Source organism: Agelaius tricolor, unplaced genomic scaffold (assembly GCF_023055355.1).
Source record: "Agelaius tricolor isolate 1412-34295 unplaced genomic scaffold, bAgeTri1.0.p SCAF_13, whole genome shotgun sequence".
Taxonomy (NCBI): Eukaryota; Metazoa; Chordata; class Aves; order Passeriformes; family Icteridae; genus Agelaius; species Agelaius tricolor.
The window spans coordinates 9,097,126-9,241,304 of record NW_027269273.1 but is presented as its reverse complement, the minus strand read 5'-3'; the positions used below and the strand labels follow the sequence as shown (position 1 = coordinate 9,241,304).

The following is a 144,179-nucleotide window of genomic DNA, read 5'->3' as shown; positions in this document are numbered from 1 at the left end:
TGTCTCAGATGGGTCATGTTTGGTTACTGTCCCTTTCATCAAGAATCAGGGAATATCCTGAGTTGGAAGGGGACCACAAGGTCCATCTAAATCCAATTCCCAGCCCTGCACAGAACACCCCAAGGACCACACCCTGTGCCTGAGAGCACTGTCCAAACCCTCCTTGAGCTCTGTCAGCCTTGGTGCTGTGATCAGTTCCCTGGGCACCCTGATCCAGTGCCTGCCCATCTCCTGGGGGAAGAACCTTTTCCTGACACCCAACCTAAACTACACTAAACCAGCTCTTAGCCATTCATGCTCTGGAACACTTTTCTTTACCAGGATGTGCATTCCCCAGAGGGGAGCCTCAATACTCTGTGAGTGCTCCTCAATCCTCTGCTCCTTCTGTTCCTGGTGTAAAGCAGCTGAGCCTGGCCACTTGCCATCCCATCCTCCTGTTCTCTTGTATGCCAACAATTTTCTGGGCCATTTGCCATTAAAAAAAAAGAAAAAAGTAATTTATTATGCCTACCTTCCACAGAGCCTCACTGCCCCTGGCCCATTTTCTAGCACCATGTCCATGTCTGTTCCTCACTGGATATTCCCAAGTTCACACTGAGTAAGGCTCAGGCTCACTCAGACCTTGGTTTATGTCCATGCACAGCTCTGTGGGGAGTGCAGAGAGGAGAAACCACCACAACCCAGGCAGTGCTGATGGGTCAGAGCCTGGGGGAAGCTGGTAAAGAGCAGCCTGGCTTGCACACCAAACTGCTCAGGCAGCTGGTAGGAGAAATCTGCACCCTGAGAAAGGGTCACCCAAGTTCTCGCGTGTTGCGACAACTTGAGAAAATATAAAAATAAGGAAGGGGTAGGAGGAAAGATATGGTGAAATACAAAGGCATTTTTTTCCTTCTAAAATGAAGGTGAAAAACATAAAAAAAAATTATTGTGAAATCACTGAACAGCTGTGGCATCTGATAAGTCAGAGATGGGCTCCTGGATGTGTGCAGCACTCACATGCACACACATTCCCAATACTGTGAGGAGTTTTCCCACTCTTGGGCACTGTAACTCCTCAATAAAAATAGCTTGAGAGCTCTGCTGAATACAGGTGGGCTTAAAATATGCTTTAAATTAAACACTTGCCTATATTCCTTGCTGAATTAGAATGAAAAGCCTGTGTGTTGGCACAGTCTCAGCTTCACAGATGCAAGAATTACACCAAGGAGAATGAAGTGAGTCTGTGTTTTCCAGCAAAATAACAGAATCACAAAGCTATCAAGGGCCACAAACACGAAGGAGAGAAACAAGGCCAAGATTTTTATCTGTCCTTGAATCATGGCAGAGCACAAAGGAAGACACAGAGGAAAATCTTTCTTTTCCCCCTTTTCTCCTTGCTTGGCTGAATGAGTGTGTGTCTGCAGCTCCATTCAGATGGGATTATCTCACTTTCAGAAATGAATTTGCCAAGGAAACAGCTGCTTATCACGAGGCTGCAAATGGGATGCCCCCCAGACCACCAGCTCCCAGAAGCTGGGATGAGCAATCAGAAATGTGTAGGGCTAAAGGAATGTTTGCTCTTCATCACAGAAGACAAGTATTGATAAGTTTTCACTATGCCAGTTCCTTGCTGCTTTCTTTCTCACACTGCTTGCCCCAAGGTGAACTACTTAATTTGAAAATTATGATAGAGTCACATTCCTATTATTCCACTAAAAACATGTGAGGTTTTCTATAAGTACCTCTGGTCAAAATTTTTAACATTTCTCTTTAACAAGGGAAGAAAATCATGGTTCTAATTTCTAAACTGATGATTGAGATTTCCAATGTAGAGTGAAAAAATAACCACAAAGTCCAACCAACCAACCAGAAAATAAAAGGAAAAACTGATCAACTAGGGCATATTTAATTTGGGTGACTTTTTATATACCTCCACAGCAATGACTAACCATATCATGCAAAGGGTTCCTGAAGTGTTTTAGTCAACAGAATGGAATTGCATTTCCTTCTGCTGAAGAGCAGCACCAAGACTACACTCAGTCAGCTTTGAGCACAGGTAGAAAATGTGCATGTCTGCCCCCAACCACACAGATATATCCATTATCCAGGGTTTAATCCTGTTATACATCTGACCACTGGCCCAGCCCTTACATATGAGCCACTCTTTGCCAAACAGGCACTGCTCTAGAAAGTGCTTAGAGCTATTTACCTTTTACCTTGGAACTAAACATGCAGAAGCTTATTTAAATATTTAAGTAAATTAGATTGTCTTGTTTTTCAGAAAAACTACATAAACTACACAGAGTATATTTTGGTGTGAATAGAAGCTAAAGAGACACAAAGAAAGTGCCTCAAACTTTCTTTAGTGCTTACCTTAAGCAATGCTGCCTCCCACAAAATCAGGCCATTCTGAGGCTTTCAAGTATATTGGAAATTTTTGCATAAAAACACATTTCAAATGACACACTAAGGACTGATTTTAAGTATAAAGCAATCACAGAACACAGACTTGAATGGTAGCTCCTAGTGAGCATAGCTTGAAGTTGCTCATGAAAGTGGCCTTAAAGAATAACTTCCTCCTGTCATGAGCAGGTCAAAAAGACAATGAAAAAGTGTAGTGACTTGGAGAGAAATGAACCTTAGAACTCCAGAAATGTCTTGTTCCTAGACCTGTAGTTCAGTGCCAGGGACAGGCTTTGTTCCTGTGTTCTGACACAGTGAGGACATGGCACAGGGACTGCTTAGGTGACAGAACCTGTTGTGGAATTAGTGTGTTCTGGACCAGCAATGAACCCCTTTCCTCAGCCCAACACCTGGTATTCAGAGCATGGATTACACGACTTTTGTGCTCCTAAAAGAGCTGTGTGAGTCCTTCTGTCCCAGGCTGACAGGATTAAGGATTAATGAAGTCTGGAGAGGAGCTCCCACTGGTGAAATCGAGCAGCTGCCATCTCCCTTCCTCCCAGAATGAGTCAGGATTCTTTTTTGTTCATTTGTTTCACACAGTCAGACTCTGCAACACTGCTCAATACCACCAAGGAAAGGAAGAAAAAGAGAAATAGCCAACAACAAAACAAACTTTGGATTTGCAACTTAAATACTGAATGGAAACATGGGAAAAGCTAAAGGGAACAGCAAGCTTCAAGTGTGAAGCATTGCTGTTTGTCTCCCTGCAGAAGGGGTGGTACCAAACCATCCAAGAGGCTCAGTGGCTTGCCCCAGCCCCATCCTTGCTGAGCTCATGGCTGGATGCTGCCAGGTTTTGGTCCCCTGCCAAGGAGGGGGCATCCTGCCTCAGCATCCATGGCTTTTGGGGTGGCAGTTACCTTCCTGCCTTCTGGCAAGGCTGAAGGGAAACCAAAAAAGGACCAGACTAATTCCTGATGCTGTTGCACAGCTCAGGAAGCACGAAGTATTTACCAGTTTGAGCAAGCCAGTTACTTTGCTCAACAGCAGCAGTGAGATGAGTGCTGCCACTCCCAGCTGCAGAAGGGTCACCCAGCTCCTGCTTTGTGGGATAACTGAGATAACTGGGCACACAGAGCCCAGAGAAATCAGAGCAATACTCTGCTATGAGCTGTCTTCTTCAGACACACATGGCTGCCTTATTCCCAAATCACAGGGTTGATGAAGACATGCCAAAGGATCTGAAGGTGAATCAGAACAGAGAGATTGATTTTGCAAACTGCTGAACTGAACTCTGGATTCAATGTGAGCCCAGAGATAAGTAAAATAGGCCTTAAAGCTGTAACACCCTACTGGCTCCTCCCAGTCTTCAATTTCTCTTTCTCTTCTGCTCTGCAACAGATTGATATGAATTACTCAAAAACCACCACATCCCCTGGGCTTCAGCCTTCAGCTGACAGAGAAGACCTCATCTCTGTCCTGGGAGTCAATTCTCCTAGGCTGTACTTTTTTTTAGTTTTTCAACTACTTGCTCTGAACTTTAAGAAGAGAATATCAGACTCCTAATCCTAGTATGAAATGTTCTCTCATTTCATAATAATCAGGGGAAAATGTAGTAACCAATAATCATATTCAATAAGCTTTGTGTGTGTATAAGATTCTGCATTTAATTTTATATGTCACTGCATTTTTTATGCTTCTGTTCCCAATCTGTTCTAAGAAATTATAGTTCCCTCTTCTTCTGCTTTTTTTGTTTAGTTAGACCTCAGCCACTTCAGCACAAGGTCCCTAAAGCAGCCCCCAAACCACAGTAGTGCCCAAAGATACATGAAATGATATATACATATATACACACACACCCATACACACAGGTACTTCAAACAAGAGTTATGATTAAATCTCTCATATTTTGGGAGGAGAAGAGGAATACTATTAAACTCAGAGGCACTAAATAATTGGTAAAGCATAAGTATATACCCTAAATAAACCAGGCTCTATCAGCTGTACTCTACCATTCCCTTTGAAAGAACTGCCCCTCAGAACAACAAGAAAATGGCATTTCAGACTCCAACTCTTACTTCAGTTTAAAACAAGTCCTTATCAGTAGAAAATGAAAGAAATTATTTTAATAGATAATGAGTTTCAAGGTGAGCACCTTACCTCTGGCACTTTTCAATTAAGAGTGCAGGACTTGCATGCCTTGAGAATACTATTACTGACAGTGCTGTTGTAATATATATTTTAGAGGATTGCCCTCAGGGTTCCAGTTTCTTCAATCCACATCCTCCTCTCTTCCTTCTGAGGTTCCTGCTGAGTTTCTGACAACCCATAATATTTCAACCCCTCTCATCTTTTCCACCTTCCTCCCAGCTGAAACTGAACAAACATTTTTTAAAGCTATTTCATTGTTTCTCTCCCACTGAAGGCCCCCACGTGAAGGGGCTATTTGAAGATGCTCAGGGAGGGTGCTGCTGCTGGGTGGGCGTTGGAGCCTGGCCTGAAGAGCTCTGTCTGTCTGTCTGTCTGGGGGGCTGCACCCAGATTGCTCTGCCCAAGCCTCAGGTGTGCTCACTGGGGGAAAACCAGCAAAAACCTGTGTGTGAGCAAACACCAGCCCTCCTCCCCCTGTTTTACACCAAATACAAAGTCTGGGATTGCTAAAAGATGAATTTTGGTCTTGCTGCTGCTTACAACAACCAGCTTGAAGCCCAGACTGGATTTGGTCCAACAGAGGGCCCAAGGTTGTCAGTCCCTACCTGTCTCACATGCTCAAAATAAAGCCACTGCAATGTTCAGAGGAGAAGAGTTCCTGTTTGCCATCCCATATGGATTCACACTGCTTTTCATTCCTTTACCATTGCCACAACAGAGAAATACAAACAAAACCAAAGCTTCTCTAATTAAATTCAACACCTTGTCCCAAGGATGAGAAGTTCCAGGTTGCAGACATTTCTGTAGCCACTGACAGCTGTGCTGTGATGATTATTATTAATAACTGCTACAAGTGCACTTGAAGCAGCACAGGAGCACTGAGCAGGCAGCCCAAAGACATTATTTATTCCTTGGCTCATGTTAGATTCATTGTATTAAGGGTTGTTTTGTAATTAATCTACAGCTCCTGAAAACTCTACCACCTTTCTAATGTGGGGAGAATGTGGCTCCTATGAGCTGGGTGTGAAGGTTATGGAGTGGGCAATGAGAGCAACAAGTGCCCTCTTCACCACAGGCCTGGCTCAATGGGCAGTTTACAAATCCCTGGATCTTTTTACAAGGACATAAGACCCAGGTTTTATTGCACATCTCACCTGCCATTTTTGGAAGGAGCCAGTGATGTGTCCAGGCAGATAAATCACTCACATTAAATTAAGGAAAAATAGCACTTTTCCAGTTTCCATTAACCCAGAACAGTGCTGCTTCACCAAAACCACCCCACCACGGGGGAGAAAAAACATTTCTCCAGGTATGATTTACAAAAACATGAAGACAAAAGCTCAAACTTGCTGAAAAGAAAGGGAGAGAAAGCTTCAAAGAGGGGATTGTCAGGACTGTGCTCTGATCCTCTCTTTTGATCTAGGTGGACTGAGATATTTATATCAGGGGGCTACAGGATCTCAGAGTCCATGAAACACCTCAGTTCTTGCCCAGAATCCATCTGGATGGGTTGCTGCAGAGGGAGGGTTTACTTTCACACCTTTCCCTCTGCATTCCAACAGTTTGGGTTTGCTGAAAGATCAGCTATATGTGAGTGTCTTTATGTAAAGTTCCTTCATTGTTTTATGTAGTTTTATGTAGTTATGCAGTTTTATATAAAGTTCCTTCATTGCCCAGGCCACCACAGGGAAAGAGAACCTCAAGATAAAGACAGTGGGAGTGAAGAAATCCTATGTGCTGTGAGGGGGAAATGAGGGAGGATCCAGTCTCACTCGTTTTTAGGATGAGAGAGCACCATTTTCCATTATTCTAGCTCCTCCCCCTCACAAAAAAATCTAGAGGTCACTTAGTTATACACGCTCTAAGGCTCAGTGTGCAACAGATGCAAAAAAGTCCTTTAAGCTGACTGAGATCACTAATGCCTTGTCAGGTATCAGAACTTTACAGGTCAATATCTAGGAAGATAATAATTGTATTTATGTGTGGCTTGTTAGAATACCAGAGAAAAATACATATAATTCCATAAGTTCATGTTTGTTTTTGCACGCCTCAGTCTTTTACACAGATAATGCAAACTCAAACAAGTCTACACCATGAACTACTAGATTATAAATATGGTTTTTGGTAGTGATTTCTACTACACTGGATTATTCAAAATCATTCAGAAGAAAAGCAGAGTTTCACAAATCATAATTTCTAATGCTTGTCTCATCTAAAAGGTAACAATTGTAAGAAAATACATTGAGATGTTTTTGATAGATAAACCAGCTAAAAGCAGTTTCCTCACATGATTAAGATAGGAGTAGCCCCCAATGACATCCAGAGATAAACTGGTGCCACAGACAGGAGGTATCTGTGTCAAACATGAGAGTCTCTAATAGCTCACTGAATGCACAGGAGCTGCACATCCCTGGTTTTTTGCAAATTAGCTGCCTCAGAATTTCAAAGGGAGCTCGAAAGATTCAAATGACAAGTATGCTCCCATCTGGTGAGAAATTCTCTTTCAAAGGAGAGGAGAATAGTGCTGTACTGACCAGAGTGCCTTGCCAGTAAGACTTTGAAATAGCAACACACAATTTTCTCCAGCTGAGAAGAAAACTGTTTGGGAAAAGCTTCCAGTCAGATTTGAAAACCTCTGCAGGCTCACTCAATGCAAAAACTCCAGAATTCATGAAAAAGCAATCCACGTGACCTAAAAAAATCATACCCACCTATTAGCAAAATCCATATTTAATAGAAGAACCAGCTTGCAAAGAGTAACTAATAAACAGCAGGCTCCTCTTGTCTCAAATCCATCCAAATCCAGATCTTTTTCACAGAATAATTCTAAAATAATGTCTCCTAAATATAAATTGAAGAAGCTTTTTTTTCTTTTTTTGCCTTGGCTCAACAAAAAATAGTTCACTTCAAACAAGTCAATTTTGCTCAAGCATATGGAGACAAACTTTTATAAATTTTAAGCAAACATCAAATAAAAGTGAAAGCATGTGATAAATCTTTTTTGTTATTTATTACAAGCAGATCAAAAGGTATATCTGGATGCCCAGATGACATCCAATGTAGATAATTTCCATCAATAAGGTTTTTTAGTGTCAGAAACATTTATTACATGGTAGTTCCTATAATCTGTTGGGAAATTACTCCTTCTGAGCTAATTGATAGGAAAGCTTACAGTGATAACATAATTGAAGCAGTGCATATGAAACAAATGGTCTGATCAACATCAATCCCTGCTCAATAACCTATTAATATTAATACATTATCCCTACAAGCACCTCACCTACAACTGGCATCATTCTGCAGGAGGGAGAACAAGACACAAATACTGGCAAAAGAATCCCATCTGTTTTACTGACATGAACAGCAGTGATTCCTCTAGGTAAGTCTAAATTATATCAGCCAGCTATGAGCTTCCTTTTCCTAGACATCCACATTTCCACCACCCAGCTGCATTAGAAAGAGATTTTGGAAATATAAATTCAGTGTTGGGGAACCAGAGAGGTCAGAGATGTAAGAATTTGTCCCTCCAAGTTTTATTTCTCTTGCAGAAAGATCAGAAAGTTCTGATTTTAACTGAGAAGCTCAACTCATTGCTTAAGCTTGGAGATGCCTTACCTGCCTCTCCAACAAAAAATGAATAGACAGAATAAAATATAATACCTCATTACACACAGCATGCTTTATCTTTTAATTTTAGTCTGAAATATATGAACAGGAGATGCTAACAATTTTTAATTTTAAGGGCAGGAAGAAACGTGGCAACCACCTCAGATCTGCTTGAGATTATGTGAAATGCTCCCAGCTTTTCCTATACCAAAAGGAATAAAATGTGGCTGAACTAAAAGCACTCCTCTCAGAAAACAAATTCTTATTTAAAGACTCTGAGTAGTGATCAACAAATCACTCTCCTCAATAAATTACTGTAGCAGTTAATTAAAACATGTCCCTTATGTTCAGTTTTCTTCAGCATCCAGCATGTGGAGAGCAGACTTTGTTTTATCTTGCGTTACATCCAGGCAAAGTTTATAAGGCCTGGCAGTAATTTTTTCTCTACAAAAATGGATAGAAACTGGAGGCACCTCTCTGGTACACTGCCTGATGCTTCTACACCATAAAAAAAAGGCACAAACATTGCTTCTACTCCAGCTTGTGCTAGTGGCTGGTGCCTGGGAGGATTTTGTGCTGCAGCTACCACACGTGTCACAACTTGTGCCAACACCTCTTCAGTCACAGCAACCAGCTGCCCTGGCTGGGTGCTCCAGTCCAGGAGTCCTAACACATGCTGCCACAACACCTTCATTCTGTGGTGCAGAGAGATCTTCCTGTAATAAATACAAAATCTCTCTAGTTTTCTTCAGTTTTCCCTCCACACTGCACATGCACTTGATGAAAGGTGCTTTGTTATTGTCTCCTTGCTACTCCTAATAGACTGAGCTCTGGAAACTCTCCCAAAAGGATCAAGATTTCAAAAGATCTGTGGGAAGCAGGACAAAAGAATCCTTTTGGTTCCCAACAGCCCAGCTTCTCCTGTGGACTCCTTTTTCCTCCTCCCTGCCCTCAAGCTCCATAAGTTCACTCCCACTGCAGAAAGGGGCAGAGCTGGCTGTGCCGTGTCCAGCTGTGCCATTTCCAGCTGTGTACAAGGGCAGGAGGAATGGCACTGCAGCAGTGCCCCAGCCCACGTGGGGAGCCTTTCCTGAGCAGGGCTGGGCAGGGATGGCTGGCTCATCCCTGTCCCACTCTCCCAGCCCTTCTCCCTGCCCCAGCTGAGGCAGGCAGGGCAGCCCAGTGCCCTGGGCAGCTCCAGGCTTTGCTGGATCTAAAACCTGCCCTGAAGCCATCCTCATGCACATCCTCTGATGTCAATGGAGCAGAGTTGTGTGTGTTGGGGTGAATCACATTAGAGCTACTTAGTACAGGGAATTTCTATATTTATAACATAACAGTGGCAACTTAAGTGCTCCAAGGTCCCTGGACTCACACATCTATCTTATGGAATTACTTGTCATTGAGGTGTCAAAGCCAGGAGCATCAGGATGACAGTTTGTTAAAATGGGCAAACTAAAAGATTCTGCTAAGTTAACACTTGAATGACTTATGAACCACTCATTTTAATATTTGATTCAAGTTTTAGGGAGTTGATTGCGTGTGGAAGTGCAGGGCCTGACAATAAACAAAGGAGTCATTCACAGGGCAAAAGCCTTTTGCTTCAAACCAAACTTGCAGAATCATGGCAGGCTGTCTCTTGTTCTGAACCTGTTTCTCCTACAGCTGGTTTGGACACACAGTGCTCCTGGCCATCTCCTGCAAGGAACAGTGGGAATATGTGGCAGCTCCATGATCCACATGTGTCCTTCATAAGTTAAAACACACTGTAGACAAAAATCTGTCATCCCAGGTTTCATTTTGTGGTACAACATAATGAATCAAAAAAGGAAGAAATCATAGAAATGAGAAAGTTATAGTTAGGTCAGTTAACATTCCAAATAACTGCTTTGAAGAATTCTTTGAAAGGAGCCAGCTCCTGACAGTTGGGGTTTTTTTAACACAACAGGATTTCTCTAATAAAAAACTACTCTGTTTATTATTTTTTGACTGCTTGGCTTCAAGTAAAGATCATTTTAACCAGATTATATTGCAATTAGATCTGACAACTTTTGGAAAGCGTGGATAAAGACCTACACCACTGAATTCTGAGGGAGAGAGATTTGCCTTGGACAAGTGAATGAATAAGTTTCAATGAGTCCATTCTCATTTATGAGGAAGTGGCTGATATTTCCTGCAATCAGACCCTGCATGACCCTTAGCAAACAGAATGCAGGTAAAAGATTTGCCATTGCAGTGTAGATTTCTAAGCAACATTTTTCACTGTCATAATGCAAACTCAGTGTCAACCCAAACACTCCAGGATGGGTTCAGTTATGGGACTCTTATTTGACCATTTGACTGTGGCTTCAAGTCCTCCACTTGAGCAGAGCATCAGGATGTCTGAGATCAGCACAGCAGCATGTCTGAGATCCAACAGTGCCTTCATGCACAACCAAAATTCTGTAGGCAAGCTGGCCAACAGCACAGCCCCATTTTCTGCTGGCTGTATATTTCTGGTTGGGATCTTCCTGGAACTGCTAAAGCATAGGGCAGACTATTTTTTTTGTTTCCCTAAAATGTATTTCACCCCATGAAGGGTGAGACACGCCATGTATAGCATAAGATGACAACATCCTTGAAGATATTGGTTTGCACAGAAGAACTTGTGACTCATCAAGAAGAAAGGTGAGTTCTGCTGAATAGATAATGCCAATTTTGACAGGAAATCTATGTTTCCTCCAAGAGGCAGAGTATCAAATTAGCAAAGACAGCACAGTTCCAGAAAACTGCAGCTCAGCAGTTGACTTATTCAAGTGGTGAATTTGGCATAAGTGACCTGAAAATTCCACCTCCTGAGAATCCCTCACATCTGTAATGAAAGCAGAGTGATTGCCATGCCTGCCTCTCCTGACTGTGCACCACTGGTGCTGGGGAGGATCCACCTGGCTCTGCTGGACCTGCTCTGGGTGTGCAGCCAAACAGGCTGGCACACCAAAAGAAGCTGGTGCAAATGCCCAGCACCTCTTGACCTCTGCTTTTAAATGTCAGCAAGGAGGGCAGTGCTGTGCCTCTGCATCCACCCTCACAATACAATTGGAAACCCACAAATGATGGGAAAAAACCCCAAATGATGGGGAATTTCAGCAGATCCTTCTGTCTGTGTGAGCACTACAAAGGAAGGGCTCTGGCAGCTCAGTGCTGGTGTCCAGCCAGCAGGCACATTACCCCAAACCCCACAGATAGTTCCAGGAGTTGTGCAGCTAAAAAGTGACAGCCCTTCCCTTCCAGCCTGCAGTCTCTGAACAGACTAACTTACCTTTTTTAAGTATTAATGAAGTGCTCTGCTCACCTAATGAAAGCAAGTTTTCTCTGCTGAGTGAGCTGGGGCCTTGGCAAGCCAATTAGTGCAAGATTTTGCAACTCCTACCAATGCTATTTAGTGCTGTTCTGCAAAGAGCTCACTGACTGAGAGCTTTCTGGTGAGCTGGCAGAAACCAAATTGCCAAAAATAATTTTCACCCAAGGGCACAATCCACTTTGATACGTTTTCTATTATGAAAACAAGTGTTTCAGAACTGCCACTGATTCTTAATCTGTTATTAAAGAACCAGCCTCAAATTTCAGCTTGACATTTCTTGTTTAGAAATAATTTGCCTTGAAACGTAAAAAAGTGTATTACTTTAGTGAATAACAATGTAACACAACACAAGTATATACATACAGTATATATTAACCTCAAGATATTTCAAAATTCTCAACCAGCAAGATACAAGGGACAATGATAAGAATTACAGGGTTTTTAGGAATGCAGAAAGAGGAAAGATAAGAAAAGAAATAAAATAATTAAGTTTCAGGACAGCTCACAGAAGATGTGATTGACTTCATGCAGTAGAAGTTGTCCCTGCTTTCAGCCATTAACATGAATGAACAAACACAGACCAGGGAAACAAACCCAAGGCACCTTCAAGAGGACTGTGGGCAATGTCCCATCAGGATGCCTCCCCACCTCTAAATCCTGCAGGCATGCCATGCTCCAGTGCCCAGTTAAGTCAGAGATTTGTGTGCTGCTTCTCCCTGCATTTCATCCTCAGCTCTCCATTTCCCAAAGGAAGAGCTCATGGCTTCTTTAGCTGGGGTTGACCTGGGCTGTGATTCAGCCTGTGCTGATGGGATCTCTGAGGAAGACTTTCCACACAGTGGTGCTCCCCTGCTACAATCATTCCCAAGTTCCAATTTTCCTCATGCCCTGGCTGCTCAAGAGCAGTGAGTTTAGAGGCTGAGGAAGGACATGATCAGTCAATCCAGCAGGCTCCAGCGTCCCATTGGGGATGTAGGAGCACTTCAGAGCATTCAGGAGACTGGAAGTGTTGCTCAGTTCATGCCCAAGGAAACCTGAATGAGGCACTGATCAGTAATTTACAGTCACCCAGGCCCAGCCCTACCCAGTTGGTACTGTGAAGGTGTTTCTGTTTCTCAAACACTTCTCCAAGTTCTTGTGACCCACACCATGGTATAATTATGACTGCAAGGCAATTAAGACACCAGCTAACCCCAGCAACACTGAAAGCTTAATGAGTAAATACACAGTATGTTCTTACTTTTTTGCACTTCATGTGTTTTGTGCAGCTCAGCTGCACAAAGGACAAAACCCTAACAAACTTTATGTTTTCCAGCTAACAAACACCTGCCTGAACTTCAGTGTCCATAGCCTGGAACAAAGCAGTCATTGCATTGTATTTATTTATGTAAGTGTTTTTCCTGGATGCCAGAGAATGCCCTCTCCTTCCTCTGAGTTTTTCACTGTGTAACTCTTTGAATAATCTTTTATGCACTGGGAGTAATAAAATATTAAGCTCTGACAAAAAGAAGGTTTCATGGAAAAAAATCAAATTGGAACCACCCCTTTTTAATGAGCCAAATCTGTGGCTGTTTCTCAGAGTTTTCCATAGAGAAAAATCTGAGTTCTTGGGTGAAGTGAGAAGCAACCAGAAGTGTCAGCAAAAAGAGTCTGCTTTCTCCTTGCTGTCATTTCAGTCTAAATCTGTGCTAGAAAATCATCTATTTCTCAGTATTATCAGTTAGCAAAAGAAACTCAGTAGATTATCAGTTAATGCTATGGGATTGCTAACATTACCTCTCTATGCCAACATGGGAAAGGTCTCCCAATTCCAAAATGCTTGTATACCCAAGCACATGGAAATATTTAAGAATAATGAAACCCTAGAGATTTCCTGGCTTTAGAACATCTCATCTAAAAGTGAGACATTGTATCATCTTCAATAAAAAGAAGAATCAATCCCAGCAATGCCCTTTTCACCAATCAGGTGACAGATTCATCCTTTTCACTCATCCTTCTCCTGCAGACTTCCTTTACATCATATTCAGTCTAACATGCATTTAAATAAAAGTCCACTCCCTTTGAATGTTACTGGTGGACCTTTTTGCCCAAAGGTCAGCATCCCCTCTGAGTGTACTGCATGCCTATGGACAAAATACAGAGGTAAAAAACAAACTGAAATAAAATAACACAATCACAAACCATGTGTCTGCTAATACTGAGCAGTCTACCCTTTGTTCTACTTTTCATTAACAATTTGTACTCTGCCATTTCAGACCAAAAAAAAGGGAAGGAGTTGGAGAAAAATAAAAACAAACAGACACAAAAAAGAAAATAAAAAAATCCTAGAAAACCTCACTTGAAGTTGGTGGTTAATATAAACTCCATAACCTGGAATTACTTGGCCAGACCATCCTGCCAGGGTGTGCTGCTCTGTGTGGAAGCCTGGAGAGGGGACTTGCTGTTGATGCAGACATCAAAGTGCAGAGCAGAGTGAAGCTGCTCTGAGGAACAGTGGGGAGTTTTTGTGAAGCTCAGAGCAGAGCTGAGATGGAAGCACGGAGGGGGAGCCTGCAGTGCCCCAGCCTGCCTGCCAGGCAATCAGAGCCTGTCAATAAACCAATGCCCTGCCTGACTCATCCCTCCCTGTTCTCCATCTCTGCCTGCTTTGCACATACTTTGTATTCCTGAATTGCCTCGCTGCTTGAGCTGCTCAGGCCCAGAGTTAACAAAACTCAAACACGAGTTCATGCAGCTCTGTCTCTGTGAAGGGAAGGAAGGAGGAAGCAGAATGCAGAACACACAGATAATGCTGTTGCCTTACCATGGGCCTTTCTCAAAGCTATTGATTTTCTGTCACAGCTTTTTAGTGAAATCACAGCATGGCCTTCTGGCTGACTGAGATGCATTTTTGTGTACACATGCTCCCTGGTGTCTCTATATTATCACATTATCCTCACTTGCCAATTCTCAGCATCCCTGTCACCACTAGAAGCTGACACACAGGTTTCCTTTATAAAAACATAAAGCTGCAATAAATTCCAGTCTAGCTTAAACTAAACCCATTGCTGCTGATTCTTATTCATAGTACCTTATTCCCAGCATCAAAATTCTCCCTCTGCTTGTTTGTCTCTCTTTGAGGGAAAATGCTGTTTACTGAGAAGCTGTGCTAAAGCTCTAATTAACACATGTTGCACTGAGCAAAAAGCACACCAGCAAACAGGCTTGTTTTAAGCCTATTTTTAAATCATATTGCATTCAAGACATGCTCCCTCTGTTGTGTAGGCCCACACAGTCACTTAGGGCTCACTGCCTGCTTCCACTGCTGGCTGTTTCCCAAGTTTTCCCTCCCTTCTGTCTTATTCTCTGCCCATGGAGACAGCAAAAGAGCTATTTCCACAATCAAGAGAGGCTCCTTGCTGAGTCAAAAGAATTGAGCCCTAGTTAGAGGAAAATACTCTCAGACACAGGTATTGCAAGCGACATCATAATTACAGCCAGAATAGATGGCCTGCAAATTGCCTGGCATTTGTAATTAACAGGGCTCTCTAATGAAGACCACTCTGTGTGTCATTACCACCTAATAATGCTTCCTTGCTGCATGAACAAAGCTTTATTTCACTGAGAAAGTGAGGATCAAATATTCACAGAAGTAATCTACCCTAGAGTGCGAGATCCTCGAGTCAGAGATAAAATTGTGGGTTATTTAAATATCAGTCAAAAGGAATTTGTTCTTGAACACTAGTTTACCACTGAGGTGCAAGCCAAGCTAATGGGAGCTGCATCATGGAAATCCTTTCTGGAATCTGGTGAGATGCATCTGCAGATCCTGAGGGAACTGGCAGAGGACATGGCTAAGCTACAATCCATCATATTTGAGAAGTCATGGTAGTTCAGTGAAGTTCCCACTGACTGGAAAAGGGGAAATATAACCCTTATTCTTAAAAAGGAAATAAAGGAAAACATGGAGAACTATAGATTGGTCAGTCTCACCTTGGTGCCCAACAAGGGCATGTTAAGGCACATAACTGGTGACAGCTTCACCAAGGGCAAGTGAAAAATTTGATGGCAAACTGTCACAGTTACAGAGTTAGTGGATAATGGAAAAGCAATTGATGGCATCTACTTGGGCATGTGCAAAGCATTTGACACTGTCTTGTTTGATGTCTTTGTGTCTAAACCAGAGAGACATTGCTGAGAAAAAAGGATTAAACCTGAAAGATTTTGGTGAGCAGGGAGTACTTTCACTCAAAGTGACCTAGCAGCTGGGAATGCTAAGAATATCAGTGTGGTATTTGCTAGGATGAGCTAGGCCTGAGAGATCCTGTGTCCCCGTGTCCCTCTGCATCCTGGTGTCGTTGGCCAGACAAAGAAATAAATCTGTTCTTTGTACTGCAGCTGGGCCTTGCTGCCTGCCCTGGTTGCCTCTGTGTGTTGATTCACACTCATGGATTTGATGTGTGGATGAGGAATTGGCTGGATTGTCACACTCAGAGAGCTGTGCTCAATGACCCAAGTTCCAAGAGGAGAGCAGTGGTAAATCCATTTCTCAGAGACTGGCACTGGAACCTGCAGTGGTATCTTTTGTGGTATTTTCAGGGTCCCCCATCATGGGAAGGAAAGATGAATCTGATTCCATGTTCTTCAAAGGCTAATTTATTATCATAATATATAATGCTATACTAAACTATACTAAAGACTAGAGAAAGGATACTAACTAAAGGCCAATAAGATACTAATGAAAAACCTGTGACTCTCTCCAGAGCCTCAGCACAGCTGGCTGTGACTGGTCATTAAGTTAAAACAATTCACATGAAACCAATCTAACAACAACCAGTTGGTAAACAATGTCCAAACCCCATTCCAAAGCAGCAAAACACAGGAAAAGCAAATGAGATAATTATTGTTTTCATTTTTCTCTGAGGCTTCTCAGCTTCCCAGGAGAAAAAATCCTGATGAAGGGATTTTTCAGAAAATATAACCGTGACAATCTTTGTTGGTGACACTGACAGTGGGATCAGTCCACCCTCAGCAGGTTTGCTGCTGACCAAAGCTGTGTGGTGTGGTGTGATGGGCACACTGGAGGGGAGAGATGCCATCCAGAGGGACCTGGACAGGCTTCAGGACTGGGTCTGTGTGAAACTCATGAAGACTGCTTATTCCTGAAGACAGGAAAGCTCTTCAGCAAGATCCTCCTCTCCCTAACTCAGCTTGGACTTGATCTGAAGCTTAACTGATTCTGTGATCTGTGGCAGAAAGGACAGGAGGCCCAGCTGCAGCAGCTAGTACAGTTTTATCCCAAACTTTATAAGTCACTTTGCAGAAAGCATAAAGCACCTTTAGATTCTGCTGGTGCCAGAGAATCACCATTAATACCAGGTTTTAATATATCCAGGGTTAATAGAATTGAGGAAATTCCAGTGTAAGGATGTTAGATATTTGCTCATTTCCAATTCAAATGTTATTCTGATGAGGTCAGGGCCTAATTGTACAAGGACCTACAGAATAATGATAAAAACATGCCCCCATTTCTTAAGAAAGAATGATAGCAGCAATTAGTATTAGCATCACACTTAGTGTCAAAGTCCCCCTGGGCACTTTCCAGAGCCCATCTCTGCCCCAGGGAGGTTATTCAGCAACCCTGGGGGTCACAGCAGCACCACTGCATCCTGCACCTGCCCTTCCTCCTCTTCCCCAGGCAGATCACACTGAGTGCTCAATATTGCAGTACTCATGGGGCAAGCAAAATCCAACAGGCTCTGAAAGCTCCTGCAGCTACCTGGCTCTCTCCAAGCCCCCTGCAGGACTGACTACCTGCCCCCTGTCCCTTTGGCAGTACCCAAATGTCCCCACTGGAGCAACTCCAGCCAGCCAGGGCTGCACAATGCCCTGGACATAATCAGCTTTGCACAGCTCATTGTGAGAGAAGACAAAACATGACACAGATGGAGGAGAGAAAACCTGGCTTATCCATACTGATTTTGGTGGTTTTCTGATAATTCATGCCAATCCAAATCTTAGCCAAAACAGTTTTAAATAGTAGTACAAAGTTAAAAGGAAAATGCAGTGTCTGGCCATACCAAGGGATTAGTTTTGTCAGGAGAAAACCTCCTATAGCTGACTTAATAACTTGGCAAAAGCCCTGTAAATAAAGGCAACACTGAATCTGCCAATTCCCAGCTTGTCAAGCTCCTCCACAACCAACAAACCACGAAAGTAATTACAGACAGTTAAAATGCAAAGAGCAGGAGGCCATTTCCTAAAAGGCACAATTGCTGTGCCCCTAGAGGCTGGGTTTAATTCTACACCCTGAATTAATTTCCATTCATTTCCATCTGAAATTTGCTTGGCTTCCCCAAAATGTAAGCTTGAGATGCTTCCAATTTATCTGAGATTCCATCATGAAGGAACTTGCAGTACACACTTCAGTGACATGTTTAAGTCGCTCATTCCCATGACATTTGGCAATAGCCAGCTTTCTGTGAGGCAGGCTTCTAAACAGCCTAAAATGAAGATCTTGTTTTCAGCATCTTAATTTAGAGTTTTCAGTATTAGTGAGTATTGCTTTGTTATAAAAAATGAACTATTTCTTTTCAGGGACATGTCGATAATCCTACATATCTGTTGGCTGCAGGGCCTAAAGATGCTCCTATGAACATCTAATCTTGTTTGCTGTGTAAAATGATATGAATTTCACCACAAGTGCTTGCATTCCTCAGAGCATTTCTTGTTTTTTTGAATAGAAGCACACATACACATGCAGCATAGAAACAAGCTTGAATCCAGCTACACAAATGTTGTAAGAACAACAGAGGGAAACAAATGAAATGTTACAGCCTTTTCACGCTGCCCATGTAGTGCAAGAAGTGTAGAGCTCCTAGGAATACTCTTGCTCTCAGAAGAGAACAAGAGAAGTTGAAAATAATCCAAAAATTATAAGAAACATTGTCCTTGTGCTGCTCACTGATAGGTGTTCACACCATTTAACTTTAGACATTTTCAATTTGATACCTCCATGTACAGTTACTGAAAGCAGAGGCAGGTTCCTAAAATGGATTCTCTGTATCACCCTCCAGAAGTCTCATTTTCCTTCAGGGTAGCCAGGTTCTAAAGAACTATTCTAACACCCTTAATTGTTTCATTTTCTGGCTCTTGGGCAGAATATATATTGTTCTTTCACAGTAGGTAATTTATTCAGAGGCATTTTCCAAGTCAGAGGAGCGACTCCCAGCCCCAGCTGAGCTTCTTGGTAAATTTGCCCTGTGCAGAAGAGCAAACACCGAGAGGACAAAGCAGAGGAGGGTTCAGCTGCACAAGTAAAGCACACTCTGGGGCTACACAAACTCCTCAGCCTCCCCAGAACAAAAGCAGTTTAAATCTGAGGGGAGGGAGTCTTTCATAAATCTGGAAACAGATGGTTCCTGTGGGTACTGTACTTTCATCTACATTCTTCCCAAGGCCACAGAGGAGCTGATTTGGAGAAGTCCAGACCATTTCTGCCACTTGTTCAGCAGTGCTGTACAGAGAGCAACCAAAGCTGAGCTCTTCCTACCTGCACCCAGGAATGCCCACAGCACACACCACTGCAGATCCCTATGGATTGTCTGCAGAAATAACCAGGCTGTTCCCAGCAATCACTGGGAATCCCACAGCTGCAGACCTTCACACCTAACCTGCTCTGGGGCCAGACAACACACAGATCACAAGCAAGGCCAGCAGAGCTTTGATCCTTTCCCATTCCCTACTTCAGTACACAAAGTAACCAAAGTTTCTGTAAGACCTGTTCTTTCCAGACATTCTCAAGACACAAACAGAAACCAAAAAATTTCCCCTTGCTGTTTAAGTCCTCCTGGTTAAATCCTGCAAGAGCATATCTGTACACTTCACTAAAAAGCCCCAATAAAGCAGAGTAGATTTATGTCAAACAAGCACCTGACACTGTTTCTTTCATCCCTTTATGCATCCTTGCCACAGACATATCAAGCACCTGATTGAGAAGCTTGTGCTTTGCAGAACAGTTACAAAGAGCATTATTTTTAAAAAGCAGTTTTCATTATTCACAAAACCTTATATAAGTTACCAGGCCAGTATTTCAGTCATTCAGTGTTATTTTCTGCCAGGAATATACAAGTTAATGTGACCTTTTACACCATCTACCCTTAAGATGCCTCCAAGCTATGACGGGATTACAAAATTTGAATCTGCTGAGGCACATGAAACATTTCCTATTAGAATGACCTGAAAAACACAGGGTGTGCCCATATATTCCCTAGAAATTCTCATTCAGTGGGTTTCAGGGTGTTTTGCCTGCTCTGCTGATTTGTAGACCCTTAGGTATTTCCCTATGGATCCCCCAATGTCAGCATAATAATAATAATATTCTTGCCTTCCTTAATTACCTTTCTCAGACCTCTTAGCAGCAGCTAATAGACCAACAGGGATCCATAGAGAATAATCTGAAAATGATGAGTTAATCACTTCATAAGGACAGGCCTTCAAGTGATTGTCCTTCAAAGAAGGACACACTTTAATAACAGTGTATATATTATATAGGAGTTTCCTGTTCTTCTATCTTGTATAACAGAAATAACAAGTGCAACCTTTGCAATCCTTTGACACTGCATTTGTTCAAACTGTCACAAAACCTGCCCAGAGCCCACTGGTGCAGTCAGGGTCAGTAGAGCAGTGAATCCCAGGCTCAGGAATTACACCCAGCTACAGTATGCAAAACAGACTGGATGATGATGCTTATTTTCATGTGTCTGCCTCCGTGAGGAGGGTTACAAAATGCTCCATGCAGAGCCAATCATTCACTGTTCAAGCAAGCAGGGATGGCACTGAGGGAAACCTCATTTCAAAAGGAAAGTAATATAGTACTGGAAGTTTTAATGGTAATGCACACCAGAGAGAACTAGCACTTAAAAAATGTACTAATGATACTGTCTTTTCAATAGAGACATCAGAGCAGTGATTTCTATGGTGCTTTTGATCCTGGACTCTGAAGGTGAAATTTCCTGTTCAGGAGCTGATTCATAAGTTTTTATGAGGCTCTCATTAACCTTAGCTTGAAACTTTGAATGGCACACACTAGACACTGCGTAGAGGTAAATTTGCTAGACACTGTTCTGCTAGACACTGTGTAGAGGTAAATTTGAGGAACAGGAATTCTATTAGAAAAAACAAACTTTGAAACCAACAATTGCACTCAGGATTTTTTTATCTGAACTCTCCTTAGATGACTCACAACTATTCTCAGGCCCCAAGGAACACTCACCTGGAATGTCATGGGAAGAGTGCTGCAGACAGACAGACAGCTCTGGTTTGCAAAATCAGGCCAAGGCAATAAATTTGGTCAACAGACAAAATCCAGGGTAGCTTTCTCTACAGCACTGACCTGCGAGAAAGGAGAGGGGGGGAAAAAATCAAGACCACTTCTTAGGATTGTGCAGAGAAACAGATTCTCAGGTGTTAATCCTCAGCACCAGGTGCCCAATTCACAAGGCAGCAGCCTGGTTGTAACTTTCCTACCTCAGCAAGCAAGGAAGACAGTATCAGTCCTTTTAAGTCATAGTCCTGCTTGTGAAAGATGAAATCTTTAAAAAACCTAGTCATTGTTGACCAAGCAAATACACCATGTAATGTTGGCTATAAGCTGCAGCTGAAATGTGTGTTTAAGTTATACACAGAGCAATTTCAAACACCATCCGTGCTCCCAAGGGTGTTTGAGAAGGTATTTAACAATTTCTGTGAACAATTTGCCAAGTGAAAACATCCAAACCTGTTTCAAAAGTTCTTTGCCTCAGGCACCAGCTCTATCTCCACATTAAGTTTTCATACACAGAGCTAGAGAGCAGATGGCCACTGCAAGCAGGCAGTTTTCAACAGGGGTGTTTCTGTCTCTCAGTCATGAGTTTATCTGAGCAGACTGTTAACAGAAACATCTTGAAGCCCAAAGATCAGGATTGCTTAAGCATTCACATAAAAATATGAAGAATAAATGCAGACAGTACAGGAGTTCATTAAATGACGCTGTTAATTGGCAAGTCATCTGCCAACTTGACACTGGGCTTCCAATGGCTTCTCTGGCTATTCAGACACCTGAAAAAGACCTGTTTTCAGAGCCCTGTTGTGAAAACCTGAGCCACATTTGCTCTAGAATGCACATCATGTTAGCTAAAATTAACATTTTTGTCTTTCAACTTTTTACATTGTCTAAATTCTGATTTCCCAAGCATCATTTCTCTTTGCAAGTTTAACTTGGTATGCTGTAGATGGAAATAGCAGAGAATGTTTCCAGCTGCCTGGCTCTGAAGGAACAGAACAGATGTAATCTTGGAGGTGGGAAAGGAGAGAAAAAGAACTGCTTTGTTGTAACACACTACTCCTTGTTCAAAAGGCTGTGTGACACCTCCGAGTTTTGACAACACAGCTGCATTTATATCTACTTGTGATGAGAGTTCCCATCTCAACCCTGCCATTATGCCTGACTGGCAATTCATTACTTACTGTAATTTAGGAGCACTTTTTACATCATAGCAGCTCCTCTTTACTGTTGTCTCTCCCCTCTACCCTGAGCATGCCCAGGAGCTGGTGTGCCTGACTGGAGATGCCACCACTGAGCTCTGGGGCTGTGCTCCAGCTTTGCTGGTGCCAAGGAACAGCCTGTTTATTCCAAACAGGGCCTGAGAGGCATGCTCCAAATCACACTCTGAGGCTGCCTCTCCCCATCCACTACAGACATAGCCAAGATATGCAAAATGAGTAATGAAGGGGAAAATCATAAAGCAAGGCTCTGTTCAAGAATTAATGTGCTCATTTTAACTCAATAAGCTCAATCTTCCCTGTTTACAGCCTGGACTATCTCCTTTAACATTGAAACAATGGAGGGAGAACACTTGCACTGCTTTCCTCATGGTAAGCAGACAGGTGCATGCTGCTTGTTGGAGGAAAAAAAATGAGCCTCCTAATAGGATAATATAGTTTGGATTATATTAGTTACAGAAAAATTGAGATGAGAAAGCTGCAAGGGCATCATCATGATGAAACATGGGGCTGTTTACTGCAAAGTGCTGAGCTCCAGACAAAGTCATTGGGTGTTATATGTGCATTATAATATGATCACTACTGTCTTTCCACAAATTATGGGCAAAAGGTAGATTTTTATATAGCTACACATCCAACTTTCCTTCACTAAGTATTTTTAGATATAAATTTTTAAAATATGCAGCTCATAATAGTGCCCATTTAAACCTCTGCAAGTGCACAGAGCAGCAGCACAATTACTTATAATCCATATATAGAATGCAGAAATTGTATAGCACTCAATGAACATGCACTGCTGCACATTTATACAGAGGAACAATATCAGAGACATTTTCTGAATGAAGATCAATCCTCTTGACCAATGCAATGGAAAGAAAATTAGGGCTAATGAGAAGATCAATCAAAGAAAATTCAAAGACTTCCAGATATTACTCCAAATAGAGATCAGAGGAAAAGTGCTTTCACATCACTGGGATTTTCCAGTGTGTCTGAGGGACTGAACCCTCCACAGGTTCACAGTACCTGCCCTGAATGTGGGCAGAGAAAGCCTCACACAGCACCAGCTGCACCTCCCAGTGGGCTGGGCAGCCTGGGCTCTTGTCCTACGGTGAAAATAAAGGTACTGCACTAAAGGAGCAAGATAAAAACTTGGCAATCAAGAGCGTTCTTGAAAATCCTTTGCACCTGTGCCAAGGGAACGTCTCTGCTGGTATCATTCCAGACAGGAGCTCAGAGCAAACAGGAGGAAGGGCAAAAGGCAGAGGCTCTAGCAGAAAGTCCATCAATGATACTTTAGGAGACTTGAACTGTGAGCCAAGAAATTAATAAATTATGACATCAAAGTCTGCATTGATATAAGTGACAGGGTGCTTGTTTAATATTTACTTTTATGTTGGGGGGAACTCATTACCTACAGAAATGTTTGTGTCTCTAGAAAAAAAAAAAAATCACTTTTTTCTTCTTAAATTACTGTTATTGGCATCCCTATTGACAGGGAGAAATACAGAACCACACAAAACTGCCCAAACCACAACATAACACTTCAATGTGCCCATCAGCTAATGCTAATCTATAATTGAACACCGTGTAGGTACTCAGGAAATCCATTAATCTATATAGATTGTTCCTTCAGGATGAGTGCTTCAGGTTACTTTACATAAGGAAAGGCATCCAAGGTCTAGGACATTGTCAAAAAACTCACAGATCTACAGAAATACTAACTAGGCATTTAAGGAGAGACATCTGACAGCTAGAATGCTCAATAACTTCAAAAAGAACACACTCAGTGAAGATGTCCACCACAGGAAATGCCTGCAAAGACATAAAAGGACTTAACTGGCTTTGAAAATCAGTCAAAACTTGTCCAAAATTGTGATCTCAAGGTTTGGCCCTTGCCATTTCTTCCCTTTACACAGATAGCTCTTCTGTTTGACTGAGAAAAAAATTGGCAAAGAAGGCAAATACATTAATGTTTTAATAGTTTTTAATGCTATTTTCTAATTGTCTCTATTACCAAATCAAAGATGTAGGGCAATAAAATTGAGACAAATCACATGAAAATCACAACTGAAATTAAAAAAAAAAATGAAGCCTTATCTCCAGCTTTATCCAAAGGACACATGACATTTCATGAGACTTCCTAATATTCTGCTATGTCTAACTAGCAGGAGATCTCTAGAATGTACCTTTGATAATAGGAATGTTAGTGTGCATCTGCCCCTTGTTCCTCTTCTGCTCTGCAGTGTTTTCAGGAACAGGCTATATCTGAATTTCATTTCCTGATTCCATTGGTCTCCTTGGTACTCCGAAGCCAAAGCCACGCTGGAAATCTTGGCAGAGGCCAAGTTTTAATTCACCAGTAATACAATCCATCAGAATTACAGATAAACTGCTAAAGCGCAGTTTACATTTATGCCAGTTTTGTAGGAGATCTTGTCATTGATTTATCCTTTGCCAAACAGTTTAGCACTCTGGAACAAAACACAGACTTTCTGAAAGCTGCTCTCATTCCATTCAGCAACACAGCACCTGTGAGTAAGAGGAAATGCTACTTCTACAGGCATTCTTCCTTACCCTGAAAGGGAAAGGAATACAGATTATTGCCATGGTACAAAGAACTTTTATTATTTATTCACTTTTCTTTCATTTCTTGACTTCACAAAAGCATTCATTTTTTTTTTTTAAAGTCAAAGCCGTTGATGACAGGAAATCATCCTTTACTGTACCATGAGGTGTTGCCTGCCACCCTCCAAAGGCCCTGCTCCAAATTAAAACATGATTAGACTCTCTAGAACGTCCTTGTGAAAAAGCAGGGATGTGTTTACTTTCTCTGCCTTCCAAATCGACCTTGCTAATTTAAAAGTAAAGAAAAGATGGTTTTCCTAATTGCCAACCCTGAAAACTCTTGGAGCTTTCTGAGGCTCTGAGTATGTGATGTCTCAGTAACAGTAAAGACAAGGAAACAGTTAATGATTCTCAATGAAGAGCACAAATAGTCAATGATCCTGGGAGCTACCTGCAAGCAGACTCCAGCTCACACATCCACAGCTGGGCTGAATCTGCAAGGCAGACAAATAAAAAAGCAATAAATGTTTATTTTTTTCAACAAAACGTAAAGCCGTAATTTACAACACAAAGATTTTCAGAGCTGCTCTGCAACAAAGTGCCTTATCTGCCCCTTAGTTCCATGCAGGAGTTAGCCAAAGGTTCTCTCTGCCTATTTGCTGAAACAACACCCATTATAGGAGATATATGTGAGCATGGACAGCAGCACAGGAACTCCCTGGGATAGGGGAGGCCAGAGCCCACTGGGGGTCACAGGACACAAACTCTGGCCCTTTTCCATGGGAAACAAAAGCCACCAGCCCTGTTCCCTGATGTCAGTTTGCAGGAGGTGCTTGGCACTGCCAGGGCAACCTGAGTTGTTGGTGGTGGCAGATTGGGTCTGGAGACATCCTGCACCATTTGGAATTTTAGGAGGCACAGCAGATTGGTTTTATTTTAGTGCATTATCCCAAAGAGCTGGCTTCAGTCATGGCCAGTGGATTTAACTCCATGTACTTGAGGAAACTCTGAAATTCCCCTGGAGAGCAAAGGACTAAGCTGTGCTCCCAGCAGGCTCTCCAAGGATTACCAGGAATCAGCGTTCATCCAGCTGAGAAGCCAGAGCTTCAGGAGCAGGGCACTGGGTCACCAGGTAATCCCCTGCTGGGACAGGAGCAGAGGAAGTTGTCAAATCTGCTTTTCTGCCACTGAGGCTCCACGCTTTGGCCATCACAAAACTGACCCTTGGCTGAAACTGCTGAGCTGGAAGAGCAGCATTGATTGGATTGCACTCAAACCCTGTCAGCAACCAGGAGCAGCACTTGCTGGACAACTTGCAGCCCTTGAGTCAGCACTTATTGGACAATGGTAGCAGCCACTGTCCAGAATAAAACATTCCCAAATTAAAGCCATTTTCTATCTACACAGCAAGAGACACAGGACTATCTTTCCCACAACACCACTTACCTACTTTAGGCCCATGCTGCTCCTTGCAAACTTCCCTTCATAGTTTAGAGGGAGACACTGGAAAAGTCTGCTGCTGAGTGGAAATTAAAACTGCAGCAGCCATTAAGCTGGGGAAAAGATGTTAATTCCAGGAGATAAATAGGGCAATGCTTATTCTGCCACCTTCTACATGAGACTCATTTAGGTGCTCCTGACAAAGTGCATGTTTCTTGCTCACACACAAGCCCTTCCACCTTCAAAAACAACTCCTGCCTGATCCCAAACTGGTGCTTGCATCAGGGGCCTAAGGTGAATTTGGAGACTGGTCTTCTTTAGCCCAGCCTTCTCAAGAGGGAACACACTCTACATTTCCCGGTGCTGGCGGAAGAACTTCCAATGAATCTACTCTAGCTTTTTCCAAATGTCCAAAATGAAAGGTCACATGGAATGGGCCATGTGGAGCAAAATAAGATTTGCCAGCTCTATTTTCTCGTGTTGGTATCTAGAAAAGTCCACACAAACTTTCTTGTGTATTTGTTTTAATGTAACTCCCAATCTGAGCAATTGTGGCAACCAACACGAACTAAATGGAACACTGCTGATTACTTTCACATGGCATCCCTTCAAGCCCAGGTGCAAGCCAGAAGCAGATGTGGACATTCATCTTCTCTTTATTTTCAGGCAAGCAGGCCTACCTGCCCAGCTTTAATCCCCACCCTTGGGAGGCATTCCTGCTGCCTTGATTTACAATGCCAAAAGGCAACTTCTGTGAGGAGACTAACATCCCTGCAGATAAAGGAAAGAAAGGAGTTCTCCTGGAGGGTACTTCAGAGCAGGACCTGGAACCAGGCCCTCAGAGTATCACTTCTGATAAAGCCCTTTTATCCCCACTGAGGAACCAGGGAGAGGACAAAGGCTGGCTTCTTACATTATGCCCCTTAAATCAAGATATTTCAGTATCTTCTTATGGAACATTTTGGGGTTTGAAGCTTTTCCTGTTTTGTTTTTTTTTTTTCTTTTAATACTTGAATTCAATCAAATCCAGTCTATTTGCATAAAAAGCCCATTTGAAAATAACTAGCTAGAAGTGCCAAATTGCCAGCCCAGGAGGTGAAGCATTTTTTATGAGCAGTATGTTGTTCTCATGAGCAGAAGGGTACACTTTCAGTGCCCTTCACAATGCTTGGCACAGAAAGACCACCAAAAGGTAGGAAGGATTCATTTCAACACTCTTTGATATGGTAGAAACTTTAGAAAAAATCCTAAATAGCTTTAAATGTGTATCAGCCTGTACTGTCTTTATTAGGAACTCATTAAATTTTTTTTTGATTCATTTCCCATTGATTTTCAACTCATCATTACCTTTGCAGAGACTACAAGATATATAATGTGTAATGCAACTCCTAACTATTTCCAACCTGAGATGCATCAGAAAAATGGGGAATTTAATGGCAGAAATTTCTTGTGACTCATGGTAGGTTTATGAGTTGTCAGAGTGAAGAATAAATGCAGTAACTTAATGGGAAAATAGAACAGCCATTGTCTACATGTCATAGCTCAGGTGCAGTTTCAGAGCTGAGAATATCCTTATCCAGCAAAAGCAATTAAATATATGCTTACCTTTAAGTAATCCCACAGGAATCTTATCAGTAATGATAAGCAAAATTTTTACTCCTCACTTTGAAGGTATATTTATAAAACAATGTTCTAACTGAGGCAAAAGAATTTCATTGTGACTTCCTCACTGTTAAAATTATTTGCCTCAACTCTGAACTGTTATTTTCAATATATGTGTAAATATCTCCATGAAAGAGAACAAAAAATACCCTGTCTTCATTCTGGAACCCATTTGCCCACATGTTGAAAACACCAGAGTTCCTGGAAAGGGAAGCATGAACTGCAACATACCTCTGAATGGCCACAAAATGAGTGGTCAAAGCATTTTGCAATTACCTTTCTCAAGTCCATTCCAAATTGTGATTAGAAGTCCACTTTAAGTCTACTCCCTTGGACTTTTCTCATGCAGCAGCCCCTGGGCAAGCAGCTGTTTTGTTTGTTAGCACAAGCTCCTGTTCAGATATGCTTTGCAACAGCCCCTGCCTTTTCCACAGCCAAGGAAAGCACCAAGCATCTCTTCTGCTTTGCTGGGAGAGAATTCCTGGAGAGATGGTGTGTGGAGATCTTGTTTAAACAGTGGCAGAGGGAAGAGCCCCGTGATGGATGAGGTGCTCAGGGAACTAGCTTCCCTAATAACTCGCTAAACCCAACAGCTCATGAATTTCTCTTTCCTCACAGGGCTCAGAAATCCATGCAGGATTCTGTCTTTCAGCTGCTTAGAGAATGAACCACTGCAAGGGTGGATAAAGGCCTTTCTCTCAGGTGTTTTCTGATAATAGGGAGTGTAGAGAACACCCAGGATCACAGAAAGGTTCCTGGTCTCCTTATTCAAGGTGATTACAGCCAGAATTTTGCACACACTGAACAGGCCATTCACACAGGGCTGGGGCTGGGTGAGAAGATGAATGAAAGGGCATTCTCCTGTCTGCTGCTCAGGCACAGCTCATCCAGACCTGTGGCAGTGCCCACTTGGACAGCACAGTCAGATGCCCCCACACAGCTTAATCACAGCCTGCTCTGAACCCTTGCTGCTGTCCCCATGTGTCCAGGCAGCCCAAAACCCTCCCTTGAACAAAGAGGGACACCTGTCTGATAACTTGCTTAACATTTCGACTTCCTAAGAATCACCCATAATGCAAACAAACAAAAAAAACACACAGGACAACCATCTTAAAGATCCTCACGTGTGCAAGACCTGTTGTTCCACTCCCACCACAGCAACACACTTCTTGAGGTCTTGTCCCCTTCTCCCTTTTATCATATTTTAAAATGTAGCAAATCTGTTAATTAGTGTCAAAGAAACAATGCAAACTAGCTGAAAGCAGCTTTCCTGCCACTGATCACTGACAAGCTAATAGGCCTGACATTTCCTTCAGCACACTACTCCTTTGATTAATGCAGCTGCACAATTACTTTTTTTTGAAAATTTGTGTAATACTCTCCCATAGTAGGAATTGATTTACAAATATAAGACAAAGAAGAGGAAGAGGTGGACTTTCAATATGGGGAAAAAAGTTATAATGAGGTTCACAGTCAGGGAAGCTGTTAAACTGAATCTTGGGCAGTTTATTACTGACTTAGGTAACAGCAAGGATCTCTTTAAAGGCAGAGAGGAGTCAGCAGCACTTCCCAGTGATGGGCCTCTGTTGCTAAAAATTCTTGGAGGAGAATTCTCCTATGTGAGACTGCCAACACCTTTTCAAAAGACTTGCACAAAAATAAAACCCTTCTTTGATATTTCAATCTAAATTATTGAAAATAAGTAGCTATTTTTTTGTTTATCTTGTTGTTCTTTGTCAAGTCAAGCTGCCTCCAGCTGTCTATCCCAAAGCTCAATGGCTGCTCCAGCATTTTTGAGCAAAACAGATTCTCTTGTCTTCAGGCTTACATATACCAAATGCAATAGTGACTTTACATCCAGTCTGAACTTTGTATTTTCTAGTCTGACAGAATTTGCCATGTGAAACACTCAACCTGAGAGGTTCAGTCTGGATTTTTATTTTCATCTTTTTCCTTGACAAAAAGCCACCACCGTCTCTCCTTGTAAACATGATCCCTTGTCCAAGATCATCAGTGGAGTTAGTGGACTGAAAAGCGGAACATTTGGTTGGTTGCTGTTTCCAAAGTTTTTTAGAAGAGTCATGGTAAAATCAATATCCCCTCTGATGACTCTGCCTGTGGTTCTTTCCTGAGGAAAATATCATATGTGACCTTACAGTATGTTTGTGCCCATCTATCCTGTTCTCACACGCTGCTTTCCTCCAAAACTTCCTGTTACCAAATTAGAAATATAAACACATTCCAAAATGGCAGCCACATAGAAGAGAGTTTTCTGGGTTGTAAATTTTTTAGCTGATTTTTTTTTGTGTTCCCTACATACTAAAGATATGAAAGGTGTAAAATCCACTCACACCTTAACACACAGAAAATCCAATCCCCACCAAGGATCAACCATGGAAGCAGATTTGGGAAGACTGAAACCCTTCAGCAGACCCACTGCTGGCTGAGCTGCCTGAGAAAGGCTGTGCTGTGACCAGGGGGTGATGACCAAGCAGCATTCCACATCTCCAGACAAGGATATTCCCTTGATAAGGACAGATTCAAACTTCTTTGCACCACAGTTCCAAAAGGGAAACCTCGCAGGTTTCCCCTGTCCACACCACGTCCTTGTCCCAGCTGGTCCTTGCTACAGCATGAGACATCATCCTCAGCTTCTGGAGATGCAGAGTTTCCTGGACACTAATGAATTTCCATGAAAGGTTTCAGTTTCAGTGAATCAGCTTTTCCTAATGAAAAATGACACTGACAGAAATTTCTCTGCCAGCTCTCTCACATTGAATAACCTTCAGAAACTCAATTCACCTCTGTGATTCTCCATCTTGAAACAGGGCAATAACACCAACCTCTTTTTTTATAACCTTCTCTGAGATGTATGGACAAAAGCACTGTGTAAGAGCAAAGCATCCATATTATTTACTAATCTAAGCATTACTGAGACAATAAGGGAAAAGCAAAACACTATGCTACTTACTGAGGTAACAAAATAAGGCCATTCCTCTGGCATCACTTTTTTAAATGTTACAGCTCAGGCTTTCTTTTTATTGTTTTTTTCTTTTGGTAGCTGTCTAAAGGGTTGATATAATTCTCCAGTATCAAAACTGAAAAAAAAGTTTCTCATCTCTTAAAGAAGGCAAAGCAAACAGGAATAAAAAATCTATGAGCATACAAACAGCCTCTGATGGTTTTGTCTCAAAGCAAGATCATTTTGTTGCTAGCATTTTCTTGAGCACACAAAGAATCAGTCCTGAAAAACATATCCATATTGCAAGAGCCATATCCAGAATTTTACACTTCAGGGATAAAACTCTTCCACATCTCAGAATACAACTTAAATTCTAGTAATAAAAGCAGATTAAGCACTCAGTATCCTTCCACTCATATCATCAGCAAAAAAAAAAATCCACACAGAACAATGTTTTCTAGAATAAATCTCCATATCAACAAAGCATCTATATATTTAGATGCCATTCAGCAGAGATTACCACCCAAAGCTATTTCTCACCACATTTCAGTGAGATTATAAAATATTCATACAAGACACAGAAATGTTCACTGCATGCAAAAATCCACTCTCTTCTGCAGGGAGCTTTGGAAGTAAAAAAATGTAACCCAGGTTGGTAGGGGACTCTTCAACACCAGCTCAAGCTCACCTGCCATCCTGGACAATCTGGCTATAGGAACAAACTGGGACCTCTGGAAGAAAGGCAGTGGGAAAAGTCATGAGAGTGGTGATATCAACACAGATTAACCAGCTCAGACTAATGTTGAGGGCAGACAAGCCCATTAGCTTGAGATACCCAAGAAAGCACAAAACCACCATCCAATCTCCAGAGAAAAGCCCTCCTTTAGTTATTACAACCTGGAATTGCTCTGGAACAGGGCAGGACACCACCTTATATCAGTAGCTCATGTCCTGTTTCCTTGCTCTTTCACAGTGATTTAAGCATATGAACTCTTTCTCATTCTAAAACCTCTGCACACAGGTGCCAAAAAAGCCCAGAAGTCCTTGCAAAAAAGGGGTAGCTACATATATCACAATACATTTTGTAAGGGCAAAGTTCCAGCCTACTGTCAATAAAATCAGAGAAAGCAAGCAAAGAACAGTTTGTATTCACTGACATTCACAGCCTGCTGCAGCAGGTTTTGTCCTGATCCTCCACCTCCCCACAGTTCCACTGTTTTTCAATTAATCAGGTACCAAAGTATAAAAACCCTTCTATAATCAAGGAAAAGACAAAAAATGATGTCTCCTTTGCTACCTACATCTTCTTCCCCTACCTCTTCCATTTCCAGAGAATTCTTCAATCAAGAGGCAATATAGCATGACCATAAAAATATTACAGGCTCTTAAAAGACCCTCTTGGCTTTGGAAAGAGTTTAAAATGTTAAGTAATTTCTGTCAGCTTTCAAGTCATTAAAAACCTCTGGAAGAGATTCAAACTGTGCCTGGGAGAGAGAATTATTTCTGTAATTGAAAGAAGAACAGCAAAACACAAGTCCTTTAATAGACACAGACTCGTGGGAGATTAAACAATCAGCTATCTTGTCAACTCAAAATGTACACCTGGGCTTCTTTTTCCTTCATTTGTTGGTTTCAAGGTGAAAACTTATTATTTCATAAAACACAATTAGAGCATTTTGCATAGGAAGTTCCAGATCCCTAAATTTACAAAAAAACAAATGTGTAGAAGTGGTGAGTCTTCACACAGAGATTAATCCACAGAGAGGGGAGATGGAAGCTAGCCTTCCTGCCAGCCCATAATGAGTTTCATACTACCTACAAACTGAATGCATCTACTTGTGAGGTGCTCTGAGTTATTCTCATACCTCAGGCACAGAGCAGATCATTTAAAGTGACTTTTCTTATCTTCCTGGCATGGTTGAGTGGCTGCTGTGCAAAAAGCCATGCAAGGAAAGAAAGGTGTCAAACTGCAATGACCCTCCCAGCAGAGGACATTGAGCACAGAGACAAAATAGGAGCCTGATGAGCAGCGTGACTGGGGCATCTCTCTGGCCTTTCAATACCTTCAGGCACTTTGCTGAATGTATTTGTCAGAGAAATCCCTTGGTTTCCATCTCTCAAGGCCAGCTCTGCTCCTCTCCAGAGGATCAGTCTGTTTCATCACTTCCATTCCAGTCTGGGCAGGCAGCTACATAAACCATGAATGAAAAACTGAACTTTTACAATGTTCAGCAACAACTCATGGTCAATTCTAGCCATTTTAGGTCTGGGGAGGTTACTTGCTTCCTTATTTTGCTGAGATTTTGTTGTCATGTTTGATTTGGGGTTTTGTTGGGTTTTTTTGGGTTGTGGTTTTTGTTGTTTGGTTTAAAATCTTGTTTAAGTTGGTTTATACAGCCCTAAACAAATCACAAACCTTAATTTGTCTTTTCTAGAGGTCTTTCTAGTAAACATTCTCTCTTTCTTTGGTAACTTACTGCAGCCTCAGTCTCTAATCAGGTTTGCAGTCTGAGGTTTGCATGTATAAAAAGCTTCCATTGGCATTAACTGGAGCCACATTGCCAGAATCAAAGATTAAATGCAGCCATTAATGACTTGCCTGTTTTTGCTGGTCTTGCTCATTCACTGGTCATTGTCTGCAAGGCTGCTCTTGCATGATAGTGCTGATTCAGGGGATCAAAGCACTGCATCTTTTTATATATATAAAATTAAATTCAAGGTTTGCCTAGTGCTATTGCTCCACAGAGGTTTTTATCCTGCAGTAAATCCCTGCAAGACAGACACACAAATATTGGGAAGATTTATAGGGTACAAGTAACCAAATAAAACCAAATCCACTGGGCTGGGAGGTTTGGTGTCTTTTTTTCATTAACCAGCAAATACAGGGAGAGATGAGTTAGTGCAGAGAGACAAGCACAGCAGAAGAATTAAAGCAAGTGCCTCATGGAGGACACTGCACAACGTTCTAGCAGAACTTCAGAGGAGCTCAGAATTCCTGTTTTACCCAACTTTTTGATATAAATACCATCACAAGGCCCAAATACCTATCCAAATAAGAGCCTTAGACACAGCTGGCACAACCAGTGCCTCTCTGCCCATTTGGCTGATAAAGGACATTCACTCTATGCTGCTGCTCCTTTCTATCTTTATATCTCCTTCTCCTTCAGGCTATCAAGGCCACAACAACCATCAAGTACATTTTGCAAAGCCTAATGACAGAGATTATTCAGCTTCTCACATTGGCAAGTGTCAGCCCCAGACAGAATGGATCAGTAGCTGAATCCTTTACCTTGTCCTAGGGCTTTATAGCATGTATGAGTCACAACCTGGTGCTTGCAGAGCTGTTTCAGAATATTCAGGTCTCATGAGTGTATTTGAGCTGTTATGGTACTGCTGGATGACTAATTCTCAGGATATTAACCTTCCTGCAAAGGGCCATGCTCAGCTGCACTGCTCTGGTTGTCTTCCCTCCATCTAACAGTGATGGCCAGTGAGATCCAAACCTCTGATGAGAATTGAAAGAAGGAAAAAAAAAGAATCCTTACCAATATCTCTAAGCACCAATGCTGCTTAGAACAGCATTTTTTCTTTGAGAAAAGCAGCCTCACCTTTGAGAGCACTGAGTAGTGATGCATTTTGAGATGCTCCCAATTACATAAAATTGGTTTTAAGGCTGCTTTCAAAAGAAAGGAAGGGGTCTAAAATGCAAAAGGTTATTTGAGAAGAGGGAAAGTAACAATAGAAACGCAGACAGGATCTAATGAAATCTAAAATTAGAAATTAGAAGATGAAGTAGCAACATAATACCTAAACTATTAGCAAATACTCTAAAGAGGATGGAAAAGAGGAATATAGCAAAGGAAAATTGGCAAAGAGATGGACAATTCAGGGTTAGTAAAATATTCAGAAAAGCCTCATTTTTATTATCAGTTTGGGATGATAAAACAGAGGTGAGCTAAAATGTAGAAATTCAGGTACATACACATGCAAAACACTGTCTGGCAGAACACATGCCAGGTAAGAAATCATGCCAAGAGCAATCTAACTCTTGCTCACCCAGCACATGAACTACCCTATCTCTGTGCTGCACCAACACATCACATTTTGATTCTTCTGGTAGAAATCCAATACAAGCAAAGGCTTTATGAGGAACATTTCTCACCATTCTTGCTGCACTAAGTTACCTTGGTGAGCTCCTGGTGGATTTTATTTCTTCACCAAGACATGCATGGTACACAGGGATAGGACCTGCACTTCAGCACCTGCCTGCTCTCCTCCTGTCTCCATGAAGGATGGATGTGCCTCCACTGCTGCTCCCCACCAGCTCTGAGCCCAGAGCAGGGACACTTCCACTGACAAGCAGGACCTGCAGTTTCCTGCATGCCTTTCTTTTTCCCATGGCTCCAGCCTCCATCTTTCCAGGCACAAATGGCCTGGCTCCATCTTCTTGACTTCCTGCCTGCACACCTTTATGAGGTCCCCCTGAGCCATCTCTTCCCAGGATTTGCCTGGAGTTATTATTGCTTACAATTCAAGTCAATTTTCTGAGTGCTGAGCTCTGATGAGAAAGGTTTACTATTTTCAGTGCTTTTCTGCACAAACTGAATTTTCTATGTAGGCCCAAGCCCTTTTCTTAAGTTCCATAATTAGAGGTCATGTACATTGTAGTAGAGCTGATAAGAACAGGTAGCATTATTTAGGATCCAGCTGCAAGTCTCTGCAGGCCTTACCACAGGCTTTTTGACCTTTTGGATCTCTTACTGCCCAGGTGAAAGCCCTAATCACTGCTACAAACTGAACCAAACACCACAAACCCCCTCAAAGGAGCATGAAACCCAAGACAGTCTTACAGAAGCTCTCTCCTAAGCCACTCTCACCAGCATCACCAAAGATCCTGTCTGACAGCTAATCGACATCAGTTACCATAACTACACTGCATGAATTACCTCGCGAAGGGAAAAGAATCCCCAGCTGTAAGTTACATTAAAACACAATAAATCCCCTATCAAAGTCATTATCTGAATCACTGATGCAGTCAAGTGCAAGAAGTATCTGATCTGTAAAGGGGATTTGTTTATCAAGCAGAATTTCAAGTCTTTAGGAAAACAGCATCAGCAGCCTCACAATTTAAATCTCAACACAGAATAATCTCAGATATCAAGTAAACATTTTGCCAGCAATTAGTTAAATTTGAAGAGGCAGGAATACTGAATGCAGAGAACTCTATTTTCCTGCCCTTTAATAGCACAGAGGGTTTTCAAAGTTTTTTTTTCATTGCACTACATTCAATCAAGTCATTTAATAGTTTAATTTTGACAGGGCCCATGAATGTACAGCTCCCATTCTCTCCCTCACCAGTCAAAGCAGCCCCAAGTTTCACTGCAGAGCTTTCTGAGGCACTGAGATGCACAGAGGGAAATGTGCTCAGCTTAAAAAGATAAACGCTTGTCAAAAGCAACTGCATTTCCTGCCCATTGTTTCCTCCCCTATTCATTAAACTTAGTGCTCTTCTTTTATCAAAATAGAAATTCTGTCACAACAAACATAGCCCTAAAGTCTACAGTTACCAGATGTGAAATGTCAATATATTAAACCTGTGTGTACACAATGCAGAAACTCCAGCCAAGCCACCAGGCTTTGTGTTTCTTTACTCAGTCTTTCTCTGTAAAAATTGTGCTCTAGAAAACTGAAGTGTAAATAAGAATGTGAACTACCAACACCCTGAGAGATTTCCAATAAAGAGGGAAAATGAGACGTTCTCTCTTTGCATTCAGCAAATTAACCAAATAAGAAGAAATCTGTTGTGATCCTAACAGAGCAGGGAGGTTTCTTTACAGATGCTTGCATCATAAAATGGTTAAAAAAAAAAAAACAAAACAAAGCAGAAAATTTTGCAGTTTAGTAGTTTGATTAAAATGTAAGGGTAAGCATCTTTTAAAAATACTTTATTATTTTTCAATTAGGATCCTTTAAAACAGGATACGTCTACACTGAAGATAAATGGATTTTCCAGGGAGCTTTGCTGCCTTTCAGGTACTTGCTTATTTACCAGTATCTGAAATACTGCATCCATCCCCATGAACCCAATCATGGAAATTTCTCCATTATCTCAAGTAAACCTGGGCTTAAAACTTAACCAATGTCAGATGTAATTCTGTGCAGAGCACAGGATTCTCTGCCTTCCTCAAAACCCTGAAGAGCAGCATTTCAGCATCTGTTTTCATGCTCTCCAATTCAGGACTGCTCACTTGGAAATTTTCAAAATAATTTTCAGCTTTGGATTGAAACATTTCAGTCTTATTTTTTTTTTTCAAGTGAAAAACAACAATTGAAAGGTATTTGTTCAAGTGGGAGTTCAAGTCCTTTTCTCAGGGAACAGAAATTATCTGTGTAGCAAATGAAGAGGGTGGGTTGATTTTAGCAGAGTCAGTTGTAGGCCTGTGATTTGGCCAGGTTTCAGGCAAGACAGCAAAGTCTACACTTAGAAGAGAATTGTCTCCAGCAGCACATGTGGCACCTCCATCTTTCAAGTCAGAACTTGACCTCCATATTTTTCAAAGTGAGTTTAAAATAAAGTATTTTTATTGATGCAATCCATGAGATAAGCCTCTGAGAAATCCAATATGCTATTGAAAGATTACTATTATTGAAGTTCCCAGAAGTTCAACTAGACACTTTTCAGAAATGAATCTTGAAATTTCTCATCCTGTCCTTTTATTATGGTAAGTGTCCATTGATTGAGACTATGATGTGCATCAAGCACAAAGGGTTAATTGCTGTGCATCACTTTTGCTTAAAATAACTCCAGTGGAAAAGGCAGCTGTAACAGCCTATTGTGTACTTATTTTCAGGGAGTCTGAGCACATTTTCTGTGGAAACCATGGCAATTTGAATGTTCCTGGCAAACAAAGAAATAATTACCCTTGCAGTCATTGAAATCAACTATGTTCACATGATAGAAAAAAAACCAAAAAAAACTAAGAAAAAAGTGTCCATTCCAGCCTTCTTAGACTGCAACAAATTACCCAAACTTAAGGTATAATCAGCTTCACCAACAAAACTTGACAACCTTTTCTCTCCCTCCTTTTTTTCCTCATTCTATTAACTCATTGCTGAAATACAGCTGAAAATTCTGTATAAAAGTAAGGCCTTTTAAGTACATACAGGTATTTTAAAATCTGCCTCTCTTGTGTGCTCTGGGAGTCAGAGACAGATAAAGGAAAACACAAAAGGAAGCTGGAAAAATGGAGAAAATGGAGGAAAAACTGAAAGAGTAAGATCTTCAGAAAAAACCCCCTTCAGACTGAAAACTGTTGGTTGCTGGGTAGCTTGGAAAGCATTTCTGCTTGCTCACAGAAACAAGAAATCCCCCTGAAAGTGGGATCAATTCTAATGAAATTCATAAATCCCATGGAGCAGCTCAGAGAAGGCAGGGACAGGCTGTCCCTGTGGTAGGACAAATGTTTGCAGAGTCTGGAAAGCAAAGATGATAACAATAGCAATAAATTATAGCCATTCCCAGCCTTTCTTGAGCTTCTTCCTTTGCTCTGCAAACTTAGAAATACCAAACACAAATGTTGAGCTCTTCATTATTTCATTTGCAGTGATTCCTCCAGCCAAATCACCAAATATAAACTGAGAGCTAGAGAACAGCTGTCTCACAGAAATGCCAACAAGCACAGGGAGTTTGGGAAGTACCACTGAAATCTAATGGAAAACCACGCTTCTCCCACCACTGCAAAACTTCTGTTCAGGCAGCACCTCTCTCTGAAGAGAATTTTCCCCAGCTGACCCAGAATACCTTCTTGGCTGAGGATGAAGAGGAACCACCCTGCCATATCAGCAACAACTCCCTGCCTAATGCTGACCCACCACAAGAAATTGCTGCTTGGTCCCCACAGGATCAGGGGGCAGCAAGGACAAATACACCTTGCTCATACCCAAGGTCACTGGCCAAGAGGGCTGGTACCTCTGGAGCTCAAATCCAGCATGTGCACAAGGCTTGAGGTACAGAGGAGAAAGGCTTGAAGAAATGATCAGGAAGACTAGAAATAATTTATTTTCTTGGGAGAAGCAATTGTGTGTAAATGATCTCCTTTGTACAATTAAACTCTTTTTTCTTAGCCTGTTAAGAAATGTAAAAGGATGGACAGCCTAACAAAATGGTTAGCAGAGGGAATGGGAAATAATGCAGTTTATTGTATTTCAGATTAGCTATGCTTTCACAAAAAGACTGCTCCAGCAGGCTGAACAAAACCCCATTCCCCTGTGGGTTAGATAGGAGAAATTACCTTTTCAGGTTTTAATTTTAAGCTTAAATTTATGAAACACTAATCCACGATCCATTGAAGATAGCATTTGCCAGTATAGCCAGCAAAGCAGGAATGCTTACAAGCTTTCAGAAGTGTATATTTTAAAGGAGAAAAAGCATTGGACTCAGCCCTTTCCATTGTTCCCACAGTTCTCTGTTTGGCAACACTTCAAAAAGGAATTGGCATAAGAAGCTGTACAGTCTGTTCTCCTTAAACAAGCCAAAGATTTTGCTTTTTTTCCTTCATCTTTGATATATAGGGACTTTTTGCAAAGGAAAAGGACAAAGCAGAAGACAGAGATCTTTTGTTTCTTTTCCTTTTTTTTTTTCATATGCATCCAGATATAACCATTGAACAGATCAAACACCCCTCATGTCCAGCAGCCAGCCCAGCCTGACAGTGGGATAAGGCACACTACATGTTCAGGACAAATGTTGTGTTATTTCCCCCAAGCTCCCCTTTAATCTCCAGAAAACTGCAGTTAGGAGACTTCTAGAGCCAGAAACAATGTTTTTATATTTCCAAGCCTTCAGAGGAATTGCCCCATTGCTTTTCTGAACACATGTCAACTTTTAGCATGGGGAGCATTCTGCAAGCTCTGTAAACAACTATTGCTTTTTATCAGTGCTGAACCTGCGGGTTTTATCTGCTATCCCTTAATTTTTCTATTGGAGGAGGGAAAAAAAGAACAAACTCTTCCCTCTTTCTGCCTCTCTCTTATATTCCCTCTCAGCAACCTCTTTTCTACCCCAAAGGCTCTTCCCCTGTATCAATGATTGTGCTGAGGTTTCAGGACCTCCTTTACACCTTCCTATGTAATTTTTCCAGCTATACCCAGAAGCAGAGGGAACCAGGAGTTTTTATAGGATTCTGAATGGTTTTGATTTGTTCTACTCTTTCCACAATATATCTAACACATTATACATATTTTTAGGAGAGTAATGAGAATTGAGTTAATATTTTTACCACACCATCCATCAGGGTGCTAAAATCTGATTCCTAACTGAAAGAAACAGCTCAGAATCCATTTTTTTAATATGTACAGATGGGATTATTTTTCTCTTATGTTCATCACTTTGCATTTATCTACACAAAAGTTACATCTGCCATTTCTTTCACTCAATGACTTCAGCTCAAATAATTTCTCTGCATTTCTTTCAAGTTGCCCTTGGTCATTAATATAGTGACATTCTTAGAACTGTCAACAAACCATCTCCTGTCTATTCAATCCACTTTCAGAATTATTTTGACCATGATTATCTTGAAGATCATATGTTAACCAGCAGTGACTCAAATACAAGCTTCTCTCTAATAACAACATTCTCCACTTGAAAACTGATCATCCATTTCTATGTTCTTTCCAATTTTTTATCCATGCAATAGCAAGGACATGCAACCTATGGCAAATCAGTGGACATCTTCATTCTTGAAGCTGCTTTAGTGAAGATAAATCTTCAATATTAAGGTAACCTGCATTATTGGGAATGCCCACATCCATTTCTTTCCTAGCTACTAAAAAAAATTAAAATTGACAAATCTGTGAAGCTTAAAAAAAAGTTAAAATTGACAAATCTGTGAGGCTTAACCTTATCAGAAAGAATGCTATTTCTGCTTCCTCTTGAGCCCATTTCTGCACTGTGATCTCCTTTAGAGCCTTGTCAGTGGTTCTGGTCACAGGGTCAATGGCTGACATGCTCTGATAGAGGCTCAGTTTGCACCTGAAACCTCAGCTAAAGAGCCACAAAACCAGGAAACACTGCAAGCACTTAAAGGGAAAAAAACCAAACAGGAATTACAGAGTCTTCCATATATCATAGCAGGAATAAAAAAAGTAAATCATTAATGTTTTCTTTTATTCTAAAGCTTTAACCCAGCTCCAGTTTTGTGTACTAGACATTCATTAGCCATGACAAATCTTTGATCTTTAGTAATACACCAAGGCAGAATAGCAGAATTTGAAAGGATCCCGTTGCCTTCTCTGTAGCAGTGGTGATGACATTTGCCCCTCTGTTTCCACGGGAACTGAGACAACAACAAGTAGAATCACACTCAAATACACTGTGGGCTCTATTTGCAAAATGTCTGATAATGAACATCATTCTGGACAATTTCACAGGAGCAAGAGATTGAAAAAATTTACTCCTTATAGGTTGGTACTTTAATGTTAAAATGATGCATTTATCAGGAAATGTATGTTTATTGTACACTTCTAGAAACCCTCTCTGTATTTTTATGATGTGATTAAGCAGCCTCAGTTTGCTAGTACTTGCTCATCAGTCTTTGATGAAACACCTTTTAAAGAATGTTGAAAGATGCTATTTTTCTTTAACTACTGTAGTAGAATGGAACTGGAATTGTATAATTAGTTAATTTTATTTATTCTGCCATTAGTTTAAGAACAATGCACATTACCTCTCCCAAGCAGTACAATTCCAGTCAAAGATTAAATAAAATGAGAAGTATTCACTTCAAGATGCAACAGAAAAAGCAGAGAAGAGATTGTCTGTGTCCCCATTTAATTATTGTTAAGACTTTAAAACTAATACCTAACTCAGAATATTCAAGTCAGCATATCAAAATTCAGAGAATTAGACAATCCCAGACAAGAGATATGTGGTTTGGTTTTTCTGGGGTGCAGTAGCAGTCAGAGAAGGTAAGCTTTGGAAAATTGATTATTGTTCTTTTCCCAAAATATGAAAGAACATCTGAAGTCTCCCTTCTCTTTCCAATTCTGAATGCAATGTTTAAAATAAATGAGTCATCATTTTAATACCACCACCTGAAAGATCCATATCAACTACTGCAGAAGAACCTTTGTGAAATAGATGCTGGAGAGCAAGAGGGCCACTGACAGTGGTCTCATCTTGATGGCTTTTAGTTGAGGCTGAGCTTTCAGCAGATCTTACCAGGCTGGGCAAATCACCCCATCCAGTGATCACCCCATCTTTGAGCTGCTGGACCGACAGAGCTGCACTTGTCTTCTCTGTGCTGGACAGGAATGCCTTTGGCAACAGCACATTGCTAAACAAACTTGTCTGAGCTACAGCCATTAGAAAAAGTGTGTCTCCAGCTTACTTCAACTGGCTTTGGAAGTGAATCAACACCAACTGAATTAAATTTCAGTTAATTAAGTTTGAGAGCACCAGCAGAAGGATTAGTGTGAAGTAACTATTCCACTCCAAAACACAATTCAGATTATTCCCTTTTGCTCGTGTGCTCCCCACATGAAGAAGTTATTTCTAAATCAACCACCCAAACCCCACTCAGCTAAACCTGGAATAATATATGATTTAGAAACACAATAATTCCATCAATTCCAACAACTCTACCTATGTGCTTAAAGGTGCTCACCTCTAACTGAACTAAATTAGGCCTTATGCTTATTTTGCATACTTTTCTCTTCCCCACTGCACAAGAACTTCTGCATTAGTATTCAGAGGAACCAGAGCTCTCTATTTGAGTGTTCCACTCTAGGGAACACAATTCCTATCTTGTATTATTACCAGCACACTCAAAGTCTGCCTTTTTAAGAGAAATACCCCAGTCAAAACAGGAGTTTTGGTTTCCTGCAGAGATTATTAGGAGATAGCCTTTGGTCCGTGCTGTGAGACAGGTTTGATCACACCCTTGCAGCCTTCCCTTCCAGCCTCAAACCTCCAGGAAATCACTGGAAAACAGTTATTGTTTTAATCACAAGTTTCAATAACCAGCCAAACTTAAGGCAGCTGCTGTACTAGAGTAAGAATAAAACCTTTCTTTAAATTCTTCCATTAATAAAATCTTTCAGAAACAGAAGGAGGAAAATCTGTGGCTTGTGCAAGATTAAATTAGAAGTACCAAAACGTTGTCAGCTCCTTTTGTTTTTGCAGAGCTGGAGAGAAAAGTGTGTCAAATATCCGTACCTTTAAAATGTATTTATCCTGTGAGGGGCACAAACCCAGGAAAGAAACATTTCTAAATGCCAAGATCAATTCTTTTAGTGGAAGAGAAATAAACCTGTCCCAACCCTACCGGAAGCCACAGTCCTGTGGCACGAGGTTGAAGTCTAATGGATCTTCTGGTGCCCACGTGTCCAATCAGCCTGAATTCCCAAATTTTAACTATCCCTCCTCTCTGGCCAGGCTGGTGCCTGTCCTACACTGGCAGGCTCTGGTTCCCCTGGAGCCGAGGTGGCTGGAGTGCAGCTGTAACACTCGGATACTGTGCAGCCATCTGTGCAGTCTCACAGCAACTGTTCATCTAAATGTCTTCAGAATGCAGCACTGATGAGCCTTTCCACTTCTGCTCAGTAGGTGATAAGAGGGCATTTTACCCCAAGCTGTGGCCCAGATGTATTGGACACTAAATGCATTACTTCTGTTCTGTTTTCATTTTAGAATGAAAATTAATAAACACTGCTATTTGCAATGCATCAGCTCACTCATCTGCCACGAGATTTCCTCTGTGGCTCCTTCCAGTCACTTCTCAACACTAAGCTACCACGGGGTCATTCATAGACCTTCAAAAAAATCTATTTTGCCCATTTTAAGAGTAAATTTTCTATCCTCATAGGAAAAGGCCTGTACAGATCCATGCCATCCTCTCTTCCCCTCCAAGCTTCCAAAGCTGACTTTAACATGCTATCCAAAACAGAAGGCTCTCAGAGGAAGTCACTGCTTCACTAAAAGACATCTCTCCTGATATTTCCCAAAAATTTTATTCTCATTTGCATACTTAGCTTCCTATTGCATGTAATTGTGTGTCTAAGTGGTTAATGCAAGTGTAATAATGCCAATTGCCAGCCTTTCAAAATTACTCCACTGACATGGGTCAGTGACTCACCTCCTCTTCACTGAGCCTTTTGTTAGAAACTCATCCTGTTAAGCAGGAGGAGAGCAAAGGTAAACCAGGCAGCACCCAAAACAGGACCTACAGAGAGCAGAAACAGCTGGGAAGGCTGACAAAGTGATTTTACATCAAAACAAAGAAGTGATGGGTTACACAGAGACACTCTGTGTCATGAAAAAATCTCATTCCTTCGTGTTCACTCTACTCACTGCTCCCACTTAAAACCTCAGAGTTTGCTCTGCCTCATTGGTTTTCCTGTTAATTGCAGAGTAGAAGGTGAGAAAGTAGTACATTACCTGTGCTACTAGAGATAACCTGTTTATCTACCTGAACACTTGAAATCTGCAGTTGAAGCAACAGCAAAACATGTTATATCTAGTTTCAGACTTTCTTCTTTGTCTAGGAAGGCAGTAGAGGAATGGTTTAGAGGAGTTGGCAGTAAAACCAAGAAAACTGGGCTAGAGGAGTATGAGGAATAGCACATTTGTAGAGCTCAGCAGCATGTGAAAAACCTGCAGGAAGCATTTAGCCCATTTACATGATGTGCACCAACAGCTTGTGGCACTCAGGAATAGCCACGGTGACAGCTCCAACAACAGAGGTAATTTTCAGGGCAGAGAGGAGCAACCATTGGCCAGGGCACAGCCTGAAAGGCAGATGAGGTAAGGGCTCAGACTGAGCACAGGGAGCCTCAGGAGACTTTCATTCAAAGGATTCCAAGGAATTCCCTCTGTAGAGGACGCCCAATGCCTTCTGACAAAACAACTGAGCAATTCCTTAACTTGTATAGAAGACAAAAAGGACTCTCCTCAACACAAAAGCTCATGAGGACAGGAGGTAAAATAGAACAGTGTAACAAGTGTGTGCACACATAGAAAGTGTTAGAGAAATTTCATTTATTTTCCTCAGACTAAAGCAGGAGAGAAATACTTAGAGCTGTTTGTAGATCCCAGGTAAAACTGATAGCTGTGTGCAGGTTTAGTGGCCAACACCAGGTTACCAGAAGATCCTTGAGTCTATTCCCTTTCCAGTGAAGAATATCTAGAAAGGCATCATTATGTCATTTCATAGTTCATGGAAAGAAATAGATTTTTCTCCTCTTGAAATCCTGTTAATTCCCAACAAATAAGCAAACCTGATGGTAGAATTTAACCACAGGTGTGACAAAACCAGCTGGTCTTAAAGGCAGAATACCTTTAGGTGACAATCTGTTTCCAATTCCTCCCTGTTCAGATTTAACACACACACTTTTCATTTTCCTATGTAAGATGCTACAGGAAAAAAAAAAGACATCTGTCTCCCACACTATTTGAATTTAGGAATTGGAAGCCTGCCACATTTTCACTTGCACTAAGAGAAAACAGCAAGATAAAATCTAGTGGTTTGAGCAATTTTGGAAGATGCAGCAGTAGGTAAGGAGATCTTTGGAAGCACAATGAAAATCATGTTTTTGAAGCAAAAGGTTTTGACTTTCACTTCCCACTGCTGAGAAGATACTGCTTTGGGAGAGACAATGTACTAGGAAAGGCAACTCTTGGATACCTGTTGGGAATACAAGGATACAGAGCAGCACAATAAGGTCAAGTGTGAGAAGTTTTCTCCCTTCTGGAGTGATGAATTGGATCACAACCCGTATTTTGGGATAGGCTCAAGGTTCTAAAGCCCTAAGGTCCATACCTCAACACATAACCACAATTCAGCCTGAGAAAAAGCTCAGAGACATCACTCAGATGCTCCTGCCCTGGCCCAAGGGGCAAAGCTGAACAAAGTTCCTCTGTCTGCTGCTCCCACTTCTAGATAAGTAAAACTTAATGCTCTCTACATAGCCCCCACCTTTTGTCAAAACACACATTGCCATATTTTATCTGAGCTTGCACCCTCACCCAGGCACTGACTGGGAGAATGCAGGAAAACACCCCAAGAGCTTCCTTTGAAACCAAAAATCCTGTTAACATAAGAGACAATGGCCAACAGACAGCCCAGATCAGAGCACAGCACCTGTAATGTGCTTTCTTTCTCAGATAAACCCATAAGGATGAGGGCAACACTGCAGACAAGACCATGAGGAGCAGAGTAAAGCCTGCTCCACCCTACAGAGACACAAATATAAAATAGCTACACTGACTCAGAGGAGTGACACTGTGCTGTGCCTTGCTGCATTCAAACAAAATGGCAGGAAAAACCTGCTGGAGGAAAAGTTATTCTACTCTGCACTGATAAGGACTTAGTGATTTAAAGGCTCATCAGAAGGACAACTGCTGAGGTTTTGAATTGCCTGTTGGAAATAACTCGAAGAAGCTGTGATTTACAAAGATCCCAAAACTTGCCTGGATAGGCTTTGTTTTATTGTTTTGGTGATTTGCTCTTTTTGTTTGTTTGGCTGTGGGTTGTTTGTTTCAAGACAGTAGGAATTTAATTTCATTAGTTATTTTAAAATGATGCTTTGAGGGTGTTTTTTTTAAGTCTGATACTTGCAGCTGCGATTTTTTTTGTCTGTTTCTTTGATTGGGTTTATCTCACCTCCAAAAAAAAAAAAAAAAAACAAACAAGCCAGCCATACTTTATGCTTTATACAGCCTTATCTTGCAACCTAGTATTTATAGCATTTACATCCTAACCTTTTATACCAGCAACTGTTGAGTTATCTCTCTGCCCTTTACTTGACTTTATTACACACAGTGAGAACAGGGTGGATCCCAGAGGTATTGTATTATTGTATGCTCAGTAAAAAAAAAAAATAAAAATCACAGGTTTTAATCTGCCATGGGTCTCATTTCACATCACATGCAATGATTTGTACATTTCTTATTTTTTGATTCAAAACTGCCTAAAGTGAATAATCCACTGACTTTGCTCCCCACTCACCCATTACCCACCACCAGGTGATTATGGTCTAATGGTTCTGATCCACAGAGTGTAGCTGCTGAGCACACTGACATTCTTCACAGGCTAAAACTGTTTCTGTGAGGTTAAATCCTGCCAGTTCAGCTCTTGGAAGCGAGCCCCACTGCACATGTAGGACAAGATTACCACCTGAGGGAAGGGGGAAAAGCTGTGCATTAGGCCAGGTGTGTCATCAATCTGCACCTCTCACAACGGCTTTATTACAGACACAGGGCTTCAGGAAGGCTCCACTGCACCTCCTGGAAGGGCTCAGTCACTGAACTCCAGCTTCCCCCTGCTGTGGCTCAATACAGCACTTTATCTTCCATCTGATGGGCTCACAGCCCTCAGGTGGAAGACAGCAAAGTGACCAAGCAGATACTCTGAGAAGTACAAATTCTGTGGTGGTCTGACCTTGCTTATCAGCAGAACTGCTTAGGCAGATTGTGCCTGCTTGATTCCAAATGCCACCTGAAGGGGAAACCAATGGGATCCAACAGTCCCAGCCCAGCAGTAAGATTCCATCTGTACATAAGCTTGAGCAGGAAAGATAACTCAGTGGGGTTTTCTTTCCAGACTTCCTATGAACTTTGATTAAGCACTATTATTTTATGTTTTATTATTTCAGACATTACCTTGAAAAACTGCTAGATGGTGCTAGAATATATACATATGCAATACTATGCTAATACAGGGGTTTAAGCTGCAATCCTGGCCCCTGGAATTAGCCTTTGATGCAATTGCCTTGTGACTGCTTGTTGTGTATGAACAGAGAGCTGTGCCCAGGATGGCAGAATCTTGCTTTCTCATGCTTTGCAGGAAGTGAACATAGAGAAACACTCAGCTGGACTCACATCAGAGCCCAGCTCAAGGAGATTGACTCATCCCCATGCTGCTCAGTGAGAAAGGGCACAGTTCTGCACACATTTAACAAATATGAAGCTCTATGGATTCTGTATTCCCAAAAACAAGCCATCCTGCATAAAAAGAACATCTTCCAGAGAACACTGTGTTTCTTTCTCAATGCAAATATTCTTGGAAAAAAGAGGCAAAGGAAGGGAAAAAGAGGAAAAAAAGGCAACCGACCAAACAGAAAAATAAAAAAATCTGTTCCTAAGCATGTTTACAGCAAAGGAGAATTTGGTCAAGACACCAGTTGTCTGCAACTGGTAACTGTTTTATTAGTCTAGCTAATATTATTGATTTTTTTAGTGGTTTGTATGGGGAAGTTTAAGCAGGACATGTCATAAATATATGGGATTATAAATGAGATATGCAGTTAAAAAGAAGTATGATAAAACAGAGGAAGTGTCACTGGAGCAGTTAGGTTTACACAGTACAGACTTGATCCATAATTTACTAGAGTTTTCATATGGGGAAAAAACTATACAGACATTTTAAAATGGTATTAATAGACTTGATTCTTAGCATTAATGGCTAAGCATGTGGACACTGAGAGAAAAGACAGCCCCAAGCAAACTAAGACCAGCTTTAATTACTGTTAATCTACAGAGACATTCACATCAGAAATATCACCCTGGCATTTTCCTGTTTACCAGCTGTAGATCAAGCTCTGTAACATTTAATCTTTGTAAGTACTTGCCCTTTGAAAACCTCTCCTTCCCTCATCTTTCCCCCAACAAATCACCTCCTGTTCCAGCCAGCTTCTCCTGGCTATTCCCTGCCTGGGCAGCTTTCCTTCCAAGCCCCTCTCTCTGCTCTGAACCTTTTCCTTCCTTGGAGGGAATATCAGCTTTCCCCTAACAAATTAAAGCCCCGGGAGCCCAGGGCACTTCTGGGCACTGGAACAGGAGCCAGGACTGACCCAGCAGAACTGCAGGGCTGCCATCAAAGACAAAGCAAGCTCACCTAAGGCGCTGTTGAGATTAAAACAACACCCAGGCCAGCCTAGAAGCACAAGAGCTACTTCAGGAGATCTAGAGCTGCTTTGTTCTTTGAAAAGGGCAACATTTGCACCACCTCGACCAACAAACCTACACTTCATCGTTGGCAAGCACCAATGACCACACTGGAGCAACGTTTACCCTTCAGGCCAGCAGCATCTGAGAAACCTAACACCTAATTCTGCCAAGCTACTGCATCCAATAAGTTGTAGTGTAAATTGATTTGCTTTCAGCTTCTTATGTTTGTGTGGTTCTCCCATATGCAAGAGTTTTTCAGCAGAAAATTTCAGGCATTCCTGAAATCTTTGAGAATAAAATGTCAAATAAGAACTGAAATTGTAAAGTGAATCCACTTCTCAGAAATCATAGTGCAAGGTTAATCCATTTGCTCCCAGAAAGTAAGTCTGTCATCACACATGCCATCTCTTGCACTCTTTCAGACCCCTAGATAACTGGACCCACTTCCAGAGGAGTGCTAGAAATTCCAGTTGTGCTTTGTGCTTTCCAAGAGGAAAATTACATGGAACCGCTTTTGCTTGACCTTTCCTTTTCCAACATGTTATTTCTACATTTTTTGAAGGAATCATGTATAATAATGGTAAGAACATCCATAAAGACTTCTTTCTATACGACTTTCAACTCAAGATTTTATAGTAGGTCTGTGTGACATTTCCAAGAAAGCAAATTACTCGCATTGAGGCACTGAATTTATCAAGTTCTTTTTGTACTTTCAACATGAAGCATAAGACAAAGTTTTCCTTTCCTGGAGGAAAAAAAAATATCTTAGTTGCCATTTTGCTGCTTCAGTTGAGGTAAGGATTTCTTTGTACCAAATTAGAAAAAAAAGGGGGGGAGAAATAGTCTGTAGGATTAACACACTTTATCTAAAAATCATTTTAACTTTCTTGACTCTGTGACACTATTATTATCTGCAAAACACCCATTAAGAAAGATTTTAATTATTTTTCCTCTGAAAAAATAAACCCCGTTTGTTCAAGCAAGTGAAATTGAGGATTCAGGCAAAGCATTCCAGCACATTTCCAGCTCCTGTTCCTTACCTGTAATTGTCTATGCAGTCATGCTGTACCCACCACACCAAGCAATGGATATTTCCCATTGGCACTTTTTAGATAAATAGCTGCACCTTAGAGAAATAATCCTTTTAAAGACAGAAGAAAGCTCTCCAGTATAAATAAAACATCCAAATCTGGAGAACCACAGCCCTTGAATGGCCAACAGAACTTTCCAGCTTATAAATGGCCAGGCCACACAGCTGATGAAATTAGCACTTGATTACCTGGTGCTCCAAATCAGCAGATGAGGTTCAGGTGGCAGGTGGGAGAAAATCAAGATCACCTGATGCTCATCAAATGAAGCAGCTGATTACCCAAACAGTCTTCATGTGAGGTAATTTGCCATTAATGGCATTAATGACATTCACATGTCACTCATTTTGGTCAATTCTGCCCAAAGTTACCTCATCACCTCACCATTCACTAAGCACAACTTCTCTTGCTCCCACCCCTCTGCACACCCCATGGCTACACTTTTATTCCAGATAATTAAAAATAAAATTTAAAAATTCATTTTTCCACTGCAGAGTCTCCCTATTCCTCCTCACAGTTTCCCCTAGGAAAAAAACCAACAAAAAAATCCAAATAAAAACCAAAAAACCAACCCTTTAACATGGATTTAACAGCATTATTAGGCTGCAAACATTATGCTCTGCAGGCATTACATTTCTGCTCTGGCTCTGCTGGCTCAGAAGCCTACTGCCTTAGAGAGGCCATTTCCCAAAACAGCTCTCTCCAGATCCATCAGGAGCTGGGAGATGCTGGCTTGCAGGCAGCAGAGAACTGGCTGTATCCTGGGTGCCAGCAGTCAGTGCCTCAATGGAGCTGTGTTACCAAGAATGCTTCTCCCAGCAGCTCTGTGCCTCGCCAGAGGCCGGCACAGCCCTGTGTAAAGCAGTAATTTCCTTGTCTCTATGAACACATCAGGAGTCCTACTGATTCTGGATTCCTTCTCTTCCCCTATCCCACTTTTAATGCCACTCTCTTTTCCAGACCATGCAAAGAAACTTGCTTTCTCAGGTCACCACCCTCCAAATCCTGCCTCTCCACTGCCCCAGCAGACAGACTAGTAGCAATTACTTGTCACTGGGCAATATGTAACTACAGGTCTGTCAAATATCTGACAAAAGCTGAAATATCCACATATCAAGTTTGCTGCTCTCTTGTTTTCTTGCAAGGAAACATAATGTATTTTTCCCCTCTGACAGCAGTAAAAAGATGAGGCAAGACAGGATGTCATGTTATTTTCACTAAAATGTTCTTACCCTAGTGCTTATGCCATAAATGTTCTTACTGCCTCATCACTAAACTTTATCTTGCTGACAAAAGTTTCCATAACAGCCATAGGATTCCCAGTGGGAAGTACATAGTCTGAATGCCAGCAGCTCCCCAAGAGCTACTGAAAGGCCAAGTCACCTCCTTCAGGTATTGAGTCAGGCACAAAACCTGAGCTGCAGGAGGAATGCTGGAGCAGTGGAGGAGCTCTGGGTATCAAAGTATGGCAGATGTGTGAGGGATACAGACTGAGAGACTGGAAGGGCTGAAAGCTGCTGCCAGTGACCAGGAATAATCTCCTTTGCACAGGAGGGGTCCCACAGGGGCTCTGGACTGCACCAAGGGGACAAGGCTGAGCTGCCATAGATCACCCCACCCTCAAGAGCAGGAAAACTGCCTGGGGACACAGGGACAGTGACTAGGGCAGCTGCAGGCTGGAGAGGGCCCCAGCCCAGACATTCACATTCCTTTGGGTGTCTGCAGCTCCAGCCCTTTGGTTCTCTGGCAGGAGCTTTCACACAGTGCTGGCCTTGTGACAGCTGTGTCACATCACCACCACAGAAAAGCACTGACTCACCATAAAGACCCCCTGCCACACACAGCCTCTCACTTGGGAAAGGGAAAAGAACTCATCAACACAGAAATTAATTTGACAGTAACCTTGAGAGAGTTTGGGGAATTCTGTGGCTTGCCTAATGGCTAGAGGAGGACTTTTTGCACTGGGATTTCATGTAATCTAACTGTTTGCTATTTAAACAAAAAATAATCTTTTAGAGCCTGCAGCTACCTCAGACTGAGTCCCCTTGCAATTACAAAAATGATTGTGTTTGAATAGCTGGCTTTCTCCTTCACTGCTCCGCTTCTCTCCACTCTGGTGACTTCTACAGGGAATTATTTCTTTGGACATGGTGGGTAGATGCTCCAGGCATTATTGGATTGCCCAAATCTCTCAATGCTAGTACTAGTCAGGCCAGAAGAGAATTGAGCTGTTGGAAAGCAGGGCAGTTCTTTAGACACCTCTGAGAATCTTTATGCACACTGGAAAAGTCTCTCCCTATTAGCACTCATAACTAGGAGTCACTTAACCTTTGACTGTATAACACAGTCAAATTCCATGATCTATTGGGTTGCCACTGTAGAAATAATTAAGGAAGACAGTGCAGGAAATAATAATTTACACTGGCATGTCTGCAATCCCAAGTTCTCAGCTTGTTCTACACCTGTTAATGAAAAATAGGCAAAAGAGAATGGGTTATGTGATTAATGTTACAGTTCTTCCCTGTGCAAAAGTGTCATGGAGGGAGGGCAACACTGTTCAAACCTGACAGGAGAAGAGAGAATGCCTGGGGTAACAGAATGCACCTCTCCCCTTGCTTGGTCTCATTTTAAAAAGGTGTGGGGCTATTATAATTTCATGCAAGCTTGCAAAGTTGACTGTCCTTATAAAAGGAGCAATTATACACACACCTTAAGCACGAAGCAGCACAATAATTAAATTACTAATTACCTTCCCACTTTTAAGCTGTCATGCAATTAAACTTAATTAAACATTCTCTATACTTCACTAATCTTATACAAACAGAAGAAAGAAGGGTGTGGCAAAGAAAGGGCATTTGGCAGAAGGTTGAGCCTATTATTCTGTCTATAATAAAAAATAACACTCTACAGTCAGCTCTAGGTTCTCATGTTATTGCCTTGCTCCTGGCCAGAAGATAATCTGGTCTGAGCTGCAAGATGAGCAATACACTGAGGCAATTCCACACTGTTTAATTTTGGGTGGCATTCTTCTACATAACATTGCAAAATGCTCTTCAAAAGAAACAAGTACAAGGAAAGGGAAATGCTGGTGTTTTAGAGCAGAGGGAGTAAAGAATTCTGTACAGAAAAGCTGGTGCAAATGTGAAACAAAATCTTTAATGCAAACACAAGTCCAAGGTTTCTCTTTTCCCCAGCAGAGGAACTGTTGTAGGCACACAATAGAGGAAGGGCCAAGAAAAGACATGGGAATTTTGTTGACAAGGAGACAGAGCTATGGTGCTAGAACAATTGTGAACTTGCTCCTATCCTGGTCTGAAATACAAATAAGCTTTGTAGAAGCACAGCCCACATATTTCTGCTAATTACTTATTCATTCCCAGAAAGCTGTATCACATCTACTGTCTCTAGTTGCATGTTATTATGTTAAATGACAAAATTAAGACAAAACACTCATTCTCTCAAGTAGTAATGATTCTGTCTTCCATTGCTCCTTGAGGCAAAGACAAAAACAGGCAGCAAAACAGGTACATCTAAAAGCAAAACCTGACTAAACTCTGTAAATATAATGTTTAACTCCAGGTGTCCTCAGATTTTGGCCCACCCTCACAGCCCACATGTGTGCACACACCTTTCTGCTCCTTTTCTTTGCTACTGAGCCCTGATCCCAAGTGCCACAGAAACAATTTGAGCACATCACAGCAAAACATAGCTGGGAAAGTCAATTTTGCCCTTTTCCACCCTCATTTCTTCCAGCATGCAGAGCAGTTCCACAGAACTGAAATCTGCCATTAATATTAGCAGAGGGGTCTTCACATGATTTGAAACTATCATCACAATGATGGGACAAAGGAGGCTTGAAGATAAGGTGCTATTATTAAAACAATGGAGAAAAACCCAATAACAATATTGAGCAGCTTTCCAAAATGCTGAGTGCATCTGAATGCCGAGAAAGTGAAAAATGGATGAAAATCATCACACTACACACCAACCCCTGCTGCCCCATACTATTTATTTACCATTGCCTGATGATAAACTGCAGCTCTGGTTAAAATGTGTCAAGAAAAGTTTTATGTTTAGTTCTCATTCCAACTCCCACAGCAAATAAAACATCACAGGCTGATAAAGTCTAAAACACAAATTGTCCAAAACACAGCACTGTATCAGCTACTGAGAAGAAATTCACTCTATTTCAGCTGAAAACAAGACAGAAGCATTTCTTTCTGGAAGGTGATACTGGTTTTTATGCTTTGTAGACCAAAACAAATAAATGAACATGTTGAAAACATTGGCAGTGCAGTGTTTAGGAAAAGACTCTTACAGCCAGTCAGTGTCAGTTTGCAGACAGCCAGCAGCAACACTGGTTTTGGCTGCTTTGCTCCTGCTGTCAGCCCTCTGTGCCACCAGAGGTGGGCAGGGCCATGCAGCCCCTGCCAGGCTCACAGTGACAGGGCCAGTGCTCCAGATCCCTTCCTCCATGGCTGATTTAGAAGCTGAGGACACTGAATCCAGTGCCAGCTACCTCACAGCTGCAGGGAGCCTTCAGGAGAGCCAGCCTCAGCTGTTCAACCCAACCTGGCAAGTTCCAAAGGATGTTTTATTTCCTGTCTGGGACATTCTATCTTTTTTGTTAATGGCCTAGAAGTCAACAGTCCTCTATAGGTGACAATGATTAAGTGCTCTGTGATTTGAATTCAGAATCAGCAACATAGAAACCATATTAAAATTATGGTTTCTGCTTTGTGATCCATTGCCCGCCCCCCCCCCCCCCCCCCCATACTAGCATGTCTAAAAAAGAAATTCCAGACCTGAACTTGTCCTCAACTAACCCTTTCTTTCCCACTTTGATTTAGGCTCTGGTTCATAATTATTGCTTTTCTCTTTCCTCCCCCCTCCTCTGCTTGTTTTGTTTCCACAAATCTTTCTGTTAGATTTGGTAGTATTACCTCAAGTCCTGCTGCTTTCTGACACAGAGACAGCATGCCTCCTTCCAGCCCCACGAGTGAGACTCTCACCTGCTGCTGAGGAGCTTTGTTCAGATGGACAACTTCCATGTTACCTTCACTATGGGAACAAAGAAAACAGTCATATAAAACTCATTTCCCACTCAAGTTCCCCCATTACTGTGGGACAGCAATGTCAACTCACCCACACTATCCTGCTCTGGCTGACATACCCAGCCCAGGCTAGTTTTAGCAGATCCAGAAAGCATGTGATTGTTTCTGTGCCACAACTTTCTTTTTGCATGGTTTCTGTGATGGTCCTGACATATTTTACTGCACATCTGAAAACAACAGAAAGTTCCCCTCTCCTGGACTTACAGTGTGCAGGGAGTGAGGCACAGGCCGCAGAGGGTTGTGTTTAATGCTGGGGAAGTTGCCTCAGGGATGTGTTTAACTATGGAGGTGATTGTCTCTTACTGGTAGGGGCTAAAAATGCAGTGGGATTTGTTATTTGCTGGATTTCAAGGAGCACTGTGATTTATATCAGCCAAATTTGGAATATCACTGAAATACTTAAGGAATGAACAGCTGGGGCCTGTTCGTACCAGACTCAGCATGAGGCCTCACTCGCCTGTTCCCTCAGGAGTGCTCAAAAGTCACAAGCAGCCTTCATTAAAGATATATGATTTTTTTCAACTGGGCTTTCACATTACTTCTCCAAAAGGCACAAGAACTCTCAAAATTAGAAGCAAAAATCATAGAAAAAGTAAGGACAGGAGGAATCTTGAGCTCCTCTAGGTGCAATCTCCCCCTCAACGCAAGGTGCTCTGAGGTCAGCTTAGAAGCTGAGCTTGCTCTCAGGATAATCTATTTCAACATTTCACCATCCCCATAATCCATTTTTCTTTCCCAATAACTAATGAGAATTTCCCCTACTGTAATTTGTCTCCATGCCTTTCATCCTTTCCTTAAACACTTCCAGGAAGATGTTGGCTCTGTCCTTTGTACACTCTCCCTGCCATTACACTGCAAAATGGTCTTTTCATAACTGAGCCCACGGCGGGGCAGACTGAAAGAACCCTCAGTGCCACTTCCATCTTTACAGTGAGACACCATCCTGCCCACCATCATCTTGTCTCTAATGCATCTCTTTTCCACTGCACATATAGGCAAGGCCAGGTCCTTTTGACAACTCAGACAACCTCAGGTCTTCAGGTCTAACCAGTAGAGCTACAGCTCTACATGTTATGTATGTGTGTGTGTGTATATATATATATATAATATATATATATGTGTATGTGTGTGTGTGTATACATGTTATATATTTTTTTTATATATATATATATAAAGTTAAGTACAGGATATATATGTATATATGCATACATGATATGTATGCATATATATTTTTTATTTATATTTATATGTTATTTATATTTATATATATAATATATATATGTGTGTGTGTATACATGTTATATATATTTTTTAATATATATATATAAAGTTAAGTACAGGATATATATATGTATATATGCATACATGATATGTATATATATATTTAATTTATATTTATATGTTATATATATATATATATAAAGATATACATGACCTACCTGACATTGCAACTTCACAATTAATAACTGCACTAAACATTGAGAAAATAGACAGATATGGATATGCCCTGCTGGAAACAGCCTCCCTGCCACTTTAACAAGCAGAAAAACAGAGTAATAATAACCCCCTCTAGCTTCACTCTGGTGCAGCAACAAGATTATTGGCTGTTCTCACAATCTTTGTTACTGCAACAATAAATATGGAACTGAAAATAAGAAGGAAAAAGAAAGCCACTTGGCTCAGAGGCTACTTCTTGGCAATCAATACATTTTGAATTGTGAACCAACAAAATTGTGGTCTAGAAGAGGTAGTCAAGTCTTACTGTCTACCTTCCTTTAAGCACTGATGTTCATAATGGTCCCTCATTTAAAAGTGTTCGTTTCCATCGCTGCTGGAGCTCAGCTCCATTCTCTTTGCCCAAAAGAGAAGAAAAAGGGAACAGACTGAGGCAGCCTTTGACTACACACTTTCACTTACCAGGCAGTTCTTAACCTTGCCTCTCTGGCGTCTCCTCTAAGCTGATTTGCAAAGATCCAGGGGTACAGAAAATGGGGCAAAACCTGTAGAATTACTCAGAGACTAACAGAGCTCAGTAAGGAGAAAAAATGTTTCATAGATCTTTCTCTTTTTTTTTTTCTTTACACCTGTAAATTGCTATAGGGAAGAGTTCTTTCTTTGCAAGTCAAAGCAACTGAATCGTGAACTTTCATACTTCAAACCCAGCTCAGGATATTAGGACAGAAAAGCACGAACCCAAAAATATTTCAGAATAAAACCTAGGGAGATTTACCTTTTATAAACATGCATCCAGAACTCTTTTGTTGGACAGTGTTTTTCCTGTGGAGAAAAAAATGCCCCCTTACTTGCCAAAACAAGGAGATGCAAGTGGCTAAAACACTGTCAGCACAGTCAGTCCTAGCACAGGTTAAGATGTGCTCTAAACCTTCATGCAAAGCATGAGACAAGGCTTGTGAAAGCTGTTTCATACTACCCAGAAACAGAGAGCTCTGGTTTATATACTGCACTTCTAACTCCCCCAAGTGCTCTCCTGTATAACATATTAGGCTGTAGGAGATAGTTTCAGACATGCTGAGGGTCACTCCCTTCCATACATTGAACCTGAACCTTCACTCCTCAAGGCCAGCTCTCCCAGAGCACTCCCTCCAGTCCTCCAGCCATAGCCCGGGGCACAGATGTCTCATCTCTTTTGGCAGTGCCTCCCACAGAGCCCCATTACCAAAGCTATGAAAGAAAGCAGCTCTAAGCTCCTGCACAAAGCTCTCCAGCAAACTCAGAACTGCCCTGCAGAGCTCTTCACCAGGGCCATCAGCCTACAGCAGGAGTCAGAAAGCACCCCCAGGCACAGAGCAGCTTCAGAGCCTCTCAAAGCACCTCACAAGCACAGAGGCCATTGCTGGATGTGTTTTAGACACCCACATGCCCATGCCAGCTGAAAGTGCTTCAAGGAAGGCACAACAAAGGAATGCTGGAGAGTCAGCTCAAGGCAAGGAGAAAGAATACTTTGAGAAGCTTCCAACAAAAAGCTGTAGACAAGCAGAACTCCCTCATGCCTCCTGTGGCTGCTGGGATCTTAAGTGACTGTTCTCTCCACCCTTTGAAGGAGTGTGGGCGTCTGTGGACAATGAATGCTCATTAACATTGATTAATTAACTTGGAATTAAGGATGTTGTCCATCACAGCAGCATAAATGCTACAGACTGAGAGATGTTGTGCATTAGGCAGCAATTGTATTGATCAGAAAGACAGGTTTAAAGTGCAAACACCTGTCCATGACAGGACTAGCACAGGTGATAGATCAGCATGTGGACTCAGGCCTCATGCTGCAAAACACATTCATGAGTGACCCAGGCTCAGTTCATAACCATTTATGGTAGGAATCTAAAGGTGGCAAGTTTGGTGTATCACATTCTAATCCTCTAAGGCAGCTAATCCACAGTTAAGATTTAAATTCAGGGGAATGGCCCAAAATGCTTTTAAGGCTTCTATTCAGTTGGCAGCTTTTCACAATCTAAAACTAATTCACAAGCCTGGGTCCCTGAGCATGATTTGGTCAATTTAGTTTGCAGAAACAAAACATGGGGGAAATAGGGAGCACTGGCTGAGGGCCGGTGAAAGGAAAGGGAAAGTAGACCCAGGCATCTGAAGCCATTTCAGACATGGGTCTGACAATGCTGTCAGCCCTGAGACACAGATCAGCCATGCAACAGTGGCAGCAGCTGAAAGCACAGAACAGCTACTTCCCAGAGCAGAGAACAACCAATTTATTGTTCATTGGTACATTGAACCAAATCCAGGACTAAAAGCAGAGGGAAGCATAGGTAGCAGCTCACACAGAGTAAGGTACACCCAGTTGTTGCACAGAAAGGCAGAGTTGTAAAGTCCAATCCTCTTGTTTGGTTGGATGCTCAGCTCTGAGTCCCTCAAGGTCAATAGCAATTGCTTCTTGTGAATGAAAGAGTGTATCATCAGCTTGCTGTTAAGGGGTGATAAAAATTAACATTTCTCGTTTTGACCCTTTAACCTTCTTCAGTCATATTACTTTGGCACACTATTAAATCTCTATCTTATTTGTGCCCACTATCAAGCTTGTAAAAGCTAAACCCAGCAGCAATACATTTTTTCTTTTAAGAAATGTGCATGATTAAAACCTAAAGAAAGCTGCTATCTCCTGTCTTATCATTCTTTATGAAAGTTCTCTTTATGATTTCAAAATGGCAAGAAATATGCAATGAAACCCAGTGATAAAATATCTGAAAATGTCTGAAATATTGGTAGTAACTAAAGTGCTTCAGCATCCTCCTCCTTTAAATATCCCCATCTATGAGGGGATATATCATCATATTTCCACTGAATTTTGTGAAGTCCATGAGCAGAACAAACTGTATACACATAAAAATAACACCAAATAAGATGGAATAAGATTCTAGCACTTCTTTTTACTCCAGAACTGAGAATAATAACAAAATCAAACAAAGACTTCACTGGAAGTACCCAAGTATTCAAAATTCAAAAGGAAATGGAGTAGCTTTTGGGGATAGGAAGGTCCCAGAATGTCCATCACAAGATTTGACCTGCCAATACAGAACTGACCACTGATGACTTCTACACAAACTGAAAATATTCATAATATCAATCAGAGGGAGAATCCTTTAAACACTAGTTAGCACTTTTCAGGCTGTTTTTATTGCCTTACATTGATAAGTACACCTCACACAGGCTTGAATTAGTTCTACTGCAATTAGGATGCTGAAAGCAGCCTCTGAAATGGGCATCTATTAACTCTTTCAATAGTCTAATTAGGACTGCAAAACAAGGAATACATCACAAGGCAATACACATTTCAGCAAGTTAAAAGCAGTAACTAGCTGAAATTGAGATAAAATTACTACTTGTAAAAACCTTGGAGAGAAATTCCACAGGAAGAGTAGAATTTAAAAGCAACTCTTTTAAAAAAACACTTAGCAAATTAAAAAACTTAAAGACATAAATTCCTCACTAAAGTCATCTGTCTTACTTGACCCCTTACTTGACCCTTTCACATAAATTCCGAAGGGATTTATTCAAGTGCTTCTGCAATCAAGTCACTCCATGCTAATGAGGTACAACTTTAGCCTGTTAATATTCTTCCCCTAGTAAAGTTGTTTTCCAGCTTATACCACAAAACAGCCTCTCTGCCATTCATCCAGCAGCTGAGATCTCTCCAGTTCACCTCATATTTGGTTAAGACACTTTTCAATTAGAAAACTGACTGAAAACCAAGTCCATATTCAGTTGTTTTCAGAAGGTGGTCCTTGCTAGGACCATGCCCCCCCAGATAAACTTGTGTTGAGCATTCTCTGCCCACAGCAATGAGGTTGGGACTTTGAGCAGCACGATGACTGATGGCCCTGCTAATAGATCAGTGTCACACAGGCTTAAGGAAGGGCTCAGCAGAGGCAGCTTGTGCACTAAACACTGTCACCTCTGCTCCTGCAGGCAGAGGGACAACCTCGGAACACCACACACCTGGAATTTAACTGCCTTTGACCTTTTCAGGTTTTCAAGTTCAGGATTTAACTGCTTGGCTCCATTAGGAACAGCAGGAAGTGAGCAGTTAAAACCCCTAAAAAGGCTTTGAAAGCTACCTGCTAAATGTTCAGGTGTCTCTCTGCAATTCAGCAGCTGCAGGGGGGAAGGCAGGCTGAGGGATGAGGGAGCAGTTACCGTAGGAAAGGGGACAGGGGGAATAGATGAGCTAAGCTTGGCCATTGTAAAACCAGCAGCTCTAAAAAGACATTGAGGAAGAGTCTGGCAGCTCCCCCTTCATGCCTCATTACACAGGGCACTGCTCTTCTGCAGGGCTTCCCAGATGTGGGAAAAGTTACTGAGGCTTCCAAAGCAGCAGTTTATTCTGCTCTTCCAAGGCAGCTTGATTTGGGCTTTTTGCAGTTTGGCTTGGGCTCTTTGCCCACTGCACCCTGCAATTTAACACTGAGCCTGTACAACTGCCCAAGCAGCTTCCAGGGCAGGCTGGATCCTCCAGGCATCTCTGGCAGGAAAGCAGCAGCTGGAAGGGCTGCAATGCATGGCATGGCTAAGGCCATCCTGTGAGCTGGGTCAGGGCCACTTAGAGCAAGGAGGATGCCTTCCAATGTCACAATTCTTGAATCCTAGAGAGATGGCATGTCATTTCAGTGGGGTAATTATCTCAGTTATAGACAAGTCTATCCACTCCCATACAGTACCTACATTCCCCCTGCCACTGCCTTGGGGCCTGATTTGTCTCTGGCCAATACAGCTCAATTATTTTCTAAACCTATTTGTAAATCAATTCTCCTGATTGATGCAGAGTTCTGCATGCTGGGAACAACATGTTGTAAAATTTACATTTGTTCAAGTACAAATTCAGGTTGTTGTTGCAGCAGCAGGTTCCTGGAAAGATCACAGCAGAGACCCCACCATGGCCACTCCTGATGAAAAGGTTGGCTACTCTCTCAGTTGTTCAAGGACCACTGAGAAGGCCAGGAATGATTCCCAACACAGGAGCCATTTGAACCTACAAGCTATGGCTCCTACAAATATGTAGAATTTGTTTGTGTCTGTTGCAAAAAAGGAAGAAAACTACCAAAATATGAAAAAATTAGGCATAATTTTCATGGTTGTTTTACAGCTTTTGGGTGTTTTTTTACAGTGATTTCTAAAGACCCTTGGCTTAGGGTCACATATATGTACCCCTTTGAGAATACAAATGGATTTTATTTGAATTGCTATTTTAGTAGCTTTTCTCATTGCTAAAGGCAATACACATGTGTTTAAACCAAGGATTCCCTCCCACAAACTATATGTTCTTATATCACTAGAGTGGCAGTCTCAGATACTTACAGGTAAATGAAATGTCTGGGATAGTTAAAATCCTTAATGAGTTCAGGTTGCTCCCCCTGGTATGCCAAGGCCCACTGGCTATTCAGAGGGCCAGGTACAGCTGTGACCCATGAAAGCTGTAAAAGAAAACCAGCTACTTGGCTGAGTAAATCTTCACCACCAGAACAGAGCTCAAATTGACAGGTTCCAGTTGATTTCCCTCCCCAGTCCCCATTAATTAAAAACTCTTTTAATTACTACATGCATGCAAGGGGTGGAAACAACAAGATTTAATTACCAAGCTCCCACCAAGAATGACCCAGCTTGGGCACTGCAGCAGGAGCTCTCAGAAAATGCTGCTGAATGACAGGGCAGGTCTCCAGCATGGCAGCATCATCCTCTGGCACTTAACCCAGGATTGCAGCTGCTGCTGGAAGCAGAGAGGTCTCTTTTCTATGTGTTCCTCCTCCTGTTCAAGCAAGGGGGTGGCACAGCTGGTCACCCCACAGCTGGAACACTGCTGATGGCAAGGACAATCCTTGCAGCTTTCCAGATGGGCGATGTCCATATTGATTTTCTCTCCCCCACTTCTCAGACTCTCTTTCCTAACTCCCCAAAAGGTAGGGTAGGAAGTTCAAACGTTCCAGGAGTGTGCTTTTCCCCTCCTGAAACACACCCATGGCTGCTGTCTGCAGGGGACTTGGGCAAGACCAGAGACTCTGCAAGGAGCTGAGCACCCTGGAAGCATATCTGGGAGGGGGGCAGACAGGAACCCACACATCCCCAGCCATTTCACTGTAGGACATCATGCCCAGAGCCCTGAAGAAAAATGAATAGCCCTGGTGGGCCCACCTGCCCTGACTCAAAACAACCTGTAAGTATTAATAGTGGAGGAGAGGGACCATCTCAGTCCACATCAAACATAGCCAGGCATGCAGAAACCAGAAACAATGCACAAACAGTGTTATTTTCACCTTTACACATGCAGGTGCACACCCTGCACTCTGCAAGACCAGTCAGCAGTAACAACCCCCAAACAAAAGGCAGGATGGACTGAAACAGGACTGAAACAGGGACCCAGCACTGCTCAGCCCCTCTGAACAGTGCCTCCAGCCTAGCTGAGGTTATGTTGAGAAAACTCTGCTGTGCAAGAGCTCCAAGTGAGCTTCAGGTAGCAGCTTTATGGGTCCCAAGCTGCAGCATGATAAACAGCATGTGCAGAAGCCACCACAGACTATCAGGAAGGATATTAAGACCTTCTGGTAAAGAACTTCAGCACACACTTAGTCAGCTTGAATTTATGATCTGATCCTTCAATTCTTGGCTCCAGAAGTGACTCACCCTTGGCTCCTTCATACAAGATGTGCTCATTCCTGAGTATGGCTTCTGGAAAAGACAGACAGGAACTCAGCTGAGCACTAGCTCAAAACTTTCAGCTGCTGCTTTACTTAACTGTTTTCTATTAATTCATTCTTTAAACAAGAAAAAAAAAAAAGTGTTAGCTTCCTGCATGAGCAAGGAGAAGAACCAGCAATAAAGGCTGATAAAAGAATAATTTAGAGCTGTGAACTCAAATCAATAAATAAATTGGAGATTGTTCAGTCACCACTTCCCAGAGCTGAGGAGAATTAAAAACCAATTAAAAACTACACATCTGCCTCCAAATCAGTCAAATGGAAAGTGAAGGACTATTATAGGGCAATGATTGTCAAGAGAAAGTAGATCTTGCTGGACCACCTTTTATGGCTGATCACATAGCAATAAACTTACAAATAAAGTAACCCAATACTATAAACCAGTGGTTCCAGTTTTAGAAAGCAACACTCTTATTGATCAGCTCAGAACAGCTTGCATTTGATTCATGAAACTGTGCCTCAGGTTGCCAAGAACAGATCTGCTCCTTAATTAATAGTAATGAACACCAGCTCAGAAGCCTCACACTTACCAGACCCCAAAGGGGCAGCAGCTGAAGCAGGAATCTCAGTGGGCAGCTTTTATCCAGCCAGAAGCAGAAGCACAGAGATTAGTAAGAGACAGTGTTTACAAAAGATGCGTTAATGATCTTTGATGTTCTTTCATAACGTCTCTAGCACTGCCAAAAATAACATCTTTTTGGGCTTTAGCAAAGCACCACCCCTCATGAACCTGCCCAGAAGTGGCTGCATCCCTAATTTTCACAGTCACAACTCATTAATAAGATACCAGAGAGCAATGAGCAAGCTCATTGTACTTGAGAAATAAAATGCAGCTGTTTTTCTGTGGCAGAACCTTCTGGAAAAAGAGGAAAAAACTGTGGCCATTCATGACTCATTAACATGATGCAAAAGCATTTACACAAATACAGACAGCAAATCCACTGCTCACATTAGGCAGGAATCATTCCACTTTGGTTTAGGACACCCAGCATCAGCTATTTGCATAGAGCAGATCACTTGCCTGCAGAATTAAATCCACTAAAGCACAAGTGGTGATGTCAGGTCAGAACTTTGTCCCCAGCTTCATCCTCAGGAGTACACCAGCTAAACTCCAGGTCTACCACCGAGTCTGACATTCAGCAGCTGCTTGGCTCCAAGTGCTGGCACCCAAAGAGGGAAAAGGAGCATCCTGTAGTCAGGGCACTCACGTCAGTGAGCTCCTTGAGAGCCCATAAGGTGCTGTTCAGCTGGCAGTGAGACAAATGGAAATGTCACCTGAATGACTGATGCTGTGCAAAGTAAACAGAGACTGAACCGGCTTCCATGGAGCACCTGAGGCACCAAGACAAAAAAGGTAAAGCATTTCCTTTTTTCAAACTGAGCAACTCTTTTCTTCAATTGCCCTATTTAGGGGGGAAAAAGTAACAGCCATTTCAAAGTGCCAAGAAACCCTCTGTACCTTTCAAACCCCTCATGAATCACACCCACATACAGTAACACACATTGCTAATCCTTTCCATGAATCTGGCCCAACACCAGGTGCTCCAGCTGCAACCTTTTAGCTAAAAACCTCTGCACAGAGCAGCATGCACCTCAAGACCCCAGGGCTACAGAACCTCTTCCAGAAATTTCCCCAGCAGCTGTTATTCACAGCCTTGTCTGCAGTGCAATGCAGGGAGTTCTCCCATGCACTTGAGAATCCTGGTGCCTGCCCCTGGGGATCACACATGTGAAATGGCCAAAGAGGAGGGAGCTGGGGCCTGTCACCCACCAGTATGGTGCCTGCCAATGGCTATTCCCCTTCCAGAAACCTCCAGAGATGTGGATTTTTGCACCAGAACAATGCTGCCTTGACCTGGCTGCAATGTGCACTTCCCTCCTGGTCTAACACACTCCCAGGGTTCACAGAAATCTCAGGGCTGCCTTCAGAAAAGCCACAGCCTCTGCACAGCATCAGCCCCCAGACCACAAAATGTGCCAGGGAAGCACAAAATTAGGAGAGATGCTGGGCTGAGGAAGTGAGGGATTCCTTAATCCCTGGCACTGGTACTGCTGGCCACGTTGAGCATTGACACTCATCAGGTCAGTCATGACAAGTGGTCACTGTGGTCACCAGAGAGCCAAGGCACCAGTCTGCACCCAACCCAAACTTTACAACTGTTGAACAGGCAGGTAGCAAAATCTGCAGGACATCCAGCACTGGGCAAGTGGCCAGAGATTTCCATGTACCTTCCAGCATGGCAGGAAGGCACCTTAGCATTGTGCAGCTAAAACCCCCCCAAAAAAACAACAAAAGAATCCAAGAAACGCCCAGAAAATCAACCACAGAGACCATGTCAGAATAAATGGTCCATTCTGGGAAATTGTCTTGTTTGAGCCATGGCCATTACCTTCTAAAACAAAAGAAAAAGACAAGGCACAGCTCTGTACAGAGCTGCCAGCAGCTGGGCCAGCTGCTCTGGGAGTCAGGGCTGTGCATTTCCATCAGATCTCACTCAGGTGCCCGGCCATGGCAGCAGGCTTAGCTGCAGCCAGTCAGAACACAGGCAGGTGCCAAAGGTGTGCTGAGAGGTCAGGCATGTCTTGATGGAGCAAATTAAAGGAAGAAAACAGAGGAGGAATCCTTATCGAAGCTGCAGCTTCAAAAAGGCTTATAAAAATAGCGTACTTAAAATGAATCCATACAGTGTCTGCTTCATTTTTCCACATAGCCACCCAAACCTCAAAGCTGAGAATTAATTATTCCCACACCTTTGATAGCACAGAGGCTGACAATAGGGCTTTGGACAACAAGGAAACATCTCTGAGGAGCAGACTCAGGACACATCCTTGGTTCCACAAGTAAGAGGTTAATTCCCTGTCAGTCTGCTTTCTGCTGTTGAAAGGTTTGTGTTCTCTGTAGTTAGGCAATGAAAAGACAAACTCAGTAATGCCCATGGCTCACTGGGGAAGAGAGGAACAATGATGTAGCTACCAATAATCAAATCACAAAGTACAAAGACCAAATGTAATCTACAACTGACAGGAAAAGCAGACAAGGTGACATGGAGATCAAAAGCTGGCCTGAGTAAATTAGCTGCAGATTGATTTAAAACACAGAGGAAGGGAAAAGATTCAGTATTACTTAAGTTACTGGGCTGATACAATTACAAATAAAAGGAATCCACACATGTAAGCAGCTAGAATACTGTGCAGTTGCATGACAGGAGAGTGTGGACATGTATGAAAATATCCCAGGGAAATAAAAAGAAAATTGTGTGTTTGGGTTCAGCTACTATACATAGTCATTGAGCTGGGACAGGGATAGTTATTAACATAGTTGCTCTGCTACTGGTTTAAAAGTTACTGCAGTCTCAGGTAAGTCTGCACTGGATCCTGCTACCGTGTCCTTCCTCCAAGAGATTTTACAGGATTTGATGTTACAGCTCCTCTTACACCTCCACTAATGTAGCATCCTCCTGCCCCTCAACAGCCACTGCCAAACCTACACTGCCATAAGGCAGCAGCACCTTCCTGCTCTTCAGACTGGTGGGAGATACCAGCAATAACTCATACTATGGTATCTGTGGAACATAGGAGAAAAAGCCATCATTACTTAAAAAAATGTAAAAAAATATGTAAAAAAAAACAAACCCCAAAAAAACTCCCTCTGGTGGATTCAGTATGCAAAAATAAATTATTTTACAGAATGGTACAAAGCTCAACTGCCCTGGAAGGTGACACAGATACAGCTAAAATAAATAAAGCTCTGCTTGCTTCCTACTAAAATGAACATAAATCATCATTTAAGCATAATTTGCTTGCTATTGGTTAAAATAAGGGTTCCATCTGAATATAGCGATGAGGAAAAATTTTCTAAATAAACATGGGAAATGGAAAATTGTATGTGAATATGGGGACAGGCTAATGTGGACTCAGTTTACCTGAAGGGTCAGAGAGACATTTTTAAACAGTTAAACTTCAGGGGTTATTAAGAATCTTTTCATTGTGTAACAGCTAGAAAAATAAAAAAGGTTGAGTCCAAGGTTTCACAGAGCTACAGGTCAAACAAAGAAGAGACTCCCTATGAAAAGATCCAGGTCTAATACATCACTAAATAAATTCCTGAAAAATTGCTTGCTTATATCTATCTCAATTCAGGTCAGTAATGTGCAATTGGTAAGTTCTTCTAACCTTAGTTCATACTTGTTCTACTTAAAGAAATCTTTTCTTTGAATTAAATCTGATCACAGCAGGCTTCATTTTTCATATGAATAAAATCCCAATAAAGTTTTGACCCCCAGCACAAGTGATCACTTCCATTGCTGAAGGTCTGAGGAGGAAGTTTTACCTACTGGATATGAAATTCAAGGAACCATATGAGCAAGTAATTATTTCTTTTTAAAAATGTAACAGAAGTATGCTCAAGAAATCAGGTTTATTTAAAACACAATGAAAACAGGACCCAATAGTGAGACTGATTTCTACTTATTTCATCTGTTTTATGTACAGGGAAGTTTATACACAATTAAACAGGAAAATAAATACACAGAGGTTCTCCTTGAGTAATTTTCTAACAGTGACCATCAGCACAACAAATTGTGTTGGTGCAGTGAAATGATTATTTCCTCCCAGCAGGATTTGCTCTGCAGGGTTTGTGCACTGAAAGAGCAGTCAAAGATTTCTACAGGGGCTTGGAGTTGCCAACACATTTGAACATTTAGTCTTTATCTCCCATCTCTCTTGTGGACTTTCCACCTGAGCAGTCAGTGAGCTGAATGATAAGTACAGCAGGCTGGAACAAGACAAGCCTGCCACAGAGACCAAGCAGGGAAAACAACCAATTTATTCCCATTCAAATTACACAGATTCCTCAGCAGAGGTTTCCAATGTCTGCTTTGCCCCTCCACCTCCTGACAGTGGATTGCTTCTCTGCACTGAGCACCAAACAATAAATCAGCAGTGCTTACTTTGAGGCTGGTCCATCAGAGCAAGGAGGAGAGGCTGAGGCTGCTCACATGGTGAGAGCTCCAGCTGTGGCTGGGAAGGCGTGTGACACAGGGGACAGGAGCTGGCAGGGCTGGCTGCTTGCATTGCACTGCCCTCTGCTGTCACAGCAGCCTGGCAGGAGCCGGCTGCTGCAAACACCCGCTCGCTTTGGGCTCACCTACAGGGAAAGGGAATGCACGGCAGGATTTCTCCACGGCGTTTTCCCCACACAAAGCATTTCATCTTGCTCGCTGTTATCCACCTGCCTGCTATGAATTTACAGTTAGAGTAATAATCCTCATTCTTGTCTTCTTCTGTTAGTCGAGCTCCAAGTGCTTTATCTAAAAAAAAGTATACTATTAGATTTTGGGGTTAACCCTTAACTGCCTAAAACATGTTTCCTAAGGCCTGGGCAGCTGGTACTGAGCTTAGAGCACTTAGCAGGACACAGAGACCCATGCCCCGACCTACTGTTTTCAGTAACAGCTGAAAAGCCCTTCTAGAACATTCAACATGTAGCCATTAGTGTGTTTCTAACACCCCTCCTCAAATTTGCTAGCTTGTTCCTGCACTAGCACATTGCAGGTTGGGACACAAGAAATCATATAAAAAATTATGCTGTGTTCTTTTGTGTCAGTAATATAAGAAGTGTAATACAGTTCTGTGAAATAACCTCCATGACCCTTTTTTCCCTATAAAACAAATAAATTTCTATGAAATCAGACAATACTACTTGGCAGAATAATAACTCACCAAGATAATCCCTTGAGGAAATGAGCACCCTCAAAGCAGCTCAAAAAAGTGTCATTAGAAGAACATTTTAAAAGAAATATGTATTTTTCATGCCTAAATACAAACTCCAAATATACAGCATTTTTTCAGTGCCCTGCATGTGCCAGAAATGCCACACACCCAGCTTTTAACAGCTGTGAATATAATGCTCATGCACAGATCTTAACTAATTCCTTTGAAGTTGGGAATTGAATGCTGGGGTGAAAAGCACAGGAGCACGATTGGCAGAGAGCTTGTGCATCATTAGGCTTCCTGCATGGGAACACCAGATCTGCAACAGCTTAGAAGCATATGGTTTGAACATCAGACTTGGTAGAAACATAAGCTCAGATGCTGGCAGATGAGCTCAGCCTGACACCCTTCTGTTGAGTCTTGTGGCAGTAACTGCTTCCCTGCTCCAGCAGGAGGCTGCTCCCTGTGACTGGGGGCTGCTGCCACCACCGGGGGACAGGAAACACAGCAACAACCCAGAGAAACCACACAGCAGAGAACTGCAAACCAGGGCTGTGCTCAGAGCTGCCTGCAGCAGTCTCAGTGACATGGAATCACTTGGCCAAAGGTGGGTGGAATTAAAAAGGAAGGATCCCACAAACTCACAGCTGTTTGCATAAATGTGATGAACACCTTAGGGATCCTCCTGGAAGATGGGACCAGAGGTTCCTACCACTCCCTGAGACTGCCAGTGCTGCTTGGGATACAGATTTCTATAAAGACTTCCTTATAGAGCTTCAGAGAACTTTGCTGTGCTGCACATAGCTCACACAGAGAGACCATTCCCTCTCATTTACACTTCATGAATTCCTGCAAATAACTGCCATGGAACTCCTAAAAGATGGAAATTCACCGGATCTAATAAAAGAGTCTCAACAAGGTCCACAAAATTTGTATGCAAGGAATCACTTTAAAAAAAATAAAAATTAAAGACTCCTGAGCAAGCAAATGCAGGAAGATTAATAAAGTGTTCAAGAAAATAAGGGTGGATTCGTTTCCTCAGGGAATTTTTTTCATGCTGTCAGCATAGAATCTTGCAAGCATTGACTTTGCTAACACCAGTACAACTCTGATTTTATTTATGAGGACACTAAGGCAGAGAGATTAAAGGTAGCGTGGGATAATTAGTACAGTTTGTCAAACTGAGTAGCAATTAAAATGGAATTGTGGGAATAGCTGGATTTTTGTATTACTAAGCATTGAAACCTATCACACCAAATGATCCAAGTCTTTAAAGGCTCATAGGTTTTATATACATATGCTTCTGATATAGCTAAATTAGTATATTTACCACCCCTAGACTGACCACTGCATACACAAAGGGTGCTCTCTGATATCATGAGCAAATGAGGGAATGCACAGGCTGCTTTTCTGTAGCACCCAAGATAATGATATTACCAGGTCTCTTCAAAATAAAATCTAAATAATTGTTTTGACTGGAGAGGTGCTGAGAACCCCATGTTGTCACAATGTGAAGCTCCACTGAAATCTAAATGCTTCTCTCAAATTGCTGCATTTCTATGCAATTTTCAGGAAAAACACCCAAACCAAACCAAAGTGAAGTAACTGTTGGAATATCCCATGTCTACAGGTGGTTTTAAACACCTCTCATCTTGGACTACTTCAGGGGCTTGCACTGTAACAGGCTTTAAAAGCCAACCTGTGTCATGAAACACTTGAGGCAACTGAAGAGATTCTCAGAGCCTGTGATGGAGGGAAGCATTTTAAACAGCTCAGAAACTTTCCAATTGTGCTCTGGTTTGGAATAATCAAATTCAAAATCCTTCTTAAAACAGGCTTGCTGGTCAATTACTTCTGCCTTCAGCATCTTGCTAAGAACCCACTGTGTTTTCAGTGAGGACTTGGAACAAGTCTCCCCACATATTGTATGAGACTCAAGGGCTCTCACAGCCTGTGGCTTCAGAGAAATTGATCAGAAATCCTAACAGAAACCCACACTTTCAGCTTTCAGATTGACTGATTAGCACTAAATATCTGAGCAACTAATTCTTAGAGCTGGAGCATTTATGTTCAGTGCCTTCTACTACAAGCCAATTATTATTGAAACAGCAGCTAATGCCCATAACTCATAAGGGCAAGCTAATGCCCATTACCCATAAGGGCAAGCAGCAACTGCACAAATTTGGTTGATGTTACAAATAGTTGGATATTAAACTTGTCTTGTGGTTCAGCTGTATTCAATGGTGCTCATGAAACCCCCAGACATTTCTGTCAAAGGGAAGGTGCCAGGGGTGTTCAGTCTGGGTTGCAGAGGAAGGGAAATGTCTGACATGCCTCACCCTCTCTCACCTTCTCCCCACATGTAACACTCTTGCCCAACAGCAATAACGCAGCTCTGCTCCAGAGTCAGGAAACCACTGTTCTCAGTTTGGACAGCAGCAGATGGAGGAAGCCTTTGTCTCTGGAGGAGGAAGACAGGGAAGCTGTCAATCACAGCTTTTAGGGACACTATTTCCATAGTCATTGCACCAGGTGTTTAACACCTGGTATCACACTGATAAGGATTAGACATCACAGTAACACAGTCTGGGCCATGAGAAACAAAGAGCACACTCACCCAGGAGGACCACAGGAGGAGGATTCATTCCCACTCCCTTCCTTCCTTCCCAGTTTGAACTTGGAAACCCTGTGCAGCTCTTTCCACCCCCAAAATCCATGCAAATTTTCAAAGGCCATCTTGAAGCTAACATCAGGTTAAAGATTACAGGTGCCTGCCTGCAGTATATTTTAAATGTTCTTACTTCAAACTACAGGATTTTCCTCCCTTTTTGATCATAATTTCAAACTTGAACTTCCATCCACTGAAATAGGTCAGATTAATTAATGGAGCAGATTTCCTTTCATCTCAAGAACAGCAAACCATTCAAACCATGGGCAAAATACTGACATGCAATTAGGACTTGCATATTTGCCCATGCTGTATTCATTTGAACTTTTGTGGGGAAATAACTCTCTCAGAGTATCCTATGATAAAGATGTTAACTCATAAAATACTTGAGTATTCAATAGTTCTCTTAACTGCACTATAGGTGCCAGAACATACCTTTAAGAATAACCATGTCAGTCCATGATCATCTGCAATCAACACATTAAAATGTTTAGCTCTTCTAAGACTTTTCCCCCTCCTTTTCTTTCTCCTTTAATAACAGTCTCATGCTAAAAGCCTGGATTTCTGTTGGAGAAAGACAATTCCAAGAAAAAAATCCATTGTAAGTGTAAACCTAATCTCCCTGTCCCCCCAGATTTTCTGCCTACAGTTCTGTCTCCATTTTGCACAATGACTTGAAAAAACCATAGACATGAATAGTCAAGAGAAAGAGATACTTATTAGAATTATGACTTTTATTTTTATTCACTAGAGCAACATTGAGGAAAGAATTTTTACATACAGGTTTTTTAATCAACTTTACAAGCAAATTCCAATATACAGTATTTACTCTGGCCTGGGTTTAAAAAACCAAAAACAACAAAGCAGATAGTAAGGGTACCTCTTGTTTTAGCTAGTATTGAATTGAAGATTTTGCTACACGGGAATTATGTTGGTTTTATGGTGGTGCTTTTACAATCAGTAGGCAGTGAGCAGCTTTACCATAACAGTGACTGAATTTCCTTGAAAGCACAGTTGTAAGATGACTACACTGAGCCCTACCACCAGGGTCACATTAAATCCACTCTGCTCAGAAAAAGCCTCTGTAACAAGATAAGGAACAGCTACAGAAGCCCAATTCAAGAACTGATTTCCATTTGTACGGCAAGAAAATGTCCATATTAAGAGGATTATGTGCTGTGCAAAACCAGAAATACTTCCCCCCCCCAACATGCAACCTACCCCAGTATGAGACTTTAGAATGTGCATATGGCTGTGACATGCAAACAAAGGAAATCACGCAAATGGTATTCAGTTTTCAGGCATCGCTACAACAAATCAGCATGTAGATCAAGGCTGAAATGAACTGTTCTGACCCATAATGCAGTCTGGTTGCTATGCCTACTCTCACTGCTGTAAAATGGAAAGTTGAGGAACCCCTTGGTTTTTTTCCAAACTGTATCAAAATTGTGTCGTTTTGGATTTTCAGGGCCTTGGTAACTATTTCGAGAAAGTTGGAGAGATAATATTGCACTTGTTTTCTCACAACCATATTCTGGGACCATTATTCTTTAAGAGCTAGGCTAGTCCTAGGGAAATTTTGCCACTGGCTTTGACTGGCAGTAGGAAGTGCTAGCTTCAGGGAAGGGAAGGGTAATAATGATCTGGCTGTTTCATCAGTGTTAGAATTCCACGGTTGAATTAAAGTCATTGCACAACAAAACTTGGTACACTACATGAATGCTTTTAAACATGCTAGAGTGCATATCGATCCTGTGAAAGTGATGTGAAAATACCTTGGAAACAGCAACACTACCGGGGAAATTTGTTTCAAACAAAAGCCACACACAGCAGGAGGCATCTAGATTATTTTAGGCACAACTCCAAGCAATAAAGCTCATTTAAAGTGCAATTCTGTTCTTTTCTTTTGTGTTTATTCACTTGTTAAAATGCGTAATTGCCTCTGTACACACATACTGAACAGTAGTTTAATACTTTTGTGAATATTGCACAAAAGAATGAGAAATCAAAACAAAAAAAATGGCAATAAATCAGTTTTATAAATCTAAAAAAAAAAAACCCTGAAGATATCAAATACTTAAATGTACACATTTTGGATAATCTGCACCAGTACTGATGATATATCTGCACCTTCCATAAGGTAGATATGACACCTGAAAATACTCACTTAATCCCATTTGACAAGCACTCTCTCAGTGCCCTCTCATCCATCACTCCCCAAACCCCATCTTTCACTGAGGTGAAGCTTCAAGCCTCACTTCCCCACTTCTCTCCCAGCTGCCCATCTCATGACAGGCTTTGCCATACTCTGGACTTACTATACGTGCAACAGAGCCTTCCCTGGTAAAGTCTGAAGAGCCCAAACATGCAGCTGTCCTAGAAGGATGCCAGGTTAGCAGCTGAACACAAACACAAGCCAGGCTAGCATCTGTCTCATCCATGATCAAATCCTGCTGGCTCCAGCTCAGTGTCTCACTAACCTGTCAGAACAAAATGGGGAAATGCTATAAAAAAGGACTATAATCTATTACTGTTCCTTTAATACATATATACATGCCCATATAAATATAAGATCTTCTTCTGGAAAGAAAAATTAGGAACTGTCTCTTTAATGAAAACCTTGATCATCTTGATATTCTTTGCTTAATTTGCTTTGATTATCTCCTTAATTTTCAGTAAAGGCGCAGATATGAATAAAGGTATAGATATCTATACTTTTAAATGTAAACATAAACATTGAACCATCACTAAATCAGGCTGGCGATACCTCCAGAATACGAAGCAGAAGATGATGAATTTCTGTCAATAACATTAAGTGAAAACTGTATTTTTACACAAAACCATATACAACTAACAATAAAATCAGCTTCTCTTCAAGGAAAGTAAACTTAAAAAACACACCTTCCATAGAAATCTATATGGACCAGAAAATGAACCAGGAATCTGATCACTGCCTCAGCAGTCTTTAAACTCCTGAGAAACACAGTTAGCTGCCAGGAGCTAGTTTTGGGGAATATAAAAAGTGAGTTTTATTTTCTTATTGAAAGTAAATACGTACACTAAATACCACTAATTCAATGCTTTTCGTGGAAATAAATTATTACCAGAGCATAATTGTTACTGCAATCTCAAGTTGTGGTTTCTGATCCTATACCAACTATAACAACAGTATTTGTCTTGCTATGTCTTGCTTACATTGTCATCACCTCAGTTCACAGAAGGTCCTGCAGGTCCCTTATTTCAGACTGATCTAAGTTGCTCAGAAAAAGAATCTCCCCCTACCTATTTCCCTCCCCAAACTTTTCATTTTTCCGCTCTATCTTCAGTTAAATAAAATTACAGTGTAAGAAATGCAAAATAATTCTTGAATATCAGTGATGTACTGAAAACTCAGGTGAGATGACTCTTTTTTCCTTCACCCAACTGAGGTATCCACCAGGATACCCCAAGTTAAAGGGCTTATATTATAGAAGCTGAATATTGATTTCATTTATGAAATGTCTACATCTACTCACTTTAATTCTCTCAAAGAAAATACTGTAATATGTCAATGTCCTACAGCCAGAGCCTAGAACAAACTAACACTGTGTTGCATTTCACTGACATTATGTGCTCTTCAGGAACAGATTTTGGGCCAAATTGTTGCAGCAGCCTTCTGCTGCTGATTTTAAAACCAACTTGAGAACAGGAAAAAAAACCAAAACCAGTAACATCCAAGAGAGTCATGGTAAAGATGGGAAGAATTGGAGATGGGACATAACAATGAATTTCTGGAAAGCTTCACTGGACACGCACACATGTAACTGGCATCATTCATGTCATGGTCCCAGAGTGCACCAAGACTACTTTCAGAAAGAATACTTCTCCTAGAGAGCACAAAAATGTAGATTTTTTTTCTGCTTAGTTTCCCCAAGAAGCTCCTTACCAGTTATGCACTTCTTCAGAAATCACAAAAAAAAAAAAAAGGAAAAAAACAAAAAACCCAAAATAACACATTTTTGAAAAACTCTTAAGAGTACCAGCTCTGGATTAGGACATAACAGGATTGCTCAAAGCAAATAAGAGGGATTAATTTTTTTCCTTTTTAAAAAATAGTTGCATTTTTAATATAAGTTTTATTCTGTAAAATAGTTTCAAATTCTTACACATATGGCAAAGTTTGTGCAAAATTTCAAGTCAGGTACTTCAGAGCCTTTCAATATTAAGCAGAAATCAATAAATACAAGCAGAACAATAAAAGTTTAAAATATTAATTAAAATGCATGTTGTGCAACCTCATCATAGGTGTTCTGGACCCCTTATTCCCAGAGGCTCCCTACTTACCAATTCCTAAGAGCCTGCATTGGAAGGTTTGGACAAACATCCTTAGCACTGCATTTCAAGAATCTACCCAGTAATGTGTCTATTCAACACAATAAAAACATACCACAATCATTTACCAAATGAGGATGTTTAAGCGAGAAGATTCATTTCACCCTGTGAAATCTGCCTAACGTCTGTGAACAGTGAAAACGGGATAAATAAAGAACAGAGCTACTTCAGATAACAGCAAAACAAAACAACACAACCCACCCAACCCATGAGATTAAATAACATTAAATATGTCAGTCTTGAGAGAATGATAAATACAAGGATTTTTGCATAGGCCTCTGGAATACAGAGTCAGAATTATGGCCAATAAAACATCTGCTAGTCAGTCTAATTTTCTACCACTCTGACCTAACGAGTACTCAGAACCAAGAAGTTCAACAGAACAGCAATTTCATTGTCTAATAACTCAAACAGAGGTAAGAAATAATTTCTGCCATCCTGAAATAAATAGTGCAGCATTCTGGCATTTGTGGTCATCACAGACTTCAGTATTTGCTTAACTACAAAGATTGCAATACTATCTTTATTACAGACCAACGATAAAATAAAGCGCTCAAGAGAAACTGCACAGCTCGTAACATCAGCCTCAGAACACGGCAGGATGGAGAATGCAAACCCTAAAGAAGATGCAGTTTGGAACAGTGACAGGATTTGCAGGCTGCAGGTACAGCAGGCTCCAAGGCAGTCACAAGAGGGGAAGTGGGACACGGCGTGGCAGCGGGTGAGGTTGGGACGGCCTCAGTGTGTCTTTGGTTTCGGGAGGCGGGACTGCCGAGCGGAGGGCACGCTGTCCCCGGAATGCGCACCAGCGGAGTGCGTCTGCACGCCCTCCTTCCTCTGGACTGGTGGCCTCGGGATGTTGGACTTTAGGGAGGTGTTCTGAGGCTCTGGAGGTACTGGTGTGGATTTCTGGCTGCTCACTTGCTTGGATTTGACGAACGATGTACTTGGTGGGCGAAGTTTAGACACCTTCTGACTCTGTTTACCCTTCAGGTTATCCTGCCCAGATGTTGGCTGTGGCTGAGTCGAACTCCTCAGTGGTAGAAGCTCACGTTCCTTGGAAGCAGCAGAGTGATCTGCAGATCGTACGGGAATGGCCATGGTAGGAGGCACTAAAGCAGTTGGGGGCTTCACGATTCTCAAAGTCTTTGGCTGGGAAGCCTGGTTTGTGAATGAGGGTTGAACTTTCACAGGTAATCCAGTCTGCACCTCTGGAGCATCAGCTCGTGTAGAGGTCTGATAGTGGGAACGAGGTGGTAATGTACCTTTCTTATTACTAGCCACCTCTCCAGGGTCTTCGGTGTTTTTGTTTTTCAAATTGTCCAAATATGATGCATTTTCATCTTTTGTGTTTAACTGTACACTTGTTGATGAGTTTACGTCATTCAGGCTATTTGGGAGAGAGACATTTGCAGCATTTCGATTCTGATGATTTCTATTGTCATGCAGATCTGGTTTAGGATATTCACTGTGGGCCTCGATATGTGGAGTTTTTATTAGTTTTCCCTGGGCGAGGTCTGTGGAATTGGGAAGGCTGCTGGAAGGCTGTAGTACTTGAGGCTGTTAAAGAGAAAATAATACAAAAATGTATTAGGCACAGAAGACACCAGGTACACTCAGAATCCAACGTGAGCTGACTGAATGCTTGATAAGGGCTTGTATATCTGGGTTTTTAAATCAAAACTTTGACTTTGGCAAAACAGGATGAGTCATGGGACGCACACAAATGGAACTCATAACTGAAGTGGAAAAAAATATACCAGCACTGAAATAAACAACAACATAAAGACAAAAAGGAAACCGACCGGCTTAAAAAGGAAAGATGAAGAAGGCATGGTTGATTGATGGTTTCACCCAAATCTGCAGGACAGCGCGAGAATCAACATCAGTGCAGATGAGCTCTAACCAAGTGCTTAACCCAACACAACAGCTATGTCCAGCTTCAATTACTGCTCACTGCTTACTGACCTCAACTACACCAACCCTTTTACTGCACAGGCAGGAAAGGAGTTGGATGGACCACAGGGACTTACAGACCATTTCCTTGCCTTGCCGAGGCCAGAAAGTCTGGCAGAAGTAAGTGCTTATCAGGCTAGTGGCTAAGCTTCAGTAACTGTTTTATCTTGAACTGATTTTAAATGGGCTGATAAAGAAGCAGAGTTCATGTGAAAGTAGAGAGCACACTCTACCACACCGATAGCCATGGGATAAAGAGAACTGTAGAAGATTTTACATTTTATCAGAAGATACAATCTAATCAGACACGCATCAGACAAGAGAATTGCCAGTACCTCTTCCGGTTAATTTCTATTCTCTTTGCTCTGCCCTGTAAAGAGACTTAAAAGATTAATGGTGTACCACTTTCACAATACATCCTAGACCTGCAACTTGGATACAGATCTTGGAAGCATTACTAAAAATTCTGCAATTTGTGGCAAGACCCAAAATCTACTAAAACCTAAACTACAGTTTTAGCAGGTTTGGATTATTTTTCTCATTTTCTTTACAAAGGAGGGGAACTGAACTCCTGCCAACTAGCCATCACTCAACTACCTGGATTCTTACCAGCTGACAGGTTGCATGTACACAGTAAACAGGCTTATTCTGTTTACTAGTGAAATTGAGTAAATAAAAAAGAAGCAATGTTTGTGTTTTGGAGATTTGACTAAAAGTGTCATTTTAGTCACTCTCCTGAATTATTCACAAGTTCTAAACAGAAAACCCATTATTTGTCTGGTCTTTTTAACTCTTCTTTGAATCAGCAGGAAGAATGCAATGATTGCTGTGTATGCCAGATTCCTGTTACACATTTAGGGCCACAGCCCATCTCAGGACTCTTTAGGCTTTTCATCTTTTCCCTGGCAGGATTACTACTGAAAACAGAATCCTCAAAATCCTTCACCAAGAAGAAAAAATTTAAAGGTTAATGAGAGGAAAATCAAGGTTTCTCAGTCTATTTTTTTATTTATGGGCAGTTTTTCCCTTTAGAATAGAATAGTTATCTCATAAGGAAAGGCAAAATCTGGACCAGTGACATCCACTGTCACCGACAGACATGTAAGGCAAATATCCTGAGCAGTCAGAACATGACTGTTTTGGAAAGAGGGAAAAGATTAAAAAAAAGGCAAAAAAGCCTCCAAAATTGTGTCAAATGAGTACAAAACCATTATTCCTTATGTTACCCAAAACTAGCTTAACTTTGTAAATCCTTCTTAACCATACAATCCTACAGGAAGGAAATGCTAAACACAAGGAGAAATTGCATACACTGAGAGAATTACAGCTTAAATAAAATTAGCCCTCCAGATATTTTTTCCATTTTCCAGCGTTTATTACAGATGTTATTATCCTTCCAGTCTAGGAGCTGACAGCCAGATGTTAGCCAAAATGATTTACTGGTTTGAGATCTCACCTGCAAAACCAAAACTGCTAATGAATGCAGAAACCAAAGCAATATGTACCCAATTCCCATGCAAATACTACAACAAATAAATCCTATTTTCTAATCCTACTTGAAGTAAAAAAAAATTAAAACATTTATAGCCCACAGGATTGTGTCAAATGTGAAAAAAATAATTGTCAGAAAATTTTTCTCCCTCTAGGAGCTAGAAAGTGTTTTTAAATGCTACTCTTCAAAAACACAGGTAAATATCAAATATAATCAATAAAAATTCTGACTTAATATCAAATAATTCTAGCAACACTAATCAGCAAAATTCAAAAATTGGTAAATTGCAGAAGAAGCTAAATTTGTATGGAAAGTAAAGTTAAACACAAAGACATCTGAAGTACAACAAAGCCATCAAGGTTTCAATAATGCTATTTTGAATGCTTCTGACAAAGGCTAGGTAGTATTTGAGCTCTTCCCTTCAGGCAATTTTGCATTTTACATATAAAAATAGCCAAAATATATGTTTTCCTCATTATCCTTCATAACCTTAAAAGGTCTAAGCAGCTTATTAGCCAGAAAGTTGGTGATACTAAGATAGAAAATGGCTACGTGCTCAGAATTATGAGGACACTAAAGCTCTGCTATCATCCTTGCCCTGTTGTTTTAAATACTGTACTGCTTTGTAATTGTGTATTTCTACTCAAGATCTGTCCAATTACCACAATGACAGATTTTAATATCATCAAATATCTACATGCATTAACATTCAAACTGACACTAAAAGCAGCAAAATGCCCCTTGCAAAATATGCATGTAACATTTCACAAGGTATCCAACACTGACATTGTCACCCACGGCTCATATCTTTGTACTAAATACAAGTTCTCCTTTTACAAAGAAAGTCTTTGAAATTCTGACCCTGTTATTGGTAAAAACAATAAGCCAGCTGAAGAACTGAAGTACTTGGTGAATTCCATCACATGAAGGAGGAGAAATAGATAAAAAAGCATTCTGCCTTCCAGGCACAGTATTTTATTTCACACAAGTCCTAAAATAGGGTTTCATCTGCATTGTTTTGAGTGCACTTCTGGTAATATTTCTGGGGTGGGACACACCATGATTTGGAATTGACTGCTATGCTATCCAGACTTCTATTTATGTCCCATGAAGAAAATGTGCAGGCAGACAAACACCTGCACTCCTTTGGGATGCTCCTAAAATGCAAAGTTGGACTCAAACATTTCAAGTACAATGGAACTGAAGACACTTACTCCTTCTCAAACTGGAAGTACATTTGACAAAGTGCTTTGTGCACGTGCTCCTTTCTGCACAAAGGAAATGATTTTTCTGAACTGGCAAGTCTTCCAAATATTGATGTACTAACCAAAATTACTCAATTCACTCCCTACTTCATTAGGCTAAGAGATTTTTCTATTATTTCTCTCCAGTACAACTGGCTGTTACATCATCCAGAGAAAGATGTCATCCACAGCAAGGATTACCACTATTGTACAGTTATCAAACTACTGAGGTTGTATTAGCTTTGTGCTGGAAAACTGAAACATCACGTTGTACTGTTAAAAAAGTCAAATGGACTGTTAAAGAAGCTAAAAATGTGGTCATGACCGTGATATTCATTCAGTAGCTGAAAACTCCCTTTAGTTTTCTTTGGTTTTCTTGATCCCCATCTCTATTCCCTTTACAATAACTCTGTAGAATGAAATAATTTTCTCCCTGCAGTGTCTTGAGGAAGGAGGGAAGCGATGCAATGGAAAATCTGAGAACTGCATGCACATCTCCCACAGACATGCATCATGCACAGGGCAAAGAAAAAACCCAACGGTGAAAATGCGTGAGGGGGAGATGGGAATAAATCCGAAGTTGTACTGTACCACGCTTTATCACAGAAGTAATGGACTAACTTCTCAACTCCTTGCCAATGGCATAATGGAAAGCAGAGACAAGAAAAAGACAAGGACAATGATGTCAGAGGACCAAGACAGAACAATGAGCAATTGCCATGACAAACTCCAACTTTTCACCATTTCAATTGCAATTACCGTGTCCCCCATTGGTTTTTAATCCTCCTTCAAGAAACAAAGGAAGCAACAGTATTTAAGTAATGCAGTACAAAAGCATTTACAGCAAGACCTGCATAGAATACCTTTGTCTTACAACTTCAAGGTTTTTAGCAGTTAATCTCTCATACTCCAAATACTGCAACTAGAATTTGTCTGTATTATTAAAACTGTATAAAAGAAAAATCTTTGCATCCATGTATATACATGTTCAATATCTAACCCTCAACAGCAAGGTCATTAAATGCACAGTATTCCATCCTTGGATCATATTGATCTCATTTTTCATAACTCAGTCTTCCTAGCATCTCACTCACAAGTTGGAAGAGACAACTACCACAGGTTCTTTTTGGAAAGGGGTACAAGGGAAGGATCACAAACTCTGCTACATAATTCTTTCATTTCCTCATCAGTTCTACCATCCCTTCTCTCACTACCTTGGACAGGATAAGCTGTCATTTCAAACCATGGCCTGTGCAGACAAAGCCTTGCTGAAAGGCTGCACCAGAGAGCTCTCATTTTCCACCTCTGGAAAACATCAACATTTCACACCTTAAATCTGTAGAATTTGCTAATACCTTCTTTTTGAACTTTTTTTTTTCTTTCTCTTTGATCTAGCTGTTTTATATCCATATTTCAGCATTAAATACAGGATTCTGCAGTATGGAGAATGACCTCAAATAATGACACAAAACAACTATTTTTAAGCATCATTCAGCACAGCCATGAGGCTAGTAAAATAACTGGTAATGTGGCAAAGCATTATTATTCTTTCTGCATAGTCTGTACAGAAACCCCAACTTGGAAAATTTTATTTTTTCAAAGAAAAATTACTTTGAGTAATGCATAACTACATCAAGGCAGGTATTTCATCCACAAATATGGATATATGTGCAGCAAGCAGATAAATATGACCATATACAAAATCAAGGGGTTTTTTGCAAACATAAACTTAGCTTAGTACAAGACTCCTTTCTCTTGTAGTTGACTCTGCAAGTACTGAAGTTGGAAGGAAAGGCATTTTTCCTAAAAACTCTTCTTCATATAGCTGACCACTCTTGGAGCAAAAATAATTACATAAAAAGGCAGTAATGTAATGATTCCAGGATGTTTTTAATAATTTGTCACAGAACTTCTCAGCTAATGCTCTGGAGGAACTTGTTTCTGCTAACACTAAACTTTGTACACCCTACAAAGCTGTAGCAGTCCATAAAGCTTTGGAAACATTTCAGCAACATGCCTTTGTTTAAAAGAAAATGTATGAAATACCACACAAGCCTGGATCTGATTTATAGTCACTGGGCATAGAGCAGCTTTCTTCCTGGTGATAACAAGCTGTGTGTCACCTGCTAGCATTGCTTAGATAATCTCTACCTGTAATACTTACATGCAAAAAGTCTAAATACTTCTTCCAGGATGTGCACAGTAAATGGAGAAGCAACAACTGCAATGCTTGAATAACAAAGTGGTTTTGATCAGCATTTCTGTGTGGAGAAGCACTTGGGGTGAGGGGCCTAGAGAAGGTGGTGTAATATTCTTGTATTACAACATAAACTCATGATTGCTTCCTTACCAATGCGCTCTCTAAATCTACTTCTAGAGCCATAGAATTGGCTCATTTCCAGAACACAAATAGAAAGGGTTTAACTGCATTGAACAAAGTTTGAGATGTCATCAAAAAAGATCCCGTGATCAAAAGAAAAATAAATGACCCTTACATAGGAGTTTAGTTCAAGACACACGGGAATTACAGGAACAAAATTATTTGGATTTTTTTCCTAAAATGAAAGAATTAATGTACTGTTATCGAAGTGTTTATGAAATGCAAGCTGCTGAATTGTTTCCAAGGCTGGTGAAAAAACATGAAATTAATAAATGTGGAAGTATTAAAAATTAATTGTCATTAAAGTGAAAAACATACATCCAATGCTGAAGTGTGCTGCAGTGCAGTGATATGCTAAGGCAAGTTCAGCAGCAGGTGTGCTGACATGGTGACTGGTGTTTAGAGAGAGCCATAAACCTACACTAGTGTAATATTATTTCCTAGCAGGGATATATTTCCTGTCCTGTACTGCAGGAGGGAAATTATTTTTAGTTGTTTACACACTGTAATATGAACAGTTTACAGATTTACACCCTCATAATCTACAGTGCCTGTAAATGATCTATGTATCCATCAGCTATCAACAGCACAGTGAAGAAACCTGCAGAATTCACATGCAGAGATATTTTAGGTTCAGGATCCAGAAGTTAAGAAAGAAGTGCTTGACTTCCAAGTCTATACTGAAAACACAACCGGACAAAACCTGAGACTACACTTCATGTTTCCATCATCTTCTCTGTATTAGTGCAAAAGCACACTGACATTGGTGTTTCAGGCTGTCCTACACTCAGTGGTGATGCTCAGCTCAGCATTTGACCTAAACCCCCATATTTGGCCTTTCATATCAGCTGCAAAAACTGACCACTGAAACCACTGAACCAAATGGGAAAGAAGGAAAGAATTAGTGACTGTTCCAGTAATGTTTTACTTTACAGAACCGTTAACACAGGGATAAATAATTAACTTTTCAAGAATTTCATTAAAATGTCTCAGGAACCTCCTAATTTATACCCTATTTTTATTCCTGGTGTTGCTCTATAGAGTAAACCTAAGGCTTTAAGAAAAAAGCTAAGAATCCGCCACTAGTGGAAACTTACTTTCCTAACAAAACATTAGTTATTTGGTTAACTAGTAAAGGGCCCATTTTCATTTATTTAGCTTCCTTTACTAGCAATTCATTGAATTCAATATATAAGATGCATACTAAAAATTCCAACCTGCTTTAGTAATAAAAGTTTACTACAGAACCTCAAATAAGAGACCACCCTTGTTAGTGAGGGATGAGGTGGAGGCTCAGAAAACCAGCAAGATTAGCAAGCAAAGTTTTCTTCTTCAGCTAAGCAGCCACTGCGAATGATGCGATACCAGAGGCTCACAGGGCAGCTGGGACACCATCCTCCCATTCTGACTCTCCAGTCAGTCTCCAGCTCCCAAAACCATAACATTTATATGATCCTCAGGTCAAAAACTGATCTCCTTGAAGTCAGTCTCTGTTGATAGGACAGTGAATCACTCAGGCTGTGCTACTGCTGGTCCCTCCACTCAGCAACAGAAGGCACAATCATCAGATTTTGGGGTTCTATGTTCATTACACACACAGAGTCCCACATCAAACACCACAGAAAAATGAAGCACATCCCTTATTGCACAGAGAAAAGCCCATGAAACAGGCTGTGCATTCCTGATGAGTTGTTTACATGAACATTGTCACAGAAGCATCAAGAGAGTATTTGAAGCACAGTTTACAGAATATTAGATTTTTTTCCTGGTGATTTATCTAAGTAAAGATTATTGCAGTGTGAAATATATGTAAGTTTAGTTCTCCAAGGTGCAGCTTACTCTTCCGATCTGCATTGGCTCTGGAAATCTTACTTTCTTTCCATAATTTTACTTTGCCTTTATTTCTTGTCAAATACACTCTTGAGCTTTACTAGGCAAACACTGTAATTTGCAAATTACAGTACATTTAAAAAATATAACTTTAGCGTTATGAAGTAGTTATATTTCTTCAAACACTTATCTGTTCAAAATGCAATATCAAAGCACAAAATAAGACTTACCATTTCTCTATGTCTACGTAAGCACACAGTTTTAAAATCAGCAATTGTCTTTTGTTTTGCAGATCCAAGCCAAGTGAACAAATGCATCTCATATCAGCCCACATTGTAGCTAGCACATAAGGAACGTTAATAAATCATGCAAGTTGTGCAACGGCCACTTCAACGTAAGAGAAGCCTTTTTACAACAAATACCAAGAGATGGGAGGGTAAAATAATTAGTTTGAGGGAAGCCATTCTGAAAAGTTAAAACTTTTTGTGAGAGACAATGCAAGTGACACTTTCCCAGCAACACTTTTCTGCACAACCACGACGCGTTGACGTGAACGCGCGCGCAAACGCGCGTGAGCAAACAGAACACACACACACGGACAGGAGAGTGCATCACAGCCATGGAAAACAGGGAAATGCAGCAAGCACGACCGATGTTAAGACAGGACTGGAAACAAGGGCCTACTCGGGTTTGCCTGAAGAACTGCTGAGGTCTATTGGCGTTTAATGACTGTTACAAAGCTAGAGTGGCAGCTGCTGGTAGGCTGGCCGGAGGAAGCGCTTTGTTAGGCACAGACTATGGTGTATGCCTGGAGATCTGCCTGAGAGAGGAGGAGACTACGAGATGAACGGTGCGTGCAAAGGGGAAGCTGCTACTGGAACACGGTGAGGGAGATGAGTGAGAGGGACAGACTCACTCTGTCTGCGGTGCGGTGGAACACTCCGAGGGATGCCCTGGAATGAGCCCTGCCAGGGAGAGAAGGAGGGAGCAGAATACCCACCCTGTGCAGAAAGAGAGAGGGGGAGAAGTATAATAAAAAAAGAGAACAGGGAAAAAACAAGACACCAAAAAGCCACACCATTCTTTTTCTTTTTTTCCCCAGAAAGGTATCATATTTCCAGGTGTTCTACTTTGTAAAAGCAAATGTTACACACTACCAGAGCCCAGATGTCCTAAACTAGTTAGAAATCTTACAAAATACCTCCATTTTTATTCAATATATAAGCACACATTTCTGTCCTAGGTAGTTTTAGGGGACGAGTACAGAAATGGAGCTTTTCGTGATTCAAAATACATGATAAAATTGTATTTATACAGCTTTCAAAAGTATTTTAGAAATGCCTCACCAAGTAGTAGCTTGCTCAGTTCTAATCTACTGAAAATCCAGTCAACTTTAGTTTACAACAAAAATTTCTAATGCATAGAAACAAGTTTTCCAGCAAGTCCTGGTGCCTTAGAGACCACTTTACTCCAATTTCATCAGTATTATTTATTGTGGAAGAGAAGAGCTGACATAGAACTGTTTTCCTTGCACCTTGCTCTTGGAGCTTGAGTCTTCCTTGAAATGATCATGGAACTGTGCAGCTCCATGCAGTGCAGGCTTTGCCTGTCAGAGCTCTCAAATCACCACAAGTGTTACATACTGTGGTTGACACATCCTCAAGAGAAGTAATTTTCTTATTACTTTTCCTTTTTCCCACATCCTTACCTTTGCAAATCCAAGCTGCACTTTCCCTCTTAAACAACACAATCTTGATTTCCTATTTCAGCAGGGCAGGTTTAAGCATTTACAATCCTTTTGCCATTTAAGCAGCCGAAAACTGCTTTTCTAAGTCCTGGGACACTGGTACTACAATAATGACTGCCCCACTGCCTCCTGACCAACAGCAACTAACTGTGGCTACCCTGTGAGCCAGCAGGCTGAACATACCTGAACAGCACCCACATCACAGAAAACAGGAACCCAGTTTGGCCCCCCTCCTCCAGATTCTCTGCTGCAGACCATACTGCCACAGCTGGACAAATAATGGAGTATTTGACCTCCATTCTTCTTTTAAAACTATGTTAGACATGACATTATTTCTATAAATAAATATTATGTTTTTATTTGTCTTAGGAGAGTTTTAAAAACCTCCCTGATCTTCCAGTTATCCTTATCTAATCAGATTTTATCCAGCACTATTCCAGGTTTCAGTGCTGCTAAAATGAAACTTAACTTGCATTTAACCAAGTCTTAGAATCTGCTAGTCAGAACACTTTTCATCTAGAACAGGAAATAAAGAAAAAAGCCTGACAAGACTCCTTTATTGTTCTTCAGAAGCTGAGATAAAACAATTATCGCAGCATAATCTAAAGGTAAAAATGAAACAAGTTCTTCAGTCTGATTATCTCTAGATGGAGGTATTGATTACCTAATGTGTTCTTACAGTCCTCCATCAGCTGTCATTAAGATCACAATTTTAAGACTGCTGCATGAAAGTACTGGAATAGTATTAGCTTCAGTCAAGCAATGTGACAAAATAATATAATGTGCTGCATCAGCTGAATAGGTACATACATTAAATACATAAATAATTCCATAAATTATCACTCAATGACTGATGAGAAAATTATCAAACGCTTTGGATTTTGATAGTGTGGTACAAAAGAACACTACATTTTACAGGTTTGGTCACATTTAATCCAAAATTGGGTCAGGGTACTGGAACAGCAAGAAAAACACTTTCCATTCCCTAAACATAACTGAATCTCCACATAGTAGAAAGCAAATTATCACCAGGCACAAGTCTGACTTTGCAGAGACTCATCTGAGTTGGCAATGGGCTTTTTTCTTTGAAATTCTTAACACATTAAGAAGGGAGGTGAAAATTATATATCTCTCCCTTTTACTCTCTGAAAAGAGATGAAAAGAAATGCAAGCTATCTGAGCTACATAACAGTTAAGACACTATTGTAAAGGCAATGAAATATTTACATGTCTTGATACGTTCCAGAAACTTTTAAGCATCCATATTAGCACTTCAAAGCCCTGCACTAAGTACAGCCAATTCAATAATTCTTCATGCTACTTTATCATTGCTCTGACTAGAGAGGCAAATGAAGAAAGTGCAAGTAACTTCCTTCAATCTTTTGCCAGCTGCACTGGTCTCCAGGCATATTTTAATCCCCTTCTTCCAAATGCTGCAGCTGAAATTGTTCCATATAGGTAAGTTTCAAATAAGTGCCAGATTTCCTTTTTTGTAATAGATGAATAAATTAATTTTTTTTTTAAACACTCCAAACCAGGGTTGTTTAATTGTACAACAAATAAGGTAATAAAATCAACATCAATTGAAAAAGTAAGAATCAGCAGATACAGCACTGGGAATGTATTAAGATGAGTGTTATGACTTAAACTGATTATAAAAATTATAAAGGATGTAGCAATCCCATTCATATAGCACATTAAGATTTAAGTATCAGCATATATGCCTGGCTTACAAAAAGATTAATTTTCTTTTAATAGTAATTATTGTAAAAAATTCCAGCAAATTTACCAAGTTTTCTCCCTTAAACATCAACTCATATTCATCTCCTATTACTCAAATGTGCACTAAGGTTCCCAAGAAATCGAAAGAGGAGGAAAAAAGAAACACACTAAAAACCACATCTCCTCAGATGATACTACATATTCAAAATGCACAGATAATGTGGCAGTTTCCTACTAAAACTAAGAAATAAAAAAAAACTGAATCACCACTTATTTATTACAATGTCTATAAAACTCATAAGCAAGGAATTCTAGAATTGAAAGATGAGAACATGACTTACCTCAATTTCAATTAAAAAAACCCCAAACCCAAACAAAAAATGTCTGATGGGATTCTTCTGGGTTCTGAAGCAACTTTTTCCTCTAAGACTTTAATGTTAGACAGCAGTTTGAACAGTCCCTCCCCACAGCTATTATGTGTATCCAGCCACTACTCTTAAATCCCATTCCTCTTATTTTACAGACACTAGATTTGTGAAATAGCAAAGGCATCCCCAAAGAGAAGTGAATCAGAATTTTAAAACAACATGAGATTCAGGAGCGGAAAACTAAGAGCAGCTGGGATAGAGCAGACTACAAACCAGAAGGACAAATGTTCTTCTGAGCTGCTGATGAATTGTACTCCTGCTTTATGTTGTACCAAATGCTATGTGAAGTTCTGACTCTAACTGCACTGGGAAAACCTGGTGGCTGTTTCTTCTTTTAAATGCTACTGTGAAGACCAAGGCCAGAGTTTTCCATTGCTAGTTATGAGCAAACTTCAAACTTAGAATAAGAAATCACATGAACAGAAGCAACTGCTTCTGCCAGAAAAGGAGAAGCAAAATATTTCTAAGCTATTGCCCCACAGTCATTTTAGCCCTACAGCCAGATACTCCAGTTCTTCTCCCAAGGATAGACCAAAATGCAAAACTGCTACTGCTTTAAAAAGTCTTTTCTGCTGCAGAAGCAAATACAAATACAGCCAAGATCCTTTTTTTGAATGCATACAACTGGAGCCTCTGAGCACTTCAATGAGGAGGTGATTTTTGCTGCCTCTCACCAAGCACTGCCAGTTGTCTCATACACACTCAGAGCTCCACATCATGAACAAACCTAGAATGACAGACTTCACTACTGAGGCAACCAAAATGTTTCTGCAGCAGTCTTCTCTGACTGGCCCAGCACCCAGAAAGAGATCATGAATAAGCAGTTCTGACATGCAAATAGTCTTTCTGAAAGTATTCAGATGAAAAACTTCACCAACCCAGTTTTATGTGCTGGTTTACACAAAACCAACATGAAATGCTTGTGAAGGGTTCAAGGACCTCTCCTCCATGTAGTCCCACATGTCATGTACAGTCAGCACAAGAGACAGGTGCACAATATGACCACCTAGCCCAGCTGTGGTTTTGTTTCACCAAGTACATGTATAAGAACATGAAGCAAACAGCAGAGCATTGGACAGTGACAGAAACAGAGGCTGGCTGTGAAGATGAACACATACAGTGACTGGACCTCAAAAGCTGCAAGCTTAAATTAATGGTTGTGACACTGACACATACAGGATGTTTAAGGCTAAGGATAAGGAAGATACTAAAACCAGAAGGCCAACAGTACACAAAGACAGACAAAGGATTACAAAGGTTCATCAAAACAAACTACATGGAAGGCTTTGGAATGACAAAGTGGAACAAAATTCAAAAGGAAGGCAAAGATTATCTCAGTGCAAAAGTAGAGAAAAGATGGAGCAAAGAACAAGACCATGCACGCTCCCATGCAAAGTGAGAGGTTCTTTTGTCATCTCAGCAGAAACAAGAATGAACTTGTATGCAAATTTGGGCAGCAAAGCTCATCTCACCACTGTGAGCTGTTACCAAGGGGAAATAGCCAGCTTTTACTGTACACACTATCTACTCTTGCAGAGAGTGGAAGAGTAGACTTCCACCAGCAATTAGGAGGAACCTGTCCTCACAGGCCAGAATCGTTTGCAGGTATCTTGGAACAAATTCAGGGCTTTGCAGTTTGCTTGCTTGTCATTTACTTCTCAGCATCTGCCAACATCCTTTCCAGTCCAAGAAACCATATGATTTATCAACAAAAACTTGACTTCTAACCCCTGTACCCTCAAAGTCTTAAAAACATCAGTATTTACTATTAGAGAAACAATCCTGCAAATGTGGCAATGGATGTTCACATTTTTCTTTCTTGTAAGTTGTCCATTAACATTGATTTCTTCAGGTAATTTTTATCTTCTTCCATGATAGTAAAATTATAAGTCACACTAACTGGAAGGAATTCTGTCTAACAGACCTGTAAGAGATCCTTTCAGAAATGTCATGGTCTACCCTGCCAGCAAATATCTGTACCAGCCTTTACCCCAAGGATGGCTAACCAAACATAAAATACAAACCTAACCTAGAAGTTACCTAAATTTTGAGCATCCTGCACTTACAAGAATATCATGTCACAGACACAGTAGACAGACAATAGGTAGCTACCCATCAATTTTTAGGAAGCCAAGTTTCCCAAACATTTCTTTCCAGCCCCTAGTTTTTATTATGTGAGCACTAAGTTCCAAGGATTAAGTTAAAGTTTTACAACTTCCACTTATGTACATATTTACCTTTAAATATGAAAAAACCTAAAAGTATTTTGAAAAACTGTGGTCCTTGAAGAGAACACCAGACAAGTTTATAATCACATCAGAATGGGCCATTTTCTGGAAATATTTAGTAACGAAGAAACTATGTGACCATGACTTTTAAAAATTAATATGTTTAATGATATCCATTTATTTACTTAGTAGCAGAGCCATGAAGTGATCAGAAATACCAGCTATTTCAAATGGCCAGATGAATTGCTGCAATTCATATGGTCTTAAATTCCTAACTGAAATAGCTGCTTTCCACTCTCACTGTTTCCTAGTTTATTCCAGCATCTATTCTTTATGACACACTACATTAACAATGTTTGTTAGACATGTTTCAGTAAGCATTTAAAGTATTCCTTGGAACACCAAGTCACTGTGTCCCCAGACTGGTACTAAGTCCTGAGGAATAAACACATTCTATCAGTTCTGATTTGTATAGAATATATAGAATTTATAAACAGTCACATTAATTCTTAAAATTTTGACACCTGAAGTACCTAATATCCACCATAACTTAAAATGACTGGCAGGTCAACACTAATAGGAAAAACTGAAGTAGTTAAATATTCATCAAAATTGAAAACAATTAATAAGCTTAAAGAAGCAAAAAGCTAAGATGTCTCAAAGGAACCACTCTGTCATTGCCAAGACTTCAACTACAATTTGGTTTAAAAAAAAAACAACAAAAAACCCCTAGTCTATATAAAAAAGCTAGTCTACATAAAAACTTGATAATTTCATAAACATCAACAATATTTCAAAACTTATACTGTATATAGGACCAAGAAACATGATTTTTTTTTAGTCTTTATTCTTAGGTCAAGACCATTAAACTAAACTGAACAGGAATGTTAATAAACCAAAAGAATTTATTTAAGAGATTTTTGGGATTTGAGTAGTGAGAATACACTTTACTTAAGTGTCTCCTTCTATTTATTGTACTCTTACCTCAAGAAAATAAGAGCTGATTGTGTCTCCTTTCTATTGCAAGAGACGTTTTTTGTTATTAGATTCAAATCAAAAACGATTTTATACATTTATATGTCTATTAAGCCATGCAAGGAAACATCCAAATGCATGTTAGCAGAGGAAGCATGAAACCAGAAAGTTGAGGTCTGACCATTAGAACTGAAATTTGGCTGCACCAGCCAGACTGTTGTCCTCCTTGGAGAAATCCCATGTTACAGAGTTCCTGCTTCTGTTGGCTGAAAGAAAGGCTGCAACTTACAAATATGCACATGAAGATATTGAAAAAAAAACTAAAAACATGCCCAAAGCATTCTGCCCAAAACTTCCCAGCTATTAAAAGGTCCTGAAAAGCAGCACAGTTTCAAAATTTGTTAACACTTCATGAATTTTTCCAAGTCCTTTATCAGTTTCATGAGAAACTTTGCACATGGATAAAATACCAATAAGTTTGGATTGTGTGTGCAATGATCAGATGACTAGGAATATGTATGGGTATCATATACACATATCCACACACCCAACCATGAATACAGCAGAGGCTCCTTTAGTTCTTCTTAAAGATACTGTCCCTTAACCCAAACTTCCTCCTGACAAAAAAAAAAGTCTTTTTGAACAAAACTACAATATAACTTTAAATGTATACTGGCCAACCTGACCCAAACCAGACAACTGTGCTGAGTGACTCCTTTTGCTTGAGACAGCAACTCAAATTCCCCATCTTCTCCAGTATCTCTGTCTTATCAATTAACACCACAAGTTGCACAGACTAAAACTCCTGTAGGTAACAACTAACTTTCCATGACTATTAATCTTGACTCTGAAGCCATGTGATAAATGAGCTAGGAAAAAGGGAAGATGGAAACAAAAGCTACTAACCTTGTGACAGCATCAATACACAAAGACATCCCATAAACAGCACACACAGGAAATTAAATTGGGAAAAAGAAACAATGCAAGGGCTCACAAGCTCCAAAGTAAAAGGAGAAGAAACACATGGGGTGAACCAAGAGGCTACATGTACATGGGGGAGCAGAGGTGTCAAAGCAAACCAAAAGCTACTGAAGGTTATAACCTTTTGACAGCCTCTTATGACAGCAAGAAAGAGGATGGAAAACATGGGTAAAGCTGTTTGCCAGTAACTGGTGAACACAGTGTGGTGGGCTTCTGCCCGATAGTGCCATATATTTAAAAGAGCAATTTTAGAAGGATAACAGGGGTGATTAATCTTTATTACAAGCTTACATCAAGTAACTCAATGTAGGATAGAAACAAAGAAACAAAAAAAAAAAAAAAAAAAATCAAACCCATTTTTAACCTTGAATAAAATGTCCTAAGTTTTCTAGCTAGAGCAGTAGCTTCAAGATCCAAATGCTATTTGGTGGTGACTAACAAAACTTTGTTTAGCAAAGGTAATTTCTTATGATTATATAATATCAAATATGTTGTCCCTCCCCCCCATCTTAAATATTCTATTGGTGTTTTATGAAGAACATAAATTTTACATAGTGAAAACAAATGTGATCCATGCAACAACATATGGGAATGAAGATGTCTTTTGTCAAAGTGATTTTCACACAATTATTTTTTAATGATTCAAGTTGTTAACATGAATTATAAAAAAATAAACAATATTAACTTTTGTTTTTATACTTCTGCACCAAAATTTAGAATATACTGTTTCTTTTCCTCAACAAATATGAAAACACCAAAAATGAAAATTTGACCAGGAAAAAACCCAAAGAGATACTTTGAAGTCAGGATATAAGAAAATCCCTTAAGTATGACTAGATATACAGGATTGACTTGGATTTACTGTAACTTAAATACTGCAAAGGGTGATTATTTAAAGAGAAGATTTCTAGAGTTTAATTATTTCTTTTGAAATAAATGTTTGTAATATTTGTTTACATAACAGGGCTGCAAAAGAATGCAAGGGTTGCACAGCAGGAAGGACTTCACTCACACACAGTACAGAATCTCTTGAACAGGGCTGAGTTGTGTGAGAGCCAAGGCTATAGAAGTGGGAAATGAAAGGCAGAAGGAGGTACCCGAGCATGAAGGGCCCACTTTACTCACAGAACTCCTCCTCCAGGAGGTTTGTGTGAATTTATCGGCACGCGCGCGCACTGCCCCTGGAGGCTTTTGACTGTCCTTCTGGCAGTTACATCTAGTGGCCTTAATCACCCCCAAAAAGAGAAAAACAAACAAGAATTAGTTAGAAATTAACCAAGTGAGCTGTTGAAAAGCACAGTCAAGGCCCAGTGTTGAAATATCAAGCATGACTTGACTGTAGAGCACAATATGATTAAACTGCAGAAACCGCTATTTACAGCGCTGCACAACTGCTGCTTTTCCCAAAGGATACTGAGAAGTAATCCAGAATAAATACTGACTTTTGGAAAAAGTTTTTCCACTTAAATTTCTGAAGCACTGAGTTCTTCAAGTCATCTTTCAGTCGTTACAAATGTGAGTTTTACCCATCTCTACAGCAGAGTTCCTCAGCTGCAGCAGGTACAGGTTAGTCCAGCAATCAGGTACACAACCAAGCAGTGAAGGAGAAACTTCCTTCCAGGAATTTTGGCTGACTGTTAAGAGTGAGACTAAGTGTACCCAAAACCCAACACTTACTGCTAAATGCTAACAAACAAGCTAATTTGGTTTGCTATTCTGTGATCTGGGATTCTGCTGTTTAAACAGCAGAGCAAAGGCCAAACCTTCATCTTTCAGTTTTGTTTTAGAGGGAACGTTCCCAAGCCAGAGAGGGAGAGGATGAAGGCCACAGCTCAGTTTTACTGCACACACCTACAAAAGCACGTGTTTAACATTTCATTAGAGCTTATGGTCACACAGGTACTGTCTCCAGCTATGAAAAACATGTATGGTGTGCACCTCTTGGCATCTCATCTACCCTGCCTGTGAGATCTTGATGTGGCTTAAAAATGTGTGCCTGTTTTACAAGAATGGTCATAGCAGGCGAATTTAACAAAACCAAATGCAAAGATATGCATGGCAAATCCAACTCAGAACAAGAGCAAAAAGGTAATAGGCACATGTAACTTTTGCTCGAGGCTTTGTGCTCCCCTGAACCTAATTTATGATGAAGTGACCCCATAACTTGTTCCTAGTTGGCAGATTTAATCTGAATATTCAACTTGTTTTGTATTGTTTCCTTAAAAAACAATCAACTTAGAATACTAAGCTTAATTCTAAGCTTAGCTTTCAATTCTATGGTGTAATTCTTTATTAAGTAGAGGAAGAAAAAAAAAACAGTAACAAAAACTTCAAGCAGAATGATAGGCCCAATACTTGTGCATTTTTTAAATACTTTAAGTATAGCCTTATCTTTTCCTCACCATTTTTTCTAGGCAGCTTCTAGAATTTTATGTTCAAAACTGTTTTGGAAATTAAATACTTTCAACAGCATTACAAACATCCTTGCTTAGTGCCACACAAAATCATGACCAGATTATGGAATTAAAGATCCCAGGAGTACAACTGGGAACACAAACCTACCTTTGTAACAGTGAAAGTGCAGGGAAAAAATAGCTAAAGTCTCTTAAAGCCTTCATCAGTACTGCCTATTGAAGTTGCACTCTGCAGTGCACACCTGGGACTTGGCTAAACATTTTAGATTATACTTACAAGCTGCTGCTCTAGTTGGTTGATTGTTTCATCCTTTTTCCTCAGTTCATCTTTAAGCTGCCTGATCTCGTTCAGCAGATCATCCATCTGCAACAGAACAGTGGTTTTGTGTAAGGACTGCATGATCTAAGGAACACCTCTACAGGACATGAGAGATCAGACATGCCTGCAGGAATGGCAGTGACACAGCACATGCTTTCCTCCTCCTAGTCACACAGAGAGAGGGGCTGCAGGCTTAAAGAATGTTAAAGAATGAAGAAACTTGACTAAAAGTCCCTTTAAGAGGCCAAATTCAGCTGACCCACTAAATTTCCAGGGTAAGTAGATCAGCTGCATTTTTGAAGCAGTAATTCATCTGTTGTGCAAACAAGTGACATTATGCAGATGAAAATGTCTAGTCAGCAAACACTACCTACAGTCCTCTTTATCAACAACAGAAATTACTGAACTCAGAACAAACATTAGACTTTAAGTGTTCTTCAACTTTATGAAGTATTGATAGCCTTGTTATATTTCCAGTAAGCAATGTTTCCCTCCTATAAATACAGAATTAGTGATCTTTGTATAGTGGTTTTACAATAAGATTCAAGTAATGCTACAAAACCTTACCAACACAGAAAACACAATATTACAAGTCTCCAACTAGAAAAGATTATTCTATTTACAATACCTACTGTAACTTCTTTGGCCTTTACCCATTCTAAAAAAACAGTAAACTTGCCACTGACTTTGTGGGGTTCACCTAGGTTAGCATTTAAACAAAGAAAGAAGCAAGAAGCAATACTTCAGTAACATACAAGCTTTGGGTGTGTTTTGCAAATATAAACAGGTTTGCATCTCCTATTCCTTAGAGTCAATGTAATTTACCTTAAAAGTTGACTCAGGTTCTTGTGGTTCTGGACTTGATGGAACTGAGACTGTGATGTCCTGGAGTGACACATTTTCATCATTCTACCAAGGGACAAAGACAAGAATACAAGTTTGAATCACTTGTTGAAACATCAAGTTTCCTTTTTTCCCCCTTCAGGAAAGCCACCCTTGCTGCAGCCTGTGTACAATGCCCAAGTGATGCCCAAGCTACAGACACCTGCATTTCATTTCTATAACTTGACAGAACTTATATCTCAGTTTTTGGTGCTGTTTTGGTTTGGATGCTTTTGCGGTTTTTTTGTTTCTTGGGCTTTTATATAAATTGACAGTTAATTTTGAGAACAGTCAAGTTTACACTGTCCAGTACTCAGCTGTCATCAGCTCTCAAGTAGCTGCTTGTCCCTTCCAGGCCCATGGCCAGCAAATGAAAGACTGATGAAGCAGCAGTTTACACACCATGTTACAGAGAAGTTCTACCAGAGTGCTTTGAAATAATTTGCATAGTAATACCATAAAACACAAACATTAGTTAGTTCAAAACATTTGTAAACTGCTAGATGAAAAGTGAAGCAATTAGAATCCTAGGATTACTTTCAGTTTTACAAATTATTTTTTGCATATTTATATTGCATTTTATATTTATTGCATTTTATACACAATATTTATTTATATTTTAAATTTATATATTTTATTGTATTTTATATTTATCTTATATCCCCCAATTAAAAAGTTTCACCAACATTTTATTTTAAGCAATGATTCAAACAAATACACTCAGAAGTGAAGTCACAGATGGCCACAGTTACAACTGTGAAAGAGTCATCATGGGAATGGGAAAAAATAAAAAACAAGACAAACTATTTCAAGCAAAAGTATCTCACATGACTTTTCAAAGCTCTGTACCTCCAATATAGCTTTTACTGCTATTAAAATGCAGGGAAGTGGAGCAGTAAGACATTCCACAACAGCAGATTAAAGCTGATTGCAAAGAAGGTTAGTATGTCACACACTCCCTGGTGATTTAAATCAGTACTCCAGGCCTGTGCTCCACCTGACTCATTCACCAGCAAAGCAGGGACAAAGGTCATTGCAGCAATTCCCTCACCACTGCTACAATTACCTCAGTACACAGGGAGAGAACACAGCACAACTGGAAAAGAACCAGTTCTAACTCTATCAGTAGGAAATCAAGCCTCCATTTGAACACATGCTAGGATTAATCTAAGAAATATGCCTTCCTGTGCTTTTTGTTTCTTTGTCATTACACTGCTAAAATGAAACAGGGGAAATCAGCAAAATAGAGCCATCCCTGTACAAAAAAAGATATTAGAATTACCAAAAAGATAATAGAATTAGCAAAGAAAATGCACCTAGTAATATGCATATGCTATTTTTGGTAGGCTAGAAATAACACTAAGAAGTATACCAAGATACCATCAAATTTGGAAACTTGGAGAGAATATCTGCTTTCAATCTTTTGGTGAAGATGCAATAAACTTTATTAAGGTATCACCACATTGCATATCACACTACAACAGGAAATACAGAAAACTGCTACTGCTAATATTCTTACAGTAACAGAACATATTATTTATTTTGGTAAATCACTTATCCAGAGCAGTGGCAAGTTTATCAGGGTCTACTGAATTTTTACCAAGGTCTAGGTTTTGATTCCCAATTCCAAGCTTTATTCAGTACAAATCACTGATCTGAGCAGACTCCCTTGCTAAAGGCATTTCGATAATGATGTGAGCAGAAGCTGAGTGAAGTGTTCATCAAGCAGAGGGTGCTATTCACCTGCTGCCTGCCTGGCATTCTGAGTGCAGTTTATCCAGGCCACGTCCATCTCACTGCCACTGTCAAACCCCGTCACAGCAGCAGTCTGACAGTCAAAACAACAGCTTCAACCTAAAATTTGCCAATTTGATTTGCTACTGTTTGTTCATCTCCTTTCATTCTGTTTCTTTCAAGCACAATTAAGTCACTGAGGTGAAGTATTTTGTGGCTAGTGAAAAATAATAATTGTAGAGGCAATTTATACAACTTAATGCATGACACAAAAACATCTTTTTATTTTGTAACTCTGTTTCTTTCTCAACTTCAGGCTTCTCATAAACAAAAATGAATCTCTCCTGTGGATCTCACCAGATACAAAAAAAAGAAGACAATGAATATGCATTTCAAAGATATACAAGTGACTTACTGATCTAAAGCCTCAGCAAAATGTACTGATGCATTTGACAAATCTGCACTACATGGTTAACATTTTCATTCACACCTCTTCATACAAATGGGCCATATCTGATAAGCTACAGTGAAGAGCTGTGCTTGAAAAATAGAATTTCATTTCCATTCATGAAAGATAAGTTGAAATGAAACATTTTTTATAAAACCTGCCTCCCACAGAAAAAGAGAGCTTCACAGATCTCACAGTTCTGTGAACCACCTCATGTTTCAGTCCTCCCTACAGGAACAGCAAGTGCAGGCGATGCAACCAAGTTGCATTGGGTTACTACAGAGGATGGTCAATCCTTGCAAAGATCAAAGGCTCAAGGGCAACAAAAACAGAAAACCTTTATTTAAAACAGTATTAACACATTAGCCTCCACCCAGAGCAGCAAGTTTATGAAATTAATTGAGGAGGAGGAAGAAACTGTTAAGATTAGAAGAAAACTTATTTCTTAATAAGCATGCAAATGAAGTACCTTAGTCAATGTTTAAGAGATATTAACATTTACATGTCAATTATTACTAGAATTAGACTTCCAAAACATTTTCTTCTTACAATACAAAGCTAGCACTCCAGTTAAGCATTAAAGAGAGAACAGTCTCCAGCAGTACACCTCTCTGCAAATATGGCTGCATTTAGTACAAGAACAAGCCACGTTTTTCACTCCATGTAGGTCGTTTTACATCACATTACTGAAAAGTCAGAGAGGGTTAGATTCACTACTGTGAAAATCTTCTAAGCTCTGTATGAGAGAGACTCCTATTGCTGATTTCACTGTCTGAGGGCACAGGAAGATGGCAGTGAGTGAGGAGTAAGCAGCCAGCACGTGTTCCTGCTCACACAGAGCTCAGCCAAGGCTCTGTTGCTCAAAGAACTATTTCTTTTTCCAAGCTGAACTGGGAATGCAGCACCAACCCCACACTGCTGCAGCTATGTTGCTAGCAATACTCCAGCTAATTTATATCCAGTCACAGCAATGAATCCGTACAGCACATTAAGTCTCCCCAGGAATCTGCTAGCTATACATTCATTACTTGCTGTGCTCTACACTAAGTCATGCTACAGCTGATTAGATAATTGTATAAAACTGAATTTAATTGCTAACTCTTCCTATTTTACTGTAACTGTTCCTCTGGGACTTTGAGCCTAAGTCCTGACTACAGCTCTATTTCTACCTATCCAAATTAAATTTTATTGCTGAATGTCACAACTGGAGAAAGGTAACACATACATTTAAATGTGTAATACTGGCAGAGCTAATAGAAGAACTTCTGATTTCATAATAAAACTGGAGTTTGAAAACAATTGACTTTGTACCTTGATTTTTTATATTTTGCAAGAAGCTGCTTGTGATCCAGTCCTAGTTCAGAGTTCAGAATGCAAAAGTTCAACTATTGGTTTTCAAAACTGTATTTCTGTTCAAGAACTAAAGAAGAATTGTGGTATTTTTACTCATTCCTGTCAGCGTGAAGCACGATGTTTACAGTAAAGGCTTAACACTTTAATGTAATGAAAATATATTTCATACAAGTTCTGCCCTAATTGTTTAGCAATTTAGGTAGTAAAGGTCTGAAGTTTCCCCCTCTGTAGCAGGCTAATTTACTTTTACATTACTATTCATGTTCTTTGATTAAAAGATTGGATTATACACAGGAGAGTAGAATAAACATTCAGAAGTCCAGTGATGAGTTTTGGAAGCAGTGAGTCAAAACAGGGTTGGTTTAGGTCAGGAAAATACAGTCAAGTATGCCTGACAAAGTGTGAAGGGAAGAATAATACCTGTTACTCACTGTTACAGGGAAGAAGGATCAGGCATTTGTCAAGACCAGGAGCAAATTTTGAAAAACCGACATATTAAGAGTAACTGCTTCATTCTGTGCATTTAAGTTCTTTTAAAAAAGTTAATCTGAGCTACTTGAGGCAAAGTTTTTATTCTGCAACCTGGCTATTATAAACTAGATCAAGATTTTACACATGATACTCTGCAGGGCCACACATTACTTGGCTATAATGTGCAGGCCTTTACACCCTGAACCACACACACAGTTCATCCATCAAGCTGCCAAATTGTTAAAGACATTATGTAAATTATTGACAATTATGTTAAAGACATTAGAAGTCCTAGATAAAGGTTCCCTGCCACCTATGTATTAATGCCTGGGGCTGTTGGGGGGCACAGTTTATGCAGTCAGACATTAGTTCTAAGAACACACCTTCCCCTTCTGGCACTGCATCATTTTTGTTACAATTGTTTTTCCCCCTGACAAAATCAGGAATACATCTCAGCACAGGAAGAAAATGCTGTCATTTCTAAAAGGCACAATCACACCCATGAATTAGCCTCAAGGTTGATTCGCTTTATGTTCTGTTGTTTTTTGTTTTAGTGCCTGACTTTTAAGGCACTAGGTTATTTCATTACATTATCCTATTAGAAAAGAACAGCAATGAATCTGGTATTAAAAGACAATATCACACACTTTTCAATGCTCATCTGTGTATGCCTCCAAAGAAAGCCTCATGGACTGTTCTTTATTATGGTAACAAAGAAATTTTTGGAGCTGAAATGCCACACTTCTGCTGAGTCATCCAGCAGTTTACCAACTCCCACAACTTGCCAAGTTTTGAGGTACATTAAAAAAGCTCCTTAAAAGCTTATGACAATTTCATAACATAGGAAGGGTAAATTTGAACACTTCCAATAGAGATGACGCAGCAGGATTTGTTAAGCTTCTTGTCAAAACATAAAGATGAAAAGAATGAGGAAAACAAAGCCTTAAGAAAAAGCTAATAACATTGACATGCTGAATGCAAGTTTGATCAGTGGGATCAATTTTAATATTTTATTTTTTTTAACTCCCAGATTTTTTGAATCTTATTGGATTCACATGCTGGTTTTCAAATGTGCTGATTTTTTTTTTTAATTTGACATTTCCTCAGAGAAGAAAATTTGTGAATAAATTAGTGAATAAATATTACTTGTCAATAAAATGGTGAAGAAATATTAAAAATTTTAGTATCTAGCATGTTTTGTAGTCAGTAAAGTGCTGACAAGGCAGAAAAGGCATTACTGCAAACAGCAATAAAAGGTATAATCACTTTCTGGGACATTGTAACTCAATGTACAGATGAAATGCCAATATCCTAGTAAGGCCAAAGAGTACATAAGCCCACCTAGGCCTAGTCCCCAGTTTATTTAATGCCTTAGTCCCTGTGTGTAAGAGTCTTAATGAGACATGTGGGACTCTAGGAGGCTCTTCAAAATGCAGTTTATTACATCTAAGATGTTACAGCAGTCAAGGGTTGTGGGTGACAGAGCCTGTGCCTACAGCTGTCAGCTCTAGCTGCAGGCAAGCTTACAGACTTTTAGTTTAAGTTACAAATATATTATATACTTTTCTCTGCTGAGCATCTTAATACAGTAGAACTAATCTATACTTTAACTTTTATCTATAGCTAATCATAACTACTGTAATTACTACATTCATATTATTCTCTAATCACTAAAAGTTAGTACATTACAATTTAAGCTAGAAGTTGTTTTTCAGTTTTCTTGCAGTAGAAAATTCTGAGAACTTTTTTCTTCTTGCAACATTTGCTGACTTGTTTGCCTGTGCTATCTTTCTGCTTAGTAAAAACATCTTGTTTAAAGTTTTGCTCTAAGTCATAAAACCCCCTTCTAACTAAGTTACTCTTTGCCTGTTTAGTTATCCAGTAAGACTGGCTCAACGATTCTTTTCTTCTATATTAACACCTGCTTCTATCTCTATTCTTCATTCAGATTCTACGTTCAAAAACCTTTCTGCTAAGCACACCCATCTGTGAGACTTTCCTGCCAAGCTCTGATGCTTCCCAGCAGCTGAGGAGAGCCCACCTGGTGCAGCAGCCTCTTGAGGCGGAGGAGCTGTGTTTTGACGGCGGTGCAGTCCTGCACCATGTGCCGCAGGGTCATCTCGTCCAGCATCACCGTGTTCTCGGCCAGCGCCCGCGGCGCCGCGCAGCCGCCGCCCGCCCCGCAGCTCTCCAGCACACCCACGCCAGGCTCCAGGTAGCTTGAACCCCTAAAAACCCAAAACAAACACACAGAGGTGACAAACTGGAGCTACACAGCGGTTGGTAAAAAGGAAAGTTATGCAATGTGGGCTATACTTACGTATTTTGGCACACAGCAGAAAATAAATTAATAAATCAGAAAATGTCAATGCAATTTACTAAAATACAGAGTTTTCCTTTCCACTCCCAGAGACCACTCAGACTATAAAGCACAGTGCCCTAAAACCAGTTACTTCAGCAGAATTTCTATAAACTGTCATTCAACCCTTTAAGGACTAAAAAGTTACATTGACTTTACCAACAAATTAAACTGCAAAAAGCTGCTCAAACTTTAGTAAAGTAGTAAAACATTGCAGTGGTTTTCCATGGAACACATAAGCTATTTTAATCAACATGTATAATATTGTTATATTGTTATTGTTATTTAACAATATTGTTATTAACAATATTGTTATTGTTATTTAATCAACATGAGCAACAAGTACTTGGACTGAAAACAGAAGCATAAGTTTTGAAAAGAAATTGTTACAACCCTCAGTGGTGCTTCCACTCAGACATACTATTCAGAAAATGTTGTACTTGTACTCAGTATCACTTGAGATCTCTTAGTGCCAAAAAGGAATTGCTCACTGGTGCTTTAAATGTTTGTGAGGATATAGAAAAGTGCTTTACCTGTTCAAATCATTTTTACCATGGATATAATGGTCAGTATGGCCAAGATGATAGTGCTCCTGTGTATTCCATCGCTGTTGTGGTGCTCTTTTCCAGAATCCCTCTTGATGCTGTCTCGCATTTCTGTCTTGTCTCTCATAGCGGCTCATATTTTCACATTCCTCTACAGAGAGCATAGTGGTAAAAAAAAAAAAAATCATAAGACTTGTTCCCAGGACATTGCAAATAAAATATTAACTATGTGCTGGTAACAGATGCAGTGTAAAGTCTGTGGGGCTTGTTTTGGTTTTTGTTAACTGATCCAAAACAGTATGCATTTTACAAGTGTCAAGTGGACTTCTGCAACAATGTCACATTTTTATTAAAACATAAACTTGTTACAAGAAAAAGAGCAACCTGTAGCAGAAACGGAAGAATCCAGCTTTAACAGTATTTCCACTCTTGACAGAAAATCATTTGAAGTAGGAAGAGATTATAGAAGAAAATAAATTTAAAAAATAACAATTTCCTGTCTCTCTTACTGATGGTATCTCCAGGCCTTTAACAAGTTCTAACAATACACAAACACAGAAAGGCAACATTGCAAAAAAAGGCCAGGATTGCATTGCAAGAACAGCTTCGTTACTTAAAATACAGATATACCTCCTCCTATTCACATGGCTTGGTTTTCAGATTCAGAGACATTAAATCTGTATTTAACTGGACAACCAGCATGATTTAAAACAGGGAAACCAAACAAGCTCTTCAAAACACCAACTTCTGCAAAGCCACAGGAATTCCACAAACGTCTTAAGGGAACAAACGCTAAATTTGGCAACAGCCCGGAAACGACTGAGAGAAAGCCAAAACAACTTCTACCCAGGAGTCAGACCCGGCAAAAACAGCCCTAAAGTGCTATTGTGCCACCACACCTGGTCCTTCACTTACCCGAGGAGCTTTCCCTCACATTGTCAGTGCTTTCCTGGCAGCAGCTGCACGCAGGGGAGCAGTGTTTGCCCCCCGAGCCCTGCTGCGCACGCGGCTCCGAACGGGCCCTGCTTCCCGCTGGGTTCCCAGCCTGCGTGGGGCTGCGAGCCAGCCCGGCGTCACCCTGTGATTTACACGGCCCTCCTCACTCCCTGCATGCTTGTGCAGCTACCACTGCTGCTAAAAATAGTGGCCAAGCAGCATCCCAGGCTCCAAAGTGAAACCAGGAGAGTTTCTGAGGACCTGGAAAGTCTTAAGAGGCTGACGTCAGTGAAGTCACACATAATTATGGAAAAAGTGTTGGCAAAAAGTGCTGTCAAACATTACTAGAACAAGTACTCACACCTCCAATTTAGTTTTTATCACCTAGCAAATAACCAAAAAATTGCATAATAAAATAAACTTATTCACCTTAACTAACAACATTTATTTTCCTTTAGCCGTGTCTTTCTACAGCTCGTAGCATATGAAAATTAATAACAAAATAAGCGCTCAGTAAGTTTACAAGCAATTATGATTTTCAGCTTAGGAAAAGTAAATACTGAGACACTGAGTAAAGACAGGTGGAGATTAACCAAGAAGTTGTTTTGCTTTTTCAAGTGGTCATGTTTACATAAGGGAAAACCTGGAGGTGGCTTTTAAATTCTTATTTTCAGATCCTCTTTGCTGAAAATACAGAATTTTCAAGATAAGAAGCAGAGATACCCTATTTATGCCAGGCTAATTTTATAGGGAAACCCAACCTCTAAAAAAATGTCAAAAGTGGCAGTAATTAGCTTTTAATGTTTTTGTGGTAAACATTTACCTTTATAAACATGCCCTTCTAGCAGTTTTCAAATTAATAATTTGTAATGGAATTACTGATGCAAATGCAGTGCATGTTTCATATAAACAAGGAAACTTAGGAGAAACTGATCTACCCTTTAAAATTGTTTCTTAGTTTTTCCCCAACAGAATTAAATTACTCCCACTGAAAGAATATGCCTTAGGCTTGCATTGTTACCCATTCTGGAAAATGAGTAAAAAAGTAAAAATCTCCTACCTGTCAGGGTTGAAAAGTTGCATACTTGCACTGTTGTCAATCATTTCACACAAGCACTTTGAACAACTCATTCTGAGATTTAAAAGATTATGTACTGCACTTCACATGTGCACAGCATTAGAATACAATTTGTCACCATCATCATAGATGGAAAACTCTGCTTTATTTACTGCAAATTTGGCTTCATATTTAATATACACACAGGAGTCTTCACCCAGATAACTCAGAGGTGCTCTCAACAACCCCTGAATTTACTTCAGCAAGCAGGTGAATGTTACACAAAATAAGTAAAGCCCTCTTCCTTTCAGGGCCTGTTTGCACTGGGTAGGGCCTGACAGTGCTCCACATTCAGTGTTTCTGTATTTGAAGACAGACTGTCCTCCAGTGAACTTGCAGGTAAAACTAATACCCATATTCACATAGCAACAGCTCATAATAACAACGATACCCATCAGTCCCGTGAGTAGCTCAAGAATAAACAAAGCCTCAAACCTTTCCAGTCTGAGATTTGGGAAAGTGCAGCCATAATTTTCTTTACCAGGTTCATTGTAATCTGAATTTGTTCTATTTCAGGGGCATCTAGGTACCTCTGCCTTCTCTGTGAAAAGTCTGCCAGCACCCTCACTGAACACAAGAGTGCATAAAACACAATTTGAAAACATAGATCTTAAATTTTACATCTTCTGCTATCCTGAAGTGTATGTATATCTATTAGGAGATATTGTCATTTTGTAGAAGAAAACAATTATTTATCAAAGAATTACCCTGTCATTCACCAAAGCTAAAAAAAATAAAATACTGTCCCAGCATTTTCAAATATAGCTGAATGATGAGACTGAAAGGCTAACTTAAAAATTTGGAATTTATTCTATAGAAATAATCCTAAGGAAAAAACCAGTATGAAACAAGGTTGCATTTTTATTCAAGGTAGTACACTTCTATATTCAGAATTTTTCAAATATAAGAGTTGTATTTGGGAAAACAGAAATATCTCCCTTCCTGTATTTCACAAAAGAAAGAGTTGCTACTTTAAAAAAAACACCCCAACTTGAAGAGTGCATTAACTTATTAAGCCAAGAGTCAGAAGAAAGCAAGTCAAAAGTCTCTTAAGGCCATGATCCAGTTTCACAGTGAGAGTGCCTGGCTGCCTTACTCACCTTTGTCACGAGGTGGGTCCTCGGGCAGGTCCACATCAAGCATGAGATCATCATCTTCAAGATCACATGAATCAAGATTATTCAAGATATCCTGCAAGAAAGGAAAAGTGAGATATAGCTGGTTCCACAATACTTCATACACCCTACTATCACAAGAAGCTTTGTTACACTTTTATTGTGCACACATTCAATGTTACCTGCAGCCTCCTCTCCTCAGGGAAGATCAGCCCTATTTGAGACCATCTATACAAAGAACAATCATCACACCTCTGCAAATACAACACAGTAACAGTGCTAGATGAAACAAAGATGTATTAAAACATTTTTCGGCCTGATGCCTATGGAACATTCCAAAGACTTTTTTATTCATTAATATCCTGCTTTCTCAGCAGTTGGGAGCATTTTGAAACTCAACAACTTTGTTTACTTGGAATTCAAAATCAGCTTTGTGAAGAGATGATGTTAATTCCTCCTATTTCAGCTCTCATATTATCACAAAATCATTGAAAGGAAGTGAGAGAAACCTATGTTATCTTGACGTTTTGGGACAACCAAGATTCAAACATTGTATTATGAGCACCAAACTCTGCTTCTTTTTGCCTTTCAGATTGTGGTTCATATAAAGCTGTTCCTGAAGGGACTAATAAACCATCACATTGCATGAGTATGCTAATGGCACAAGAAAAATGCTATTTAGTGCTAAATTAATTATACATATTAAATATAGCCAGGTGTATTAAAGGACTGCAATGAGGGCAAGCCCAGTCAGTGTTTTAAAAACAGAGACTGACCCCTCTTGCTTTAAGAATACCAAGAGGAGGAGGAAGTGAGGAGGTCAGGGCCGTGGAACACCCAGCTCATGGCTCAGTCAGACACTGCCAGTGCTGCTGGAAGCCACAGCAGCCTGGGCAGAGAGCCCAGACACCCTTTCACTCCAGCACTCCAAGGAAACTAAACCATTACCACCAAGAGTCTGTCACACACAGCAGGCCTGAGCAAGCTCCTAGGGGTATCCAGCTCCTGAGTCCCAGTCCAAGTCATGCCTTTAAGGCCTGAGACCAGACTCAGGCACCACACATTGGCCTCTTTCCTAACAGCAGAAATACAGATTTTTCTTAGGTTTATTGGCTACTCCTAGAAGCGATGCCTGGCACCAATATTGTATAATTTACCAAATATTAAATCAAATAAGTGTTTTATAATTATTTTTCATAATAAATTGATCATGAAATACTTATATAAATACTGGCATACAAGCTATGAGCACACTGCCCAACAATATTCCCTAGCAAAGCCACCACTTTGCTGGCTGTCATTTGTTAGATTTGCTTTGTCACAGATGCACAGGTGAAAAGGAAGAACATTAACAGGCATTTGTCTGAAATGTTGCTCCAGCTGTTCCTCAGCAGCCTTCCTACAGCACTCACAAAGCACTACTGTATTTTATTATAAATGCTGACAAGAGCTAAGTATATTTTAAGATTTTTGGGGGGATTTGGGTTGTGACACAGGACATTAAACATCTTGCATTTCTGCAGGGCAAGTTATTTATTGACTTAGGAGGGAGAGTGTGATATGAAAATAGTTACTATGCACTTGTAAAACATGAGCAATACAAAAGAAAGATGAATACTTGAGACAAAACCACCAGCTTTTGTCATATTTCAAAGTCCTATCTGAATTGCTTTGTCCACAAATAGCATTCTATGCATTTACAACAAAAATCAGGAAAACCCACACAGCAAGACATTGGAAATAATAATAAATCCAACTATGACAAAGCTTCACAAAAAAATGGAAGCCATTTAAATGAAACATGGATTTAATATTTGGGACAACAAAATGCCTGTATATTTTTGCTAATTTTGCTTCCATTTATTCAGGAACCAGTTTTTAAACTAATGTATATTTTTTCAAACAATTCTGCAAAATACAGGCATGCTTGAGAGGCAGTTTCAGTTTGCTAGTTGATAAATTATTTCTATGCCATGCTTTCGTCTTCCAAATTAGTGTGAACAAGCATTATTTTTTCCTACTGAAAGAACTTTAATAAGCATGACAAATAAAATGGAAATAGTGGCCACAAACACAAAAAGAGGAAAAGCTTTGCCATCACTGTGCAAATGCATTTAAAAATGCACAATATAAAAGCACAATATGCCAGAATTTTTACTAGTAAACCTAGATAAGCCACTTTACTATCTTTGAATGAGAACTTTGGAAGTGTAATGGTGTCATAGAAGGTCAGTATTTGAGATTCCAGACATACTTTCCTGTCAACAGCACACTTCATTATGCTTCCCTAATTACACATTCTTCACCACACTGAGGAAAGGAAACTCCATGCTACAAAAAAAAACCCCCATAACTGCAAATACCAAGACTTTGTAATCACTGGGCCATGTGTGAATGCACTTTGAGCATTTCCCCCTGTGAGCTACTTGGGAAACACAATATACAAAGAGGTGTCAGCAATGTCATCCTGAAATAGCCATAAGATAAAGTACAAGTTTCATCAGCACATTAGTGCATGTAAAAAAATAAAATTTAGATACTCCCACTATTATTCTTTCTACTGCATAAGAAACTGCAGGTAATTACATGGGAATAACATAGTTAATAGTGTGTGCTTAACAGCAATTAGCATCATGAAGTGATTCAGGGCAATGAGCTCAAACAGAACAGGAAATAAAGAAATTCTTTCCAAGTGTATCAGCTCCAACCCTAGAGAATATTACATGTTCCAGCAATTATTACAAGTCACAGAAAAACAAGAATCCCATTCTATTTGTATAGGTGAAAAGAGCAATGTGTATTAAAAGGGGTATGATTTTCACAAGGTTGATTCAGCACTAGATTTTCAAGCTGGTACAACCTAGGAAGAGATTGAGTTTGGGACTGTGAAATCCCAGGTCCAACTACAGTGCTGTCCCCAAGCTCTCTCTCCACAAAGCTTTTCCACTGGACACAGGCAGCAGTGCTTTGCTGGCTTCCTGCAATAGAACAGGGAAAGCAGGAGGTGAGACAGGTCAGCTGTGAGTCCTGCTGTAAGAACTGAGGAACCCGAGCACACCAGTGCAGGGAGCCCTCATACTGCACAAGGAGAAGGGAAAAGGCTCAAAGGGCAAGGCACATGTGACATACCACTCTCAGCAAGTTCATTTCCATATTCTGCAAATCCTTTCTGGAGTGGTTGTCCTCAGATGCTGTGTTTTGCCACAGGTTCAGCAAGCACACACAACACAACAGCTCAGCCACCACAGCTTGGGATTTAACCCAATTTGTTGGAGGCATGGAGCCCAGCAGCCCTTTCTGGAGAGGCATACAACATCAAGACCTCTGCTTTGAAGCTTGGGGAACTCTATGCAGAAGAGCTGCTTTTGCTGATGCAAAACTTCTGACGTCATTATAAAGTTCACCATAATGAACTGGAGTGCAAAATATTCTTCTCAAAAAGTTCAGTTTCCAAAAATTCCTCATGCAACATGCATCATAAGCTTTTTCTTAAACTGAAGAGTGCTATTTTTCAGTCCACCAACCAATATGAGTTCAATTTAGCTTAACAGCTGAACCTAGGTAAGAGGTCTGATTCTCAGCTTTCCCACTTCTTGCACTAAGTATTGTAAGATTATAATACAACCACAGTAAAGCACAAAGTGCCCAAAATACAAGACAGATATATATCTGCATTTTCTCCCTATTTAACATAAAAATGTTGACCAGTGAAAGTTTATAACACAATGTATATTACAGTGCAATTAAAAAAAATGAAGTCAGGCATTGAGGTTAGTGCAGAAATGCAAAGCCTTCAACTCATTTCAGAGAGCATTACCAGAACTGAGAAGAGCCTGAGCTCCAAGTACCTATGCCAGTTTAGGATATTCTGCAGGAAAAGCAATTGCTTTGAGGGAGTCATGAACTGGTGGTGAGCATTAGGAACAACATTTTACCTGTTTCCATAACTCACAATCTCAGACCTCACTTGTTTAGGAAGCAGACAGCTAAGGAAAAATAACTAATTGTTTTTATTACTGATTTAGTGACTTAGGTCTTGCTTTTGATGATGCTGAAAAAAGACCACAGTAGAAGATAAGTGTGAGTAAAGGGAACAAACTACAGGAGAATCAGGCCAAAAAACTCAAGTGAAGCATTTGAGAGCAGCACCAGCACTGAAACTAAGAAACCATCATTTCAGGTTCTTGAGGACTGAAAAAAAAGGAAGTGGCTTTTAAAAACAGACAGAAAACAGACTGAGTAAATCAGTCATCTGAAGGGCAGCTAAAGAATAACTGCCAAAGTCAAACACAAGGCAAGGCTGACACAAGAAAAGAGGGAAACCTCCAGGGTCTTTTTCAATGCTATTTTCAGCATTTGACAATATCTGAGATAGAGATAAAAAAAGAAATAGGAAGTCTCCAAAAAGGCAATGTTATATAGGAACTGAACAGAACTCTTAAGTGAAGGCAGAAAACACAGGCAGAGGAAAAGCACATAGTGTACTATAGGGCTGAAGAGAAAAACCCACTGTAAATGAAGGCCTGAAAACAAAGAAAACCACCCAGAGAAGAGGTGGGATAGAACTCTGCAGTTTACCAAAGACAGGATAGGAAAGGAGTACACTGTACAAGTCACATTGAAGATAAGTAGGCCAAGCAGCCAAACAAGTACTTTGTAATTTTGTCCATGCTCTGTAACTGAAGGTTGCTGTGGCAACACATGTAACAACAACTTGGTTTGGAAAATCCAAAACATTTTTGGTTTAACTGTTAAGTAGAACAGTCTTAGATTTACTGTTCTTGAAAACATTTTTATAGAGACATTGTATGTTCTACTTAGGTACACCGAAGGTATAGAGGGATTCATAATTAGTTTAAATTATTACATGTTGTATCTAAAGCATCTGTACTTGCTGGGTATTTTTTTTTTTAATATATAAAATGAGATGTCAGACTGTGCAAAAAAATCTGAAATTCAATAACACAATGAAAGAAGAGAAAGAGGAAAACCAGAAATATTAACCATTCTGTTGAGACTTGACCAATTCATAAGCAACAGCACTTTCAAACACACAGCCCAAGCAACACCCACTGCCACATGCAGCATTCCTTGACTGCCATCTAGCCTCCAGCAATGAGGAAAGCTGAAAGAGGGAAGCATTGTAACCATCCTTCTATAGAATTCCAGCAAAATTTAAAAAGATTTTCTATTTTTGGGTTTCTATTGGTTGTTTTTGGTTTTTTTTAATAGGCTGTGCTTTTAAATAGAGAGGTTCCTGTTTACTTTTAAACACAATCACAGAAAGCAGTCAGCAGTGAGCATAAATAGTGACAGAGGAAGAGCAGGGGAGGAGGAGAAGCAGTTCTTCCTACTCACTGCTTCCAGTCTGTTTGCACAAAAAGGCGACCAACACCAGAGGTTCAGCATTGCTTTTACAGTTTATCTAACCAACAATGGAGCATTTTACCCTATTAAGCAATGTGTAATTGCTACAGCTACTCTTAACTGGCAGAAATGATTGTGAATGATTGTCATTCCACTGACTTGCGCTTGTATTAAATGTATAATGTTTGGTTTAAGGAAAATATAGATGCCTCAAATAATTCCCAGCTGAGAAAGGAACCAAACAACCTCAGAGGAACAGCATGGGCATGGCTGTACAAGGAGCTCAGTTGTTCCCTCTGAGCAAGAGTTTTAATTCTACCCTAAGAGACTTTGGGAGTAACCTGACTATGACACGTTACACAGCATTACTGGGTTCTATTCTTACACAGCCAGCTTCATATACTTGTTTCTAATTAAAACCAAAACAATCCTCAAATATCTGCAAGCTACTTTGGGTGATTCTATTTTGACCAATCTCTCCATGAGCTGCTCACAACATGGGAAGTGTTCCCTCACTTCCTGCACTACTGCAGAAGTGTGTTTATGCCACATCATGCTGATGCATTTCCACAGCGTCAGCCAAGGGCACAAAACTCAGAGCCAGCTCACACGTGGACATGCAGAGTTACCAGCTCAGACACAAAACATCCCTTACAAGCCTAGGAAATGAACCCTGTGCTAACTTCTACCAGTGTTTGTTTGCCCTCATATTTCACACACCACCACAGCAGCTGCCACACTCTCTCCACAGCACCAACCCAAAGGTGTAATTAATGGATGCCATGAACAGAACATGTCAGTAAAAGTGAAGTTGCCTTCCTTGGTTTTTCCAGCCAAAACAGCCTGAGAAGATTTACTGTGTCAGTTCTGAAGGAAGCAGCTCTCAAAGGCATATAAGCTTTCCCAAAGGAAAAAAGGTAATTTGCCATAAAAGGATGTTCACCAAACGTCACATCTCTCAGACCAGCATCACAAGAGGTTTGTGCACTGTAATAAAGTCATATTACCTCCTAATAATGTTTGACAGAAGGGACACTATATAACACAGGACAGACACAAGTGCCATCTCATTAAGTAATTCTGTTTCTCACCACCTCTCCTTGCTGCTACAGTTAAACTAAGACGTTAAAGACTGGAGCAGAGGTAGGACAGTAGACGGTGGCTATTTTCCCTCTAAAATCAGTCTCTAATGTAATGACATTTCCTTCTCTGCCATGAGCAGAAAACTGCCTGCCAGCAAAGCCCACCACAGGAATGGCTGAGGAGCTGTCAGAACACACTGAAATGAATTTGTGCCCTTAGCTCTGTATTGACAAGCAACAATACAGACTGAATTCTTCATAGCAGTTGCAGTTTTCTACTAAAAACTTAACGGTGGAAATATTACTCAAGGATGTTCTCCCATTACTTCAGTATATTCACAAATATTATCTGTTCATAATGAAGATTAAAGGCAAAAAGATTACACTGATTTTGAGGCTTTGAAATCAGAACCAAGCAGTCTAGTGGTTTTCCAAACATACATTTTTAGGCATAGGCTTCTTAGAAATTAAGAAGATAAAAAACAATTGCCACAGATTGCTGTACTTGTATTATTGGAAAAATGAAAACTATGAAGTTGGAACAGTACAATTTAAGTGAATCTGAATAATTTTTATCAGATTCTGGAACATGACATGAAGATATTGTAAGAAAATAACCTGGAACTTAGACATGAATTTAGGAGCCTAAACAGAGGTTACCAACTACAGCAACTTCCAATAGGCAGCTTCCAATGAAAAACAGCTGTCAAGGCTGACATGTGTATTAGAATCCAATCCCACAATCACTATATACATATATATATATATATATACACACCTGAGCAGGAAGTTTGATCACAGAAATGGTAGCTTCCCAGACAATGTATTTCCAATAAATCTTTCCGTATCCCAAGTAATAAATTCACACATTGTTTGCCATTTTCTAGAATGCATCAGTAAAAGCTAAAACCTCATGTGCTACTGTGATATCTCTTGCCAAGAGATATATTGGCCTAATCCAAAAGTCAGGCTTTCAGGTAAAGGAGGGTGAAGGACCAACAAATTCAATCTGTCAGCTACTTCAAAATCCAAATCACCCCAACACAGGTATATAACAAGATTTCCTAAGACTAGAACAATTACACTTCATTAAATAATTATACCACAAGAATAATGCCTTCTCTCTCTTTCCAACCTCACAAACCTCACTAGAGTATTGAGCATCTTATAGTGTCATCAGTTCTCACTGTATCACATTCACTAGCAAAAAAAAAATTAAAAAATCTCTAACCATATACAAAACTGGAAGTGTGTATTTATTAATGCCATAATGAATTTTAGTCAAAATGCACTGACTGAGGTGAAATCATCCTTTGCTTTCAGGTACAGAACAAACTCAGACACTTCTCAAAGAAGTGCTAAACTGAAGTACACAAATTACTTTCAGGAAGCATCATGGAAGCACAAAATGCAATTAATTCTCTTTATTAACTTTACCTTTTGTATTCTAAGAGAGGAGGAAATGCATTAAGTCAACACTGCTCATTTGAGTACAGCCTGTCAAGAAATATTTTCATGCTCTTCTCTGCTTTGAGTAAGACCTTCATTGTTCTTTGAAAGATGTAAGGAGAAAAAAGAACTGAATTTCAACCGGCTCATTAGATGAAAGGCTTTTAATGTGTGCTTCTTGTACCTAGCTTGCACCTGAAGGACTCATTTAATGACTACTCTTTTAGAAAGTTTTAGCAAAAAAAGAAAAGTTTGTGTTGAGAAAAATTACATAACTTTTACATAGGTAAACTGCAAGCTTACTGGCAGTTTTATTTTCATTATAGCTGTAACCAAACATCGCAAAGTTTAAAAAGCCCAGCTTCTCATAGAGCAAGAATTAGTGTTTTGGCATTAACCTCCTGAAAAGAAAGTTCAGCTAAAGAAAGGAAGATGGGTAGAAGGCGATATCAAGAAAGTATAATAAATGGAGATAAATAAAATAAAATAATAAAGGAAATAAATGTATTAGAACTACACACATTACAAGTCTGAATTCATGTTAATAAATTACTCATTCGAGAAATCAGACTGGCAATTTAAACCTTACTACAGAGTCATTTTGAGAAGTGAATTATTAAAAAAATTAAGGTAATTAGCACTAAATTACTTGTAAATAACTACTGAAATAAATTAATAACTGAACTAAACAACTCTATTTTAGCAAGTTCATTTTCTATTAAGAAGTAGAGCATATTCCACTGAGCACCAATGCTTCAGGAACCAGAAAGCATTTTGCCCAGTCTCAAAAACTAATTCAGAATTGCCCTTGCCCAAGTTACAGTCACAAAGGGGAAAAAATATAACAAAGAACAACAACAAAAATCTTACAACATTTCAAAAAATTGCCTGAAAGAGAAATGGAAGAGAAAAATGTAACTATTTTATACTGTGGCTAAAATTCTGGCCATGTGTCAAACTGATTCATTCCAGTGAGATCCAGATTTCATCCCAAGAGCAATTAAATTCTCAGCAAAGCAGTTAAAACCCATCTGTCTCCTCAAGCCAGATTTCAATTATTATTCCATAATCCTATGCCTTATAATTACATTGATGTTCACTCTGCACAGACCCAAAAATACTGGCTTTATTTACTTCAGGAAAAATGAACCCAGTGCAAAGATTCACATTGCTACTGGAGCCTACAGGAAAAAGAGTCAATCTGACAGTACAGGGAACACTCTGAAAGCTTCCTGTCCAAACCTATTGGCCCAAATGAAATTGCTTCAAAAGAAATGAAAAAACAATCCCAAATCACATTGCAAAAACCTCTCTCGAGAATATTACAGAAAGGAGCCAAAATTATTGGAATGTTTTCAGTTTAAAGTTTTACTTCTTGCAGACTTTGAGCCCTAGAATATTGTAGCATCTTTATAACAAGCAGATACCTCAGAACAAGTGCAGCTGTACTACCTATCCTTCTCAATGTAAATCAGGACTTGCACTTGCCAAAAACATTCAAAGCTTCACTCTGAACAAACACACATTAAAGCTTCTGTTTCTCATGTGTCTACTTAATGTGCTGGAGATGAGAAAACACCTCAAACCTTGCTACAGCAAGAGAGGGCAAGCAAAGGAGCCATGAGACTCCAGTCAGGATGCCTGTTTGAGAACACATTGCTTACATGTATGGTGAACAGTATTTTCAGACAAAAATTAACAAAAACAAAAATTAATGGAAACAAAAATCTAGCAAAACTAAACTGCACCCAGGAGTTGTACCTGGCACTGCTGAGCAGCTTTCTGCCATGAAGCAGCAAAGGAACTAGGCACTGCTGTCAGTGACTAAAACCCAGGACAGGAGCAAACAGCACAGCTAAAATCAAGTGAGAGCACCTATGGATAAATACTGCCCTTCCTGCTAAGCTACAGAGCCATCAACTGCTCAGCTAAGCATCAGTCTGCTCACACAGCACTCAACTTGGTGCTCAGCAGCAAAGACCAGCTGTTGAAAAAACCTTAAAGGGCACCAACAAAATCAGTGCTTAGAAATTTAAAACCAGTCCAGCACAAGAAAGTTATCCAAAATAACCAAAATTTCCATTCAGAAGTGAAAATAAAACAACAACAGGGATAGTGGAATTAGTTACTTTCTGTTATGCAATTAGACAATAAAAATATTTTCATCCTTCCAAAAAATCCCACACATTTCTACCAAGCCCTAAGTCCTCCCTGTGATATTGTTTAGATTTGTATGATTCTTAAACCTCCAACACTGGATTACACACTTTCTCTGCAGCTGCTCACTCAGTTAGTAAAAAATCAGGAGGACTGTACTAAAAGAGGCCAAATTTTCTTTTATTCTTCATCCCCATGTCTTTAAAACAAAGATGCACTGAGAATAGCACAGATACTGGCTTTTCTTCTCCCCAAAAAGGAACAATGAGCTTGAGAGGCCAGCAAGCTCCTGCTGCTGCCTTCCTATGCTGGTTCTCATTTCAGAAGCCCAGTTAAAAATCCCCTTTGCAAAAGCTGCCCTCCCAAAGATGGTCCAAACACTCCTAATATCACCCTAGTGGGGGCTGCACTGCCATCTATGGAAAAGCTTAGGAAAAGCATTTAGCATCTAGTATTTGCTGATACTAAGAAGGATACAGCTTAAAAGACTACCAAAACAACAGTGGGATGGAAATGAGGAAGAAAAAAGCAAATTGTGCAGTAAACATGACCAATTACTCAGCACACAGTTCCCTGAACTGTCACTCAGCCACACTGCTTCTACTCACCCAGCCTGGTGCCACAGGAACTCCAGAACTACTGCCTTGGTGACTGCCCTGGAAATGCTAAATCCAAAGGGCAGGCTGGCTGGCATTAGTCCAAGCACTCCAAATTCTTAAATCTGACCCTCATCAATTGGATTTTGACACACAGATATGAACTGCTTTCAACTCACCACACTAGAGGATAGAAACTGCATAATTTGATCACGTATCTGCCAGCAATCAAAACATCTGACGTGTTGACTAATCACAATAATTATTCTCAATGCCTTCACTTTTTTGTCTTTCTACTCCCTGCTTGCAGAGAAAAGGAAAAACATGGAAGAAAAGCTTACAGTAACCTACTCAAGAGTACTATTTTTCAGAAAGAATGAAAAACTGCATCAGAAATTCTTCTGCATCTTCAGATTAGAAAAGATCACTGTTTAATCTTTAGACTGAAGATATCAAATATATCATAATTTCTACCAAAACCAACAACTACAGGAAAAAAAAAACCAACTACTAAGAGGCAATTCAACACTTCAGAGCTCCATTTTTCCCCCTGAAAATCCAAGCTACTGAAAATACATTTCTGCCTTGCAAAAATAAAAGGTGCTATTGATGCTTTTCTCATTCAGATAAATGGCACAGTACAGCAGTAAGCACTGAATTCAGGAAAAGCAGTAACAGGATAAAAAGCAAAATGGGTAGCAACAATCCATGATCTTCTAGATTCAACATCAAGTCTTAAAATCTCCTTTCTCCACTTCCTCAAAAACTAGTAAATATATTCTTCCATTCTTAAGCCCTCTCTAAAAACTGTTTACTTTCAATAAACAAAGAAATAATCCAAAATAGTGAACAAGAATATCAAAGGCTTCTAATGTACCTCTCATCTGCTTACAACAGCTTCTGTCAATCAGCTCATTGATTCAGTAGGAACTCATACCCATGCACAAATTAATTCACAGGGGCTACATGTATCAAAACCTAGATATATACTCTGAAAGCACAGTACAAGTGTCTTCCATTTCTTTGTTACTTTTCAGTGTATGTATTAAAATATCTATGTTTAAAACTTACCAAGGACAAAGTTTAAAAACTTCCCTCTTTTCTTGGCATGTGCATGCATGTGTCTGCAACAAGGGCATTTGTCTTTGCAGTGGCCTCCATGAAACTTTTCCCTGTAAACACCAATAAAGCTACAAAACTCACACTACAAAAAATCTCTAACAGCTTTTCCAAGCTGGCCACAATTGCCACAAAAATTGTTAACACAAAATTAACCACAAAATTTAACCACTGCTAAACTCTTTCAAGCACTAGATCCCAACATCATCATTTAAGACAGAGAGCAAACAATACCACAAGCAGCTGAAAATATATCAGGAATTGATATTAAGTTACACACAAAGAATGTAATTACCTATCTGTGCCCAAGTCTGAAAGTGGTATTTACATTACTGAATTGGCAGTGGTGACACAGTACCCAACACGCCTGAAACTCACGAAGCATGACGCATCAATTAAACCAAACTGGTTTTGTCAAATGCTCTGATTCTTAGCATCATGTTAATAAAATCCAAGTTGCTTGATTCAGAAGTCTGTGCAGATAAAGAAGTATAAACAAGGGCAGATAGACAGAATTTTCTTCAGGCCCACTAAAAGTACAAGGTTGGCTCCCTGATTTCAGATGGGGGATCACCACATAGCAACAACTCTCCATCCACCCTCCTCACATTTCATGATGCTTCTTGCACATCAGTTTGAGTTCAGCAGCAAGAAAAAGGTTGTGCTGCATTTGTGTATCCCACTGGAGATGCACAAAGAGCCCTGCTACAGTGAGCTACAGCCAGGTCTCCACCTCAAAGATGCTATGACTGACTGAAGAGAGAAATCAAATGTCTGCTTCAGCTCACAAGGGCCCTATGAGCACAGAGTACAGAACAACAAATGCAAGAAGCCACAGAGGCAACAGCTATTTCCTGGCTTTTTCACTCCTATCTTTAGAGATTGCTAGAAGGTGTTGAACCTATACTTTGCAGAAATCAAATTCCTTTACTCTTTGTGAGCACTGCTATGAGACTGCATAAGGAAGAACCTGTTTTGTCCTGACTTTAGCATAAGGAAAGAAAAAAGGTGTGCAAACAGCCTGATCAAGGTCACTTGGTCCAGAAACAATTATAGCTTTTTTTAAAAACATAACTAGTATTAAAAAATATACTTAATAAGCAATAAACTCAACACATTGTAATAATTCAAGTTATGAATATAGATACATACTATGCTGTTCATTTCTGAAGAGTCGTAACTTCCACAGGGATGGACACTTCCTATAGGTTCCAGCCCCTCTTCATCCCACATGTATGTGCCATCAGAGCTGTCAGATGGAGAAAGCTCAAAGGAGGAGCCAGCTCTGTAGTTCATCTCTGAAGAGATGACATTCTCAGTAGTGTGTTTTGTGCTTTCACTGTTGTCATCCACTGCTTAAAGAGAACAGCATCAGTTAAGATTACCAAAACAATCCAATAATCAAAAAATAAACATTAAAATGCCTGTTACTGGTGTGCTACCTTTGCTAGAGCTGTACTATAACAGAAATACCTGAAAGCTTTCTACAGTATTGTTCCCTGATCCCAGAAGGGGGAAAGTTTAAGCTGGTTTGGCAGCTACAACCAAGGAATCTTCCAACCTACATCATTGCTAACCTTTTACACTGCCCTAATTCACCCACTGTGGAAGCTGTTTTCTAGAAATCTGCATCTCTTTAACATATTAGAAGGTGGGTCCAAAAATATATCCTTTGGATCTAGTCTTTCAATTGCAACATCCCTCAAACAAGCTTTTATCATGAGAAGCCCATCAAAGATTTGAAAATGTGACTTTCAAAAGCATCTTCTTGTGTCTTCAACTAATTTTTAAAGAATTAATATGCATCAGAAAAAAAACAAAAAAAGACCCAGTAACAATCCTGTTTATAACTGAGCTAATTCAATTACACATCCTACACTTATTTCCACTACTTAGAAGCAGTTACAGCTGTTCTCTGCCTACAGAGGTGGAGGGAGCATGAGGTGAAATTTTCTTAAAATATCACCAACCCAGAAAATGAATGGCATAGCAAGGATACAAGGAATCCCTCAACCACAACACAAATGTGTTCAAAGGAGGTCAGCTTCATTTTTATCACAAAGAGCTCCTCAAAGTAATGCTTGGGAAAAAACTATAATGCAGAAAAGGCAGAAGCAAACACATATGTCAGCATAGAGCAGTTCCATTCTGAAACAAATCATAAGCAATGAGCAATTACATTGAATAACTTAATTACAGAATTTTGACTAAGCATTTAAAATTTCAAACAGAACATAAAAATGTATTTACCAGACACATTTATATCAAGCCAGTCATCAGCATTACAGTGAGATCCTCCACCTTCCTTGAGAGACGTGAAGGGCTCGATGGACGTTCTGCTCCCATGCTCTAATTCCTGAAGGCAGCTCTCCTTCTGCTGGATTTGTACAGTTCTGTTTGCCTCTTCTATATCTATGAAATCGTCACTGAAGTCTTCACTCAAATCGTTTTTCTCAGAGGATGACAAAGAAGATATCGATATTTCATCTCCATCATCGCTCATACACATCACTTTTGACCCATGTTTTCCCAGACTTTCATGCAGGGTCTCCCCAGGTTCTGTTCTTTGAGCCCTGCTCTCCAGAATGCTGTTTTTATCAACGGCTCTGTTGATGTTTGCTGAGATCTCCGCACTCTCCACCAGGCACGCGTCCGGAGCCGCGCTTTTGCTGCCATCCACAACGGCGTTCCCAGCAAAGCGCTGCCTGGTTGGCTTCAGCAGAGAAGGCCGACTTAATCTGTATCCATAGGAAGGTGCTGACCCAGATCCATTTGACAGTGGGGGTTTCTTGGAACAGGGAGCTGACACAGCCGAGTACGGTCTGGTAAATCCATACTTCAGCGGCTCGTTTCCATTGGGTACATCCAACTGACACGCGTTCCTTGACAGCAGAGCAGACCTCTGAGACGTCCTGGCAGCAAGATTTTGACTATGATAAGGCCTTGTAAGATCCACAGCTTTGTTAAAGGAATGTGACCTGGTTAGAGATGCAGTGGGAAGGAAAGAATTCTGAACGGAATGTGAGAAACTTTGTGATCTTACCATTTTGTCACAGGAAAAAGCCTTGCTGGCATTGTCTGTAGACTGTGCCAGGCTTTCTCCTGAACTTGTCCTTGTGGCACCAGAATTAGCTCTAGGTCTCTGCAAACCTACCACCGGCCGATTTCCATAAAATCCATTTAAATTTGATCTTGGAGCATTGAGTCCAGAGTATGTCCTTCCTGACAGGGTACCTTTGGTGAATTTAGCTGAACTAGAGAGTCCAGGTATAGACTTTGGATTTAATTCCTCAGTAGAAGATACAAACATATTGGTTTGCTTTGCTGCTTTTGACACAACCGAAGCAGTACTGTTCAAACCCACCCTGAGCTCATCATTGCCCAATGCCCCTTGAGATTGAGGGTACTTCTCAGAATCAATTAATTTTTCATTAGAGTTGCGTCTGGTGTTGGCTTCTCTCCCATTCTGATCGTTAAACTGATATTTATTTGATTTTTTCCAGTTGAAAGCAAAGGAAGACATTCCAACAGTGCCATTGTGCTTGTTGAAATTTTTGCCACCATTACTCCCTGCTAAGTTCACGGCCGTCCCGTTTGGCATCGGTTGCAAAACAGCCCCCAAAGTTTTCATTCCATATTTCGGTAGCCTGGAAACCAAGGATGTCCTGTTTTGATTTCTTTCTTCCATGAGCTATTGGGTACATTGGTCCTTAAAGGGTGCTTGAATCTAAGAAAGGAAAATAAAACAACATTAAACCTGAATCAACCACATATTAAACACAGTTTTCTACACATTTGCAGCTATATGCTTCCTAGATTTCTGTGCCTAACTCCACTATGCTGATAAAAAGTAACCCAGACATTTTGTGAACTCCAGATTTCAAGCAGTTATCTGGCAGTAATATGTTCTTCAGATGACAGCTCCCTCCCCCAACTTTCATTCTCAGCATAAACCATCTCTTTTGTTTTGTTTTCCTTTTGTAATCAATAAAATATAGTTCAGAAGAGGTTGGATGATTTTTTTCTTGGATTTTTTTTACCCATTCTCAGCAACAAACTGAGCTTTCAACTGTTACAATTATTAAGTCATAAACTTAAGATTTAGTCTTTTTAAAAAGTCACAAATATAACATAGCAAAAACCTGTGGTCAGCAACACAAACCTGCAAAAAACAATAATGTAAAATCTAACTAAAAGCAAATTTTTTGAGATTATTTTCTGTTTCCCCAATGCCTCAAACACAGGAAATAACTACTCATCATCCATCTCACCACAACATTTTTTCTTCCCAGACCTTATGGATCTCCCCAAATCAAGATTCACATTCTTAGTCATTGTTTTCTCTTGGTATGGAGACTGTAGTCTATTTTGGAAATCATCTTATTCACACATAAACCTGAGGTACAGTGCAACAGTTGCATAAGGTCAGCGTTAGTAAGTGAATTCAAAAGTTCTACTTATTCAAAGTACACAGAATATCTTGTGTAACCACAGCAAGCATTACCCTAAAGTGAATCACTCCCCAAGCTGCAAGGCTCACTAAGAAACATTTAAATTCTTAGTGATACAGTTGAAGATAAAATCAAAGATAAGATCGAAGTGGCATTAAATTCATGCAAACTGCAATACCCTGAGGATTTGTCAGGGAATAGGATGCCCCAGAGCAGTACTTCTGGAAGCAGATCTACATTACAAAGATAGAAAGAGAAAGGTACTGCAGACAGGGCATTTAGGGGCTCCTAACTTGTTAGAACACCAGAATCCACATTCTGCAACTGGTGTGTGCGCTTCCATTTCAAAATACACAAACCCCGACTTTTCAAAAACTCAGAGAATTCTTGCACAGCAGAGACACTGCCCTCACCCAGGTGTGCAAAGAAGGACACAAGTATTTTCTCCCTGGGACAAGCAGAACATCTCATTCACCATGTATGACACCTGCCTGCATGTGGATTGAAGTGTCTAATGTTAGACTTCTTGCCTACCTGCACACCTTGCACAGGAAAATAATATCATCAGGCTTTATTAGCAACATCAAAGATCTTTACTTCATGTCAACTACATGCAATAAAGTACACCTTTTTTTTTAATAACTCTATGAATAAAAAATGGCCTTTAATATGCTGATGAATTCATTCCCAGCAAGCATCACAGTGCAGATCCCTCAGAAGATAACCTAACTCTAAAGAAAAGGCAAGTCTTGTGAAGAAATCTTCCAAATTGAAAAAGTTAAATTAGAAAGCTGCTAATTTAACTTGCATGCTTTATGGATAATTCCCTTTTCACATCTGTCTACCATCTCTTAGGTGACTGCAAAATTTAAATGAGGCCATTTAATTAGATTACTTTAATCCTCCACCAAGTGCTGCAAATTAAACTTGAAAAGGAGACCTTGCAGTTCTCTAGAAAGGGCTCTTGCTCATTTATCCTTGATTAGGAAAAGACAACAATTATCTTCAACAAAACCATACTGATAGCCCAGAACACTTCTGATAATTAAATTAAAAAACAAACAATACTTCTCTGTATTTTATTAGCTATGTAACTGTAACTACTGTGCCACTTCCTGGACGCCAAATGTTTCATTTGTTTCATTGAAACACAATGTCATCAAAAAAAACCACTAAAACTTAACAGCATCATGTCTGGCAGATGTTTTCCAGAAAATGGGGAATTTTCTTATTAAGTTCTCTAAAACTTCCTTACTCTTTAGCTATGTTTACTAGGACAGATTAAACCAGCCTCACAATTAAACTCCCTTATCAAGCAGCACTGTTACCACTCAGAGTATGATTTCTGCATCCCAGAAGATTCAAGTTCAATACAATTTAAATTGCAGCCTACTGTACTATAAAGAAATTCAAAGTATTTTTAGACTTAAGTAATCTATGGATTTTTTTAAAACTGACATTTGGGCAAACAAGTTTTATATTCTTTGCCTTGGGAAATACATTATCTAGTGCACACAAGCCTAATCAGGAATTAAGCTAATTATAAAGAGCCTAGCCTTAAATAATGATCCAGGGAAAAGGAGTTAAAATCCACAGACCCCCTCTGAAGTATAATCTGAATTAACTGAAAAGCTGCTACATCCTTACCTTCAAGGATATTCAAGATCCTGGTGATAAGCAAAAGGATATTAATTCTCACCCTCCTTGGTACCTCCTCTACAGGATTATTTACACCTCAATAAAATCCTGCACTCTTAGTTTTAACTGGCAAGCACAACATTCACTGTAATTTCATTCACAGTTTGTTTCAGCACCACCAGGAAGGCAGTTTCCTACACATTAGCTTCTCAGCAAAGTCCAGCTTTGCACCTGAGACTCTGCCCTACAGAAGAAGACAGCTTAAAGATTCACACATTTGAAAATATATTCATACATTTTAAAATCCTGCAATCCATAGGATCCCTGCCACCAGGAAGATAACAGCATTTTCCAGTTCCAGATTCCTGAATGGGACTGAATTCCCCTCCTCTTGTCACAGCAGTGTGGAATACCCAGCTGAGGGATGGAACCCATGTGACAGGCTGGTGACAGGCCAGAGAAATTCCCCTTGCAGTCCTACTGCCATGGCAGCAGTTTCAGATCTGTGTTTCACTCACAGGAATTGAAGTGCATGTGTATTTCAGCTGTGCCCTGTGCACAGCTTATAAAACCACCTCTTACACCTCTGGGTTATTAAAAATGCATTACATCAGTTATGTGAAAATATCTTATTTCCACCAATGTAGGGAGGCATTGAATGTCATCAGGGAAAAGTATGGGAGGTCCTTGCAACAGAAACAGCAAAAGGTTTCTTTAGCACTCACTTAAGAACATTCCAAGATGGGCAGCATGACTGCAAGTCAATTTTCAGCTTTAAGAGGACCATGGGAGCTTACTAGAATGGAAGAAACTGGCAAGAGATCCAGCTGGCAAACACCTGCTCTGAGCATGACAAGCCCTGGGGAATTCAAGATCATGAATCCTGAGGAAATCATGCATGCTGTATGAACTAAAATGAATCAGAATGCAACCAGAAATTCTGATGGCTTCAAGATTGAACTTTGAGTATTTATGTTTGTGTTGTTTACTCTGCACAGAGTGGTTTCAGTTCAGTCCAAAGTGCCACTTTCACTCCAAGATCCAGTAAGATTTATCAGCTCTGTAGTAAAAACCTCCAAGCCTGCTTTCCTTCTCCTGTCTTCCATTTCTCCAAAACACCTGTTCTTGATTCAATTCCCAATGTTTTATGAAGGCATCTCTGAATTCAGCCACTCTCCTTTTCCTATGTCCAAACTGCAGAGATAAACACCAGCTTCCCTGACACTGCCTTCTGAAGGAACCATAGCCAGGAAGTATAGCAAGAAATTCCAAGACTGTAAGGGCTTCTTGTTCTATTTCTCTGAAATTGCCTTGCTTTTCTGTGTCCCAAATTGTGAGATTCTGTTTTCAGGTCTCAATGCAGCTTAGAGATACGCCCTTTTCTGTTTTTCAGCCCTAACACTAACAAGGTTCTACCCACTTGGAAGGGCTGATCTAGCAAACACCAACCAACCAGTTACCCAAGCTGCTCTTGTGCTCAATTTCCTGTCAAAATACACTAGGTCAAAGAACAGGAGCAGAACATGATAATGAATAAAGGGAGAAGGAAGCAAGAAATGCATCATAAAGAGTTTCAGTATTTTTAACATTAAGCAGTCTCTTTGGTCAATAAAGCAGAAAATGTGACATCCCTTGTCAACTCTAAAAGCATTCTTGCTATTCATCAGAATTCTTAATGTTTGATAAGGCAAGAGGACATAAGCACTTACTGGAGAAAAAGAAATTGGGAAATGCAGCTCTATTTTGTAGAAGAAAGCTACCACAATACTTCCAGAATCAAAAACTCCCTCTGCATCCCTCAGGGCCACACTGTCAGTTCACTGTGCCATTAATGCTGTTTACTTGGAGCATCAGGCACCTCAAGGAAGCAAAAAAGGGCCAAGTGTTATCTGCCCAGACAAGGATACTTTGTAATTGTTGTCCACTTGTGCTTTTCATAATAGTCAAACTATGCATTTTAAACTCCAAATTTTTACACCAAACCTAACCAAAACATTGAAACAAAACAGGGTATGAGTTGTCAGAAGCTCCTTTAGATTTTATGGAAAAAAGTCATGCAAATTTTATCTACAAGAAAAACTTTTGATAAAAATTTGTTTCTCAAACAAGTAAAGTTGCACTGATTTTTGGCATCCTTACACAACTGACAAGGTGGAAGGCAGTCAAGGTCCAGATGTTTAGCCAGCTGCAGCAAGGAACAGCTTCAGCACAAAGAAAAGAAGATGGAAGAGGATACCTGAGGGTACAGACCAATTACTCCCAGTAAAAGAGACTATCAGGGTCTCTTGTAAGGAATAAGAAAGCCTTGACAGTGCCATTTCAGGTTCCTCATAAGTGTTAATGCAGGTTATTATGGTTTGCTGATAAATGAGACGTGAAGTGCAAGGACAGTTACTCTTTGCTGCCTTAGTGCTGACAGCCTAACTGCTGTCAGGGACAGGTCAGCCAGAAACTGGAATAAAGCACTGGAGATGCACAACTCTGAACCTGCTCTCCATCTGATGCATCCTCTTGCAGGAAGTCATCAATTCCTTTCTTCAGCAGACCTTGCTCAACCTGGATGAGCAATGTCAAGCCTGTAGCTGCAGATACAAACACCAGGCAGCCCTTGCATAACCAGCTCCCAAACACAAGACCCAGAGCACAGTGGCTTTCACTGGCATCCAAGGACCACAAGGCCCAGATGATAACAGATGATAACACCTAACACATTAGGTGTGCTGACCCCAGGAACACTGCAAGAGGTGGGAGGGATATATTGTCATATATCAGAAAATTGTCATCATCATGGCCAATACCTCTGGCTCCAGTGCAGAAACACCCCTGCCAGAAGGAATTAAATTATGTGGATTACTTCACTCCTTATGTTGTGCAAGGAACAGCCTCCTGTGGACTGAACCAACCCAGGAGATTCCACCCCAGTGAGCAAGTCAAGCTTCTTCATTAGGGTTGCTTAATAGCTCCTAAATAGCAAAAGATGCAGATGTTTTCAATATCTTTGTTGGAGAAACAAAAAGCCTTTACTTGTTTCTCTTGTTGATGATACTTTAAATTGCTACCAAATTTGCAGGGATAACAAACAGAAAGGGGAAAAACTGAAGTAAGAAAAGACAGACATTGTCTGCCTGCCTTACAGATCCAATACTCTGCAACCTAGAGACAAAGTGACACACCTACAGAGAAGCCAAAATCTGTTAATCATTCACCAGCACCACCTCCCAAGCCCTTCCAAAAACAACCTCAAACAAATATACTGTGACTATAAAGCACATTTATATCTAGGTTCCTATGCTGTCTTAATACTTCCCTGCATTTAGCAATTTCTGTCCTGGAAGATAAGCCATCATTGTGTATATGCTTGTGTGCAAGTACATAGATTTTGGAAAGACTCTCCTCTTTCCCATCAGAGTCTTTTTTCCAAGGTTTCTCAAACATTTTTGGCATTCTTACATGAAGAATAAGGCAGAAGCTAATCAGAAACCTGCCTTTCAGAAGAGTTTTAAAGGTGGCATCACCAACATAAAGGCAATTTAAATTTTATGCTGTGGCTAAGATTGACTGGAAGAATCCCAAACATCAATTGCAGTCTAGAATTAAAGCTTTCTACCAGTGAAATGCCAGATCCTGATCTCTCCTTAAAACATTTTGTGATTATGTCAGCATCAAAGCAACTGACAGCAGAAACAGGCCCCTGCTTCTGCTGATGGTATTAGTCCTTCAGCAACAGCATTTCACATGGGTAATTTAATCTGTCTTGTAAGAACAAATCCAGAAAGATTGCATCTGTCTCAAAAGCAATGTCCTACTGCAAACAGCAGGAAATACCTGCTGTTCTCTAGCAAATATTTCACTTAAGAACAGAGGAATAACCCTTTTTTCCTCAGCACTATCCACTGTTACCTAGTGATTCAAACACACTATTCCCATCTCTGACTCTTCTAGGAAACATTTACTTCACCATTGACTCGGTAACAAACTCAAAGAGCTGGTTACCAGTTACTGTTTTCTATTTCTTACATACAAACATGTTAAGTGGAGCAGGATTTTCTTCTTGATAAGAACAGGCAGGCTGAAAGCCAAGCGAAACTTGGTATACAGCTAATTATAACTGGAAATATCCCTTTTTAGACTGCCATGTTGTCCATCCTACTCCTCTGGTTTGTTTATTCAACTGATGCATGTTCTCCATGTAAAAACACTGAGCTGTCTTGAGCTAGAAGCCTCTCACACTGGCACTAACATATTTTTCAATATATATTTTGTAATGATTAAATAATGACTAATAACAGAAACAATACTTCCTGTCTGAACTGCTGCTGAACATTTTTCTATGTGGGATCCTAAGATTAAGAATTTCCATGGGTTTAAATCTTCAATGAGGCTGAGCTTTCAACTAGTATGTAAGTTGGTTTTTTTCCCCCCCTCTAGCCACATACACTCATTCTTTCTTTTTCTCCTGCTGCCTGAGTAAGAATTGCAGTTATAGGTTAAGCTGAATGGCAAGCAGAGATAATTGGAAGAGACTGCATGTAATTCATAGACTCACTGGCACTGGGATATCTTCAATAAGCCTGAAGAGGTTCACACGTGATAACTGAGCAAGATTAGACAAGATGAAGCAGAAAGAAGATAGAAAAAATAGTTTTGAGATTTTCTTTCCTACATACTGCAGTGCTATTTCAGCATAGTTCAGTTTTTCACAGAAGATCATGATCTTGAGACAAGAACACATCAGCATATTGCTACATATCTAAAAAAAATCATATTGTTAAGTCAGCCACTGCTGGATTTCAAAAAATACTAGAAAAAGGACTGACAGAGAAAATCCTTAACACTGCTATCAGGAAAGACAGACAGTGAATCCTGCACAAGCTGGAAATATTATATAAATCATGGAATTTCACTGTGTGTGGATCATGGCACTTCAATGCCCAGTTCAATTCTCCAGTCAATTCTATTTTAGAGGCCAGGAATACAAAAATCCCATTAACTCCTGTGGTTGCCTTAAAACAAAAATGCACCAGGAAAGGGATGATTAGGGCAAAGACAAAATGAGACTTCCTCAACCTTCAACTGCTCTCAATTCATAGTATTTCTTAAATTTGATGCAGTTTGTTCAGGAACCCTACACAGATCTCTTGTCCACTGCTTTGTGTAACCTGTCCTTGAACCCCCAAACTTTCTACATCCTTGACTGCCTTAAGCAAGGAGTTCCAGAGCCTCAATAACAAGTCTTTCAAGGTTATTTCATTGTCTTGCACAGATTCTCAAAGAAAACTACTAAAACTGCTGCTTCTAAACCCCCTACATGGCCAGAAGAGGCAATGTGTCATACCTACTCTCCTTGCTACCAAACACACCAGTCTGTTTCACATTTATGTGTTTTCATGAAGATACTGTATTATTTGAAATCTGACTTCTTAACATTCACCCTTGATCAAAAATACTGCAGCCACACACCTGTGTATTACAGCTTTCAGCTGAAACTTGGTTATTTGTAAAACACATCTTGAAAGTATCATTTTCTTGCTATTGAGTTTCATTTCATTAGTGCTGGACTCAATACAGCTTCTGTCTACAATTCCACTGATATAAATCAGTTTCCAGTCTCAAAACCAGACTCCCTGAAAATGTTTGAGTAGCAAACAACTTTGCAAGTTTCCCACAGCATAACAAATACCAAGATGTTTTTGACAACAGACTGGCAGCCTCCAGGATTTTAATGTGTGTTTTGTGTTTTCCCACCAGCTTTCTGATACACCAGCAGCTATACTGGATTGTACTTCTCAAGGTCAGTTTCCTACAGCATGGAAGACACAGATATTTGTTATGTCCCCAGAGGTTTGAAACAGAAGGAGAAAAAAAAAGCAAAACAGATTATCTGAGAAACTCAGATGTAAGTTCAGTTAGGAATGACAGTTTGTCACAGGATCCCCTTCAGAGTTAGTCATCTATGCTGTGTTTTATTCAAATTTACAGGAAGCCAATACATATTGCTTGTTTTGCTTAATCAGTGCTCAATGGAGTCATAGTAAAGCTACACATATCCAAATTACCATTTCAGAAAGCTTCCATGATTAAAAGATTTACACAGAGATATTTTTTTTTCTGTTTTTAACTCTGTTTACTGATGGATAAGGCTATGCAGGCTGACAGATTGTGCTCCTCCCCTCAAGTCTCCTGCTACCAACAGCAGCAGCCTGGGCCTTGCCAAGTTTCTACCTATGCAAGTTTGCCTTACTGAGATGAATGTAACTCAAAAGCCACAGCAACCCTCAACCCATCAAAAATACATATCAACATGACTATGTAATAATTTTAACATATAAGATCAGAAAAAATAGCATTTAAGTAAAGCCAATCTTTAAAACAACTTACAAAAAGAGTGTGAATGGAATTATCAACTAAATCCACATTGTAGTGATAAACTGCATCTATCTAGAAGAGATTTGAATCTCCAGCTTAAAGTAGGCATTTTATGGAGTCAAGAGGAGCTGGGACATTCAGTTCTCCCTGGATGCTTCCCTTGTGCTGTGTGTGTCACAAGCCATCTGGGCTGATTAGCCTAAAAGCACAGAATTTCTTAGGCTTCAGGGAATAATTGCAGAAATTATGTACAATTTAAGGGTTATTCCTGATCCATAAGTTGCTCAGCCACCTCATCAAAGTAAATCCTTATCAGCCATTTCCTCTGGCAAAGAAGCCAAGCCTCCTTGCAGTGAGGACATTGCCAGCACTGCCAGTACCTCTTCAATAAAGGCCATTAAAATGCACTCTGCAGAGCAGGACTTCAGCTCAGCACAGACTAAGTGCTCATGAAAAACCCAACAATCTGCAGTGAATCAGGCAATTTAGCAAGAACTTGCGACACCAGTTCCCCATGTGACCAGGGATAAGCAAAACCACCACCCTGAGGAGACTTTCTTCAATTCCTATAGGATATTGTCAGCAGAACTGCTGCAGCTGAATCCTCCTTTCAGAACAGAGAATGACTACTGAGCGAAGTCCAGAACTCTGCAAATCCAGCTACTTTTGACTAAGGAGGAAACAACATTCTCAGAATATCTTCCAAAATGCACCTACTTGGTAGCAGTTCAAGAGTGAGCTGGGGTGTGTGTCCAAGAGCTGGGAAGATAATGCAGAGTCCTTTCCTGACCAGCCAAACTTCAACTTTGGGATAACCATTTAATACTCTTGGGTTTTACTGTAACATACATGTGTGCAGGTATCCAGAGATTGACATAATCTGTTTTTATTGCTCCAACTGAAACACAATACAGGATTTTCAACCTGATTATCAAAAGCACTATTAGTATTTTGATCTCCTTAGCATCCCTGTTGGCACGGGACTTAACCCTGCCTGAAAGCTTCTAATTAAGAAGATGGTGCTGGTGTTTACAGTGAATAGTGGCTGAAAGAGAACACCACAACCACTGTAGATATATTTCATCATATTAGTTTCTGTAACCTTTTATTCCTTCATCTCCTTTCCATTTTGAGAGATCCACACTTTCTAAGGATTCCAGGCAAGCAATGTTCATCTCATGAGTGATGGCACGACGGCTTTTTATCTAAAGAGCCTGTGCCAACATTTCCTACTAACTGGTTTATTCCAAATAACCAATCCCTCTTAAAGGATGATCAGGTCCAAAAGTAATGGATTTTACTCCAATGAGCTTCTACATGAATAGTTCCATTAAACAGGATTACTCATTAGTATAACAATACATTAAATGAGATCATTATGTTAATTGAGGCTATTTCTACCCTTTCAACAGCTTTACAGTTAAAAGACTATACTGGGCAGTTTTTGGAACCCAAACATTGATACTTTTATAATGAAAAATACTATCCATGAGCAGAAATTAAACCTGAACTTCAAAAACAACTTTTCTACTCTAAGCTGTATATTGACATAGATCCTTGGTTGACATTTAGGTTACTCATGTCCCATTTGTTAGGCCATCACCTCTTCAGCTTGGAGGCATGTAATTCAAAATGGGCCCATAGAATTTAGAGGCATGTGATCATTGCAAAGACGATAAAAAGTCTTGCCAATTTCATTCATTATCAGCAAACACTGTAAATATTTACTGCCTCAGGCTAACCCAAGAGTTTTGTATATTTCTCTGGAAGAGAGAAATTTACTAAAGTCGCAGTACATATGTGAAGTGGCTCTCAATTATAAAAATGTAACAAAACGAGAACTTAGATTCAACTTCATTTCACTTTTAACACCTTCGTGGCAAAAAATTCTATTCTGCACCAAACCAAGGCTCGATGCCCACAGACACCAAGATCAAACCTGCTGTAGACATGAAGCTCTAACCCTGCAAGATGCACCAGTTCCCCTGAAAAGTGCTTTACATCTTCACACAGCATACCAGATGGACAATCCTTACCTTAATTTGATGTCTGGCCTGGACACTAACGCTCTGCTAGAGCACAAAGTTCCCATGCAGTTTTGCTTTCTTAAACTGAAGATAAACAGCTCGACCTCCTCCAGCTCAAAGTTAAAGGCTGAGGTTGCCTATGTTTCATTGTGTGCCAAAGTACATTTGACAGAACACGAAGTGAACAGCAGGCTCTGGGTGACGAAAGCAAAGTCTCAGTGTCATTAAAGTGAAATCACCACAACGTACAGAACATCCCCTTGGTATAAATCTCAACAGATCACTGCTAAAGCAGAAATGCCACCATTATAATTCTTTTCCGCCGTCACTATTTTTTTTATCGTTATCGTTACACACACTGGGTGCTTTTGCTTCTTCCCCTTTTCGGAGATTAAAACCCTCGAGATACGACACCTCACGCTACAAGACGTCTGCGGCCGGAGCTCGCAGCAGCTGCTCCCAAGGCAGCTGCAGGTGCGTCTGCCCGCACACCGCACACACAGGACGCGCCAAGCACCGCAGAGCCGGCACCGGGGCGCTCCCGGCGCCGGGCCCGCCGTGCCGGGCTGCCCCCGAGTCCGGCTGCCCCCGAGCCCGGGCACGGCGGGCGGCTCGCCCGTGACATTCAGCGGGCCCGGAGCTGAGCGCTGAGGCCGCCCCGCCCGCCCGGCCCCGGCCTCCCGCGGCCCGCGCGGCCCCCGCTGCCGCAGCATCCCCGGCCGAGCCGCGACCCCCGCCCCGGCGCAGGGCGGCGGCGCTGGGCGGAGGACAGCGGCCGCTCCCCGCGGGCACATAGCCCCCGATGAGGGCGCGGGGGTGGCCGCCCCGCACTCACCGCCGGACGGCGCGGGCCGTGTCGCCTCCCGGGGCAGGCCCGCTCCGCGCCCTCGGGTCCCGCCGGCCGGCCCGGCCCGCGCAGGGAGGGGCGGAGGGCGGGAACACGCAGCCGCCCCGCGCCCCGCCGCCCGCCCTGACGTCAGCGCGGCCGCCCCGCCCTGCCCATGGCGGCGGCGCCGCCGGGAGGCATCGCCCTATCGCCCTATCTCCCTCATCGCCCTCACTGCCCCCTCAGCCGTGCCCCGGAACCCACCGGGAGCCTGGCCCAGCGCGGCCGCCGCAGCTCGGCCGTGTGGCGCTGCCGCCGCGGGCCGCCTCTGCCAGGCTGCCCCAGCTATGGTCGAGCTGGCTGGCAGAACCAAGGGCAAAGGGAGTTGTTAAAAGCATTGCAGGAATGGGCCTGCGGGTGTCCCGGCCCTGCGGCATGGAAGGGTTAAATCATGGCACCGTCAGGGGTGGAAGAGACTTTAACATCAGCCAGAGCGGTCACCCGCCCAACACTGCACTGTGAGCCCTGAGCCAGCACCCAGCGCCAGATCCCCATGACAAACCCATACCACCTCTGCACAACCTACTCCGGTGCCCAACCATCCAAACAGTGACAAAATTGTCTTCTAGGATCTAGTCTGAACCTCTCCTGTTTAAGGCCATTTCCTCCTGTCCTCTCTCTGCAGGCATGGCAGAAGAGACCAGCCCCACCTCAGTCCAAGCTGCTTTCAGCAAGCTGCAGAGAGCAATGATGTCCCTCACCCTGAGCCCCCTCAAGACTAAACAACCCCAGCTCCCTCAGCTGTTCCTCACAAGATGTATTTTCTAAATCTTTCACAAGCCTTGTTGCCCCTCTCTGGACACTCTGCAGCTCCTCAATGTCCTTGGTAAAGTGAGGGCCCAGAACTGAAGACACCACTCGAGGTGCAGCCCCAGCAGTGCCCAGCACGGGGATTGGGATGGTCCCTGCCTTGCTCCTGCTGCCCACACTACAACAGAGGCACTCAAAGGAGAAAGGGGGTGACCCTGCTGTACAAAAATCCTGAAGGACTCGCAGTCATCCACGGGAGACCAGGAATTCTCCATGCCAGTGCTCATAGTACTAATTGAGAGTTTAATTTCCTCAAATTTTCCACCTGTGCTAGGAATTAGAAGGCACTGACAGAAGGTTCAGGAAGTTCCTCGCCAGTGAGGTGAATCACTGAGTCGTTATTTACACCTCAGTGTTCTGCCTTGGGGCTTGAGTTTCTGCATCTCCCCTGTTTTGGGGCCTTCATTGGCACAGCATTTCACCATCTCACACTGCTGTGCTTCAACATCGGGTGTTCTAAGTTTCTTTTCTCTCACAAGTTTTGATAGCCAATTTTTCTAAGCTTTTGCCTGCCTGCTTTGCCAGGCCTCCCAGAGGGAGGAAGCTGTGCAGTCACCTCAGGCTATGTTTGTGTAGAAATAAAACCAACACCCTGTCATTGATAAGCCTTCTTCACCTCTTGACTAGGAGCTGGGTGTGCCCAGATGTCAGCCCAGGCACCGCAATGCCTCCTCATCATTTTAGACACAGGGCATGAAGACTTTGGTACATTTGCCCCATAGGCAGCAGAAAGGCCTTTTTAGAAAAAGAAAAGAAGGAATGAGAACTGAAGCTTTTATATGGGTTTTTTTTCTGCTTAAACTTAAATGTACCGGCCACATTAATGCATTTATTCTTAGAACAATCTAAAGTAAAATGACTCTGCTGTGGTGAAGGAAGGCAAAAAAAAAAAAAAAAGGCAAGCAGAGAGATTAAATCTCTTGCTCAAAGCTGAAGAGATAGCAAAGCCAGGAAATGAACTCAGATTTCCTCAGTCAGGCATGGGTGCTTTAACCACACAATCATCCTTTCTTGCCAGTCATTCATCAACTGCATTAGCATAAATTTGATTTTCCCCTTCTTTGTTCATCAAAACTTCCCCATTCCCCATTAAATTTCTTCCTAATAACTTTTTTCTCTGTTTCCTTCCCCAAAATTAAAGAAATTCTATTAGAGCCTCACTGGGAGAGTTATATTACCCACTGCCTTTCTGCAGGCACTGGTGGGTATTTCTTCCACTGGTGGGTATTTCTTCCACTTGAAGTTCTCTCTCACAAAGCAATTGTGGAGCTCCCCTGGTGCATCTCTGAGGCACAGTGGGCAAGATCAAGGAATAAAGATCAGAGAAGCAGGAACACTTGTAACCAGCACAAAGGAGGCACATATGCTGTGTGTGCTGACCTGGAAGTGGTGGTATAACCACATTTTTTAACTCCAGCTCATGCTTTTATAATCTGGAAATAATTATGAAACAGAGCTCTGAAAGAAAACTACACATGTAAAAGAAGAAGGCAACCTAGAGATATTTTAGGACAGATTTGAGAAGCCCCACTATCTGTTTAGGCAGTTAACAGATTTCCATATGCTTATATAGGCTAAAGATTAAGATCCAGTCTTGAAGAAGAATTCAGAGTTTTTGAAAAAGGAAGCATTACATACAAAACTCCAGCTTCTGACTGCTTGCCTCAAGAATTGGTGTTAACCCTCCTACAGACTGCAGAGTGAAGGCCAGCTATGATCAGCTGCACTATCTTTTCCTACCAGTTTATTATCAGATGTTTTCAGCTTGAGGTCTTCACCTTGAATTGATTTTCTATGGAATTGATTTAAATGGACATTATATTACTTTGGGAGATGGACTAAAAGCTTGTTATTATCCCCTTTGCTCACTGACCTGGCAGTGTGCTGCCTCCAAAGCCAGAGACACAGCAGTGGGTGACACCAGTGACCCCAAGAAGAGCTGGATGTGCAGTCAGTGATATTCACACAAATATTCTCCCAGCCCCAAGAGTTCACATGCCAGGGACTCCACTCTAGTGGAAAAGGAGAGAAGGAGTTCTCAAATTTGGCCATGTAGCAGAATGGCCAATACTCCAGAAAATATGGAGTATTTTCTGGCCTATACTCCAGAAAATATGTACTAGATAATTCTAATTCTCTTCATTACAATGAAGCTGAGTGAGTCTGCTTGAGTTAAAATTATCCTCAAAGGACAGTCTGCTTCCTGCATCACTTCATAAAAATTATCTTTGCCATGATGTCCATTTAAAAAATCCTTGCTCCTTAGCCCATATGCTGTGACTGCTGCAAACTAATCTGTTCATAATAATTTCACTTTTACTTTGTGCATTCACTTTCTATCACTGCATTCAAACATGTTCTGCTTGAACTCAGATTCTAGGCTGTCTGACAGATGAGATATATTTTCTTGGTTTGCATTCTTTCAAGTTCAAAAGGGCAAAGCACCCAGATGCCACCGTTTTTTTCCCCCACCTATAAGTAATAATGTACTCATTGTGGGCATTTTACTTTTACAAAATACTGCAGCATGGATTCTCCCTAGCTCACCAACATTCAAGAAAAGGAAAACAGATGTTAACATTAGAAACCATATGCTTCTTGGGGTCTAGGTGCACTTTTGATTAAATATATGACAGTACATGCAGTTGGATGGTTAGAGGTTGTAATTCTTCATTTCAAAATGTCTCATGATTCTGTAAAGTGCATCCATCAACAGGCATCAAAAATGAACTTTCAGCTGTCTTCAGAATCCAAGTCTCTACTTTTTCTTTTCATTAAGGACTATATCCCTTATATTTTCCACATTTTCTTTTGACATTAAGGAGTCACTGTCTCCAAAATTACCTATTTACTTTTAAACTCCTTTTTAAACTATACAGGTAATTTTGGTTTTGTACTACCTTAAAAACATGTACTAAAATGATTACTTCAAGTTTATGAACTTTTAGTGAGTTAATAAGGAAAGCAATGGGCTAATGTCACATAGAGAAATACTTACCATGAGTGTGGTCATATGTGTATATATGTATTATTTCCATTTCTAGTGTCCACAAGTATTGAAACTTCATAGCATTCTGCAATAAATAATTGCATAAGAATAAAAGAATTCAGTTTGGTGCAAGTTGAGGTCTTTATAGTGGTTCCCCATCAATGTATCTTCTTCCCTTTTTACTTAAGGGAAAACACAGAGGTGAGCTCAAACTCACTCTGCTGAAATACATGTTTACCTTGTCCCATTTAAGACTAAGTCCTTTGTTTTTCTTAGCTTTGAAAAAGAATCCAAATGAAGTAATTGAAGATTTGGTATCTTTTCAGGCCTTAGTGCTATCTACCAGTTTCTATGTAATATTTAGTTAATAGGGTAATATTTAAATGAAGACCTGTTCATTGCAGTTTCAGCTGCTTTGTTATTTAAATAATTGTCTCAGATGTCTACCTTGCAAAGACAGTGTTGCTGTATTTATGGGTTTGGTGAGCTTTCATACCCTTCCTTCAGAAAAGTTTTTTTTGGTCAAACTTTTCTTCTGAACATTGCTGAAAGAATACTCAAACATCAGTCCAGGATGTGTTTTTAAAACTCTGATGTGTTATTCTGTGGCCAGCTTTGCTGACGTTCAGAGATGCTCAGGATGCACTACACTGTCTGCTCATGTGGGGGAAAGCAGTGAATTTACACAGGCTTAAACTGCTCTTGTTTTTTAGTGGTGCTGGAGTAGAAGTAGCCTGGACCAGTTCAGTAAAATCTGCCATTGAAACCCACCTCAGGAATCTTTACACCTTGCTGCTGCTGTGTTCTAAGGGCTGACCATGCATGATGTTTCAAAACACTACATTAGTCTAAATAATTTAGACCTACTTAGATCTAAATTATTTAATCAGACTAGTTAAACAATTTAGGAAGCCTGGTTAAAGCTGCTTCTAAAATACAGTCTTTGTTTTCTGCACCGTCTTTGGCATTCCACCCATTCCACCCATCCACCCATCCACACCACTTTTACAAACACAGGGAAGCTTTTCTGGGCAGCCATTAAAATGGTGTGGCACATTTCTAAAATCCAAGTGTGCTGTCTTTCATTTCTTCTTACAGAAGATACTTCTTCTCAGTGTCTGAATGCTAAAACACATTAGTGCATAATGTATTTCATTTAAGTCTGATACAGTTTCCTCCTTATTTTTCATTGCAACTTAATTTGTATTCATGTAGGCTGAAAGGCCAAAGGAATCCAAGTGCCTGTTGCTTCCATTATTCAGTAGGATTTTGGAGGATTCTGGAACATAAATAAAACTCTTTATTTCAGCTTGATGTACAGCTATGGAAATTATTTCCTTTTGTGTAATTAAAGTTTTTTTCTAAATCAGGACAGATTAATCTTTTTGTTGCATTTTGCAACTGAAAGGTTGACTGATAATCTCAGAACTCAAAAAATAGCCTTTTACTAGTGACATTGTTAGGGGACTTTATCTCATGTGTTTGGGATTCTTTCTTTATCTGTGAAGGCATTCATTTACACAAGAGAAAAGACAACAGTCATGTTTCTAATAATGGCCTTCAAATTTAACAGAAGGAGAAAAGTTAACTGGAATTCAATGAAATCTCAGTAGAAATCAGTAATAAAGATGAAAATTTATTTGCAGTTGTATGGCTTATCTTTATGTAAACACTGTTACAAAGGAGCCTGCTTTAAATTAATGTTAATCCTGAACTGATTGATGTGGATAATTTGTGGGTTTGCTAATTTTGTAATGTAATAACATTTTAAATTCTACAATCCTTAAAATGCTTAATGAAGATGAAATGATAGCTTTTTTGTTTGTATAGGCAGTGTCCTGCATTTTATGATATCATTACAGTTTTTAATCCTGAGATTTGCAGAAGTTGTAATCTATTTATAATCAGCACACAACACAGTGGATAATGGACCAACAGAGCTGTACACATTATGAAATGTAAGAGGAAAGGAAGCCTCTAGGAGAAGAACAGAGCAAGAGCATCATATTTATGTGTTTTCATTTGACTGCTCAAAGAACAGCATTCCTGTTAACATGCATCCACAGGGAAGACTCACAGCTGGAAGTGAACTAAACATGATTCTTCTGGGTCTTGTTCAAAAAATATTTAGAAAGGACAAGACACCTGGGTGGTGTGGTTACCAAAGATTCCTACATGCTGATAGCACACAGTTAAATGTGATACACAGAGAGCAGTTTGATTCTTGGCAAACTCACTGTCACCTTCTCTTCTAGGAGTGCCAGTCATCTCACCAGCCCTAACAATAGCTTGATTATATGATGTGCTCTCAAATCTTTTTTAAAGTAAGATACCTGCATTGTCTCCTTATCTGTTTTACTGTAACCTTTGCTATTTTGCCAGAGAGGTTTAAGGAGTGCCCAGAATTACCTTTATGAGCTATAATTTTGTTTCTTTAGATACTGTACCAATGACAGATATTCTGTGATCAGTAAGAGACTACATAAGAATGACAGAGTGATATCACAGAATGGTTTGGATGGGAAGAGACCTTAAAGATCATCTCATTCCATCCTCCCTGCCATGGGCAGGAACACTTTCCACTAGACCAGGTTGCTCCAAGCACCATCCAGCCTGGCCAAGAGCAGTCCCAGGACTGGAGCATTCTCTGGGCAGCCTGTTCAGTGCCTTACCATTCTCACAGTAAAGAACTTTTTCCCTATGTCTAAACTAAACCTGCCCTCTTTCAGTTTAAGAATCCTAAACCAGACAGATTTATAGATTAACCCCACCTTCCTTTCCTAGGGAAAATTCCCACCCACTGATTAGGGAATTATATGAGAAAACTATTACATGAGATGCTCTTGCATATTGTAAGGAGGCACTAATGATTAAAATATGTCCTCTGATCAATTTAATTACTTACTTCTCATTGCAGATAGATAAGAGAGCTCACAGGGAAGAAAACAGATCCTGCACTGTTGCTGTACTTCACAGGCATTCTGGCCACAGCAACCAGAAATGATGAGGCTACAAATCCTCCTGGAGAGCAAAGTCACAGCTCAGTCTCTGGCCTGACAGATGCAGATCATGTTCTGAGCCTGGCTCCCCTCTCACACACTGAGCAGCCCCTGCTGCCTGTGCACCAGGCCAGTCCTTGGCTGAGCCCTTGGTGTGTGAGCAGTCAGGCCCTGTGCAGAGCAGGATTGCAGCTTACCAGGAGCTGGCACAAGGAATACTTCCTGCCAGCTCAGATGAAGCATGAAGATGTTTCAAAAGGGTTCATATATTTTTCAAGTCTTGATTCATAGCTGAATCAGACTGCAGAAAGGAGTTGACTCTAAGTGATGTTGTTTCCATGAATACTACTCCAGTCCTGCTATTTTATTTTTTTATATGCAACTAATTACTTTCAATTAACTTAAGGAAAAATACAAGTAGACTGCTCCAGTAGCACACAGAGGTTTCAAAATACAGGTCAGGACTTTAAAATTAGTTTTATTCTATGTATATATTTGATCCTAATCTTTCTTGTCTGAACATGTCAAAGCATCAGAAGATAAAAAATGAAAGCTGAAATTCCATTACATTTGCAGTATTAAATGGCAACGAAAACCAAAGATCAGATTAAAAGATGCAATCGCTTTTCCTCTGGCACGTGGCAGTAGCATGTGCACTGAGGAGTGAGCTGACCTTAGCCCAAATCATGTGTGACCAAGCAGTAATTAACTGAATAACAGTGTTTCAGAGCTCCACAGGAACATAACAACACTAACACTACATGCCCAAAATCACCCTTGCTTGGAAAATCATGACATCTCACAAAATGTTTTATAAAAATTTTCTTCTTTGATGTTTACTCCATCCCTCCTATTTTATTAACCCTGGTTACTCAGGAAAATAGTGCTTATATCTGGACATGTATACAAATAAAAATATATTTATATAAAACATAAATTTTGCATATACCTTCCTTTAAATGTATGTGTATATGTATGTATATACATACATCTGTGTGTGTACATACATAGAGATATAAAAATGTAAAAATGATTTTAGGTATTGGGAATGATCTGGCAAATGGTAGTGGATGTTTAGATGATTGATAAATAAGGACCCTGGGCAGCTGGAGATACAATTTACTGGATCATTAGTGGCTGTTCCTCCACGTGGGGCTGGGAAGCCCAGCTGAGCATGGGCCAGAGGATGAGCCCCAGTCTGTCTCCAGGGTCCTTCCTAAACACTGAATCTTTCTGGGCACTGTTTTCAAAGTCTGACATAGTTCAGTTGCAGTGAGTGATAAGTGCTTGCTTTCCTGTCAAGAAAGCTGGATTCTCACAAAGACAAACCAGAAATTTTATTGCTATACCTGCCTCTGATACATGGACTTCTGAAGGAATTTATCTCCAGAGATTCTGACAGCTTCCTGAAATACTGGCACCAGAGAATCAGTCACTACTCTGTCTAGGAGGGCACTTAGCAAGGGTCTGCTGTGCTTTTAAATCAGGAGGTGTGGAAGGTGTTTTTCTCTGAGTTGATAATTTCTAACTGTAGATAGTGGCAAGCTGGAGAGAAACTGAACTATTTTACAAATGCATGCAATAAATAATAATGCTTTCCATGGTTGTCACAAGGCTCAAGGACAAATTCTTAACAGCATGACTCTGGCATTTTAATGGCTAAAAACATGTTTTAGGATTAATAAAAATACATTTTATTTTATGCTTGGAAATAGAAAATACTGGCAGGCAAAAAGTTAAATGCAAAATCATGGGAAGAGCTGCTGCTCTTTCAGTCTCACTATCAAGACAGCTGTGAGAAATATTTTGCACTTAAGATCTTTTGAAATCAAGGAATTCCTGGTGTACTGCAAACTTGAATGTACCCTCAGAATTTGCTTTGACAGAGTTAGGGCTACTTCTAGTAAACTGTAAATAAAGTGAGGTGCAGAAAGGTGCCAGGATCAAGGTGGCAAGCTCATGGCAGAGACAGAGGCAGAATGCACCATCCCTCCCTGCCAGATCCATACATTTAGGACTGGCCCATGCAGACCCTGTATGGAACTATCCTGTGCCAAAGTGGTGCAGAGAGAGAAAGAAAACCAAACCTGATACACTGGGTGCAAAACAGCTTTAACAGGAGCAGCTGTGAGTAAAGAGAAGCAGTATTTGTGGGTATTTGCCTAAATGTTGGTGGTTAAATCCAAGGTTCCAGAAGTCCCAGGGGTGCTCCCAGAAGGAGAGGCCAATTCAAAGAAGCTGGGGGTTATCTCCTTACTGGGAGGGCAGTTGAAGTACAGAACTAACTCAGACTGCAATGATGCACATATTGAAAGGATTAGTAGATAAGCACGTAGAAAATTAAAAACCTACATAGGATGCCCAGATAAGTGGATAAACTTCTAGGGAATGCCTGGCTTTCTTCCATTTAATATCACTCTAAGCTGTTTATTTGATTGGAAACATGTTTTATATATTTGCTGGGGTTTTTTGTGCTGCATTTTTATAATCCATCACCATCCTTTTTCAAGACCAGGATGGTACTCTGGAAACCTGACTCTAAGTTGCAGGAAAAAGTGAGGACAAATATTTTAGAGGATGAAATCAGTAATACAATGACAGCTGCTGGGTTTGAATACAGCATCTATGGGAAAAGAAGGATCTTGGTGAAAGGGGGATGTTCTTCTGCATGATTCACTTTCCACAGTGAGAATGGAACTACCTGAATCAAGGCTTTCCAGTGCACGCAGTGACACACATCACTGGATGCTTGGAGTATTTAATTTCTGCTAAGACTCATGATTTTGCTGCTGTGTGAGTGACACTCTGTGTTACAGACCTTGGCATGGAACATAATCTTCTTGTGCTCATCAGAAAGCAGTTTAGGGGAAAAAACTCTTTTTGGAGCCAGAAGGTCTAACCATAATTAGCTCAAGATGCACTGTGGTGTCCAGAGGGAAAAGGGGTTTGGAGCCATTTTCATTATAAAAGAGATACCTTATTAGTCCTGTGAAAATGGGCCAAGATGACAATTTTTCACTGATGTGATAATTTAGCTACTAAAGTTCTCCTACTGATTCCAAAATACATCACTAGAGAGTAATTGGATGGGAGAAAAAAAAAAAAAAAAGAGTTTATGGTAATTTTCCTTAGGAAAGAATTCTTTACAGGTATAATCTCCTAAATAAGTAACTGCACCCTTCACGCTGGCAGAGACTGTGTGACAGTGTGCATTTAAAGTGACTTATTTCAATATTAAGGAAATAGTAGCCTGTGCTGCTGGTGCACCTAAATCATGAGGAGTATTGCAGGCTTTAGCTAAGAAAAATGAGCCTTAGTTTTCCCTGGAGCTGTCTTTCTCCTGTAGTCCCAGTGAAAGAATTTTGCTTTGGAAAGCATTGAAGCAGCTGCAGATAGGAACGTGAAGTGTCATTTCTCCAGATGCAGATGGCCCAGAGTGGTCCAAAGATGGGAGAACACAGAGGGAAATGAGAGATCAGGAAGAAGGAGAATCAGAAAATTACAAAATGAGTCACAAAATAGTTTTTCAACCAGAAGGAGAAGATGACCTTGTTAATAAGAGATCAGGTCTCATGAAATGTTGAAGAGAAGTGAAAAAACCAGTCCTGTCATTTTCCCCTGCAGTGGTGGAAGCCCCTACTTTGCACTTGCTCCATTTGTTTTTAATTCCTGAGGCTCCTACAGGGGCACACCCTAATGAGAGAGATACACAAGGGGATCACTGGGGAGACACAAGTACAATCTGTAAAAGTTTACAGCTGAGCCAATTTCGAGTAATTAGCTAAATATACATTTTGCATATTCAGTGAGTGAATTAAAATG

The 144,179-nt window shown here is 40.4% G+C and overlaps 1 protein-coding gene across 7 annotated transcripts; it reads right to left on the bottom strand.

Annotated features, from left to right (window-relative positions):
- Positions 1–72,087: 72,087 nt before the first annotated feature.
- CCSER2 (coiled-coil serine rich protein 2) lies at positions 72,088–133,644 on the bottom strand. 7 transcript variants are annotated; one of them, XM_071438679.1, is made up of 12 exons: positions 133,509–133,644; positions 120,442–121,918; positions 119,344–119,546; positions 106,407–106,497; positions 103,242–103,404; positions 102,391–102,577; positions 96,287–96,370; positions 95,420–95,506; positions 93,854–93,952; positions 85,564–85,648; positions 81,029–81,068; positions 77,110–77,305 (listed from the first exon to the last, which is right to left on the bottom strand). In XM_071438679.1, exons 2-12 carry the CDS (start codon positions 121,877–121,879, stop codon positions 77,242–77,244), a joined length of 2,541 nt encoding a protein of 846 aa, XP_071294780.1. In that variant the 5' UTR covers positions 121,880–121,918; positions 133,509–133,644; the 3' UTR covers positions 77,110–77,241. The 7 variants fall into 7 exon arrangements, with proteins under 7 accessions (XP_071294778.1, XP_071294777.1, XP_071294779.1 ...); XM_071438681.1 differs by having other exon boundaries at positions 119,344–119,543; XM_071438677.1 differs by lacking the exons at positions 81,029–81,068; positions 85,564–85,648 and adding an exon at positions 132,683–132,867 and having other exon boundaries at positions 72,088–77,305; positions 133,509–133,633.
- Positions 133,645–144,179: the final 10,535 nt, after the last annotated feature.

What these genes read in the sequence shown, in the direction of transcription:
- CCSER2 (XM_071438676.1), bottom strand. Translation starts at nt 121,879, where the DNA reads ATGGAAGAAAGAAATCAAAACAGGACATCCTTGGTTTCCAGGCTACCG. An exon ending in GGACCCACCTCGTGACAAAG is followed by an intron (nt 103,405 to 106,406) that starts GTGAGTAAGGCA and finishes TGCTCTCTGTAG; the next exon opens with AGGAATGTGAAAATATGAGC. An exon ending in TCAAGAGGCTGCTGCACCAG is followed by an intron (nt 96,371 to 102,390) that starts GTGGGCTCTCCT and finishes GTCCCTTGGTAG; the next exon opens with AATGATGAAAATGTGTCACT.